Source organism: Gordionus sp. m RMFG-2023, chromosome 4, assembly GCF_954871325.1.
Source record: "Gordionus sp. m RMFG-2023 chromosome 4, tfGorSpeb1-WG-v2, whole genome shotgun sequence".
Taxonomy (NCBI): domain Eukaryota; kingdom Metazoa; phylum Nematomorpha; class Gordioida; order Chordodea; family Parachordodidae; genus Gordionus; species Gordionus sp. m RMFG-2023.
The window spans coordinates 7,395,664-7,538,602 of record NC_088778.1 but is presented as its reverse complement, the minus strand read 5'-3'; the positions used below and the strand labels follow the sequence as shown (position 1 = coordinate 7,538,602).

General features: G+C 26.7%; 5 protein-coding genes and 4 long non-coding RNA genes across 14 annotated transcripts; 4 read left to right on the top strand and 5 right to left on the bottom strand.

Annotated features, from left to right (window-relative positions):
- The first annotated feature begins 3,453 nt into the window (after positions 1-3,453).
- Positions 3,454-4,837, top strand: LOC135928583 (uncharacterized). Its single transcript, XM_065465039.1, has 6 exons — positions 3,454-3,474; positions 3,522-3,587; positions 3,632-3,697; positions 3,754-4,288; positions 4,568-4,677; positions 4,829-4,837. Exons 4-6 carry the CDS (start codon positions 3,844-3,846, stop codon positions 4,835-4,837), a joined length of 564 nt encoding a protein of 187 aa, XP_065321111.1. The 5' UTR covers positions 3,454-3,474; positions 3,522-3,587; positions 3,632-3,697; positions 3,754-3,843.
- Positions 4,838-30,324: 25,487 nt separating this feature from the next.
- Positions 30,325-32,077, bottom strand: LOC135928523 (uncharacterized). Its single transcript, XR_010572371.1, has 3 exons — positions 31,992-32,077; positions 31,875-31,932; positions 30,325-30,709 (listed from the first exon to the last, which is right to left on the bottom strand). It is a non-coding gene; the product is annotated as an uncharacterized LOC135928523 (long non-coding RNA).
- An 18,671-nt stretch (positions 32,078-50,748) lies between these two features.
- LOC135929098 (sentrin-specific protease 8-like) lies at positions 50,749-93,315 on the top strand. Of its 2 annotated transcripts, XM_065465604.1 has the most exons (3): positions 50,749-50,841; positions 61,080-61,861; positions 92,343-93,315. In XM_065465604.1, exons 2-3 carry the CDS (start codon positions 61,086-61,088, stop codon positions 92,377-92,379), a joined length of 813 nt encoding a protein of 270 aa, XP_065321676.1. In that variant the 5' UTR covers positions 50,749-50,841; positions 61,080-61,085; the 3' UTR covers positions 92,380-93,315. The 2 variants fall into 2 exon arrangements, with proteins under 2 accessions (XP_065321676.1, XP_065321675.1); XM_065465603.1 differs by lacking the exon at positions 92,343-93,315 and having other exon boundaries at positions 61,080-61,981.
- LOC135928261 (uncharacterized) lies at positions 85,135-87,708 on the bottom strand. 2 transcript variants are annotated; one of them, XR_010572260.1, is made up of 4 exons: positions 87,644-87,708; positions 86,474-86,551; positions 86,350-86,413; positions 85,135-85,784 (listed from the first exon to the last, which is right to left on the bottom strand). It is a non-coding gene; the product is annotated as an uncharacterized LOC135928261 (long non-coding RNA). The 2 variants fall into 2 exon arrangements; XR_010572259.1 differs by lacking the exon at positions 87,644-87,708 and having other exon boundaries at positions 86,474-86,627.
- Positions 93,316-94,862: 1,547 nt separating the features above from the next.
- Positions 94,863-96,417, bottom strand: LOC135928229 (putative E3 ubiquitin-protein ligase UBR7). Of its 4 annotated transcripts, XM_065464629.1 has the most exons (8): positions 96,273-96,417; positions 96,098-96,231; positions 95,904-96,057; positions 95,671-95,857; positions 95,464-95,624; positions 95,281-95,412; positions 95,113-95,238; positions 94,863-95,070 (listed from the first exon to the last, which is right to left on the bottom strand). In XM_065464629.1, the coding sequence occupies exons 1-8, from the start codon at positions 96,393-96,395 to the stop codon at positions 94,987-94,989; spliced, it is 1,101 nt and encodes a 366-aa protein (XP_065320701.1). In that variant the 5' UTR covers positions 96,396-96,417; the 3' UTR covers positions 94,863-94,986. The 4 variants fall into 4 exon arrangements, with proteins under 4 accessions (XP_065320701.1, XP_065320698.1, XP_065320699.1 ...); XM_065464626.1 differs by having other exon boundaries at positions 95,113-95,412; XM_065464627.1 differs by having other exon boundaries at positions 95,113-95,412; positions 95,464-95,630; positions 95,686-95,857.
- Positions 96,418-107,356: 10,939 nt separating this feature from the next.
- LOC135928471 (uncharacterized) lies at positions 107,357-108,049 on the bottom strand. The gene is made up of 4 exons (XR_010572342.1): positions 107,849-108,049; positions 107,661-107,805; positions 107,485-107,612; positions 107,357-107,434 (listed from the first exon to the last, which is right to left on the bottom strand). It is a non-coding gene; the product is annotated as an uncharacterized LOC135928471 (long non-coding RNA).
- An 11,516-nt stretch (positions 108,050-119,565) lies between these two features.
- Positions 119,566-120,093, top strand: LOC135928912 (uncharacterized). The gene is made up of 3 exons (XR_010572407.1): positions 119,566-119,701; positions 119,830-119,913; positions 119,955-120,093. It is a non-coding gene; the product is annotated as an uncharacterized LOC135928912 (long non-coding RNA).
- A 1,530-nt stretch (positions 120,094-121,623) lies between these two features.
- Positions 121,624-122,269, bottom strand: LOC135928470 (surfeit locus protein 6 homolog). The gene is made up of 3 exons (XM_065464935.1): positions 122,206-122,269; positions 122,040-122,167; positions 121,624-121,962 (listed from the first exon to the last, which is right to left on the bottom strand). Exons 1-3 carry the CDS (start codon positions 122,216-122,218, stop codon positions 121,777-121,779), a joined length of 327 nt encoding a protein of 108 aa, XP_065321007.1. The 5' UTR covers positions 122,219-122,269; the 3' UTR covers positions 121,624-121,776.
- Positions 122,270-136,384: 14,115 nt separating this feature from the next.
- On the top strand, positions 136,385-138,497 carry LOC135927859 (uncharacterized). The gene is made up of 6 exons (XM_065464083.1): positions 136,385-136,411; positions 136,793-136,832; positions 136,961-137,028; positions 137,316-137,413; positions 137,788-137,853; positions 138,430-138,497. Exons 1-6 carry the CDS (start codon positions 136,405-136,407, stop codon positions 138,466-138,468), a joined length of 318 nt encoding a protein of 105 aa, XP_065320155.1. The 5' UTR covers positions 136,385-136,404; the 3' UTR covers positions 138,469-138,497.
- Positions 138,498-142,939: the final 4,442 nt, after the last annotated feature.

Below are 142,939 nucleotides of genomic sequence, written 5' to 3'. Positions count from 1 at the left end.
ATATCGTTTCACCCCGGTATTTGGGGAATGTAGGACATATTTTTGACTTTTACGAAAAATATAATTTTGATAAAATTTTCATAAGATTTTTACATGATAGATTTTAATTAAAATATATAATCATTATTATGTAAATTAAATTTTATAGTAAAGTTAAAAAAACTAATTTTCCAAAGTTTTATGAGTATTATAATATCTAATTTATAAAAAATTATGTTCATTAAATATTTTCAAATACCGGATTTGGTCTTTTATAGTGGCTTTCAATTAAAATTTATTTATAAAAATATTACAATGATTCATTTCCTTGTATTGTTCTTATTTTTATTAATTCCTTATTACCCTGGGCCCAAATAATATAGACCTAAATTTCCTTTTAAATTATTAAGATATATTACTGAAATTATAATTTAAAGACCGAAACCTTTAAAATATTTTTAAAAAATATATAATTTTTTTAAGACATGGCACCTATTAAAAAAAATAACAACTCGGAATTACTTATTCTGAAACAATACGTCAACGATTTATATCAAGAAAATGGAGAACCGCACCCACCATCCGCTAACATATGGTGTCAATTAAGTGCATGTTTATCATACTCCAAGACTCCTAAATATCTTTATATGCTTATTAAAACTGATAGGTATAATATCAGAACACAAATTGACCCATCATATTGTGAAAAGTTTTCTAAATATCTTCTTGATAATAATACTTCTGATAATGAAATAGACAATATTATACCAAGCAATAGTACAGAATCATATACTAAAAAATTCATTATAACCCTATCTTCCGATGAATGGAAAAAAATTAAACCTATTAAAAGAGTCTATAACAACAATACCACAAAAAAAGGAAGGCCATACTCTGTTTTGCAGCCCGGAATATGGGCTGATATTATACAATCTCATTTTTGGGATGTTACAAGATTACCATGTTCGATACAGTTTATTAGGGCAAAGGTGTCTGATATTGGCCCATATTATGTTGTGATGAAAGGAACATGTTCCAATTGTAAATCTAATTTAAAAGCGATTATTCTTGTACGTCCGGAGTTGGAACAGAGAGTTATAGTGAAATGCGTTTATAAAGGCCATTTTAGAGAAGGTCATGAGCTGAATAAAAAAAGGAGGTTAGCCGGCGAGACACGGGAAAATTTTGTAAATGAAATTATTAAAACTAACTCACCTTGCAGCATCTTTCGTACTCAGTTAGCTAATAAATATATGAAATTCGGTGATAGAGAGCCCGCTCATCTACCCTCAACCGAGGTTATTAGAAAAGCCAAATCTATGGCCGTTATGGCAAATCGCTACGACGAAAATCCAATTTTCGCATTAGCATTGGCAAAAAACACGATACCATATATTAACTCTATTCGAGATATAGGATTAGACAGATTTTATGTCCATTATTGGAGTAGGGAGCAAATGCAAGTTTATAAAGCTTATTGTGTAAAAACATATTCAAAAATATCTATAGATGCCACTGGTGGTGTGGTACGCAATATTGATAGACCATTTGGAAAAAAATCCGGTCCTATATTCTTATATGATATTGCTGTGAGAGATCCTCAAACAACATATCAATACTCGGTGTGTAACATGCTTTCCGAAAGGCATGATATAGATAGTATAGCTATTTGGCTAAAATTTTGGATGCGAGATGGAGCCACAGTGCCCAATGAAATAATAACCGACATGTCGCTTGCCTTGTTATCGGCTGTTTGCCTTGCTTTTACAGAATATTCATCCCTAAATAATTATATAATGGCCTGCCATTACTTTATTTTTAATCCCTCATTAATAAAAAAACCACGTTGTTATATCCGATGTGATGTGGCTCACACAATAAAATTAGTAACTACGTGGAAATGTCTAAAAGGAAAATCACGTCGTATAAGGGAATTTTATATAAGGGCCGTAGGCCAAATGATATTAGCGGAGGATATTGAAAATCTTCGAAAAACTTTATATTCAATATTTGTTATAGCATTAAGTGAGACAGAAGGAAATAATATTCACAATCCTAAAGAAATTACTCAATGTGAAATCGCAAAAAGTTGGCTTAAAGAAAAATTTGCCTTTGGAAATCTTAATATAGACTTTTCAGAAAATCAACCAGAAAAGGAGATTGATAAAATTGAGGAGCCCATATATGATATCGATTGTTTCATTGATTCCCAATTAGGTAATAATAAATTCGCGCAATGGGGTTCTGATCTTCTTAAAGAGGCTAAAAATACGTTAGAAGATCAAGGAGATCATGACAATCTTCAATATCTACCTGATATAATTACCCCAATTTTACACCTTGTAAAACTTTTACCCTTGTGGACTGCGATACTGGTCAGATATTATAAAAATGCAAACATCACAGCGTCAAGTGCTTCATCAGAGAGCAATTTTAATAATATTAAAAATAGAATATTTGCTAATAAAAGTCTTCCAATAAGAATAGATGATTTTGTATTACATCATATAAACTCCCTCAATGCTACGATGAAATTAGCAGCAGCAGGAGCTAAAAATATCCTAAACCTACCTCAACCAACAATAGATGGAAATTCATCTCTTGACGTTGTAAGTATCTTTTTTTATAAAAAAACATTTTTATTATATGATGCTTTATTAAAAATTTTAAAAATATTTGCTTTAAAAAATTAAAATGTAGGATTGCAAAGTTTTTCCTTCATCAGTTATTGCATCTATGACCTCTAAGAATCCACAAATAGTCCCAGAGGTATAAAATATTTATTATATAGATTAGAATTATGATATTGTTTTTTATAGATATTATCGACAACTCCTTCCGAATTTTCTAAAAGGCATGTAGTTTCAAATCCCTTTAATAACGGTACCATTATCATTTTTATAAATCTAATCAATTTATCAATAACCTAGATGCCAATTTGAAATTCTCTCTACCGATTGATAATATTTTGGTATCTGAACCATTTATAAACAAAAAATCTACAGATGTAAGTTTAATAGTAATTTTATTTTTTAAATTTAAAAAATATTTAAGCATTATTTTGATAACGATCGTAATGATTTATCAATAGTTTCATGCCAAACAGAAACTTCTAACTCGGTAATATAAGAAATCTTATTAAATTATAATATTTAAATATTTAGAAATTATCTACCAATCAAATATCAAGCCCCTTCCAAATTGCCTCATTTACATCATTGACCTCATCCTATAAAAATCCTCAAACAATCCCAAAGGTAGAAAATATTTATTATATAGATTAGAATTATGAAATTGTTTTTTATAGATATTATCGACAACTCCTTCCGAATTTTCTAAAAGGCATGTAGTTTCAAATCCCTTTAATAACGGTACCATTCTCATTTTTATAAATCTAATCAATTTATCAATAACCTAGATGCCAATTTGAAAATCTCTCTACCGATTGATAATATTTTGGTATCTGAACCATTTATAAACAAAAAATCTACAGATGTAAGTTTAATAGTAATTTTATTTTTTAAATTTAAAAAATATTTAAGCATTATTTTGATAACGATCGTGATGATTTATCAATAGTTTCATGCCAAACAGAAACTTCTAACTCGGTAATATAGGAAATCTTATTAAGTTATAATATTTAAATATTTAGAAATTATCTACCAATCAAATATCAAGCCCCTTTCAAATAGCCTCACTTATTGGACCTGATAAGAGTGTAAGTACTATAAATATTAATATTAAATATATCATTTTATATTTTCTAAAAATCAGAACGCAATACCTAGCATTGATACTTTAATAGAGAGGAATGCTATAGAAAATTGGCGAGGTCTTATTAATAAATCGCGGGGTAGGAGCTATATGGATCCCAATATCGATTGGCATTATATTAGCAGTGATGCAAAAGAAGACCACTATCCAATTCGCCTTCTCAAAAATGGGAATTTATGTGGATCGGTAAGTTATGAAGGAAAAAAATACATGACGACGAATACATGTGCTATAGACGCCTTTATTCAACTACTAACATCAGCCAATATAGATAGCCCTGCTTACAAAAACTATATGGCTCTAACATCCCCTTCTTTAACAAATATAGGGGAAAGTTTAACTCGTAAACATATTTTAAATGCATATAAACAACGCATTAACATTTTAAACAAATTATTTAAGGCAAATATTTTACCAAATAATGTTTACCATATTGCTGCTGAATCTAATATATATGTACTTATTAACAAAATAATAGCAATAGGTATGTTTGAACACACGACGGAAGAAAGTGTCGTGTGTTCTAAGGAGTCATGTTATAATATAATTTACAAAAATGGCATTTTATCATTTTCAATTGAACATATAAATAATATATCTAATTTAGAATCAATTATTAATGATTATTTAGCCCGTCCTATAGATAGAGGGCTATGTAATGTAAAAAAAATTTCAAATATTTCTTGTAACTATATATTATCTTCTACGTTACTTTTAAATCGTTATAATATATTATTAGAAATAACATTAAAAACGGGGCAATACCCTTTAATTGATATAAAAACAATACCAAATTATATCAAAATTGATCAAGTTATTTACACCCTTAGAGGTGTAATAGCTTATGAAGGCAATGAGCAAAACGATCCAAATATTTTAGGTCATTATATCGCTTATTGCCTACGTCGCAATAATGTATGGGAGGTTTTTAATAATTTAAAAGTTAAAAAATTTTTTAATATACCTAAAAAAATTCGACCGCATATATATATATACACTATTTGATATCCTATCATTATTATATTGAAATATATTCTCAATTTAAATTTTTATTATTTTTTATAATTTGATATAGATTTTATAAAAATATGTATTAATTTATTTTATATAAAAAATTGCATAATAATTTGGTTGTATAATCATCAATAAATGATTTATTATATATAAAATTTGGATAATAAAATACATAAATATGTTATTACGCTCCGTTTTAAGAGCTTAGAATGCATTTTAGATGGTATTGTGCATATTGGATTTTTTTACTGTAAGCGTTAAAAAAAGCTAACTGGTTTGATTTATTTTATAATTTTGCGCTAAAATTGAAAATGTATACAAAATTAAATTGTATGTATAATTTATCTCATATATTAATTGATATTATATCATTTAGGAATATATTAATTTATATAATTTTAGAATATAGTAATTGATATTATATAATTTTAGAATATAGGATAAGGTTACTAAAAATTAGTAAATATTTATGAACAATGATAAAATAAATTACACCAAAGGTTTATATTGGAATGGGTGCCATCTGAACAGTAAAATATATTTTTTTTATCTATAAATTTAATATTATTTTAGATTGTATCTACAATCATATAATAAGTAAATAATTTTTTAAATGTGAGACATTGATGGAGAAATCAAAGAATCAAAACACTACTGTTGAATTATAACCTACAAATTCAAAAGAAACACCTTCAAATTAACCATCATTATATTTCTTTAATAAAACGAAATCATATATTATTGTATTTATTTTTGCAAATATATTTATTTATATATAAAATAAAGTCATATTCTTTATGATGTGTCCATTTTTAAATGCTTATTTATAAATAAGCAAACTATTTTGAATATCGGGTGGGGGTTGGGCTAACTTCACGCTATAATATAAGGTTTTAAATTTGATTTCCTAAATAAATAATGAAGATAAAGCTTAATTTGAGGCATCATTAGGAAGAGAAAAAAATTCTCTACCGTTGTACGTTAAAAAATTTAAAAAAAAAATAAATGTTGAGTGTTTTATATTTTTGGCGCCATATCTTTAACGGTCAATAGCTGGAAAACGGTAATGGTACAAATCGAGTTTGAAACGGTACAAATCGGTACAAATCGGGTACAAATCAATCCCGTTTTAAAAATTTGAAAAATCTCAAATTTTGAATATTGGGGGAGCTAACTTCACGCTATAATATAAGGTTTTAAATTTGATTTCCGAAATAAATAATGAAGATAAAGCTTAATTTGAGGCATCATTAGGAAGAGAAAAAAATTCTCTACCGTTGTACGTTAAAAAATTTTAAAAAAAAATAAATGTTGAGTGTTTTAAATTTTTGGCGCCATATCTTTAACGGTCAATAGCTGGAAAACGGTAATGGTACAAATCGAGTTTGAAACGGTACAAATCGGTACAAATCGGGTACAAATCATTCCCGTTTTAAAAATTTGAAAAATCTCAAATTTTGAATATTGGGGGGGGGCTAACTTCACGCTATAATATAAGGTTTAAAATTTGATTTCCGAAATAAATAATGAAGATAAAGCTTAATTTGAGGCATCATTAGGAAGAGAAAAAAATTCTCTACCGTTGTACGTTAAAAAATTTTAAAAAAAATAAATGTTGAGTGTTTTATATTTTTGGCGCCATATCTTTAACGGTCAATAGCTGGAAAACGGTAATGGTACAAATCGAGTTTGAAACGGTACAAATCGGTACAAATCGGGTACAAATCAATCCCGTTTTAAAAATTTGAAAAATCTCAAATTTTGAATATTGGGGGGGCTAACTTCACGCTATAATATAAGGTTTTAAATTTGATTTCCGAAATAAATAATGAAGATAAAGCTTAATTTGAGGCATCATTAGGAAGAGAAAAAAATTCTCTACCGTTGTACGTTAAAAAATTTTAAAAAAAAATATGTGTTGAGTGTTTTAAATTTTTGGCGCCATATCTTTAACGGTCAATAGCTGGAAAACGGTAATGGTACAAATCGAGTTTGAAACGGTACAAATCGGTACAAATCGGGTACAAATCATTCCCGTTTTAAAAATTTGAAAAATCTCAAATTTTGAATATTGGGGGGGCTAACTTCACGCTATAATATAAGGTTTAAAATTTGATTTCCGAAATTAATAATGAAGATAAAGCTTAATTTGAGGCATCATTAGGAAGAGAAAAAAATTCTCTACCGTTGTACGTTAAAAAATTTAAAAAAAAATAAATGTTGAGTGTTTTTTATTTTTGGCGCCATATTTTCAACGGTCAATAGCTGGAAAACGGTGATGGTACAAATCGAACTGAAAACGGTACAAATCGGTACAAATCATTCTCTATCGACCTATTCACTTTTTATTTTTAAGTTCAAAAGTTGGGGGGCTGTCGTGAAGTTGGCCCCCCATTTTGTTCTTTGAATATCTCAAAAACGGTGATGGTACAAATCGAACTGAAAACGGTACAAATCGGTACAAATCGGGTACTAATCCCACCAACTGATAAACCATTGAAAATCAAAAATTGCGGGGCCAACTTCACGGACCTATAAGATAGTCTAATTTTATTGAGGTAGAGTAGTATTATTTAATAAATATATTTTAATAAAAATTTGTAATTTTTTTAAAATATATAAAAATTATATTATTTAAAAATATAATATATTGGGTAGGTCTATAAGTCGAAAGGCTGCATGATACGAAAGGCTAAAAAATAATATTGAAAATAAAAATAACAAAGAAAATGATTAGTGTGTAATTTGATTGATTTATTGCTTTTTTTACGAGAAAAATATTTTAATAACATTACATTATAATATATTTAAAAAATGGAAATTTTAAGATCTTTTCAATTTTTTTATTCATTCTTTGAAATAAATTGCGGTTTTAATTTTATTTAATTTTATTAATTTTGAATTTATATTTTTAATTAAATTATATTTATTTATTTAAAAAAAATGGAATATAATATATTAAAAAAATGGAAATTTTAAGATCTTTTCAATTTTTTTATTAATTCTTTGAAATAAATTGCGGTTTTATTTTTATTTAATTTTTATTTTTAATTAAATTATATTTGGTTATTTTAAAAAAATGGATTATAATATTTCAATTTTTTTATTAATTCTTTGAAATAAATTGCGATTATAATTTTATTTAATTTCATTAATTTTTAATTTATATTTTTAATTAAATTATATTTGGTTATTTTAAAATAATGGAATTTTTAAAATTATATGTATATTCTATTAAAGTTTTTTTTCAAAACTAAATTGATAATAAGTATAACTATATTGTGAGTACTGGATTAGGGAAAAGGCTAACATCTTATATGCAATTTTGAATATTTTTATATCATTGAACTCAGAATTAAATTTCCTATCTAAATATGCTTTGATGTATTTTTTTACGTTATCGGTTCAAAAAATAAATTTTAATTTTTTTTTGTGGTAAAAACGTTGGAAGGGAAAAGGCTAACATCTTATATGCAATTTTTAATATTTTTATATCATTCTACTCAGAATTAAATTTACTATCCAATTATGCTTAGATGTATTTTTTTACGTTTCCGGTTAAGCATAATTGGATAGGAAATTTAATTCTGAGTAGAATGATATAAAATTATTCAAAATTGCATATAAGATGTTAGCCTTTTCCCTTCCAACGTTTTTATTACAAACAAATTTTTAAAATTTATTTTTTGAACCGATAACTTAAAAAATCATATCAAAGCATGTTTAGATAGGATATTTAATTCTGAGTTCAATGATATAAAAATTTATAAAATTAAACTTAAGATGTAAGCCTTTTCCCTTCGAACGTTTTCGCGACAAAAATGTTATTTTTTGAACCGGAAACGTAAAAAAATACATCTAAGTATAATTGGATAGGAAATTTAATTCTGAGTAGAATGATATAAAAATATTCAAAATTGCATATAAGATGTTAGCCTTTTCCCTTCCAACGTTTTTACCACAAAAAAATTATTAAAATTTATTTTTTGAACCGATAACGTAAAAAATTATATCAAAGCATATTTAGATAGGAAATTTAATTCTGAGTTCAATGATATAAAAATTTATAAAATTTAACTTAAGATGTTAGCCTTTTCCCTTCGAACGTTTTCGCGACAAAAATGTTATTTTTTGAACCGGAAACGTAAAAAAATACATCTAAGCATAATTGGATAGAAAATTTAATTCTGAGTAGAATGATATAAAAATATTCAAAATTGGATATAAGATGTTAGCCTTTTCCCTTCCAACGTTTTTACCACAAAATAATTATTAAAATTTATTTTTTGAACCGATAACTTAAAAAAATACATCAAAGCATATTTAGATAGGAAATTCAATTCTGAGTTCAATGATATAAAAATTTATAAAATTAAACTTAAGATGTAAGCCTTTTCCCTTCGAACGTTTTCGCGACAAAAATGTTATTTTTTGAACCGGAAACGTAAAAAAATACATCTAAGCATTATTGGATAGGAAATTTAATTCTGAGTAGAATGATATAAAAATATTTAAAATTGCATATAAGATGTTAGCCTTTTCCCTTCCAACGTTTTTACCAAAAAAAAATTATTAAAATTTATTTTTTGAACCGATAACGTAAAAAATTACATCAAAGCATATTTAGATAGGAAATTTAATTCTGAGTTCAATGATATAAAAATTTATAAAATTAAACTTAAGATGTTAGCCTTTTACCTTCGAACGTTTTAGCGACAAAAATGTTATTTTTTGAACCGGAAACGTAAAAAAATACATCTAAGCATAATTGGATAGGAAATTTAATTCTGAGTAGAATGATATAAAAATATTCAAAATTGGATATAAGATGTTAGCCTTTTCCCTAATCCAGTACTGACAATATCGTTATACTTACTATCAATTTAGTTTTGAAAAAAAACTTAAATAGAATATACATATAATTTTAAAAATTCCATTATTTTAAAATAACCAAATATAATTTAATTAAAAATATAAATTAAAAATTAATGAAATTAAATAAAATTATAATCGCAATTTATTTTAAAGAATTAATAAAAAAATTGAAATATTATAATCCATTTTTTTAAAATAACCAAATATAATTAAAAATAAAAATTAAATAAAAATAAAACCGCAATTTATTTCAAAGAATTAATAAAAAAATTGAAAAGATCTTAAAATTTCCATTTTTTAATATATTATATTCCATTTTTTTAAAATAAATAAATATAATTTAATTTAAAAATATAAATTAAAAATTAATAAAATTAAATAAAATTAAAACCGCAATTTATTTCAAAGAATGAATAAAAAAATTGAAAAGATCTTAAAATTTCCATTTTTTTAATATATTATATTCCATTTTTTTAAAATAAATAAATATAATTTAATTAAAAATATAAATTAAAAATTAATAAAATTAAATAAAATTAAAACCGCAATTTATTTCAAAGAATGAATAAAAAAATTGAAAAGATCTTAAAATTTCCATTTTTTTAATATATTATAATGTAACTAGTTGATAACCCGTCAAAAATGACGGGGAATATTATTTTTAATGAAGCAATATCTCTTAGTAGCACCTTAAATAGTATCATTATTTACCAGAGCTCCTGTTAGTCAGAATTGTCAGCGATCATATTAGGAGACCAACCAGGTTCACCATGAGGGAATAGTATAGGATAAACCATGGGGTCTAAATTTGGGCTCAATACATTAAGAATAATGAGATCGTTGTCATTAGATTTAGGATAGACTTTAATATCTCTTTTGAAAGGAGGCTCTCCATCTTCATTATTGAAAATCATAGCTACGTCATCCATAGATGGTAAATTATAACGGCGTCGATCGCTAGAACGATCTCCTTTAAAGATCATATTAATGGTTGGGAGTTTTGTATTAGAAGTAGTTGCTAATTCTAATGCAGATTGATGGACTTCACCTAATGTCTTAAAACTAAGAGCATAGGGGTTAATTTGTCGTATTAACTGATCTAATTGCTTCATAATATCTTTATTACATTTACTATTTGCTGGATGGTGTATACGCTTATCTATAGCCTGTGTCGTATCTAACACGTATAACTGGGCATAAGTAGGCAAAGCATTAGAAGGTGGGTATAAATTAGATGTGCGGTGATATATTTGACCGTGCACTTTGAAACAATAAAGGCCACTACCTGTAAGATCCGAAATTTTTGCGCCCATCGATGCAAAAGCTACTGCTGAATTATAAGAACGTATGTTCTTCATAAAATTATTATGTAACTTATCTTGAGGGTTTGATATAAGATTTTTTAAATAAGGAGGATATGGTATTTGGGTAAGGATAACCTTCCCTTTATGACAGCACTGTGTGAATTTACCGTCGGTCGGTCTCTCAGCTATGAAATTCATGGAAAAACAAAATTGACATATGATATTCATAGGCCCGCAAGTATGTTCAGTTATTAAGTGAATATCATTAGTATTAAAATGTGTTAAATTACTTCTATTTTTAAGAATAGATGTATAGGTGGTGGGGAAAATCTGTTTAAGCTTTAGACGAAAACGGGCAGCACATGCCCGCATCCTAGCAGTTTTAGTTGATATATCAATAGGAAAAGGTTTATTTAAATTAATACTTTGAGGTGTAGGTACTAAAGCTACTATAGGTTTGGGTTTCTTGGATTTTATATGACTTCGCACTTTACGACCACTTTCCTTAAAATAAAAATATTTTATCTAAATTATTGGAAAATAAAACTTCTTTTGTTATGTTAAATCTTTTTCTATTTCCCAAAATAGAAGTGTAAGAGGTAGGGAAGATTTGTTTAATTTTTTGATGAAAACGGCTTATGCATGCGCTAATCATAGCAGTTTTAATTGATAAATCAATTGGGAGATATAAATTTGAATTAGGATTATGAGTTGTAGTTAATGAAACTAATTTAGGATTATTATATTTGGATTTTATGTGATTCCGTAATTTGCGGATACTTTCCTTTAATTGTTTGGGAGATTGTCTATTTTCCATAGTATTCTATTTATTAACGTTACATAGAATAAAAATTAAATATTATTTTCAAATAACTGGTAACACAAAAAAATTCCTAAATCTAGAAATGAACGTTTTCGTATCTTGGTAATGTTAATTTTTTTTCTATCAACTTTCCTATCATCTTAACGTTAATTTTTTCACTTTCCTATCTCCTAATGTTAAAATATCTTTTTTCTATCACCTTTCCTATCAATCATCTTAATGTTAAATAAATTGAGAGCTATTATTATCTCGTTAATGTAAAAAATTTTTTATGGCAACACTGGGATTCGAACTCGCAACCTATCGTTCGGAAGACAAACTTTTTTCCATTAAGCCCCCCCCCCCTTCAATATTATATTTTGATATATTTGTATATATATGAAACTTTTTTTTATAAAATTAACTTAATTTAGAATGACGGGTTGATGGGCAATTATTAAGTTAGGTGTATATGATACTAAATATGCTTTATTAATATATTTTATAAAAATATTAAAATTTAGGAGAAAAAGAGGTAAAATTGTTACAATGTAACACGTGAACATTAAGGGTATAAGAAATATCAAAATTTAAATTGTGATAGAAATCATATTGGCTAAAATTTAAAATAGAGATCCTTGAAAATTTAATTTTAAATATGGGATATAGATATTGGTCTGAAAATTTTTTTTTACAAACATAGCCAGGCCTGATCAAAAAACCAAGTCCCATGCAACTTTCATTTTTTTTATTTTGATTTAATAACAATGTCTTAAATTTAATTTTAATATTCCATTTATTTCTATTGTGGGTAATTACTAATTAGTTATGTGTATATGATAAGAAATATGCTTTATTAATATATTTTATAAAAATATTAAAATTTAAGAGAAAAAGAGGTAAAATTGTTGCAATGTAACCCGCGAGCATTATGGGTATTAGAAATATCTGGGTAAAATTTAAAATAGAGATTCTTGAAAATTTTTTAATTTTAAATATGGGATATAGACATTGGCCTGATATTTTTTTTTGCAGACATAGCCAGGCCTGATCAAAAAACCAAGTCCAATACAACTTTTATATAATTTTCATTTATTTTTTATTGTAATTTAATAACAATTTCTTAAATTTAATTTTATATTCCATTTATTTCTATTGTAATTTAATAACAATGTCTTAAATTAAATTTTATATTTAGATTTTAGAATAAAATTTAAAATTGTGATAGATATCATATTAAGTAAAATTTAAAATAGAGATAACATTGGCCGGGAAATTTTTTTTCGCAGACATGGCCAGGCCTTATCAAAAAACCAAGGCCTATGCGACTTTCATATTCTGATTGTATTTTTAAATGAATTATGGGGCTGGGCTTGGGAATTTTTTTATTATTAACTATGAGTCAGACATTGAACTAAACAAATTTTATTGCAGGCCTGGGCTCGGCCTGATCATAAGATCTAAATTTTAATAATTACTTTTATGAAATTTTAATCAAGAATGAAGGAAGCATGATAAAAATGGGTAGCTAATGTCATTTTAAGAGATTCCAATATTGTTTGGGGTGTATTGTGTTATTTTTGTTTGTCAAATAGCTAAATATAATTTAAAGAATAGTTATAAGATCTAAATTTTAATAATTACTTTTATGAAATTTTAATCAAGAATGAAGGAAGCATGATAAAAATGGGTAGCTAATGTCATTTTAAGAGATTCCAATATTGTTTGGGGTGTATTGTGAGATTTATTTTTGTTTGTCAAATAGCTAAATATAATTTAAAGAATAGTTATAAGATCTAAATTTTAATAATTACTTTTATAAAATTTTAATCAAGAATGAAGGAAGCATGATAAAAATGGGTAGCTAATGTCAGGGTGTATTGTGAGATTTATTTTTGTTTGTCAAATAGCTAAATATAATTTAAAGAATAGTTATAAGATCTAAATTTTAATAATTACTTTTATAAAATTTTAATCAAGAATGAAGGAAGCATGATAAAAATGGGTAGCTAATGTCAGGGTGTATTGTGAGATTTATTTTTGTTTGTCAAATAGCTAAATATAATTTAAAGAATAGTTATAAGATCTAAATTTTAATAATTTACTTTTATGAAATTTTAATCAAGAATGAAGGAAGCATGATAAAAATGGGTAGCTAATGTCAGGGTGTATTGTGAGATTTATTTTTGTTTGTCAAATAGCTAAATATAATATAAAGAATAGTTATAAGATCTAAATTTTAATAATTACTTTTATGAAATTTTAATCAATAATGAAGGAAGCATGATAAAAATGGGTAGCTAATGTCATTTCAAGAGATTCCAACGGTATAATTAATTGAATGACGGTAAAAATATATTGGTGAGAAATTCAAAAATTACGTCAAAATTAGGCGCATGCGCAAAGTATATAAAGCTTCATATAAATATTGAAGGGGGGGCTCAATGGTAAGAACGTTTGCCTACCGAACGATAGGTCGCTAGTTCGAATCTCTGTTTTGCCATAAAAAAATTTTTAAAAAAAGTTTTAACATTAGCGAGATAATAATAGCCCTCGATTTATTTAACATTAAGATGATAGGAAAGTTGATGGAAAAAAAATATTTTAACATTATGAGATAGGAAAGTGAAAAAATTAACGTTATGAAGATAGGAAAGTTGATAGAAAAAAAATTAACATTACCAAGATACGAAAACGTTCATTTCTTGAATATGGCTATTATATATATAGATATATACACAAATATATCAAAATATAATATTGAAGGGGGGGGGGCTCAATGGTAAGAACGTTTGCCTACCGAACGATAGGTCGCTAGTTCGAATCTCTGTTTTGCCATAAAAAAATTTTTAAAAAAAGTTTTAACATTAGCGAGATAATAATAGCCCTCGATTTATTTAACATTAAGATGATAGGAAAGTTGATGGAAAAAAAATATTTTAACATTATGAGATAGGAAAGTGAAAAAATTAACGTTATGAAGATAGGAAAGTTGATAGAAAAAAAATTAACATTACCAAGATACGAAAACGTTCATTTCTTGAATATGGCTATTATATATATAGATATATACACAAATATATCAAAATATAATATTGAAGGGGGGGGCTCAATGGTAAGAACGTTTGCCTACCGAACGATAGGTCGCTAGTTCGAATCTCTGTTTTGCCATAAAAAAATTTTTAAAAAAAGTTTTAACATTAGCGAGATAATAATAGCCCTCGATTTATTTAACATTAAGATGATAGGAAAGTTGATGGAAAAAAAATATTTTAACATTATGAGATAGGAAAGTGAAAAAATTAACGTTATGAAGATAGGAAAGTTGATAGAAAAAAAATTAACATTACCAAGATACGAAAACGTTCATTTCTTGAATATGGCTATTATATATATAGATATATACACAAATATATCAAAATATAATATTGAAGGGGGGGCTCAATGGTAAGAACGTTTGCCTACCGAACGATAGGTCGCTAGTTCGAATCTCTGTTTTGCCATAAAAAAAATTTTAAAAAAAGTTTTAACATTAGCGAGATAATAATAGCCCTCGATTTATTTAACATTAAGATGATAGGAAAGTTGATGGAAAAAAAATATTTTAACATTATGAGATAGGAAAGTGAAAAAATTAACGTTATGAAGATAGGAAAGTTGATAGAAAAAAAATTAACATTACCAAGATACGAAAACGTTCATTTCTTGAATATGGCTATTATATATATAGATAATATTATTATAATATTTTTCTCGTAAAAAAAGCAATAAATCAATCAAATTACACATTAATCATTTTCTTTGTTATTTTTATTTTCAATATTATTTTTTAGCCTTTCGTATCATGCAGCCTTTCGACTTTTAGACCTTGCGTAATATATTTTTTATTATAATAAAATTTCGATATTTTTATATTCTCAAATATTATTAATATATGATTAACTCGTTGGCATACACCGAAATGAGTTACTACTATTTATATTTTAAAACAATAAATTTATTTTACTCTTTTTCGGTGCCCAAAAATATTATGATATCTAAATTTTCTTACAAATTTTATAAAAAAAAATTTTTTTTTTTAAATAAACTGGAAATTTGATGGGGATTTAAAAATTATAAGATATCTATATTTATTTATCAATTGACCATCCTTTCTTGCTTATAATGATTAGTAAATACTACAAGATTTTATCAACAAAACTTCTTTTTTCAACATTTTTAAAGTTATTTTTACATTTTTTAAATGAAAACTGCAACACCAGAAATAAAAGAATGAAAAGTTTTAATAATAGAAATGTGGGATTGTACTAAATAAATATTTATTTATATAGACAAATATACCTGGAATTGCTCTGCCGTTAATTATTAAAGAACACGCGAGGATTGAAGCAATGAATATCTAGGGTCATCAAAAAATATAGAAAAATAATGAATTTTAAATTATTTAAATTTCCAACCATTAAGTATTCTGAATAAATCCTTAGCATTTTATTACGTTTTAAGAAATCTTAAAAAACGTAATTTTATATTAAATTATATATAACTTGTTAATTAGATAATTTTTTTATAAAAAATTTTATATTTTTCTTTCTTTTACTAAATAAATTAAATGACCTTTTCGTAAATTTTCTTTTACTTTTTATAAAATTAAGGACGAACTTGTCGAAAATTATTTTTTTATATAACCTTTTAAAAAACTTATTATTTCAATATGTAAAAAATGAAAAAAAAGTGTAAATTAAAATTATATATATATATCGTATTGGGATATGGAATCATGTGGGATTCGGAATCTTGAATCCCCACGTTTTATTCGGGAGAATCCACATGAAAAAAAAATTCCGAATCCCCATGAAAAAAAATAAAATAATATAATTACTTTTTTTTCTTCTCTTTTTTGCGGCTGGCACCATATAATTAAAAGGCCAAAATAAGGGATTTAAAAAGAGAATTTAAAAAAAAGTAAATAGTATAAAATTAAGGCATATAATGAATGAAAAGGGATGAGGTTAAAACTTTTTTGTTTTAAAAAATATATTTATAAAAAATCCGAATTTTTGCAACAATTATTCAATGCAATATGGCATTTCGTTGAACATTTAAGCAGGGACCTGAACCGTTATTTATAACGGTTCAGTTTGTTACGGTTCAGTATGTAAAAAATTGTAATGGTTACGTTTTGATTATGGTTCTTGAGAAGAAATTTATAAAGGTATGGTTCGGTTCAGCTTATTAAAGGTTCATTACTGTTAGAAAATTTTTTTTATTGAAGTAACACCATCTTCTAATTTATTTTTATTATAAACATATATAAATTATATATAAAAAAATATATATAAGATTCAAAATAATTCATTTTTAAATATATTATTTGAACTTATTAGTAATATATTTTCAAGTATAAATGGATTCCTTTTTGTTCGTTGTGACGATAACACAAATTTTAGACCCGAAAAAGCCCTTTCTAAATGTGTTGCGGGAACCGCCAGTACTATAAGAGCACGTTTATATAATTCTGGATATTCAAATTATTTCCATTTCTAAAATATATAAACTGAACCGTTTTTTATAAAGGTTCTTTTTACTCCTTTAAAAAAAATTATATTGGTTTGGTTACGGTTATGGTTCAGATATTTATAACAAAAATAAATTTTTTTTAAAAAAATATTTAAGGGGATTCGGAATCTTTTTTTTAAAAAACAATTAAATAATATTTTTTTGCCGCCTGGCTGGCACCAGAAATTTATATTTTTCAGAGATATTTAATATGTTACTTTTATGCTTTAAATTAGTGATCTGCATCAAGCCTAATTTTTCAAGCCCGGCCCCCGAAATTATTTTTAAAAAAGTTTTGCCGGCCCGGCCCGAACCCGAAATTATTTTTAAAAAAGTTTTGCCGGCCCGGCCCGAACCCGAAATTTTTTTTTAAAAAATTTACCGGCCCGGCCCGAATTTATTTAAATATAGAAATTAATTTTTATAATTACTCAAAATAAAAGACATTGTTATATGGCGTTTAGTTTCAAATAAATAAAATCAAAAATTTTTATTTTACATAAAAAGTTCAATATAAAATTGATAAATTTCGATATATTTAAAAAAACAAAGTCCGACCCGACCCGGCCCAAATTTTTTTAATATTAGGCCCGGCCCGAACCCGATTATTTTAAATAAAATTAAGCTAGAGCCCGGCCCGAAGCCTGTTCGGGCCGGATACGGGCTGGGCCTAACTTTGCAGATCTCTACTTTAAATCATTAAATACTCGAAAAAATGGTTTTAATATAAATTAAATGTCAAAAAATAAATATGGCAATGAAAATATTCACGCCCATTTACGCTTACCACTAAAAAATTTTCGACCCGACCCGCCCGCTCACGAAAGACAATATTTTGATTCACGCCAGAAAATTCACGGTGTTTTTAAATTTTTCAAAACTTTAATACTATAATTTTTTACACTTTTTTGAATTTATTCTATTTATTTCTTTAATTCCATAATCCATAATAACAAAAAATAAATACATATTATAAATCCAAATTTTTACCTAGAAAAAAAAAGAATGTCTATTTTTTTTATTTCAATTGTATACGCCTTTCCTTTAATAGGCGATTGCTTACAGAAAATAACCTTTCACGCCAGGGCTGACAAAATTTTACTCTCTTATTTTCTCAAAAAAGGAAATAAATTTTCCTGCTTCCAATATTGCCATTGTTATTTGTTTTATTTTTTAAAATTTTATTTTGATAATATTGATATTGGTATAATTCTAAAAAAACTGATAAAACACTAAAATATTACAACTATATAATATGTAAAAATATATATTAATAGTATCGAAGGCTCTAAAAAGAGCTTAATTTAATAATGAAAATCTACCTATAATTGTGTTTAAAAATTTCCAATTGAAGTTTTTGTTTAAGAAATAAGGATTCGCGATTTTCGTTTGTTTTGATAAAAAAATTTCGTGATAAAGTTTAAAAAAAAATATGTGTAGAATGTAAAAAATTGCCGTTAGTTGAAATGACTATTGGCGAAATATAAAGTTATTTAATTTTGAATATTTATTAATTTTTTTATTTTCCCCACAAGTAAGAGGGTTTGTATAATTGATGAAGGAAAGGATGATACGCAGGTTGCATCCCAAATAAGGGACTCAGACCCGACGGCTTAACCTGCACCCCCTGGTCCCATTTGTTTAATGGGATGAATATTTTAAATTCACACAGCTTTCATCGATAGATATTGATGCTTCATCATAATTATCTAAAAATATGTTTCATTTAGAATATATTATTTTTTATGAATGTAGGATGAATTAGGAAAGTTATAAATGACAGTTGGCACTGACTTATGCATATCATCTAATTTTATATCATTTCACATTTTTAAGATTGGTTTGTAAATATCTTCCTTTTCTACGTCTATTAAAAACTTAAAGCTTTTGAAATTAGGATCTAAAATTAGCCTACCTTGAGTGCTTAGAAATAAATTTTTAAGTATAAGTAAAAAATCTCGCGACAAAACACCTAAACATAAAAAGGAAATAGAACTAGGAGCGTGACACCAGATGTTGTTCATAAAATGCCGGAATATTTTTTGTTTTCAAAAATTTTTCTTTTTTAAAAAAGAACTAAATTAAATTAGAAAATATGTATTTTAATTATATGATTGCAAGTTTATATTTATAAAAAAAATTAAAATTTCCGTGATTTACGGGAAATTCATGTTCACGCCCGGGAAAAATTTTGGGAAGGCCCGTCACGCCCTGTCACGCCTAATAATTTAAAATTTATTGACACTCACGCTGTGACCAACCGTTACACGATGGGTCATTACCGCCCGCGCCCACCTCTAATCATCATTATTTAATTGTTTAGATAAAAAAAAATTTCATTGATAAAATGGTTAAATTATTAAGAAATAAATCTTTCATGGTATTAAGAAGTATTGGCAGTATATGAGGTAGTAAGAATTTATCATCTCTTATATTATGCCATGTGCAATTATTAAATATTCATTTGTATTATTTTGGTTAATATTTTTAGGCATGTTTTTGAAAATGGAAAAATAATTTCAAGAAATCAACCTAATTTGCTAAACATCGACTAAAATTTATTGAAATGTAATAAAACCCCCCATTTATTATTTAATTTAATATGTATAGGGAATCACGAGGTCGAGTCCTATATCATAAACCAGAAATCACTTGGTAAAACAATAAAAGATTTATATAAAATTTTTTTTAAAAGTACCCCATTTCCAATTTTAAGAAGCAATTGCTTCGGACCCTCACCGTTGTAGGGGCCACTGGTCCCCGGGTAGGGTTCACTCGTTTCCAAAAAAAATTCCAGAAAAAATAACATTTTGAAAAATGGGAAAAGAATAGAGGTGTTAGGAATCGTTCAAATAAAATAAGATATGAAGATAAAACTCAAAACTTAAATGCGTATGTAGTCCAAAGTGACAAGATTGCAATTCTGGGAAGGACGTGGATAAAAGTTTTTGGAAACATACTTAATAAATTTGTAAAAATAATCGAGAAAAATAGAAAAGTAGATAGTAAAAATTATGAAGGTGCATATTACAATAAAAAGCATGAAAATATAATTATAAATATCAAATAATAATAACTTGAATAAAATTGAATTATGTAAATTAATACCAAATTTTAATAAAGAAATAAATTCTAATAAATTAAAAGAAATAAATCATATGATAAGAATTGAAGAAATAATAGTTATTAAAAACAATGAAATAAAAATTAAAGAAAATAATAAAATAAAAAATTTTATAATTAATAAAAAATTTAAAAAACTTTGGAAATAAAGAAAATTAAAACAAATATTAAAAAAGAGAAGCAAGGTTATTAAATATCTTGATGCTGAAAAAGTTTTTAAGAGTATGATATGGAGATCGTATGTTGAAGATGGAAGGAGAAAGAGAATTTTTTTTATAAAGAACAAGTTGAAGAGAAATTATGATATAAAAAAATTGTTTAAATTTAAAAATAAAGGAGTAAAATTTAAAATAAAAATAATTAAATAATAAATAAAAAATTATAATATAAAATGAGACAATTCCAAATATTCTATTATTCTATATTCCAAATTATGATTCTTATTCTTATGAATGATTCTGATAAATTATTTATTCCATTATCATATCAATTATTCCAAAATTATTTTATATGAAATATATTGATCATAATATATATTTACAAACATTGATAAAAATGATAATAAACAACGAGATGAACAAGCTAATGTGAGGATGATGTACAAGCGAATGATTAGAAAGGATAACAAGCTACGAACAAACCAATGAAAAAGATATGACTGAGGCTAAACAACAACAAAATTTCAAATGAAAACTACAAAAAATGAAAAAAATTTTAGAGGGGGGAGAAGTGAACAAGTTCAAGTTCAAGTTCAACAAAATTCGAAAATTCAAAGTGAAGTTCAAAATTCAAAGTCAAGTTCAAAAGCGAGAATATGACACGACATAGAAAATGATTGGAGGAATTGAGAAACAAATGACTGGAAGTGAAGATAAGAAACTGAGGAAAGAAGACATTTAAAAAATGAAGGAAATGTTAATTAGATAATTTTTTGAATATAAAAAATTTTATATTTTTCTTTCTTTTACTTTTTGTAAAATAAATTAAATGACCTTTTCGTAAATTTTATTTTACTTTTTATAAAATTAAGGACGAACTTGTCGATATTTTTTTATATAACCTTTTAAAAAACTTATTATTTCAATATGTAAAAAATGTAAAGAAAGTGTTAATTAAAATTGTATATATATAAAGCACAAAATGTTAAAGAAAAATGATTAATAAAAAATAAAATAAAAATATAATTATTTTTGTATTTTTTTTTGAGCCTTCCATCAAAATTATAAAAACTAATCTGAATATTATAAATATAATAATATTACATGCTCCAGGTTATAAGCAAAAAATACAAAAAAAATTGTCGATTAAAATAATTATGATTTTATAAATAATTTATTGAAGATTAAATGGTGATACATAGACCAGATTGAAGCACACAAAGAGATAGTTCAAAAATATCTTTATATTGCGAAAAGATATAGTTTAATTTATATTAGATATAAATATCTAAAAGTTATGATATTAAAAGATATATTAAATTTCGATGATTTTGAACCATTTGTTCATAACTTTCAATTTAGAAATATAAATATCGGTTATATGTTTAGTTAATTATATTTTCAACATTTGTAAAAATGGATAATTTAAGGAGGAGTATCTCATCAAAAAAAATTGCAGAAGTTTTTTTTACCTCTAATCAAGCTATAAGTTTAGAAAATATTAGTTATTGTGTATTTCGATTTCCCATTCACATCCGGCCTAGTAGAGAACATTTAATTTGGTGAAACAATCGTTATTCGCTCTCAATTGATTTATTAGACGTTGAATTAATGATAAAGCAGAACTTTCACAAGGGTGTCACTCAACTAAAAAAAAAATTATGGTTGGAGCATTATTTAATACAAGATATTTTTCCACTTATTACAATATTAAATATTTTTGATTGCCAATATAAAAAAATTTTTGTTTAAAGAATTACAATTGATAAAAAAGTTTACCTCAATTGATAATGGTTTTTAAAAACCGATATTATTCTTAGCAACATACATTGACAAAAGGTAACATAAAGCTGTGTTACCATATTTATAGAATTGACTAATAAGGAAATTTTTTTAGGCCTAACAAAAATTCTTTAAAAGGATAAGATAAACGACTAATCCTAATCATAAAACTATATGGTAGTTAGAGCTTCCTCTCATTATGGAAGCTAGATAAGTAATCGAGAAAATTACTGTAAAATATTAAATTTTCTAAAAGATTATCGTCCATTTTTAATGATATATAATCGACTAGGCAGTTGACCATTATTCATTTATGCTCTCAGCAGCAGGATAAATATTCTTAACTTACATAACAAATAATAGATACTGGTTAGTTTGCAGTCATAACTCACTATGTAAATTTTATCAGAATTTATTATGTTACAATTGATAAAACAAAAACGCTAAAAATCTTTAGAAGAAATAATTATGCAAATATATTAAGCCTGAGTTATTTACATGGCAAGGATGCCATATTAGGAATGAAACATTTTGAAAAACTATAAAATAAGGACCAGAGTGATATGATAGCAATTAAAATTTTATATATTATGGTCGCACCACCTCTAGTTGGGATATTATATCTTAATATAATAGTAGTTTTTAATATTATCAAAAATATAATCGTATTAAAAATTTTACTCTAAACTAAAAATAGCTTTCCTTAAAACACGTAAAAAAGAGAAGGAAGTTAAGATATCTGATAAAATTACATCCATTGTGGGTTGAATAATAAAATGTTTAATATTTAATAATATTTTTAAATAAATAGATAGCGTTAAAGAATTGAATGCAAATTGTTACTTATATTTACTATCAAAAGCAGTAGTAAAATTTTTTTAAATTTTAACTGTAATATATTTTATAACTATCAAATATGCCTGTAAAAGTGGCATTTACCTAATATTTAATAACCAATTCTATATAATAGAGGATTATCAACCAAATGTCTACTTACCAGGCGCGTACGCAGGAATTTGATCTGGGGGGGGGGGGATAATAAAATTTTTTAAGAAATATTATTGTTAATTAAAAATACTAAGCATAAATTTATTAGGACTAATAACTTTTCTAATACACAATTTTAAACTAATGTGAATTAAAAAAATTATATAAAACCGGCATTGAAAAACTATAAAATAAATGTGAATTATAAAATATAAAGTGAATAATATAACCCACGATATGAATCACTTAAATGACCTAAAATTGAAATTTGAATTTTTTGAGCTTTTAAAATATATAAAGTATAAAAAATTTAAATGTTGGAAATAAAAATTAATACACAAAAAGTTTCTTAGGAATAATTGTATTTTGTATGTTTTGAGCTAATTTTTCAATTATCTATCCTTCCTTGGCGTTAAATGCCTATGAATATTCAAAAGATTCAAATCATTCAATCTACTTTCAGATTTTGTATTTCATAGGTATGTTTTTCACAGACTTGCAGGCCCAGCCCCCGAGCCGGACCGTATTTTAATTTTATTAAATATACACGGGCGGGGCCCGTAATTTTTTTATAAAAAAACACCCGGGCCGGGCCTGAAAATTTTTTTAGAAAAAATATCCGGGCCGAGCTGTATATTTTAAAACCAAATATTTGAAATCGCCATCATTAGCTATAAATATCAAAAATAAATATAATTTTTTTTAAAAGATTCGGGCCGGGCCTGAAAATTTTATTTTCAAAAAATCCGGGCCGGAAAAAATTTTAAAAAAAAATCAGGGCCATGTCCTGCAAATAGTATCTGCAAAGCTCTGTTATTCTTCTTAAAAAAGAGAATGTTCTCTCATTAGTTTACTAAAGAGCTGCTAATATATATATAACCATTTTAATACATTGGGAGTATAATCTAAAATGTGTTTGAAATAATGCAAAGCATCCATAGCATTTTTTGGGACTGTATCAACCATAGTTAATCTTTAAATCATAGCAGCTAATAAGGCATCATAAGATATTTTAACATCTTCATGATAAAAATCTAACAAATATTTATATTTTTTTTCTATCACCATATGAAAAAGGTTGGGAGAGGGGACATTTGTTTTATAATACTCTTTTACTGATCCTATATTAATGTTTTGACGATGAGCTTGCTTGCTGCAAGTCGAGGGAACAAATATTAAACTCGTATACCTCTGCTTTTGACTCAACAATAACATATAAAATATGAAATTCTTCATCAAATTTCCTTGAGTTCTAATAAAATAATACATTCTAATGAGAAAAAAAATTTGGAATAAGTATTGAATCCAATAATTTTGCTTCTGAGGAAATATTTCTTTCAAGCCATTGTAATATTTCAGTAATAGCATTAATAATCGGCTCTTCTAACTCCATAAAAGCTGTTACTGCTTGATGGCGGAGACTTGATCTCGTTGGAGAAGCTTGCAATTTCTTTCTCCCTGTTGGACAAGGAGTTTCAAATATAATTATTATTTAACTAGAAATTTAGATAAATATTACGCCACTAAAATTTTTAAATAACAGGTAAATTACGCCAAGGAAAACTTGAAATCGAAATTAATTGATAAAATAACTTAGTAGATGAATGTGATAAATAAATGTAATTAAATATATATATATGAGATAGTAATAAATATTAACAAATATAAATTAATATTAACAATAATATTTTTGAAAAATATAATCCGGCATCTGCATTTTTTGGCTTTGGGGGGAATTTGCCCCTGCCCCCCCCCCTCTGCGTACGCCAATGCTACTTACTTATGATATTTCTTATACTTGTTTGAACCTTGGAAATATTTTTAGGAAGAGGCATGGTGATTAAATTTAAAAACGTATAATGTAGTTGATTAGTGATTTTGAACTCGGTTGTTAATTTTCAATTAATAAATAAAAATTAGTTTGCTTCAGGGAACTATTCAAATTTTTCAGACGGCTTGATCCCTTCGCCCCCCCCCCAGTGACGCTATTGAGCATATTCAATATAATATATAAAGACTAATTGCTAAAATTTATCCATCAGGAAATATTTATCTTATAATTAATTAAAAGTTCATATTCCATAATAACTGAATATTTTATCTTTTTACAAGGGTACTTTCAATTCTCTCTTTACTTTGTTTATTTGATGGTAATCAAAACTTTCATTTTATAATCTAAGCCTTGGTTGTTGCCATGTGAATATGGCCCTAGCCTATTAAAGTATGTTTGCGAATAAAAAGCGACGAAGGGTCAAGTTTACAACAATCTAAAAAGTTATTTTATTTTTATTTCATAATTTAAGTAGAATTCCTTTTTGTTTTTGAGTAAAATTATCAAGTACTGAATTATAAATGTTATTGCTAAATTTTAAATTTTTCAATAAGTTATTTTCAATATAAATCAAAAATAGATTTAAAATTTTTAAAAATAGATTTAAAATTTTTAAAAATAGATTTAAAATTTTTTAAAATAGATTTAAAATTTTTTAAAATAGATTTAAAATTTTTTAAAATAGATTTAAAATTTTTTAAAATAGATTTAAAATTTTTTAAAAATAATTCATTAAAAGTCAGCGGAATATCTATAAAAATATTTTACAAAATTCTAAATAAATATATTCGCTTAAAATTATTTTGTGCATCAATAGTAATGTTTATAATTAATGGGCATCATGGCGCAAGGATTTATAAATTCCTTTGCATGATAAAAATATCCTTTACAATTAGTGAAGGTCACGGTCCGGTCTTTGGTCAGGACTGGACCGATACCCTCGGACCGGACCGGACCACGGTCCTTAAAAAAAGACCGATCCAGACCGTTGTTTTTAAAAAACATATTTTTTTAACCTAATTTAATTTGTTTTATCATTTTATTAAATATAAGAGTATTATATAAACAATATAAAATTAATTATGAATAATATAATAATTAATACAAATATTTAATTTAAATAAATGCTAATGTCTTTGTTTGTAGAACTTCCTTGGAAGGAATTAAAAGATGGACTTAATGGAGGTGGTAGATCTATTCCATTCTTTAACCAAGAGCCCATACACATCAAAGCTTGTATTGTTTTGTTTGAAAGCCTATTCCTTTTTTTAGTGACAAGATCTCCTGCTTTCGAAAATATTTGTTCACAGGGGACAGATGTTGCTTGAATTGCTAAAAAATTTCTAGCTGCTAATGAGAGGACTAGAAATCTATATAATAAACTATATTGACTATTTAAAAAATATAAAAGACCTTTCACTATTGGCTTTCCACCATACTAATATGTCATCCTTTAATGAAACAAGAGGTTCATTCAAATAGGTGTGAAGTTCTGATATATTTTCTTTAATGATTTCTGCCGATATATAATCCCCTTCTGAATTTCTTTTTTGGGATAAAATTTTTTCTAAAAAACTAAATTCATTGATTTCTTCCTGGCACAAATGTTTGAAAATTAGGATTTAATAAATAAAAATTAAAAATATACCTGAAAATCCGTTATTCCTGTATTTTTTTTATTTTCTATTTTCCTTAAATATTTTGAAAATTTGGTCATATACTCAATTCTATTAAGAGTATTAGGCATGTAAACTTGTTTTAATCTCGGATCCAATAATGTTGTGACATATGATTCATAGCAAAATAATTCTTTGAGATATTTCTGCATTTTAACCAGCATGTTATTAAAAATTTCTTTTCTTGTATTGTTATTATCCTTTTTTATATTATTTAAAATTTCATTATTTATATTCTCCATATATAACATGAAAATCCCAACTGTAGTATATTTGGATCCTGATAAATCAAGTGTGGTTTTATAGAAGGGCCTTAGAAAATCTACCTCTTTAAGGTCTTCTTTTTCACACTCAGTAAAGAAAACACCTTTAAATTGTTTGTAATTCAAAAAAAGTACTTCTTCTATAGCATCCATGTTCTAAAAATTAAATATTTTTTAAAAATAATTGGATAAAAATGTAAATACCTCATAAATTGTATTCATCATTAAATAGGAGCTATTCCATCTAATAGGGATATCAGAAGGGATTTTAAATTTTGTAATACCCTTATTTTCACATATTTGTACATATGCTTGATTTATTTTCGGTGATTTATTTATAGAAAAGGCTATGTCTCTACACTTTTCTATTATAGTTGTAATATATGATAAACCTTCCTGAGATATTAGGCTTAGAATATAGGCACAGCATCTAAAGCCTTTAAATTTTTGTTCCTTATAAATATTCTGCAAAATATCCATGCTTTTTAGGATGTTATTGGCATTATCTGTAGTACAGGCCAGTATATTCTCCTTTAATTGATATACATCAATTACTTCTTTTATAGCTAAGGATATTTCTTCAGAAGTATGAGGAAATGGGATATGATTTATATCAAGTAAAATATTTTTTAATGTAAAAGAAGAATCAATATAGTGTGCAGTAATGGCTATAAATGAAATTTTATTTTTATTGCTCCACATATCTGTGGTAAAGCTTAGTAAAGAATTATTTTAATTAAAATATCTTTTAGAGAATTTCATAGTTTCTCAAAATTAGCTGTATAAAAATTTTTAACTTTGTTTTTTGACCAAATTGTAGCAGTTGAGTTTAAATATTTGATTAAATTATGAAGACCTGAACTTTCAAAAGTCTTCATTGGCAGATAGTCCATTATTACCTATTTTGTAATGAGTTGATTCATATGATCTGTTTGGAATTTATCCAATGGTATTGAAGAAAGTGATTTTGTACTTGTGGAGGGCATATTTAAATTAAGAGTAGATTGTGTTTTTGAGATATTTTCATTTTCATTATTAGAAGTATAAATTTTATGTTTTATCATGTCTGCTTAAGGTACCTAATTATTTTATTAAGAATAAGGTTAAATTATTTTGACAGTGAATTATTCAGACAGTTTCTTAAGGAAAAATAGATATATATAAATAATAACCAAAATATTTTAATAATAATACTGCTTATTTTGATTAAATTGCTTAAAAAATTATAAACAATTATTTTGTTACTTGTTGCTGACGATATGTTAAATTTGGTATTACAGGGAACACATATTCTATGTTTTTTATTAGGACTATAAGTAAAATGTTTCTTGGACAAACTTATGGTTTTCATATTGTAAAAAAAAAATTAACAAAATCTAAAATAACTCCTCTAGAAAAATATCATAAAATAAAATATACAAAAAAATTATATTAATTGAAAAGTAAAGTAAACTTAAATATTAATAAAGGTCCTCAACAAAAAGATCGGCCCGACAATCGGTCCGGTTCGGTCCCGGTCTAAGACCGATAGGACCGGACCGTTGACCTTCACTATTTACAATCTTGAACTAATATCTTTAGATATAAATGGAAAAATAATAATATTTATATCTTTTTTTATATATGTTTTAATACTATATTTTTTTTTTATTATATTGGTCTAAATATTTTTATAATATACATTTATTTAAATTATATGTTCATAGATATGAGATAAAATTTGCACTTAAATATTTTTATTTTTTAGATAAAAAAGCGTTAAAAAAAGTTATAACCAGATTTGATTTTTATACAACTCTGATAATCTTATATTAAACATTAATTATTGCTTTTTAAAAATAAAAATATTTTTATTTTAAAAAAGCAAGGAAAAAAATATAATATAAAAGATTTTTCTCTTTTATTTAATAAACAAGTGGACATTTTTTTTATTTTCTTCCCTAATGATTTTATTTTCAATGTAAAATTACACAATACAGTATCATGATTTTCACTTTATTTATTAAAAAAATAAGTAATATTAAATTTGCTTCCCTCACGTATATTTTTTTTAACGTAGTAAATTTTAGGAAAAATAATAGTAATTCTTCTTATCGTAATAAAAATAATATTAATATTTTTATTATAAAAATTATATTAATTATTTTTAACGAAGTCAGATTAGTTTTTTAAAAAATATTATAAAGATTATATTTTATTTAAGAATTTTATAAGTCACTGCTTTATATAATCTCTAACAATTTTTTGCTCAAATTATTATAATAATGTCAGCGTCTGCACAACTGAAAATATATAGGAAGCAAACTCGTCTGTAAATCCTACCTCCTACACCCCCCCCCCCCTTCTATAAATATACGGAATATATAATAATAAATTAATTTGTTAAATTTGTTCAAAAAGATTATATGGGGCATTGCTTAACAATCTCAAAACATACTTTTAAATTAGCATTTTAACTAACAGTAGTGCCTAAATAAATGATTCCACACAAGTCAATTGTTTTATCCATTATTCTAAATATCCAATAAAATTGCAACATAAATATTTAAGTAATAGAAGTTAAAGTATCATGACTTAGTTATATAAATATGAGTTTTAAGTACAATTATCAGAAGTATAAAATTGCTATTAAATTACTACAATGATGACTAAAAGTAAAAAATTCAAAAGCAAAAAAATAATCAAATTAAATCAGAAAGTGATTTACATCCAGTACATACATATATCTTTTATACCTTTTTGGTCAATTTATGTGTACCAAATAAAATTAATTTAAATTATATTCAATAAATTAATATTGGTCAATTATTCTTTTGAAATATTCGGCATTTGTATTGTATAATATAATAAAAATGCTTTGATGATATAATTAAAATATTGTTAATTTAAGACATTTTATTTATAATAAATTTAATGCAGAAAACTTACTTTAATTTCTTAACAAAAATAACATTTTTTTAGACCAGATGGAACTGGACCGACGGTTTTACGATCTGGTCTCACTTAACTTAATGTTAACGGTCTATCAGTCCGGTCCTATAAAAAGGATCGGATGTGACCTGACCGTTATAAACACTATTTTTTGTCATTCACCTAGTATATAAGAGGCAGTGATTATATTGTACAGCCAAAAAGGCTTACAATTTAGCGGACCCATATGGTAAGAAATATCTCAATGTGGACGATGTGTTATATAAAAAAACAATCAACAAAATTTACAATTTGAATCATCAGTGAAATTAAAAATGATGGTTATTAATATATTTTAAGTTTTATATCAATCCCCACATTTATCATCAACGAAAAGTAGTTTATGAAAGATAGTACTATTTTGATTTAACACAACACTTTCGAATTCTAGAAAATTTAAAGAAAAAAATTAAATAATGCCGTTATATTATATATTGATGAAAGTTTTTAGCCATAAAATATAATATTATGAAATCCGAATATAATATAATTTAAATTTAAGCTTAAATAAAAGTGTGTTCGATCTCATTCATTATCCTATTAACCCAACGATAACACCGTGTGCTACTAGATTTTTCAAATCAAGTTGATGAGTGGTAACTTCATCTCCTGGACCTAAGATTTATTTTTATCAATTATAATTTTCAAATAAAGTTTAATAATATTAGTATGGCATAAATTATATTATTATTTGTTAACCAGAAATTGGAAAGTTTGATCAAATCAGACATGAGAAATTTATTAAACAAAAATCATGGAGATTGCTATTAGGCATCTAAATTATGCAAGTTTTACTCAATTAATTTTTATTATTACTCTTTCTAACAGGCCACTTGACGGCAGAGTAGTAGTTATATTTAATGAATAACAATTTTGCATGGTAATCATTAAATATATTAAAATCCCGATAATCATTTTTAAAAAAAAATTATTCAAAATTTGATGAGTATTGAAACTTACAAATATTAATATCATCTAGGGGGGTTCCCAAAAGATCTAATATTAAATTATTTGATTTCTTTTTAAAGATTGTCTAGAAATATTGATCTAAGAATTGAAATATATATATTTAAATTAATTCAAATAATATATGCTGCCCACGCGCATAGTAAAAGGTTATAAAATATAAATTAATTTTTTTTTTAATTAACACTTGTATATTTTTATTATAAAAAAACGAATAAGATAGTCGCTTTTTAAATTTTATTGAGGTAGAGTAGTATTATTTAATAAATATATTTTAATAAAAATTTGTAAGTTTTTTAAAATATATAAAAATTATATTATTTAAAAATATAATATATTTTTTATTATAATAAAATTTCGATATTTTTATATTCTCAAATATTATTAATATATGATTAATTCGTTGGCATACACCGAAATGAGTTACTACTATTTATATTTGAAAACAATAAATTTATTTTACTCTTTTTCGGTGCGCGAAATATATATATAAAAAAATATTCAAATATTTAATTTGTTTATGTTGCCAAAAAATATTAAGATATCTAAATTTTCTTACAAATTTTATAAAAAAATTAAATTAAACTGGAACTTTGATGAATTCAAAAAATATAAAATATTATTTATATTTATTTATCAATTGAGTCCTTCATAACTATTCAAAAATACTACAAAGTTTTATCAACAATACTTATTCTTTTTTCAACATTTTTAAAGTTATTTTTACATTTTAGAAATAAATGATTGAAAAAGTTTTTATAATAGAAATGTGGGATTGTAACAAATAAATATTTAATTATATAGACAAATATACCTGGAATTGCTTTGCCATGAATTATTAAAGAATAAGCGAGGATTGAAGTAATGAATATCTAGGGTCATCAAAAAAATATAGAAAAATAATAAATTTTAAATTATTTAAATTTCCAACCATTAAGTATTCTGAATAAATCCGTAGCATTTTAATACATTTTAAGAAATCTAAGAAACGTAATTTTATATTAAATTATATAAAACTAATCTGAATATTATAAATAAAATAATATTACATGCTCCAGGTTATAAGCAAAAAAAATCAAAAAAATTGTCGATTACAATAATTATGATTTTATAAATAATTTATTGAAAATTAAATGATGAGCATTGACCAGATTGAAGCATACAAAGAGATAGTTCAAAAATATCTAATATATTGAGAAAATATATAGTTTGATTTATATTAGATATAAATATCTAAAAGTTATGATATTAAACGATATATTAAAGTTCGATGATTTTGAACCAATTGTTGATAATATTTACAGAATTTGTATATTTTCAATATACGTAAAAACGGAGAATATATAAGGAGTATTTAATCAAAAAAATAGATGAAGTTTTTTTTTACCTCTAACAAGCTATAAATTTAAAAAATATTAGTAATTATGTATTTCGATTCCCCATTCAAATACGGCCTAGTAGAGAATATTCAGTTTGGAAAAAAAAAATCGTTATTCGCTCTCAAATTGATTTATTAGAAGCTGAATTAATGATAAAGCAAAATTTTCACATGAATTGTGAAGAATTCGCAGAATTTACTTCTAAAGATAAGAATATTTTTTAAAAATATGAAGATTTCTATTTAATTTTTTTATATTTGATTTTATATGAAAAATTTTGAAATGATTGATAAATTTGTAATTTGATAAAATAAATTCACTAAAACTTATACAAAATGTAATTGCGTTTGCCCTATTTAATCCTGCTTTTTTAAAATTTATAATCATTTTAATCAATGAAAGTCCTATATAAATTTTATAATATGGTAGGTCTATTAGGAATAGGTACACAATTTTATTTAAATAATATGTATCATCCTTTCGTAATAGATATAAAATTCGTTTTAGATAGTGTTGTTAAACTGCTCGATTTGAGCCTATAAAACGGCTCTCCTTAATTTATTAAGAAAAATATTATGCAAGCCTGAAGATTTTGGCTAAGTTGTCATCATTTTAATATTTTAAACAAAAGTTTTTTTTGGTAGATACAGTTATGTATTTACAAAACCATTTATATTTAAGTCCATCAGAAAATTAAATCCATCAGATATTTATGTTTTATTTACATTTTAATTCACTTTCACAATAATTTCCAATATTTTAGGTATCTTCTTTAGATCATTAATGCAATTATTTCTATGATTTAAAGATCAAAATAAGAAATACTCGCATCTTGACAAAATAGAGTTATTTTTTATTATTATATGTAAAACATATTCATATACATACTAAAAAAATTATATATACATGTTTTTATGGATAAAACATTTTTTATTTATAATTTTATCCTGTCTGTTTTAGAACTTTTTTAAAATCCTTTGCAATTTTTAACGATGGGCCTTCATTTAATAAGGAGCTGCATCTGACATTAACTCATTTGTAAGGTTAGTTTATTAATAGGTTGCCAGTTTGTTGCGCCTAAAAATACTCCCTATTATTCCTGCTGATTATTTTGTATAACTCAATATAAAAACAATATTTGGTTATTTTATTTTTTTAATAGAATTTTATATTTATTCCAAAAAGTCAATACATGGTACTATATTTTTATTATAATTCTATATCTACTCACAAGGATCCTACATTTTTTTGAAGTTTGCCAACTCCAACAGTATTCCATTTTATTCATGTTGATTATTTTGTGAAATTTACTAAAAAATTATTATACATTGGAACGAAAGAAGAATACATATTATAATATTTTTATTATTTAACTAATATTTTATATCTATTCTTAAGGATCCTAACTTTTTCAGGCCACCTATTGATATTTCCGCACAATATTTCCCTCTATTTTATTTTTAACAAATCACGACGTTACATCATATGTTATAACATTTAATTAATATAATATATCTAATCTACCTCATAAAAAACTTGCCTAATTAGTTCCCCGAACAAATATATTAACAATTTAATTGTTTAAACCCAATATAATATTTTGAACCTATATTAATATTTTGTTAATCTTGGTTTCCAGCCCTATACTATAGTATAATTTAATTGCTTATATTTTAATTTAATGATTAAGCTTTTCAAAATATTATGATACTTCTTTTAATGGTTATTTTATAATACCCATGATTTAATATTCTATTATTAAAGTAATGTTTAAAATTATAATATATTGGTCAATCTTTTTACCTTCATATGCTTTTTTAAGTTTAAACTGCTGGACATTAAGGTTGAAATATTTGCGTTGGAATATAATTTACATTTACAAAGTGTAGACTTTGTACCCTTAATTTTCTTTATTGGTTTAAAATATGTTTCAAATTGAGGCCAGGTAAGGGTTAAATCATCTTCATCTGAAGCAGTAATTACTAAGGACCAAATATTCTTCAAATAAATTATAAAATAGAATAATAATATTATTATTAACATTTACTTTGAATTTTGATTGAATAATTGATAAATTACGACTAAAAACTTAACAACGAGAATTTATAATAAAAATGAAGAAATAGCTGTTAATATGAACTAAAAACTCGGCTAAAATTATTAAAAAATAAATAAAAGTAATTATATAGTACAATAAAACATGTGTTTCTTTTTTTAATATTTTTTGGGAAAAAATTTAAACAAGTAACGTTTTGCGTTATCGTTGAAAAAAAGAAACTCGTTACCGTTACTCGTTACCTCTAGAAGAAGGTACCGAATAATGTTCCTTTTCTTCAAAAAAGGTAACCACGTTTTTTTAACGTTACTTTACAGCACTAGTATGAACATATCTATAACGGATTAACCCAATCAGTGGGGGATTTGTAAAAAGAAAGAGATCCTTAGATTTTAATTTATTATTATTAGGATTTCTTTTAATACATATATCAATTAAGGCTTTGTTGTATGCAAATATATATTTAGATGAGTCCTTCTTAATTGGGTGGTATTCAAATTTATATAGATGAACCTATAGTTGAAAAAGAAACATATAATTTTTTATTACTTATTTTTTGTTATGAATTTTTACGAAATTATAATTTTGGAATATTAAAAGTGCAATAAAATAAAAAGATTTGAAATAAAAGAAGATCATTCTTGAAGATAAAAAAAGAAAAAAAATATTAGAATTAATCAGGTTGCGATCTCAGACTAGTGATTATACTGAGGGTAACATCAGTAAGATTACCAAATTCTATAAATTATATATATTGCATTATGTTCAGTCTCTCCCACTAGCCTCAGCAATATATATCAATCCCATATTGGTACAGGCTTTACGCCGTAAATCTTTATCTCACCTTTTTTTAAATAATTTTGGTTGTTATGGCATATCCAAGAAATATGTAAATCAATTATAAAAATTAAAAAATTAGGCAACTTACAAGCATATTACAATTCTAATAATAATAAATATATTTTATTTATGATTTTGAAGAAGTAAGTAATAGATTTAAAAAGGTTAAAAGAAATGTAGAATCTCCATGCTAGTCTTGATCTAAACTACTTTATATTAAAAAAAATTAAAAAGAAAACTCCCTTTATAGTTTTTGTCCTTAATATTTTTTTTGGTCAAATTATATTTTTTAATAATATTAATGATCTTATCATTCAAACATAACATCACCATTTTATCTGATATAAATCATTAAATTTAAAGAAAAATATATAAATAACCTTGATAGATACTTTATTATATATAAATTCTAATTTAAAATTAAAATCTATATTTTTTATATTATCATGCATATAATATATAATAAAAAAAAGGAAGATACAAAAGTGGAGCAGAAAAACTTCATGATAAATATTGTAAAGAACTTAAGGTAGGTGGTGAAAATCCAAAACAGCAAAATCTCTTTTCTTTTCAATATAACAACTACAAATTTATCTAAAACATCTTCATTTCTTGAAACTTCTTCAGACTCATTTATGCTTCAAAAAAGGTGATAATACAATGTTGCCTGACATTCAAATTCTTACCATGGAAAGTCCACATAAATCACATCTAAAAAAATCATCCATCTTTATGTTTATTATAAATATCTTCACCCATAATAAGTTTTGATTCATGTTCTAATATAACATCAGATTTTTCTCATACTCAAACCACAAATTTAATAAAATGACCATTAGCATTTTCTATTAATTTTAAAGGAAACTTCATCTTTATCTACATTACAAATACCTTCATCTTAATCTACATTACAAATACCTTCATTTTTATCTACATTATATATACCAACATCTATGAATTCTAATCGAATATCTGGCTTTTAATGTACATAAGCAGCAAATTTAAAGAAAAAGATCTCATCTATTAATTCAAATTTATTTTATTTAAATTCAAATGCAACAGTTCCACAAAAACTTGCCTTTTTACAGCAACATCCCATCCAATACGTGAACCTGAGACTAAATACATCGCGTTTGTATTATAGAGTAGTTATGGAAGATAAAGTACCACGAAATTGGTTTTCAGTTGCTATAATTAATCATGAAATTAAAGCTATTTACTGCTCAATTTGTATAGCTTTTGCACCCTAACCCTAACCCTATTCTGTTGTTGAAATTCATAAAAATTCAACTGTTCATATCCACGCAGTGGAACACTTTTTTAAGACATCCAGTGAAAACAGCATACAAGAATTCAGTTGATAATAAACTTAGGAAAAGCAGATTTCAAAATACTTATATAATAAAACATATATTTAAAATTGTTAAGCGATTGCGTCAAAATATGCCATATGGTGCTTCTGATTGTAATGAAACCTTATTAAGTTTTGAAGATATAAATTTAATCATGGCAATTTTCTAGAACTGATACATCACCTATTTAATTATGATTTAATCTTGAATGATCATTTAAATAAGGCCATTCAAAGAAGCAAACATAGGAAGGAAAAACTTAAACTCTCAGGCAAGTTATATTGCAAGGGAATAGGTTACTTAATTACCTTATTAACACCGTTGACAAGGTTATTGATGCAATTCTATACACGCTTAAAAAGCGAATTAAGGAACAATTGGGAAATAAAAGATTTAGCAAACAGATGGACTGCACTCAGGCTATATGCATATATGATCAAGCTACTGTTTGTTTACGGTACAATTATAATGAAGAAATTACAGACAACTATCTGCAGTAGTTAAAGTTACTAATTCTTCAAGTAAAGTTTGATTTATTAAGTTCTTGTTTCTTTAAACAAGGGCTACAATTAAATAATATAATTGGAGAATCTTTTGATGGTACAGCTAACGCGAGAAGTTAATTTGTTGGCTTGCAACCTCAAATTAAGCAAGAAGTGCCAGCCAGTATATATATTTGGTGCTATACACTTCTTAACTTATGTGTTTGTGACACATGTGGTAATCTCGAATCAAAAAATCTATTTGGATTACTAAATAGGTCTGCGACATTTTTTTTACTAAATCTTATAAAAGAATGGAAGTTTGAACGAATGTTAGTATTAATAACCCCCTTATGGTTCAGAAAAATTAAAAAATATTCAAAAAATTGGGGAAACAAGAAGGTGGGCACGCGAGAAAACAGTTTTTTGGATGTTTAATGAAAAAGATGCGCTAACTTCTACTACAATAAGTGCCTTACATTATATATATAATAAAAAAAATTTGATGCAAAAACGACTTCAGAAGTCGAGGCTTTATTAAAAGCTATGCAAATTGTAAACCCTCCTAACGGCACAAATTTTTTTGAAATAATTAGGCCTCTATCAAGGTATTTACAATAAATTTAGACATTTTGACTGCCAAATGGTTGAAGATTCTAAATTTTCTTTAAATTCTATAAATTTCCTCTCAATACATATGAAAGCTACAAATATGGCATTATCTATCAATAAAGATTTGGCCGATTTGATAATACCTGATGATATATGCATGGAAACTGAAATACCGCAGCGTATAATTAGTCGTAAAAAGAAGATATTTTTTGAGGAATGTTCAGATGAACGTCCAAATGACTCTCTTCAAATTTACAGAATAGAAGTGTTTCGTGGTATCATTGATCAGATAGTAACTAGTTTTATAGAAAGATTTTCGAAACAACATATAATAACTGATGATCAATATTTCCATCTCAGAAGTTTTGAAATTAATAGGGAAGGTATAATAACTAAAGAGGCTTTTAAAAGAATCACTTCGTTAGCAAAGATAAATAGGGAGGAACTGCGAGTAGAACTAATTTATTCTCTAGAATATATAGCAATTTACTCATTAGCTTGAAGAAGAGTACAGAAAATTTGATTTTTCATAGTTGATTACACGTCAGAAAGTGAAAGTGAAGAATTTCAAGATTCTATGAAAGAAAGTTGCAAAATGGAGATTTTTTAACCAAATGCAATATAAAATGCAAGCAAAGTTTGATATGTGTATATGAGATGTTATGCCGATATGATATGTATCTGCACTGCATATGCCAATAATTTGAAGCACGATTTAATAAGGTAAAGTTTATTTAAAATCTGACTTGATGACAATTATAGAATATGTTAATATATATTCTAGATAGTGGTTTTTTTTGTGACGCTCAAGATTTCTGATGGCCTTTCATATTTATTTAACAATCAGTGATATTATATTTTATGTGTCATTTATAATACTATATATAAATAATTTATTATGGAATTAATTTTCTCTAGGCAATATATGATAAAATTAACAAAATATCACAACAAAAGCCTAATAAAATAAAAAAGTTTAAGATGTCATCAAGCTAACAGACTATAGAAGAAGCATTAAAAGAACAAACAATATAAGTAAAACTAAATTTAAAAAAAATAATAGATGATTGTACTGAGTTGGTCACTTTTAATGGCAGACCATTCAAATTATATGATAGCGGTTTTAAAAAAATCTTGATCCTTATTAGAAGCCGTGGGTAAAATTAAAATTAATTCTCAAAATATTTAATCTAATGTTGCAGAATATAAGCCTTAAGTATTTGGTAAAATATAATCAAAGAAATAAATATTATAGGTAATTTTTCTAAAGAACCTAGGTTAAATAAAACTATGAATATTTTAAACTATTAGAGAAATCAGAGTAATCGATGCCCAGAATTGTGTAAATTGTGTGATATTATACTAGCAGTGCCAGCTACCCAAGTTAGTGTGGAAATATGTTTTTCAACAATTAAATTTATACTATCTCTAGATGTAATTTGAGTGAGAACGAATCTTGAAAATAAATTAATTGTGCTGCCTAATAAAATATTTTAAGTAAATAAAGTTAAATATTGTTCATATTAAAATTAATCATGATATTTATTTGTTTGATTTATAATTTAAATATTATTTTATAATATGTAATTAATAAAAATGAAGGTTTTATGTATGTTTTTTTATTTTAATGATGAAATAAAAAAAATATACCTCCCTATGCATAATTCGAATGTAGATTTGAATACAAAAATGTTCAAATAGAGGTTCAAACCGAACCGATATATTTATTTTTTACGAATCGAACCTGAACCTTGAATCGTTATTTTTATCCGAACCTGAACCGATATTTGTTTCGGTTTGGATCCCTGATTATAAATACAATATAATATACAGTGTTGTGATGATTTAATGAAACATATTGACGATTAAATTAAAACCCATCCATATAAAATTATTTTCTTTGCAAAATTATAAAATATAGACAAAGCATTATTGAAATATCTTTTATTTAACAATTGATTTTCAAAATTTTGATCAGATAAACATGAGCGCTTAGTACTCAACACAGCTTTCGCCGTGCTAAACACACGTTCAATTGGCGCAGAGGATGGGAGAGTGGTCTTATATTTAATAAACAAAAATTTCAATTCGGGGAATTTATTAAAAATATTTAAGGAAATAGCTTTATTTTGAAAAAAGCTTGAAAGATCATCTTTACAGAGATCTTCATTCATTTCCTCATCAAAATTTTTTTTAATTATCTGAAAATATTGTGTTGGATAAAGGAATCAAGCCTGTTCTTTCTTTATCAATATCTTTTCTCAAACTGGAAATAAGTTCCAGCATTCTTCCTTTATTGACCTCTAATTTTATCCAAGGCCAATACAATTTAAATAGTGGGTGAATTATTGCCGATAGTATATATTCATCATCATAGATGTGTCTGAATCTATTGAAAATATGATAGTCAAAATATAATTATAGGCAATATTTGAACTGTATACCTTTTATCTATGGCTTCCAGGAATGAATCAATAAGCGGCTTACAAAACTTAAAATTATTTAAAGCCAATTTTTTAAGTTTTGATATTATAATGGTTATAGTGTGAGATATCCCAAATGCATTTCTTCTCTCTCTAAAATTGAAAGAGCCGTAGCTATCGGTTCCATAACCTATAAAATCATATATATACATATAATATTTAAATTAACACAAACCATACAATATTCATCTATGAACGACTTATCGTTATCTGAAAATCTCTGTAATCCAGATTTGTCGCAAGATTCATCAAATTTTTGGTAATACCTTAATAAGACTATTTATTAATTTTACAGAGTTATAGAAAGAATTCCAACTTGTTATAACAGGTTTAATCAAATATCTTCCCATATTTTCCTTAAACATGGCTGCACAGTTAGAAGATTGCCCATGTTTATTCCACAAAAGCTTACATTTAGAAAATGTAATTTTTGAAATGGTTTTATAATGGACATCGTTGAGTGCTTTTCAGTATCAATACTTGCAATAAGATTTAAAGTGTGTGCTGAACAAGAATGATGCTTAGGTAAGTATACAATACTATCATTAATATTTTGATCTTCAAATAGATCAAATAATGGCAGAGGAACTATTTTGTCATCCTATTCCTCTCCTTGTTCATATATTAAGATAAACGAACGAATTATTCTCGACTGAAAGAAATCTTGAATTTCTCTCATCATGTGCAATGTGGTTCGCAGATGGTACTTTAAAATACACACCGCCTCTTTTTCATCAACTTTATGCCCTTCACGGTGTAAAAAATAAAAAGGTTTTCCCCCTAGTATACATATTGATGACAAGTAAAAGGAATGACGATTACAAGCGAGTTTTTGAAATTATTCGATCGTATGTAACAATCTCTCCTGATTTTATAATGACCGATTTTGAGTTATCAGCAATCAATGCATTCAAATCGGTCTTCCCGTTAACGAAACAACGAGGATGTTTATTTAATTTTGGTCAAAGTTTTTGGAGAAAAATACAAATGTTTCCAGAACTATCAATGCTATATAAAACTAATCCACAATTTTGTTTATATTTAAAAATGGTGGTACGTTTGGACTACTAGCCAGAAACCGATGTATGGCTTTTGAGACATTAATAATGTCTCCTTATCAAACAAATGATATATTTCAACCTATTATTGAGTACATAAAAAATACATACATAGGGAAATCATATGGGAGAGAAAGATTAATCCCAATTTATCCTATTCCCTTATGGAATTGTTATGATTCCACACTGAACGGAGAGGCTAATACAAATAATGTTGTGGAAGGATGGCACCGTAGTTTTAATTCATTATTAACATCCTATCATCCGACGATATGGAAATTTATAGCAGGTATAATATTAAATTCACCCAGGTAAAAAATTTCATAGGATAATTTGCTTTTTTTAAAAAATTAGAAAAATTGATCAAATAAATAATTTTCTATACATTGAATATTTTTACCATTTTAAAAATTTAAAATGCAACAAAATTTAACTGAGTTAAAGAGTGTTCAACTACAAGGAGGTGATGATGAAACTTCACCCCGAAAAAAGTATGAAATCTAACAGAAAGATTATAGAGAATAGTTTCGGATTATAGAAATCGTGACATTTTATCGTACCTGAAGGGTCTCGCGTCTAATATTATATATTACTTAGTATAAAAAAATAAGGATGATTAAATAGAAATCATTTTGAATGTTGGTCCTATTAATTATTTCTTCATATTTATTTTTACAAAAATCTCAATTTTATTTACTAAATGTGTAATATCAAAAAATTAACCACCAATATTTATACCTATTTCTTTGGTTGACCAATTTACCACATAAGGTATGTTGATTAGTAGTTAATGATATGTAAGCCGAGATTTTGGGCATAGAAGAAAGAAAGAAAAAGAAAGGTTTGGACCTCTATCTCGAATCTTACATATTATTTTGGCTAGAATTTAAATCGACCGTTTTTAAAAATAGACCCAGCCATGATCCAAAAAAAAATCAAATTAAGACTAACTCATTTTTTAGATTTATTAAAAAATCCTTAAATTCTATTAATCCTTTTTTTAAAAAAACATTATGCTTAGGCTAATCTTTTCTATTATATAAATCAAAAATTAAAATATCAAAAAAAATTAACAACCAATATTGATACCTATTTCTTTGGTTGAAGAATTTACTACATAAGGTATGTTGATTAGTAGCCAATGTTATGTAAGCCGAGATTTTGGGCATATTATTTATCAGGTGGGTATATTATTTTTTGTAAACTTTTATAATTTTATTTATTTTTTTTTATTGTCTAAAATTAGGCGTGAAAAGGGGATTAAGATATTATAGTACTTATCAGGGGGATATTTTGGGTCTATTTTTAAAAACGGTTGACTAAGATTGTAGCCAAAATAATATATAAGATTAGAGATAGAGGTCAAATCTTTCTTTTTCTTTCTTCCTTCTATGCACAAAATCTCCAGGCTTACATAATATTGTCTACTAATCAACATACCTTATAATGTGCTAAATTGGTCCATTAGAAATATGTATAAATATTAGTTAATTTTTTTCGATATTACACATTTAGTAAATAAAATTTAGATTTTTGTAAAAATAAATATAAAGAAATAATTAATAATACCAATATTCAAAATGACTTCTATTTAATCATCCTTATATTTTTATGCTAAGTAATTTATAATAAATTGCAACTGTAATAGATACGCGCCGATGACGCTTCGCCGAATTGACGCTGCGCTGAATTGTCGCCGCGCCGAATTGACGTGAAACCATTAATTAAATTGGCAAAAAAGTCAGGGAACGGAGAATGGTAAATTTGTATTATAATATAACTAATAAAAATTTCTTGTTTATCAGATATTTATGCAATATATTAATTTAATGTTGTAGCAAGAAGATGTAAAATTACTCTAATCTCTACAACATTTGAATTCTTTGTAGGGTCCAACTCTGAAATAAAAAATATTATTTGTAGAATTAGTTGCGTCTGGGAGATTTGGCTAAAAATTAAGAGCAGAAATCTTGTATCCTTTACCTTCAAAAGGTCCTATCGTTTTATTTATTAGAAAATGATAACCCTTAGAATAATTTATAGAATGGATGGGAAATTAGCGTTAGGGATGCTTGGCTAGCTTCCGATAAGTCTATATTATTAATATTAATAATATAAGCCGAGTTTTAATTCATATCAACCACTTCCAACATTTTTTTTTAAATTCTCGTTGTTAAATTATTTCAATCAAAATTCAAAGAAATATATTGATATTATTAATTAATTTATGATTTATTTTAACAGAATATTATGTCCATAGTACTTACTTCTTCAGATGAAGAAGATTTAACCCTTCCCTGGCAATTTGAATTATATTTTAAATTAATGGTACCAAGTCTACACTTTGTAAATGTAAATTATGTCCCAACGCAAATATTTCAACGTTATTGTCAAGTAGCTCAAACTTAAAAAAACATTTGAAGGTAAATAATGAATTAATGTATAATTATTTTAAACATATAAAAACTTAATCATAAAATGATTTTAAAAAAATTTATTTAAATTTCATTATAGATTTTATTATTAAAATACTATATATATATATTTTATTATTAAAGGCTAATTTTAATTATAAATATATATATATATATATATATATATATTCTAATTGTTATACTTATATTCTATTATTCAATTACAATAAATTTATACCATATTTAATTAATTTTTATATTAGTTAATTTTGCATATAACAGAAATTTAAATAAGAAAAGGATCGTGATCGCGATCCTTTTTTTTAAAAAAAGGTCGATCCTGGATTTCGATCCTATTTTTTTCAAACGTGATCGGGATTCGATCTTTTTAAAAAGATCGATTATGATTAAAGTAGTCCAATCATCCTGATAAAAATTAATAATTAATAAATTAAATTACTACGCTAAGTTTTCTTTATCTGAGTCACAACTTCATCAATAGACCTTCTCATTTTAATAGCTCTTTCGACCATTAAATAAGACTATTCCATCTGATGGATGTGACTAATTTTAATTTTAAATATTTCATAGGGAGAAGTAGGGAGGAGCATATATTTTGCATAATATTTGTCTTTGAAAAATAATTGCGAATAATCTTTATGATTGTTCTTAATTTTGATACTTGCCTGTCTACTTTCTTAAGTATTTATTGTGTACTACTAAATTGAGTACGTGTGCAAAACATCGTACATGTAAAATTTTACAAGTTGGGTTATACGAAGAATTTTTATGTAAGTCGAATTAGAGCATTATCACAAGTGTTACATATGTCGATACTCGATATTATAATTTGAGAAAACTCTCTATATATATTTTCACCAGAATGTGAATCAGTAAATGGAACTATATCTAATAACAATGACTTTATCTCCCATTTTCATCAATAAAGTGGCAGGTCAATCCTAAAAATGGTATATTAATAGGACTTGACCATATGTCAGTGGTAAAGTTAATTTGGCACTTTAAATTATTTATAATTATTTTAACTTTATTGAATTCTTTATTATAAATCTCCTTCATATGATGGTATTGAACATATTTTTATGTCAGGATTCAAAGCTCTAATCAATGACTTGAATTCTTGTGGGCGAGAATTTTATATAGTATTTGACTTGAGCAAAAATTTTAATAAATAATGCTTTATATCGGCATTTATTTTGGATACAGCTTACAAATAGTTTTTTTATCGTATTATTATTTTGAATTTTTTGATGAAACCTTTTATTATGATTAATTAGTGCCGAGGTAGTTTTTTTACTTGCACATTATTCCTATATTACATATTTGACATTTAGTTGTTTCTGTTTTAGAATCATGCAGATAATGATTCCATATTAAAGAATTTTTCCGCCTAACATTAACAGGTTCAGTTTGATCAGATATTGATATAGATCTAGAAATATTTGAGGATTGACTCTTCCATCTAGATTTTCTAATTGATCTTTGAATATATTTAAAATTATATATATCATATAAAATCCAAGTTTACCATCCTTCCTGAAATTCCAAATGATATATTAGCAGCTGAAAGAAAAAATATTTAAAACTTAAGAAACAATAAATTAATTAAACAGTAGCATAGGCATGGGTAAGGCTGTTTTTTAACAACAAAATTATTTTAATTTACTATTTTTATTCCTCTTATGAATTAAAAATTGGACCTTTCTATAAATTCAAATCTAAAAATTGCAATATGATTATTTAGTTTTAAATATATATTTATTTTCGTAAAATAAATTTTTAGTTATAACATTTATATAATTTTTGTATTAGTTCTTAAAATTTATGCAAATACTATTTTTAATCAAAGTACAAAGTACAATGTATTATTTATATTTTGAAAATATTTTCATAATTTAAATACCAGTATTTGCATAAGAATTATTTATATTTTATGTAATTGTTAAATTAATTTTATACAATAAAATTTTTTAAATTATAATCTATAAAAAATATCTACATTTTAAAATTTATTTTAAATAATAAAAATAAATACATGATTAAATAAAAGAAATTTTTGCTACTAAAGTATTTTAATATAATAAATAAAATCTATAATGAAATACTCTCTAAAATTTTGTTATATCTTATATGCAAATATTTAAAATAAATTTAAAATAGCCTAAGATATAAGCAATTGAGTGTTCATAAAAAATGGGAGATTTGGGTGAGAACTTGCTAAGCCACTGCAATTAAAACTTCAAAATATTGTTAATTTTGTAGTATATAAATACACCATATTTTAAAATTGAATATAAAATTATTTAAGATGTATTATCATTTTATTAGAAGTGATTATGACAATGTAATTAATAGTGAGGATGAAGATTTTATGATAGCGATTATGATTCACTATCTGAATTAGATGATTGTCTTTAAAATTTGCTAAAAATAAGGTTACTGAAAAGAATTTTCCTAATCAAAAAATAAGAACAATTTAGTTATTTATCTGCCAGGAGCTTAAGAATATGAGAAAGAGGTACACTCCATAAAAATGTTTTGACCTGTTCATAACACCAAAAATGATTAAAGAGAAACCATCAAAATAAAATGCTTATATTTTAGTTTACTTTGTGGCTTTTCCTTTTCCTCCATTAAACTTTGTCAGCAAATATAACTTATAATTTGATAATAGGAAATAAATGATATCCACTAGGAAAATTTAATTACTTCTTTTTTATTATACTTACAATAAAATATTTGCGAAAAATTATGATAATTTATATATAAATAATTTCGAATAATACAAATAACTTTCCTCATTATTCATATTCGATTCAAAATTTTGAATCGAATAACTGTGCTATTCTTATTTGTAAAATACGAATCGAATCAAATCTTTCGAATAACAAATAATTCGTTTTAGGCCTAAGTTTCAGATACTCAGGTGCGTCACCAGCCTTTAGATCCCATGGGTCTCAGCCAAAAAATATTATGGGGTGGGGTTTGTCCCCTATAGCCCATATTTTGTGGGCCTTTGGCCAACTTTGGCCAACTTTGGCTTTTTTTTTAATAACATAATATACTTTTTGATATCGAATATAAAAAAATTTTGCAAGTAATTACAAGAGTGATAAAAAATATCCCTTTTTCCTTCATTATCCAATATACCTTTATATGGATTGTTTTACCGACAATCAGGCTTGCCATAGCATCCAAATCTGATTCATTTCCTATATTCATTATCTTTAATTACATAAGAAAATTTAATACCATCGGAGATAACCTCAGATTGAGCATTACCTATAACTTCTATCGATTTAATAATAAAATATTTTATATATAAATATATTTGCTTATTTTCTTTCTCTTAACATTTTTGTTTTCAATAATTAAATCTCTCATAACTACAATTAATCTTCTTTTATCTAATAATATCTAGAACAATAGTCACAGACCTGAGTGAGCGAACGTGAATCATTGAGGCCCAACCTTTATATATTGTTGCCGATTTTCAAGGATACCAAAAACCTCGTTACCACAGATGTATAGTTTAAAAAAAGAAGAATGGAACTACACCCTACCAAATTGAAATATTAGAGTAAGGTAGAGTTATGAATGATTGGGATAAAAACAAGGCGAGAAGCTATTTCTTTAAATAGCTATTTATTTTTAATCTATTAAATTATTTTACATTAAGGTATTATTAGTATTTATAATCATTAAAAGACATATAGTATTAATATTTCCATTATTATGATCAAATTGTTTATAAACGTTTATAAATTTCTCTTAATCTATTTCTGAATAATAATAAAATTTATTTCCTTAAGCTACTTAATTTCGGCCTATAAAATTTACTGGTTATAAAGATCTTTAATCCTTATACTACGTACGAATTGATTATAAAACAGATAAATATCATTTACTATGAAACTAACAGCCAATAGAGTATTTGAAATCCATAAAATAAATAGATAATTACATCTCGCCTCAGCAGTTGTTCATTTGGTGATCATAAATTAGTCTTAGAATATTATTAAAAGTATGACTAACCACAGAAACCCGCTTAATAAATTCCTATGAGAGGCCTATCTCAGCTATTGATCTAGATAACATGCCAAGCCAGCTATTTTTTTATATTGGAAATGATTTAAGGGATAACTCCACAGGGAATACTTAAGCGAATGGTGATATAAAATTTTTTGGGGTTTGTCCAAAGACATACTAGTTCAATTTTCCTAGATTCTAACATCCTCTATAATGGGAGGGTGTCACATCTGGCCCATAGGCTATTGTTGTATTCGAAGGGAAGTAAGTTTTGGTAATGCATCTTAGACAATTTTTTATAAAGGTTTGCCTCTTTTGTTATCCGACTTTGTATCTCCATGTTTCAATACCATAATATAGCGAGGCGAGTATTAGAATTTTAAAGTCGAACCTTTAGCGGATTAGGTAATTGATTAGATGACCATATCTTCATACCTATATTTGGCTCTGGCTTTGTTTAATTTGACCGCGAAATCTTGTTTGGTCTTTCTTTGTCACTTTTAGGTATTATACTACAATCATCCTTTCATGTATTTTTATATTCAAGTGATGGGGTGAAGAATGAGGCCATCATCTTCGTTTTGTCAATATTTATTTCTAAGCCAAAAAAACTCAGCTTCTACGATAATATTGTGCACTAGGAATTGAAGATCTGTATTGATTCCCCGATCAGACAAAGGTTGTCAGTAAACGCAAGAATATTTAAATTACCAATGATATAGCATTCCGAGCATAATATTTTAATCTTTTTTATATTACGATTTGTAATAAAATTAAATGGCAGTGGAGATAAAATGCTCCCTGTTTCAACCCAATTTTTACAGGGATTTTGGAGATTTTCGCACTATGAATAATTGGACCGAGTAGTTATTAGAAATGCTTTTTATATTTTTGACAATAGGTAGGTGTACCAATCTCCTCCAAAGCCCTCCACAAACTAAGATAAATAATGGAATTGAATTGCCACGAGTAACAATTGGCTTTTTAGTATTACTGCTCTCTCAATTTGGTTTTTTGCAAGAATTCTAGTGAGTTATACCCCTTTCTGAACGAAACCAATGAGCCAGTATAGTCAGGTTCTACAAAAGGCCGAAGACTGTTTAGAATGATATTTGCGAATATCTTACAAGCCACCGAATTCAGAGGCGTCGCTAGCCTTTACAATATCAGGGAACTCAACTAAAAAAAAATTTATAGGGGGATTCGCCCCCCAAGCCTTCCAATTTGCGGGCCTTCAGCCGAGTTTTTTATTAATATATTATACTTTATAAAATTTATTTACTCTGAACAATTATTCTGATTTTCATATTTTGTCATTCATTATATTATGCATACAAAAAAACTGGCATATAAATACTTAAAACAATACAAGACATTTCTAAAAATAATATTTTTTAATACACAATCTATTTATTACATTATAAAATATTTTCGATTGCTGATTTAAAAAAATTTTGCGTCTAAAGAATTACAAGTGATAAAAAAGATTTATTAATTCATACCTATGCCTCAATTGATAATAGTTTTTAAAAATCACTTAATGCAAAAATATAATTCTTAGAAACTTACATTGACAAAAGGTTATCAAACTAATATAACTCTCTGTTACCATTTTAGACAATGTTTATAGAATAAACTCATAAGGGAAATTTTATATACCCAATCCAAATCAATAATTCTTGAAGAAGAGAGTATAAACGACCAATCCAAATCATAAAACTATATGGTGGTTAGAGCTTCCTTTTAGATGACATGATGGAAGCTAGATAAGTAATCGAGAAAATTATTGTGGGATATTAAATTTCTAAAAGATTATCTTCCATTTTAAATGATATATAAACGACTACACATTGACCATTATTGTTTATCTAAAATATGCTATCATATGCTCTCAGCAGCTGTAGCAATAATCTTAAATTACATAGCAAAGCAAATAATAGATGCTTGTTAATTTGCAGTAATAGCCATGACACTCTGCATGTAAACTAATATCAGAATTTTTTATGTTAGATAAATTGATAAAATAAAAACACTATAAATCTTTGGAAAAAATAATTATGCAAATATATTGAAGCCTGGAATTATTTACACGGCAAGGATGCCATATTAGAAATGAAATATTTTCTAACTATAAAATAAGGACCAGAATGATATGATGAAACAATTAAGATTTTATATATTGTCGCACCACCTCTAGTTATGTTATTGCCTCTAGTTGATATATTATATCTCAGTAGTTTGTAATAATATCAAAAATATACTTATATTAAAAATTTAACTTAAAACTGTTTTTCAAAAAAGAAAAAAATAGCTATCCTAAGAACAAGTAAAAAAAAGAGAAGAAAAGATATCAAATTTATTACATCTATTGTAGGATGAATAATAAAATTAAAATTATTTATAACTAAATAGATGGCGTTAAATTAAATGCGAATTGTTATTATATTTTTTATCAAAAGCATTTATTAATAAAAATCATAATAATTTTAACTGTAATATATTATATAACTTGACAAATACGTCTATAAAATTGGCATTTTATCTAATATTTTATAAACAACTGTATATAATAGATGATTATAAACTAAATGTCTAATTACTTACTTTTTATAAAGAAATCTCTTATACTTATTTGGACCTTGAAAATATTTTTAGGAATAGGTATGATAATAAAATTTTAAAATAAATATACAGTTGATTAGTCATTTACAACTCTGCTAATTACAATATTAAATTTCATAGTTTTCAATTAATAAATGATTATATTTATTTAATTAGGGTTATATACAATTTAAATAATAATAGTCAATTAAGCTTCAACTGTTAATGCTAAATTAATATTTAGTTAGTTATATTGATATTCTATTTTTAACACAGAATTTTATTGCAAGCTGACATAGTGAAAATCAATGACATATAATAATACCTAGACTGACAATTAATTCATAAAAAGCATGTATCAATTGAAATCAGCTGGAGACGCCATTAACACCATTATAAGTACATCGATGATAATTTGTCTTGAACCAATTCTTCATTCAAATTCTTACTATAAGTAATACCATGGTTATATTTATAATAATCATTTTACCCTCTAGTTCTTAATATCAAGAGTCCATTATTTATTTTAATTTTATATTTAATTAGCTACTGATACAATTTTATTGATCAAACATTATGTTTTATCAAAAGTATTTTTATTCTTAATTAATAATATTTACATTAATTATAATAATATAGTCATACCTTATAAAATAAGTTTAAGCTCTTTACTTGTAATATGCGGGTTAGCAATATAAGCAATTTTTATTTAAGTTTATTATCAATCTTATTTATTTTATGCAATATATATCTACAGTTATCCAATATTGTAATATTCATACCAAATTAAAATATTAGCTCTAAATTTTAAAATATCAAAAAATTTATAGGCTACCATAAAATTTTTTTCAAATGGTCAACCTAGTTTATAATTTTTTATAAAATAGGGAATAAAATTATATGAAATTATAAAAAATAGTAAAATATTTTATTGATAATTATAATTCCAAACTTTATTCATCATATCATATAATAATAGCCTATTTATATATATGATTTTATTTTTTTTATAAGAAAATAAATATAAATAAATATATTTTTAAATATTTAGAGATATTTTAATAAAAAATTTAAGTAGAGGGGGTAAAAGTGGAATTTTCAAGTAATCTTTATAAATTGAATAATTATTTTATAATAACTTTTTTTTTCATTATAAAGATGTTTATATAAATATAATAAAAACTTGTTCCAAATTTTTTATCTATCTGTCTGACCCATACCATATATTTTTATCTAATTGGCCACATATCCAAAATTTTTTATTTATTAATTGTCCAGCCTGGTCCAGTTTATTATAATTTTTGCTTTTCATGGCTTGGATAATTTTAATTTAATCTAAAATTTTGCCTAATAGGATCTTCTAAAGACTAAAGGTTTTTGATAGTGAAGATACTTTATACATACTAACTTCCAGAAAAAAAAATTTTAAATTTATACATTTTGAATCCTCATAGATTTTACTTCATATGTATACATTTTTGAAAATTATTAAAAAATTTATATATGAACATTTCAGCTTGTTCTATATCTGATTATATATTGTAAAGCTTATTTGATAAAAATTTTCATAAATTGTCTTTATCTTCAATTCATAATTACAGATAATAATTCTCTTTTTTAATTTAAAGATAGATAGCTATGAGTCGCTGTACATCATGCAACAATAATAGCTATACAAGCTAAATCTCTAATAAAAAAATTTTTTCATAGGATATTTCTTTTAATTAATTTAAATTTTATTTCAACCAAATACACCAAGCTCTATGGAGCCCATTTTTCAGAAAAAATGTTTTCTTCCCTCAGTTACATGATATGCTATTCTGAAGGAAGGATCTGTATCATTTATTTTTAATTCCAGACCCTTTCAAGATGTATAATATATTTATTTTAAATTAATATTTTTTTAAGATAACAAATATCCCATTAAATAGAAATAAAATTCTTAAAAGTTCTAACTTTATAGTAAAAAATGATCATACTTATGCTGCTAATAGTTATCCTTAACTAAAAGGGTAAAATATTATTACTCTATAAAAGATCAATTAAAATATTTTTTTTAATATTTAAGAGAAAATTAGATATCCTTATTAATACTCTAGAAGCTGAAGGCTTAGAAGAACCTGTTAGAGATAATAGCCCAGTGAATTTATATATTAAAACACTTTATTTTCACCTTTGAATATTTTGACTTTATGTGTATCAATCAATGACATATAATAATACCTAGACTGACAATTCATTCATTAAAATGCATTTTAAACATGTATCAATTGAAATCAGCTGGAGACGCCATTAACACCATGTTGAGTACATCAATGATAATTTGTCTTAGAACCAATTCTTAATATAAGTAAATATTTTACCCATGAGTCCATTATTTTTATTTACTACTGATACAATTTTATTAATCAAACATTATATTTTATCAAAAGCTTTTATTTTCTTAATTTATAAAATTTACATTATAGCAATATCAGCAATTTTTATTCAAGTTTATTAGGTATCTTATTTACTTTATGCAATCATATATATCTAAACTGAAGATTCCATATAAGAATATCAACTGTCTCAATTTTGTGGGTTCCATATAAATTACATTTAGATTTATAAAAACTTAAGAAATTAAGAGTTTTATTTACTTATAAACTTGTGCCTGGCCCAATTTATATTTTTGCATGGCTGGATTATTTTAATTAGTTTTAAAATTTTGTTCAGTAGGATGTTTTATAATTCTTAAGAATTTATTATTTGGCTTTAAAAAAAACAAAAAAAAATACAAATAAGGCTAGGTTAGAAATAAACTTATTTTTATAACTTTAAAATTATTTGATTTTAGGTTTTTTAGATTCTTCCTTCAAAAGGATTAACAATTCAATCCAATTCGCATCAATTATTTATTATTTTAAGCCTTGATGAAATGTCTATACAGTGACTTATTCATTGGTATAAAAATGAGTTTCATGGATGTATAGATTTTGGAAATGGAATAGAACATTCTGAATTTATATCTGAACTAGCAAAGCTTTTTTTCTTATGGCTTATTATAAAATAATGCAATAACTTCAAAAATATCCTATCAATTATTATTACTTATATAAATAATAATAAATCTTGTATATTTTAAAGTTATTAATTTTTATGATTAAAATGATTTTTATATTATTCATAATATTTATTATAATTAAAGAAATAAACTTATCAATTTTATATTTTATGGAGTTATATGATTAGATCTTAATAACTATTAAACCTTAACATTTAGCAACCCTACTGCAGTTATTGAGAATGTTTAAAATATTTTTACTTTTATTAGGATATCCTATTCCCATTTATAATCTTATCTCTTGGTATTAATTTTCAAATTAGTTTCATTTTATTTATTGTTTTTATCATTCCTTGTTTGTAATATTTTATTTTTTAAAATTGGTTTCATTTTCTAATATGGCTTTTATTATTATGTGTTCGTATCAGTATTTATTTATTTTAACATATTCTCATATGTATTTCTTACAAAATCATAAGCATAACCTAATTCAAAATGTGTAAGAATGAAATAAATTTTATTATAAAATTAAAGTTACAGAAAATTTATAAATATTTTATAAGATATAATAAATTTTCTTAACAAAATATAATATCAACATTTAAAAATATATGATCATGATATAAATCAACAATATTAAATTTAAAAAAAGGAATCTTAATTCAGACACACTATACAATTTATTCATTGGCCATTAAATAAAATTGTTTTGGTCAATTTCTGATGAATATTGATATTCGATTTTCTATTTTGATTATTACCATAATGATGAAATCGAATGTGCAAATAACGTTCAATTATTAATGTAATTAGAATTAGTAGAGCTGCATATGATCAATAAGTTCATCAAAAATATTTGTTTGATGTACTTTAGAAATCCTTTTGAAAATAAATTTTTTTTTTATTAGCAATGATTTTTCAAAAACACGGAATGCACTTTCAGAAATTTGGAATAATATTGAAACACTCTTAGAAGGAATTATTAACCCCTGATTGTTTTTTATTTTTATCAAATTATAAGCATCACTATTTTTATGATTTTAATTATCCATCATAGCTGTTATGCATGCATAACATGTTACTTTTTTTACAGATATTAATTTGCGTATTATATACCCTGCTATATAGGTTGATACATTTTCAAGGTAAAGTGATAATGTCGAAATATAAAGATTAATATGGTTGTTATTGTCAGCTTTTCCTGAAAATCTCCACAAATTAGATTAGTATTATCGATTGGAATACAATTACCTGTTGTTATCTCTTCCAGTTTTGCTACCAAGACATCTTTTATGGCCGATCGTAATTGTTAAGCAGATGGATTATTGTTAAAACCTCCTCTGCTGCATAAACAACTAAAAAATAGTTCAAGATGATCTTGTGAGGTTTTGTAGGAACTAGAATAAGAAAAGAAAAAAAAATTAATAATAATTATGGTTAGTATTAAGAGGTATAAAAATATTTGAAAATAAATAAGAAAAATATATAAAATACTTGAGTTTGGGATTAGGTCCCAATAATAATTCATTCCCAATACCCAGAACATCGATTTTGGTAATGGAATAAAACCTTCCGAATCTCTACCTCTTTGGACCCAAATAATTGTATTCCTTATTTTTGTCATCCGAGCAATTATAAGGAAAAAGTTTGTTATTTTGGACGTTTGCCATATGATGAAACTCCATAAAAATCTACTCGGCGATAAAAAAAATTTAATCAATAATGGAGTAGTAATTATTTTTAAAATATTCCTAAATGTTATATTTACAAATAGGTAATAAATTGGAAATATATAGCAAACCTTCGTGATTTACAGGATAAGGAAGGACTAAGGGCTGCAAATAAAATTGGCCGTTCTCATATTGATTATCATAAGCAGAAAATGAAAGTAAAATAAAAAGAATTTTTTACTTTTAAAATTTTTTTTTTAAAGGTTAAACTTGTCGTTCAAGTTTTTAGTAACTCAGTAGCAAAAGGTATTCTTTTAGCACATGAGCTAAAAATTGATGGGTTTGAAAACTGTGAAGGCACAGTAGACTTTATTCAAATGATTGATCGGTATTAAATAAATACCTTGATAATATTAATAATTTTTTATAGAATGTTTTATTTTTTAAATACTCGAAACATATGCGCTAAAGGGTTTAAGGCCCCACTATCTAAAAGATCTCTTCCATATTATGAAGATTATTTTTTGAAAAATGTATCAATACTCTTAAATCTTTAAAGTTTGAAGATGGGAAATATGTATATGAATCAAATAGAAAAACATGCATTATAGGGTTAATAGCATCAATGAAAAGTATTCTGGGTATTAGGAATGAATTATTATTGGGACCTAATCCCAAACTCAAGTATTTTATATATTTTTCATATTTATTTTCAAATATTTTTATACCTCTTAATACTAACCATAATTATTATTAATTTTTTTTTCTTTTCTAATTCTAGTTCCTACAAAACCTCACAAGATCATCTTGAACTATTTTTTAGTTGTTTACGCAGCAGAGGAGTTTTAACAATAATCCTTCTGCTTATCAATTACGATTGGCCATAAGAGATGTCTTGGTAGCAAAACTGGAAGAGATAACAACAGGTAATTGTATTCCAATCGATAATACTAATCTAATTTGTGGAGATTTTCAGGAAAAGCTGACAATAACAACCATATTAATCTTTATATTTCGACATTATCACTTTACCTTGAAAATGTATCAACCTATATAGCAGGGTATATAATACGCAAATTAATATCTGTAAAAAAAGTAACATGTTATGCATGCATAACAGCTATGATGGATAATTAAAATCATAAAAATAGTGATGCTTATAATTTGATAAAAATAAAAAACAATCAGGGGTTAATAATTCCTTCTAAGAGTGTTTCAATATTATTCCAAATTTCTGAAAGTGCATTCCGTGTTTTTGAAAAATCATAGCTAATAAAAAAAAAATTTATTTTCAAAAGGATTTTCTAAAGTACATCAAACAAATATTTTTGATGAACTTATTGATCATATGCAGCTCTACTAATTCTAATTACATTAATAATTGAACGTTATTTGCACATTCGATTTCATCATTATGGTAATAATCAAAATAGAAAATCGAATATCAATATTCATCAGAAATTGACCAAAACAATTTTATTTAATGGCCAATGAATAAATTGTATAGTGTGTCTGAATTAAGATTCCTTTTTTTAAATTTAATATTGTTGATTTATATCATGATCATATATTTTTAAATGTTGATATTATATTTTGTTAAGAAAATTTATTATATCTTATAAAATATTTATAAATTTTCTGTAACTTTAATTTTATAATAAAATTTATTTCATTCTTACACATTTTGAATTAGGTTATGCTTATGATTTTGTAAGAAATACATATGAGAATATGTTAAAATAAATAAATACTGATATGAACACATAATAATAAAAGCCATATTAGAAAATGAAACCAATTTTAAAAAATAAAATATTACAAACAAGGAATGATAAAAACAATAAATAAAATGAAACTAATTTGAAAATTAATACCAAGAGATAAGATTATAAATGGGAATAGGATATCCTAATAAAAGTAAAAATATTTTAAACATTCTCAATAACTGCAGTAGGGTTGCTAAATGTTAAGGTTTAATAGTTATTAAGATCTAATCATATAACTCCATAAAATATAAAATTGATAAGTTTATTTCTTTAATTATAATAAATATTATGAATAATATAAAAATCATTTTAATCATAAAAATTAATAACTTTAAAATATACAAGATTTATTATTATTTATATAAGTAATAATAATTGATAGGATATTTTTGAAGTTATTGCATTATTTTATAATAAGCCATAAGAAAAAAAGCTTTGCTAGTTCAGATATAAATTCAGAATGTTCTATTCCATTTCCAAAATCTATACATCCATGAAACTCATTTTTATACCAATGAATAAGTCACTGTATAGACATTACATCAAGGCTTAAAATAATAAATAATTGATGCGAATTGGATTGAATTGTTAATCCTTTTGAAGGAAGAATCTAAAAAACCTAAAATCAAATAATTTTAAAATTATAGAAATAAGTTTATTTCTAACCTAGCCTTATTTGTATTTGTTGACTCCAAATTCTTAAGAATTATAAAACATCCTACTGAGCAAAATTTTAAAACTAATTAATTGGGCCAGGCACAAGTTCGTAAGTAAATAAAACTCTTAATTTCTTAAGTTTTTATAAATCTAAATGTAATTTATATGGAACCCACAGTTGATATTCTTATATGAAATCTTCAGTTTAGATATATATGATTGCATAAAGTAAATAAGATACCTAATAAACTTGAATAAAAATTGCTGATATTGCTATAATGTAAATTTTATAAATTAAGAAAATAAAAATAAAAGCTTTTGATAAAATATGTTTGATAAATAAAATTGTATCAGTAGTAAATTGAAATGATAATAAAAATAATGGACTCATGGGTAAAATAATTACTTATATTAAGAATTGGTTCTAAGACAAGTTATCATCGATGTACTCAACATGGTGTTAATGGCGTCTCCAGCTGATTTCAATTGATACATGTTTAAAATGCATTTTAATGAATGAATTGTCAGTCTAGGTATTATTATATGTCATTGATTGATACACATAAAGTCAAAATATTCAAAGATGAACTTGACCCTGATTATTTTTTATCAGATAAAATGGTCCCATTAAAATCCCTGTTAAACTTAAATATGGAAACACTGCATCATGAAATGAAGATAGCAAAAGGATTGATAGCTTCGGAAGCTAAAGAAAATCATAATTTTGAAAATATCTTACATATTATGTATAAAAAAAATATAATCATGCATTTAAAAAATTATATAAATGCTACTCAGCAGCGAAAATCATTGGGATATCAACGACTTCTTGTGAGGCCTCGTTCTCTACATTAAAGAGAGTTTTATCGAGCAGTAGAGAGTCTATGAAGGATAAACATAAACTAAATTTAGTATTAATGGCGTATAAAAAAAAGGATAACGCAGAATTTATCTTTTAGTTCATTTATATTAAAATTTAAAAATAAAAATCGCCGTATTCTATTATAGTAATATTTTGTTTTGTATATGCATATTATAGTATTATTTTGTTTTGTATATTCATATTATAGTATTATTTTGTTATTAAATTTTTAATAAAAATAGGAAAAAATTTCTATGAATGCGTAATTATTTGTTTGATTTTAAAAAAATAGTGCCCCCCCCCCCAGTAAGCACTTGGCCCCCCTAAGTGAAAATTCCTGGCTACGGCCCTGAAATTCGGGCAGGGCCGGGCTGGTAAATTTTTTAAAAAAAATTTTGGGTTCGGGCTGGGCCTGACAAAACTTTATAAAAAATTTCGGACCGAGCTTGAAAAATTAGGTCCGATGCAGATCACTAACTCATATTAAGGTAGATAGATAAAAAATAACAACACCAAAGCTAAGATTATCTTATATAAATGTTACTCATTAGAATATCATTACCAATTTTATGTAAATTTTTTTAATTTGTAGGATGATTAACACTCATGGTAGTAAGAAGAAGGTAGTGAAATTTAAATTATGGAATTCCCGTGAATCAAGTCATCTTAAAATTTTATATGGAAATTTTTTAAAAATAAAAGTTAAAAAAGACAATGAACAGGCTAAATGTAAAAACCTTTATATACAAAAAATGATAAAGGTTTAAACCAAATTTTGTTAAACATATTAAAGTATATTATTTATGTGTGGTTAAAAGTAGCATGAGTTATCTTAAAATTTCAATTTTACAATATTGTCTACCTTTATTAAAAGCTGCCCAAGATGAGAAAGAAAGAATTTTCCTGTGATATGAATATAATAAGGCTTTTTTGACATCAACACAAAAACTTATGGATTGAGTTAGATGATAAAAAAAAACGTTTCATAGTATATTAATTAAAGGACCTAAATATAGTACCAGGTGTATAAACAAGCTTAAACTATAACACCAATATTTAACATCTAATAAAAAATGATGATTATTTTTCTTTTGGTGAAACAAATGTTGCTGAGTTAATAATACAAATAACATTGAACTGGAGGTTTAAATTATATTAAAGGAAGTTTGAAATACATTATAAATGCTTAATTATTATTCTTCCATTTAGGAAATATTTTATAAATATAATAAAGCAATACCTATATTAGCTCCAATTGAAAGGTTATTTAGTTTTGGCACAATATTAAATATGTCGAAAGGGCAAAAAGGACTAATGATAAATTATTTGATTTAAATACTCTTTTGGAAATTAATATTTCAACTCCCATTAAAAATACTAGTCTTTCTTCCCTATCTATGCTAAGAATGGGCTATAATATTAAAATGCTTGATTATTATAATTAACTCATCATTAAATATATTATTAATTATTGTTAATATTCATTCTTATTATATGTGTGTTATGTTCTACAAAAATAAAGAATAAAAACATTATTTTTATAAACTATTCTAATTTTAATTTAAAAGTAATTTAAGATACCCTAATTAGGCAAAAGATACAAGTATCTTTTTGATATTTTGAAAATGATACTAGTATCTGTATCTAAGATTCATTTTTTCACAAAGAATTTGTATTTGTATCTAGATCCTTTTTTCGAGGACCTGCCCAACTCTGATAATTTTAATTAAAATGATTGTGAAAATATAAAATTACTTCAAACTCGAAATTTAAATTCTTGAGGTGGTTGCATCATGGGGACTGGGCTTAGAAATAAGCTCAGTAGATCGTATCTCTAAGGATATTGCAGTTGTCATCAAATAAATTACCACACTATTTCAAGTTTATAATATGCTTAAAAATATTAATCACTTTGACTTTCACATATAATGTCATTATTAGTTTTAGTTTGAATAATTATAAATAACATTATATTTATACATTTGCGCAAATTACAAAATTGAAAATATACTTTTCATCAATAATTTTTTAAAATTTAATTACTGAAATGATAACTTAATTAACTAATACTACACTAATATTTCAAATTTTTGAAACAATTTGTGACTTTTCTAGTTTTAGTAAAGTTAATTTCCCACAATTTCTTTTATAATATTTAAACATTAAGTTTTAGCTTATTTAATTACTTTCCCTTTTTTTAAATCCAATATTTTTATAAATTAATATAAATTTTGGTTTGTTTACTCTCTTTTGTTTTATATTTAATAATAAAACAATTTCACTGAAATAAATAAAGATGTTGCATATAAAAAAAAGTCTCTTTTGATCAAGTATATATTATATATATTAATAATTCACTCTACTGCAAAGAAGTAGAAATTAAAGTTAGCTATTAAATATTTCCTATTTTGAAAAATATTACATAACATTACTGATCGTTAATATCTATATTAAATAACTATAATAATTCATGGGAGGGAAAGATGGATAAGTAGGCCAGATAAAATAATTCGATTTTATATAAAACGGCTATGAGCCTAGCCAATTAAAATGGCTACAGCTAATAGCCATAATAATTTATGGCTTAACATAGCCGTTTTTGCGCATTATATTCTTTAAAAATTTTAATAAACAATTTAATTTCTTATAATAATAACAAGTATTTCTATAAATCGTAATTTATTTTTTTATTAGAAAAAAATGAATTGTAACACAAACCCAAATGACGTAATTTTAAACTATCATAATATCTGCATACGGAGTCGTGATATTTCCCTCCTGACAGGCCCTGGAGATCTTTGGATCAATGACGTGCTTCTTGGATTCTTTTTCACTTATCTTGAACATAATCCTACCTCATACCTTCCTTCCTACCTAACAAATTCCCCACACTGCGATAAAATCGCATTTATTGATCCATGCACAGCCAAAGCTCTTGAAATTTTGCCCGATATATCGCCTTTAGTTGAACATCTAGACTTCAATTCCAAAATCCTCTTATTATTTCCCATAAATAGTGGTAACGGAAGTGGCAACGGGGAGCACTGGAGCTTAGCGGCCATTTATCGAAGACCCAATAGCGATAAATCTTTCCAGGTTTATCACTACGATTCCGCAAGCAATAGTGGCGGGTTATCTACTAATAGTTATAATGTAAAATCATTAGCTCTCAATTTATCCCCTGTATTATATTTAAATAGTGACAATCATAAAAATAATTTTGACGTTATCAACGTTAAGGGCTGTCCATTTCAGGCAAATGGTAATGATTGTGGCATATATTGTTATACCTTTGCGAAACGTATCGCCCAAAATTTTGTTCGGCATTTCAATGAAAAATCGGAAAATATTGTTTTGAATGATATCGATGAAGGCGTATTTGTGCCAGGTAGCAAAATGGACCTCGAGCTTCCAATAACTCCCCAATTTATAAAAGGGGAAAGAAAACGACTTTTTGATCTTGTGCTGGAGTTGGCGCGAGTTTAAATTATTTCTAATTTGGAATATTTAATTCATCAACCCTTAATAAAAATACAATTGTATTATAAATTATGTATATTACTGTTATAAGTTACAACTAATATTTAATCATGGAACCAGTGAATAGAAATTTTTCTTACAAAATTCTTAAATAAACAATATAATCTTTATATTATGCTAAAAAAACTAAACTGACTTCGTTAAAAAAAATTAATATAATTTTTATAACGTTAAAAAGATTAATATTATTTTTAGTGCGTTAAGAAAAATTACTATTATTTTTAATACGTTAAAAAAAATATACATGTTGGTAGCAAATTTAATATTGCTTATTTTTTTTAAAATAAATATTTTAAAAAATCATGGAGTGGCCTCGCATGTAGCTGGTATTTTTGTAAGCACAGAGGCGAATAAGGTTTTCTGCAAGTTGGACTATGCCTTCAACACCATTCACAGGAGCTTATTTCTACCCTTTTTCCTACATCATTTCCCCAAATATTGGAATTTCCTTTATTCCTGCTATGGATTTCCCTCGTTACTCAAATTCGGGATATTTTCCATATCCTCTGAAGAGGGGATTCAACAAGGTGATTTACTAGGTCTTGCTCTTCACCATATGTATACATGATTTGATTAAGAATTTAAGTCTGATTTCAAATTAGACCTTAATATATGGTACCGCGACGATGGTTCTTTTGACGGATCTTTACCCAATGTTTTATCGGCCATCGAGTACGTTGAAATGGAAGCTTCGAAAATTTGTTTTTTTTAAATAGAGAAAAATGTGAAATATCTTCCCTCAACAATAAGTATTTTACTCCTCCCCCAGATTTTGAAATCATTCCGCACGAGGAACCTCTCTTTTAGGTTCTCTTATTGGCTTTTCAACTTTTGTCAAAATTTTTTTAATTAAGAATCTTCCTCATCTTCCCAAGCATCAGTTTTTTTTCCTCACAAAAAAATGTTTTTCTTACTTAAATTCTTACACATCTTTAAATTTTTCCCGGCTAATTCCCTCTTTAAATTGTTCGAATTAAAATTTAAACATTTTATCGAATTACCTAGTCCTAAAGTTTTCCGACTTTAATTGGTCATTTGCCACCATGCCTACTTACCAGGGAGGACTTAGACTTTCATCCCCCATTTTAATCACAATTGCATGTTTCCTTTCTTCACGGATATCCTTTAACGACTATATTTCCTCGCTTATCGAGTTCGATCCCCTTTTAACTTCGGCAAAACAATCTGGCTTCCTCTAGTTCTCCAAGGATCTGAGCACCCAGTGTCAAGTCATTTAAAGAGTTTTTTTAGTTCCTATGCTTCAATGTGCATTTGAAAAACTTTGTTTGTGCCCCGATTCAACCAACCTTCAAATACTCAGAGACGCAAAAAATCCTAACGGCCATGAATGGCTGGATGCGATCCCATGTGGTAAAAAGGATATGTTACTCACAAACGATGAGTATCAAATTGCCATTGGCCATCGGCTAGGGTACCTTATCTCGTCTGTTGACATCTGTGCTGTCTGCAATAGGCAAGTTGATTCATTTTCTAGACATTGTTTCTCTTGCCTCAAAGTCAGTGGCCGTATTTTGCGACATGACAATCTATATAGGTTGATTGGCAATGATTTCGGCCGCTTTCCCCAATAGTTTAGAGCCCTTAGGTCTCCTAAATGAGGATGGTGAGCATCTCCGATGACACTTTAACATCTTGACTCGTGGCAAAACACTTGTCTGGGATGTCTCATGTGTTACCTCATTCCCGGCTAATAGAAACTCGGACCCCTTGGAACTCCAAGAAATAAAAAAATGCAATAAATACAGTTCCCTCCTTAATTTTTTTTATTTTGATTCCCCTAATTTTTAGTGTTTTGGGAAACCGGTCCTCAATTTTTAAATCAAATGAGTAGAAAAATTTCAATAAGGACAGGGGTCGAAACACCCCATTTTCCCTTTTAGTTTTTTACTTATCTTTTTTATTTAATATATTAGAATGTTTTTTCACATTATGGAAATGTGTTATAACAAATCATATTATTACTATACAATTTAATTTTCATAAAATAAAAGAGAAATTTTTTTTTTGTATTATATTTTTTTCCTACCTTTTTTTAAATAAAAAATTTTTTCTTTTTTAAAAGCAATAATTAATATTTAATAATTGTAATTGTATTATTGAAAATTTATTAATATATTTAGCTCAAGAAATTTTGATGCGAAAAAATTGATTATTAAAAAAGGAAGACCTTTTACAAAACTTAAAATAAGAAATCAAAATTTGCATTCGTAATTTTTCTATTGATAAATATGAGTGCCTCACTGGATGTGAATGTTCTAATTCTCTGTATTGCTGGTCATGCCTATTATTCCCAAAGAAAAAACATGTTTAGAATGATAAAGGATTTTCGGATATGAATCATTTTTAAGCATGAAAAATCAACTGCCCATTTGCAGTCGATGAATCAATTAAAAACATTTGGCTAAAATTGTATTGAAAATATGATAGATTCGATGCGCAAAATATAAATTGAACAGCATAATTCAAAAGTCAAATCAAATAGAGAAATATTGAAAATATTGATCAACTCTATGTTTTCTTGAAATTAAGAGCTCGCATTCCGTGGTGATGATGAATTTTCTAATTCAGTTTATAGAGGAAATTATATTGAATTAATTAATTTGCTCGCTGAAGAAAATTTACTATTGAAACATCATTTAGAAAATAGTACAGTTTTTATTGGACTATCAAGCGATATTCAAAATGATTTAATTAATTCTATTTCATATGTCTTACACCAAAAAATATTAAATGAACGGAATTTATAGCAATAATAAATTGATGAAACAACTGATATAAATGATAAATCTTAACTGGCTGTTGTTCTTCGATATGTTTTAAATAACGGGACATTGTATGAAAGATTTATTGAATTCTTTGATGTTACTATGCATATTTCAAATATCTTCTTTATCAATACACAAAATATCAGACAAGGTATATGTCGTAGTTCGCAATATTTTTTCTTTAGTTTATATAAATTAGTAAAAATGTCAATCATTTTTAAAAAAACTTTGATTTTTTTTGATATAATTTTTTTTATCGTTTTTTGTAAAATGATTTTTTATTATTATTAATTTTTTTTTGCTTAAAATTATAAAATAATTAATATTTTTTTGTGCTGAAATTTTCAAAAACGAAGAATTAATTTTTCTGAGATTTTTTTTATCAAGTTTGGTTTAATGATTATTAATTTTTTGGATATTTTTTTTTGTAAAATGATATAAAAATATATTCGACATTTTTTATTAAAGATTATATTTTTGCAAATTTATTTGATTAAAAAGTTTTACAATATAAAAGTTCGAAATTATTTTAAATTTATCACATTATATTTTTGGCTTTAATTAAGATTTATCGAAGTATTATTGAGATATCTGTGTGAGCCTTTGGTTGTAAGTTCTAATATTTTTCGTAGGCTCTTTGATTTTTTGTAAATTCTCCCAATTTTGGATTTTGGTAAGTTTTTTCTTGTTTATTTTGTTAGATAGGATATTAGATACCAGAATTATTCGTTATTATAAGGTAAAAACCACATTTTTATTTTACATTTTGTATTTCTCCTTAGGATACAACGTAATCATATCATTTTTGTTGTTTAAATTTTTTAGAATTTTAAATGATAAAATAGTTTGAAAAATATTTTTTTAGATTAGTTTGATTAGCACCCAAGCTTTATAATATAATGTAATTTTCTGTACGTAATTTTAGAGTAAAGTAAATTCGTAATAAGCGATGTTTGTATTTCGATAAGTATCCTAAGCCTAGTTTTATTAATTAAGTTTTCATCCTTAGGGATATGGGTTATAAAATTTTGTAATAGGCCATCATTTAGTTACATTAGGATTGAAAGTAATTATATATTTAATATATATTACTTTGAAATTTTTATTTGGAAAATGTAATTTGGTTTCAACCAAGGTATATGGTAATTGGAAAAAAAGCACTCCAGTGTCTGCTGCTTGTTGGAAAAAAATTTCGGTCTTGGAAAGTAATTTAAATGAGGTTTTAAATGAAATCAAGAACGGCAGACCAGAAATGGTAAAAATGTTGAAATGTAATAACGGTGATCGTTTGGAAATGGTGGATAGATCTGTGGTTATCCTCCGGGAACTGAAAGAAATGAAAGAGGTGATTAAGATCTTTTATCAAGATATACATAAATTAATTAATTTGAATAGTAATGGGGGTAAAGGCCAAATATGTGTTCCGGCGGGTTCAAATGGAAAAAATACTCCGGGAATAAAAAAATCTTTGAAGATTTGAAACCCGCTGTGGGTATAAGGGCCACAAGGTAGAGACCTGTGCGATCAGAACAAAATTTTCGTGAGGGTTTTCCGTTAAGGAAATCAATACTGGAAAATTCTAATGTTAGAAAAATTTCTGGTACCAACACGAATAAATTGAAGGTTCTACAATCGAATTATGGTAAACCGTTTGTGTTTTAAGTGTAACTAACCGGGACATGTAGCCATGAACTGTTCCGAAAATTGACTATATGATTGCAGGTGTAATCATATAGTGGGTAGGAGATCGGGAGGTCGAAATAGTAATAAATTATATAACCATGCGGAAATGAGATATGATTCTCATAAAAGCCGGGGTTTTAACAAAAAAGTTTTTTATTCTGATGATAAAAATAAAAATAATAAAGGTTGTCATAATTTTGGATGGGAGAAATATCCTAAGGTTATTGTTAAATATTCCGATAATAGGGATGTTAATACTTTCAAAAAGATATCCCCGTGATATTGTTAAAAATAATATGAATATTATTAAAGAACCGCTAAATTCCGAGTTGAATTTATGTTCAAATGTGAATTCTCATGAAACTGTTGTTTCGAATGAAATAAATTTTGATCAGTCAATTAAAACATATGAGATTTTAATGACTGAGCGATTAGTCGAACCTTGTCCTTGTCCGAGAGTTACTCTAAGACGACACAGGGGCTAGCATTTCAATAATGTCTAGAATAAATTATTATAAGTATTGGCCTGGGGGCATACTTGAAAAAGAATCTATGTGCGTCAGGCAGTTTGACGGGTCAGAAATTGTAGTTTTGGGGTAAACTAAGTTGGGAGTAATTCTCCATGATACCACATTTTTCCTAGATTTATGGGTAGTGAAGAAAGATGGGGAGACCATTATGGGGTTGGATTGGATTGTTCAGTTAGGTCCTTTCAATAATTATTGAAATATTTTTGCCATACATAATGGTTCGGCCCTAAATGAGACTAATAACAAAAATATTGCTGATAATGCTTGAGAAAAAATTTGTGAAATAGAAGAGACGTATTTAACCGTAAAAGAAGGGAATTCAGCCCTTAATTCTGATAGCCACGCAATTAATGATTGAGGACAATATTAACATTAATGGAAACCAAATGGTTGCTATTGACAGTAATGAATTACATAAAATGCGTGAGGATATATCTCTTTTAATGAAGAAATATGAAATAATTTTCGAAGACAAGTTAGGTTGTCTTAATGATTATCAAGTGGAGGTAAAATTAAAAGAGGGATTCTCGCCTATTTTTCTTGCATGTCGACGAGTTCCTTTTGAATGGAAAAAGGAAATCGATGATTGGGTGAAAGAAGGTATTATTGTTCCGGTGGAATATAGTGAATGGGCAACACCTTTAGTTCCCGTAAAGAAATCCAATGGAAAGTTGAGATTATGTGCTGATTTTCAAGTCACTGTAAACCGTTGGGTTGTGGATGTCAAGTATCCCTTACCCAGAATTGAAGAAATAATATTGGCCAATTTGAAGGGTGCAAAATATTTTTCTAAAGTGGATTTTTCTTCGGCATATTTACAATTACCGTTTAAGGAAAAAATTCGCAAATGGCTGACGATAACGACGCCTAAAGGCTTGTTTGCTTTATGTAGATTACCTTTTGGATTAAGCGTATCCGCACCTATTTTTCAGCGTACAATGGCATCGGTTTTCCAAGATTTAAAAGGGATATTTTATTACATGGATGATATGTTGGTCACTGGGGCTACGCCAGATCAACATAATCATCGTCTGGATGAGGTTTTTTAGAGAATTAGTGCTAAAGGCTTGAGAGCAAGCAGAGAAAAAAGTGTTATTGGGGTAACCGAGGTTAATTATTTAGGGCATCAAATTAATGGCATTGAGGTGAAGCCTTTGGATAAAAATTTGAAAAATATATCGAATATGAAGCAGCCCAGTAGAGAAGCTGAGGTGCAATCCTTTTTGGGTATGGTGAATTACTATCATCGTTTCATAGAGGATTTTGCGAAGGTAGCTGCGCCGTTATATGATTTATTAAAGAAGGAAGTCATTTTGAATGGGCAATTGAACAGCAAACGGCTTTTGAAATTTTAAAGGAAAAAATTGGAAAGGAACCGATTTTGGTATGTTTCAATAACGATTTGGAAATCAGTATGACAGTAGATGCCTCGAATACAGGGGTTGGTGGTGCATTATTGCATGTAATAGAGGGCTTAGAAAAAATTTTTTTCGCGAGTTTTTCGAGATGTTGAAACGAGGTATTCTGTGATTGAACAGGAGGCCTTGGCCGTTATTTTCGGTTTGACAAAATGTCGTGAATATTTGATTAGTAAAAAATTTGTTATTTTTACCGACCACAAGCCGTTAATCCACTTATTCAGAAAGGATAATAGGGAGTTAATGTTAGTTGCAGCGGTGGTTATTATTAGTGGGCAGTTTTAACGTGGAGATTAGAAATCGTCGAGGCAAAGAGAATCATTTGCCTGTTATTTTGTCTAGGTTAGATTCTGACTGTGCATATCCGGAAATAAGTGATAGGATAAGTATTGATAGAGGAAGGCCTTAGTGCGTACTCTGTCATATATTTTAAAAGGAGGTCCTACCAATTGGGAGGATCTGAAAACAAATACTGTGAACGACAAAGATTTAAGTCAGGTAAAATTGAGTTTAACAGGAGAAAAATCTTGGAAAAACAAACATGATTCCTATAAAAAAATACAAAAAGAATTGCCAATTGTTGATGATTGTTTTATGAGGGGAAACGGCCGTAATTCCTTATAAATTACGGAGTAAAATATGAATTTATTGCATGCCGGACAATCTTGGGCTCTGAAATATGTATGGTGGCCTGGTATGGGAATGATATTGAACGGATTACCAGGAAATACGTTCCTTGTAATACCTGTGCCCCTATGCCCCGTAAAGAAGTAGGGCAAGTTTGGCCTAGATCAAAGAAACTTTGGGAACGTATCCACATTGATTTCTTTGACCTTGATAAAAAAATCATATTTTTTAGTGGTAGATTCATTTTCCAAATGGATAGAATATGCAGAAGTGCATGGTTATACCTCTAAAATATAATACTTAACCCTTCTTATTTTCCCCTAATTTCATGTAATCATGATGACGGATCACAGTAACTCCGGTTATTAACAAAATTTCACTTAATTTTGAACCCCGGTTTACTATTACCCGACCCCTTTCCCATTTCTTTCCCCGGTTATCAAACCATGTGGCTTAAACCTTCTAGCCCACTGAAAATTTTACCCCTAATTTTACTACCACTAAGGTAATAAATTTCCCCTTTATTATAATTAATGATATTTTGAGTTTAATTGATTTTGTCAATTTTTTTTGATTACGCATTATCGATTTTTTTTTATCTTAAATATATAATATTATTATTACTATTCGTGATTACGCATTATCGATTTTTTTTTATCTTAGATATATAATATTATTATTACTATTCGTAATTACGTATTATCGATTTTTATTTATTTAAAAATATATAATATTAAAAAATTATTATTATTTTTTAAAAAAAAGTTGTTGAAAAAAGAAAATTTTTGTTTTTAATTCATTATATTTTTTTGATTAAATTTTTGGAAAATAAAATTAAAAGGATAATAAAAAAAGGGTTGTAAAAAAAAATTATTATTGAAAAGACAAAGAGTTGTAGAAAATCAAAAAAAAAGGAGTTGAAGTAAGTTTTTTTTTTAATAAGAAAATTATTATCAAAAATTCAAGTGTGGAAATTAATTAAAAGAAAAAGAGTTGAAACAAAATATTTTAAAATAAGAAAATTGCGTTGAAAGAGTTGATCGTTTTTTTTTAAAAATTAGTTGAAACAAAATATTTTAAAATAAGAAAATTGTGTTAAAAGAGTTGATTTTTTTTTAAAAAAACTAAGAAATATAAAGTGTTGATTTAGGTTTAAAATAGTGGAGAAATATCACATTGGTGCCGTGACCGAAGCCCAAGTGTTGTAAATTATTGAATAAATTTTAAAGAGTTGAATTTGAACAAAATATACAAGTGTTGTAAATTATTGAATAAATTTTAAAGAGTTGAAGTTGAACAGAATATACAAGTGTGTTGAGAAATTATATTGTAATTGTATTAAAGGTTGTTATATTGTAATAACAGGTTGTAATAATAAATTGGCATAAAACAGAGTTGTTTTACAAGGAAATTGTTGATAAATTGTTATTAAATAAAATTAGAGAAGAGATTCGAAACGAATTTAGCGTAGAAAAAATTTTGAGTTGAAAATATATGTATAAGTGTATATTTGGAGTATTTACGTTATTAATACTGTCTTATTTATTAACACTACAAGTTATTAAAATATTTATTTTAAAGGTGATTGTTAATTTTTTGTGAGATGAAAAGTTTTAAATTAATAAAATACTGGGAGGTGCAATATAATATTATTGGAGCGTTAGTATTAGGTATATGGATGTGTAGTTTAATCCTAGGAAGGAGAACTAGGCGCAATCGAAGTGTTAGGATCAAGGGGCAGACTTTGACGATAGAAGGAAATAATGGAGAGGAAGATGTGATGGGAAAGGTAACTTGGTTACCAGTGCAGGAATTAATAAAGGGTTGGACTGATAGTGAGGTATTAGGTTTATCAGAAAATAATTTAATAAATAGACGAGTTGAAGGCGATGTATTTGGAAAATATGGGTATAGAAGTCAAGTGTTGAGACCATATGGAGACAGAGAAAATCTGGTGAAAAATAGAACGGAGATGAGACCGAGATTTAATTTGTTATAATTGTGATGGACAAGGGCATATGGTTAGGGATTGTCAAGAAACAAAGTGTTTTGGATGCGGCAAACGTGGTCATATAGCCCCCTTTTGTCCGCAGAAACAAGAAAAATTGAGATGCGCCGGGTGCGGGAGATTTGGTCATAATAAAGAGGATTATAATGTAGATAGATATAATACAAGGGGTGGTTTCCCACAAAGGGGAATGGATCAACAAAATACTCCCATTGTGCGAACTATAGAAAATAAGAGGAGCGAAGAAATAATTGTGTCGAAACATACTGAGGAAAGAAGGGCGTTGAATGCGATGTGTTTTAAATGTCGGAAGGAAGAGCATGTGGCTAGAGATTGTTTAAATTGTTGACTATATGATAGTGTGGATGATATAATTAAAAGAGAGCAGGAAAAGGAGTTGAAAAATATAAAATCCAAGGATGTAATTGGAAAAAGGGTTGAAAAATATGTATTACAATAGAAAAATAGAAGAAAAAAAAGATATAAATATGTTACAAGAAGGGAGATGATATTTGTCCCAGAGTGTTATTAAATTTTAATGGAAATATTGTGTCAATGTTATTTGATACAGGGGCGGCTATTACAGTGATGGATATGATACATATCAAAGTGTTTGGCTAGATGGTAGAATTAAACGGGAGGAAATAAAGGTTCGACAATTCGATGGATCAGAGATGACAATAATGGGAAGAGTCGAGATTGAGTTGATGATAGAGAGCAGAATAGAAGTGTTGGATTTATGGATCATTGATAAAAGAGTTGAAACGGTTTTAGGATGGGTGGATTGTACGCATTGGTCCATGGTATAGTTTTTGGGGTGTATTTGCATGGTGTGGTATATTTTTGCCCATTGTAGGTGATGATGAAAATGAAAGTATGATATATTCGGGTAATCAAAGGTTGCCAGGAGTTGAGACTATATTTAATAGAGAGAAGATAGGAGAAGGGGGGAGTGAAGGTTTGAAATAAGGGAAAATTTTAGGGGAGAAACAGGTGAGAATTTTAGGGGGGAAATAAGAGAAAATTTTAAGGGGGAAATAAGGGAGACTTTTAGGGGGGAAATAGGTGATAATTTTAAGGGGGAAATAAGGGAAAATTTTAGGGAGGAAATAGGGGAGACTTTTAAGGGGGAAATAGGGGAGAATTTTAAAAGGTGGACTTGGGGAGAGGATCGCGAAATGTCATGCAATGGGTTGCAAAAAGAGAAATTGAGTTGCGAGGAGAAGAGTTGGAGACGGAAAAATTGAGAAGTGAAAAAGATATTGGCGCGAGTGCGGGAAGAAGTTAAGAAATTAGTTAACAAATATCAGGAGATTTTTGACGAAGGGTTGGGATGCTTAAGGGATTACGAAGTAGATATTAAATTAAAGGAAAATTGTGTACCAAAATTTTGTGCGTTGCGAAGAATACCGTTTGAATGGCGAAAGGAGGTGGAAATAGAGTTGAATCAATGGGTGAGAAGGGGCATCGTATTTCCAGTGGAATATAGTGAGTGGGCAACGCCCTTAGTGCCTGTGAAGAAAGCAAATGGGAAGCTTCGATTGTGCGCAGATTTCTGGGTAACTTTAAACCCGTGGGTTGTAGAAATAAAATATCCGGTGCCACGGATTGAGGAGATATTGGCCAATTTAAAGGGGAGTTTATATTTTACCAAAGTGGATTTTTCCAATGCGTATTTACAACTGCGAGTGAGACCAGAGGTGAGAAATTTGTTAACAATTACTACTCCGCAAGGGTTGTATGCATTTTTTAGATTGCCGTTTGGACTTAGCGTATCGGCTCCAATTTTTCAGCGGACCATGGCGGCTATTTTTCAGGGATTGGAGGGGGTTTACTATTATATGGATGATGTGCTGGTGACGGGAGTAACGCCTGAACAACATGAACAGAGGTTAGAAGAGGTGTTTAGGAGAATTCAGGAAGGTTTGTGAGCCAGTGCTGAAAAAAGTGTGTTGGGGGTCACAGAAGTTGTGTATTTGGGACACAGAATTACAGGAAAAGAGGTGAGACTCATCCCATAGATAAAAATATGGTTGAAATAACGAATATGTGTAGGCCAAGTAATAAAGTGGAGATACAATCGTTTTTGGGAATGGTCAATTATTATCATCGATTTGTGGAAGATTTTGCGCAAATAGAGGCACCGTTATACGAATTGTTGAAAAAAGGAGCACGTTTTGAATGGAAAAACGAGCAGGAGGAGGCGTTTGAAGCGTTGAAATGTAAGATTGGAAAGGAACCAGTGCTTGTGTGTTATAACAATGATTTGGAGGTTGTGTTGGCGGTGGATGCATCCAATAAAGGGGTTGGTGGAGCCTTATTACATTGTATAGATGGGTTGGAAAGACCGGTTATATTTTTCTCCCGGATCTTTAAATCAGCGGAGACGAGATACTCGGTTATTGAAAAAGAAGCGTTGGCGGTAATATTTGGGTTGACCAAGTGTAGGGAATATTTAATTGGGCGGAAGTTTGTTATATATACGGATCACAAACCTTTAGTGCATCTTTTTAAGAAAGATAATAAAGAGTTGATGTTATCGCCAAGATTACAGAGATGGTTATTATTGGTAGGTAGTTATGTTCAAGTCAAATATCGGCGTGGGAGAGAGAATTATTTACCGGATGTTTTATCCAGATGTGGAGCAGGAGAAATTTGTGATGAACAAAAGAAGGATGAGGAAGAGAATGAGCAAGTGATGGTTCGAACGGTAGCTGCAATATCTAGGGGAGGCCCCGTAACCGGGAAGGGCTGAAAAGTGCCACTGAAGGATCGAGAGTTGACGCGAATTAAGGCGTGTATAGCGGGTAAAAAACCCTGGAGAGTTGGGGACAAGAGGTTCAAAAATGTAGAAAAAGAGTTGACTATTGTGGATGAATGTGTGGTGCGAGGAAATCGTGGAATAGTTCCGAAGAAATTAAGGGAAGCCGTGTTGAACATGATTCATGCTGGGCATCAAGGGGTTGAGCGAATGAAACAATGGGGAAGAGAATATGTGTGGTGGCCTGGAATGAATGAGGAGATTGTAAATATAAGCCGGGGTTGCATAATGTGTAATTCTTGGGCCAGTATGCCACATAGAGATAAAAAAAGTGTTTGGCCGAAAGCTACTCAGGCTTGACAGGGTTCACATCGACTTTTTTGATTTTGAGAACAAGATCTATATACTTGTGGTGGATGCTTATTCAAAGTGGGTAGAATATGAGGAGGTGAGGTTTAACGACGCAAGTGGTGATAGAAACATTAAAAAATCTGTGGTCCAGGTTTGGGGTTGCAAAAATAATTGTTTCGGGTGGAGGGCCAGCGTTTGTAAGTAGGAATTTTAAAACCTTTTGTGCTGAAACGGGTGCGAAGCATATATTAGCTCCACCTTACCATCCGAGTTCCAATGGTCAGGCGGAACGAATGGTGGCGGTAGTAAAGAGTTGGTTAAGAAAATCTAAATATGGAGGGGGCGAGATTTGGATAGCGGTAGCGTATTACAATAATAGCAAGAAAGGGGAGGAAAAATCTCCAGCGCAGAAATTCTTGGGGCGTCGGACTCGTATGCTATTGGATTTATTGAAGCACGCGCCGGATGAGTTGCAAATAAAGGTTAATGATGAGCAAGTGGTGATTAAGACCTGCGAATTTGTGATAGGTCAAAATGTGTGGATCAGAAATTATGGAGGTTCAAGGAAATGGGAGTTGGGAATAATAATGGAGAAATTGGGGAGCAGATTATATAAAGTCAAGTTTGGGGATGGAAGAGATGGTATAAGACATTCCGATCAAATACGGAGGGGAGTTGAACCGGGGCGGTTGAGATCGGGAGGTGAAGTGAAATATCAGGAATAAAGAGTTGTAATATATAAAAGAAAAGGGGTGAAACCAAGAGTTATATCTTTGTGAATTTGTAATATATAAGGACAAAGAGATGCAAAACCTGATTGATCAAGTGAAATATCAGAAATAAAGAGTTGTAATATATAAAAAGAAGGGGTGAAAGTTCTATCTTTGTGAATTTGTAATATCTAAGGACAAAGAGCTGCAAGCCTGATTAAAAGAATAAGCGTATATACGCAAAATATTGAGGAGCGTTTATCCGAATTTTCTACGCCGGCGGTTCAATCCAGCCCGATACGAAGAGGACGAAATCCTCCACGGACTTGTTATCTCTGCCAAATCCGAGACCACCTACAAGATCGGTGTCCGTGGAGACCAAGGCGACAACTAGAAAGACAGCCAACCCGAGATATCCAGTCAGACCAGTGATACAAGAGGTACCTGTGTCGAGGGTGGCGCCTACGGTAGCGGAAGCATTGGATACTACAAGCAATGGACCGGTGGAAGCACCAGAAATAGTAGATTTAGAAATGACGGATTTGGAATTGGACGCTTTCCTGAGGGGGGAATGAAGGAATGGTCTTCTGTTGGCGGCGGCGTATTATAATTGATGATATTTTGAGTTTAATTAATTTTGTCAATTTTTTTTGATTACGCATTATTGATTTTTTTTTATCTTAAATATATAATATTATTATTACTATTCGTAATTACGTATTATTGATTTTTATTTATTTAAAAAAAATATATATATAATATTAAAAAATTATTATTATTTTTTAAAAAAAAGTTGTTGAAAAAAGAAAATTTTTGTTTTTAATTCATTATATTTTTTTGATTAAATTTTTGGAAAATAAAATTAAAAGGATAATAAAAAAAGAGTTGTAAAAAAAAATTATTATTGAAAAGACAAAGAGTTGTAGAAAATCAAAAAAAAAAGGAGTTGAAGTAAGTTTTTTTTTTTAATAAGAAAATTATTATCAAAAATTCAAGTGTGAAAATTAATTAAAAGAAAAAGAGTTGAAACAAAATATTTTAAAATAAGAAAATTGCGTTGAAAGAGTTGATCGTTTTTTTAATTAAAAAGTGAGAAATACCACACCCTTTGGTTTCAATAAATCTAAGGGACCTTGTGTTCGTCAATAACTCCACCGGTGTAACCCCCCTGCGAGAATTAAGGTAATATAATTAAGACATGTAAGCCTCATCCTTACGATTACCAGCCTTTCTAATCCAATTTCTAAGAATCGCTACCATCCTCTCAGCTTGTCCATTTGAGCTGGGATGACAGGGCGGCGTAAGAATATGCTGGGTCTGTGACTCAGCACAAAACTTAAACTCCTCACTTACAAAGGCTGGACCACCGTCAGACACTATCGTGTCGGGAAAACCGAATCGGGCATATAATTCTCGTAATTTTTTAATAACTGATATACTCGATTTTTTTTTCAGAATGAATCTTAAAAGTACTAATTAAACGGTTTATATCGTGTCGGGATTCAGTGTAAAGGGTCAGTTTTTGTTTTGTGGTTTATACAAGTTTTTGTGGTCAATTTCGGTCAAATTTTATGGTTCAATTTAGGCAGGTTAATTTAAAAGTTTTTTACCATTTTGATGGTATTAGTAAAGGCTGATGGTTAAAATTTTTTTTGTTTGTTTTGTCTACCAGAGGCCAGGGTAGATGGTCTCTGCTTTTGACACAGCAATAACATATAAAATATGAAATTCTTCATCAACATTAGCTCTAATTTCCTTGAGTTCTAATAAAATGCTTTCCGCTAATCTCATCTTCTTAATCAAGTCAATGTCATGTTTTTGAAAAGTATTACATAAAATAGTTGTATAATTAAATAATACATTCTAATGAGAAAAAAAATTTGGAATAAGTATTGAATCCAACAATTTTCTTGCTTCTGAGGAAATATTTTTTTCAAGCCATTGTGATTTCAGTAATAGCATTAATAATCGGTTCTTCTAACTCCATAAAAGCTGTTACTGCTTGATGGCCGAGACTCGATCTCCATGGACAAGATTGCAATTTCCTTCTCTGTTGAACAAGGAGTTTCAGAGATATTTATTATTTTACTAGGATAAATAATACGCCACTAAAATTTGAAAATAATAGGTAAATTACGCCAAGGAAAACTTGAAATCGAAATTAATTGATAAAATAACTTAGTAGATGAATGTGATAAATTAATGTAATTAAATATATATGAGATAGGAATAAATTAACAAATATAAATTAATATTTTTGAAAAATATAATCCGGCATCTGCATTTTTAACCCCCCCCCCCCCGCTGCGTACGCGCCTGAGCAGATCACTGACCATCTTACTAAATTATTTGATAATATTATCAACGATTTGTCAAATTTAAATCCATTAGAATAATCTCTTCACATTCCCTTTCAAATGCCTCTCAATCCCAAAAGAACAATAATCTCACTACCTAACTTAATAAAAGACAGACTTAAAAATTTGGAAAATTTAACACTATTAGAATATGTTAAAAATCCCAATAATTCTAATGAAAGTTTCAGTAATACCTGCAACAAAATATCCAAAAAAATAAATGAAGGCCACATTTCACAAAAATTAATCTCTTCACAAACAAAACTCGCCCTATCTAACAACATGACCCTTGACAACCTAAAATCCCTTCATCAACATCCCTCTTATACTAGCTTACCAAACCCACCGCTCAATATTCCCCCTTTCATAATTACAAACCAAGATATTCGCGTAAAAATAAGTGAATTTAATAAATTTTCAGCAGCAGGCCCTTATGGCTACAGACCATCTTACTTCCAAACATTTCTAAAATTTCATAATTCCAATACTTTTTTTAACTCACACTACTCCTTAATAATATAACTTCTAAAGATATTCCCACATTAGCTCATCAAATTATATTTGGAGCTAACTTGATTGCTTTTTGAAGACCTAATGGAGCGCCCAATCGCAATTGGTAGATTTTCAGACGCCTGATAGCTAAAATTATTGCAAAAAAAATAAAATCCGATACACATTCATTGTTTGGGAAATACCAATCATGATGCGGAACTAAAGGAGGCGTAGATATATCTCTCACAGCCTACGAATCTACCTTCACACCGATAAACTCCGTTTTATGCAAAATCGATTTTAAAAATGCCTTCAATACAATATTACGTTCCTCGGCACTCGTATCTTTTTACGATAATTTCCCCCAATATTCGCGCTTCGTAGACATCTGCTATAACAATAGCCCTCTCCTCATATTTAATGGTAGCGTTATATATTCCGAAGAGGGAGTACAACAGGGCGACCTCCTCGGCCCTATTCTTTTCTGCTTAGTTATACACAATATTATGAAAGATCTTAAATATGATTTTGATCTAGACCTTAACTTATGGTACCTAGATGATGGCACCCTTTGCGGTATCCACATCATATTAGCAAAGCCCTTAACCACCTCGAAAGAAAATGCTCTAAAATTGATTTAGAATTTAAGCAAAACTAAAACTGTCCCTTAGATTTATTTAAAGGTTACATTATTATCGAAAAAGAAAAGATCCAACTCTTGGGCTCCCCATTGCTCAATAATAATATATCCGTAAAAATTATCCATATTTTTTAAAATTTAACTAGTTGTTACACTTATATTACGCATCATTTTTTAATTTTTAATATATACAATTTATTCTTATAAAAAAATAATAAAAATATGGTGAGAATATATTTACACCGAAAAAAAATATCCTGATTAATTTTTAAAAATATTCAAGTTTAATTAATTTTTATTTGCCTTTAACAATAAACTATTTAAAAAATATCTGCCTAAAATATGCGCTCTATTTTCTGCAAAAATAAATTTCTATAGAATGAATAAACTTATGGAAGCACTTGATATAAGGGCAAATAAAAAGCAATTTTAAATTTGGATCATCATATAACAAAAATATTATGGATTGTATAAATTTTTTTAAGCATTATTAACAGAATTATGTCATTTTAGGTTAAAAAAAATGAATATGATCAAATAATACTGATTATGGGCCTGATTTATTTGTCTCAGTGTTGAAGTATAATAGTTTTAATTATTTTTATCATTTCCTATTAAACTTTTATTCTTTCTCTTGCCTTATCAGCGGCCAGTTTTTTTATATAGATACAGAATAAATATCAATAAACTTAAATTAACATTATATTATTAATTTATAAATAATTTAAGTTATACTAACTTTTTGTAATACTATCGAATGTAAATTAAAATAGGAAATAAAGATCAAATTCCCTTTTTTTATATTTAAGTTAACAAAATTTGTATATTGATTCGCCTTTTTATAAATTTATAGCTTAATATTGACTATATTATTTTTTCAATTTTTTATTTATTTATTAGCTTTAAGTATCGGCCATAGATATAGGTTAAAATAGTGCATTTAAGATTTTAAAGATATTTTTTTATTTCTTCTATCAATGAGAAAATCTTTCATTGACTTACCAGCACAAGCAGACTTTTTTAAAGAAGATCTTCAAATTTCCAACATGTTTTATATTATTGATGTAATGAGTTATATGATGGGGAATTGTCTAGGCTAAGATAATTTTTTGAATATTTTATAGAAGAGAGAGCTCACTCATTTGATGAATATAATAGATTTCATAAGTGGATTTTATTATTCAATAAATAAAGTGCACCATGTCATACATTAGAATAGGATTTTTTGTTAAATTGTTGGTTTGTCTGAATCAAGCCATGATTCAAATCTCATAGACACCAAAAATTAAATGCGAGTTGATGAATATGATTAAATATTTCTGGAATATTAACATGTGAAACCTCTATTTTGACTCTTATTAATAAATCATTTATATTCTCATATGATTTTGATCAGTATTAATAAAACTAACTATTTGAATAGGTTTATTAGACAATATAAATAAATATATTAATTAAATTAACGTTATTTAATGTGATAAATTTTGATTTCAAAGATTATTTAGTAATCCGGGGTTCTCGTCTGATTCTGGATATGATTGACGTCGACTCTGAGAACTAAAGGGCTCTCACTCCTTCGCAAATTTCTATGAATACTCAGCCCCCCATAGGAAAAAAATGCATAATTATGAAATTATTTCTAAATAAATCAATTCTAACTCTCTTATCTGAAAACGAAGAAAAGGCTTATCTTTCCAATTTTATTTTCTCTAATATATAAAAAAAATCCTTCCAAAAATAACTTGATAAAATTAATATATATATGCGTACAATCAGTTAATATAAGTTTCAAGGCCTTTAAGGAACATTAATTCTTAAAACAAATGAATTAAACTAAGAAATGATGCAGCAAAAATTTTGATAGATTTGTATCTTATGCTGATATATTTAAATAAATGTGTATGTATCCAGCGTACATTTTGATATATTTTTATTTTTCTTATTTATTATATAAAAAATATTATAATTTAATCCATTTTGTATATTAAATATCTAACCGATTTCAGTTCTTTCTGATTTAAGAGAAGTTTTATTTTACACAATGGATGACCAACATATAGAAATATGGTAGTAATAACAATTTTAAATATTGTAAATTAGTGATTAATATTAGTGACACTGAGATACAGATAAAGAAGAAACAATCAGCACAGCCCCAGGAGTTTTTAAACTAGATTGGACTGAAATATAAACTATAAATATCATAAATTATACAAATAGTTTAAATAAAAGTGTGTTCAATATCATTCATTATCCTGCCACAAAGACCATGGCATTTACTATTAAGCTATCCAACCTAGGTTGATTAGTAGTGACATCGCCTCGATCTAAGATGTTTTTATTAAAAAGATTTTTTAAGTAAAGTTTAATTATATTTTGGTATTAATTAATATATATAAATAATAATATTAACAAGTGACAATCCTTGAAATGGAAAGGTTTGATCAAATTAAACATTCAATGAAATTAATAGGATATACCATAGGCCTAAGAATTTCTTAAATAAATACAATGGAGTTAATTGTTCAAATTATTAGGTACCAAAATTATGTACGGTTTATCCCAATTAAATTTTTATAACTTTGTTATCAAATTAAATTTATAGTTTATTATAAGAATATTACTTAAATATCACTAAAATTTTTTCGTAGTAAGACAAAAATAATTCTTGAATTTTTTTTTAATGATTTTATAGTTTTTCAGGGGAACTATAAAATCAAAGGTTAATGTTGTCTAAATAATTGGTAAATGACGAGATTAAAAATTGAACTTGTGGAAATAATAAAAAGTACTGATTGACATGTGAAAATTGTATGTGCAGTAATATTTTTTTTAATATATTAATATAAGAAAATATTTGTAACATTTCACTCATTCTTTGGCTTAACTCAGGCTCAGGTGAGACTAAGTTAGTCAGCGCAAGGGGCTTATCAGTTCAACGGAAAATATTCTAAAACTAGTAATGTTTAAATTCTAATTTAATAATATAATAGCACCCTATATTTGAGGTAAGCGTATAGCCTGCTGAGTGTGAGGAGGGGGAGGGGTGGTCAAACAAATCCCCCTTTAAGCCAAAAATGCAGATTATTACAATATTTTTAAAAAAAACCTTTCATTAGATATTCACAAATTTGATATTTTTAGAGTATCTAATGAAAGGGAAAAATAAAAATCATTTCTTAAAATATAAACACTTTATTATAACTCGATATTTTTTGCATTAGTCAACAATAATTGAAATATGCAATTATTTTATGGAATCCTTTGCAAATGACTTATTTCGATATACTAATCGCATTAGGTATGAGGGCTTTAAGAAATGGTCAAATGAATGAATATCATAAATTACAAGATTTATATAAGACCCGATTTTTTATTTTAAAAAATAACGATGCACAAATTTATCAAAGTTGCCGTTTTTTAATGCATTTATCTTATGAGGTGATTTAATATAATTATTTATATTTCAAAAATATAAATTCAATTTTTTAATTTAAAATTTGACCTATTAATTTTATTTTACAGTGACATACTAATTCATAGGGGGTGGAGGTTAGATATATTAATTGCTTTAAGTGTGATTTTTAATTCGAAATTATTATGCCTAAATTTAGACTAGACAGATTTTCACAACACCATAAATTAATGAATGAAAAAAATAATTTAGAAATGCGACATTATAAAAATCTCAATGATTTATATAGATAAACATACCTGAAATATCTTTACCATAAATTATTGAAGAACAAGCGAGGATTAAAGCAATGGATATCTAGTGCCATGAAAAAATAATATAGGAAAATATTTTTTCTAATTATCTAAATTGCCCACCATTAGGTATTTGGAATAAATTGGTAGCATTTTATAGGTAAGCTTATATCAAAATTTTATAAAAATAATATTAAAGTGGCAATGAAATAAATTGTTATTTAAATATAAATTGAATTTTGTATATTTAATTTTTTTTTTGTCAATTATTAGTCAAGGCTTCTTTAAAATATGAAATATTACAAATTGTATATATAAAAAATATATATTAGGAGAAGGGGGGGGGAGGATTGTTTCCAGGATCGAGTTGATGCAATAAAAGTAATTTCCCAGAATTAACGTAGCACGGCCCGATAGAGATATTAGCCAAAATAATATTATGTAAGCCTCGAGATTTTTTAAAAAGAGGTCCAAACTTTTCTGCAGTCTATCAGAAAAATCTCCAGGCTTATATAATATTATTTTGTCTTAAATCTTAATCGGACCTTTTTTAAAAATCGACCCAAATACACGCACCAGAATTATTATGTTAATTATTGCTTATTGATAACTGAACCGCACAATACGGGAATAGAATTAGGGACTTATTTATTATTTAGAGTGAGAATGTATTTTATAGAAAATTATTTTATAAAAAATTTTATTTAAAGAATATGATTATTTTATAAAAATGTTATATCTATATAATATATAATTTTTGTATAACTATTTAGGCTCTAACATAGTTGTTATGTTCTATCTCCCCCCTTGTTCCGTATAACTTATTTCTTTTCTTTACGTTTTTTTTCTTCACTTGCTTCTTTTGTTTTCCCATCTTCCTTTTTTTTGTTATGAAATTGATATTATACCTTATTTTTATATTGCATTTGAAACTGGTTCTAACCAGTTTCATGAATGATTGTATCGCGATTAAATAACAACTTTTTTTTTCTCTTTGTTTTAAAAATTATAAAGGTTGGAAAAATACCTTTTTCTTGACCTTTAATTATTTTCTTTTGATTGTAAAATTTATATTTTTGTAACATCGACCTTAATTTGTTGAATAAACTTTGAAAATATTATGGCCACTACGTTGTCCGAGTGATACCATTACTAAATCTATAAAACCCGGCCCCCTGGATCCCGTCATTGACCATCCCAGACCCCCGATCACGGATTGTATTTTTCCCACTCAGACTGGGGGACCCATCGGTCTAAATTCAACAATAGTCATAAGGAAAAAAAATTACAGTATTTGACATAATATTAAATATTAGAATTACCTTATATAGGCGAATAATTGGTTATTTTTTAAATTATTCAATCAGCACAGAAAATTATTTGCTTATCTTTTCACAAGATTTTTGGATTATTGGATGAATGGTAGAGACAAAATTTTGACATGATTTATAAGGAATTTTACTAAATTTATTTTTAAAGATAAGAATACAAAATAAAATAGATATTGTTGTATAAAGTTACTTTAGCAATGTAATTTGAAGAATATGATTAATATTATTTGTATTATAAAGTTTTTGTAAGATAAACCTAGATAATCTACTAACTATTAGATTAGCAATGTTCATTTCGAAATATCAAATAAATTTTTATTCATAAAAAATCTTGTAATATTTTTCCCCTATATTGTGCTTAAGTAATAGTTAGACAAATTTACACAATAATGATAAAATAATTCACTATAAATATATTATCAATAAAATAATTCATTGTAAAATCATTCTTTGTAAAATCATTCTCTGTAAAATTATTCTCTATAAAATTATTCTCTAATACATTCTCTGTAATGGTTTCTCTGTAATGACGTGGAACCGAGCCATGAGTGGTTTTTTAAGATTCCTATTGCTCTTTGTCTAATTATTAGAGAACGAGGAGACAAGCTGTTTTAAATGCTATCATCGTGGATATAGAAGTTGGGGGAAATATGCTTGCATAAAAAGGCAAAAGAGTGCAGTTTCACTACACTGGAAAAAAGCACAAATAAGTAAATATATTTTTAAAAATCTGAGTTTTTAAAAATTTATAAGCTGTGTGGATTATTCATTATATTAATTTTATTTATTAGATCAGGCTATTTCATTTGACTGGGTATTTTTTTACCTACATTTTCCTAGTTATTCTTCTTGCTTCATTTACACTTTTATTTTTATCATATGGTTATTAGATTGTTTATGAGAAAGAAATCACCTAAAATGATAATTCTGAAACTTAAGTTGATAACATAACAACCTTTTATTTGCGAATTTAATTTTTATATGAAACAACAATAAAAATAAGAAATAAATTATTATGCTCAAACACAAAATCAGCCTAATGGATTAAAATTCATTAAAGATTTTATAAACTCATGATCGCGAAAGTTAGATCCCTAAAAATTTTTTAGGTGATTTGTTAAAGATTTTTATATTACAAATTAACCAACAGTTTTTGTTGTATCAATCAAAATGTGAAAAATATCTGTGAAAGATCGTTGCTAAAAATTTTTTTAAAATAAATGATCTTAAAATACTGTGCGTGTGGGACTTCGATTAGTAATATGTTTACTTAGTCGTTATTTTTTTTTAAAGTATACTAATCGTTACTATTTTCAAAAAATAGCTTTCATGCCTTTTTACTACTTTGTACCATAAAATAATATTTTCTCTAATATTTATCTTTATTATTTTCTTTATGAAAAATTTGGTTTATACTAAAGAGCAATTCAGCAGATGTGTTTGAGGGCTGTGTAATATTAAATATAAATTTATTTTAACAAAATGAATATGTTATTTTCATCGAAAATACATTTCTGACAATCAATTAAAAATACCATAAATTGTATCCTTAAACAAAATACAATTTATTTTTCATACATTACAAGGTTTATGTGGTATTTAATTTTTATAAAAATATTCTTAATATGTTCGAATCCTCTAAGGATATTTATATTTACGAGAATCTGAAATTACCGCACTATTTTAATATAAAATACGTTTTCCTCATGAAATTAGATAACTTGAGTTAGCTTTGGCCGACTAATGGTGGCAATAAAGAAAGAAAGAAAGAGAGAAAGAAAGAAAGAAAGAAAGAAAGAAAGAAAGAAAGAAAGAAAGAAAGAAAGAAAGAAAGAAAGAAACACTCTTAATTAACATATGTGCTTTTGAAATTCACAATTTGAGGAAGGAAGAAAATTTAAACAATATTTTACATATCTAAAGGCCATATTAAAGTAAACTGTGTCACTATCTTCGACGGAGATTAGTCATCGGTCATAAAAATTTTGGGGTGATATGAGTGAGCCCTAGTAGGAGAATAGATTAAAGAAGAAACATTTTGACCGATTTAATGAATTATCTCTAAGAAGCTAAAGGGGGATATTTGTTTTATCGTCTATTCAATCAAACATTGTAATATAATTTAAATATAAAATGATAACTGAAGATATAAATTTTAAGAATAATAAAATATTTATATCAATTTTGAGTAAATTTTTTTGTTTTACATCATTATCGTGATGAGGAAAAAAAAAATTAAACTAAGGAACATGATTTTTAATTAGTTAAAATAGTGACATTTTACATGTTTCAAATATATATGTATATAATATAAAATAAAAATATCATTATAAAAAGATTAGTGTAAATAAAAGTATGCAAATCTGATTGCAATATTTTAGTATTATTATCCCACAATCAAAGCGGCGCTTATTATATCTGCAAACGAAGGTCTGATAATAGGATCATTACTGGAAGCTAAAATTTATTTTAATCAAACAAATCAAATAGTTTAAAATGTAGTATTGATATAACTATGAATAATAATACCACTTGCGTCATTCAATTAAATGAGAAAGTTTTATCAAATGTCGTGCCAAGTAAATGATAATAATAAAGGCGCTGACTTCATGGGGGCAGCGGGGTTTTCCCCCCTATATAATATTCGACGTCAAATGGTTTAACACGCCCCATGTGCAATCCCCACCCCCCTTAGTATATGTCATACTCTTGAGGTTAGTTTATAAATAAATTTATTTTTTAAATTTATTTTTTAGCCTGCGTTTTTTAATTTTACAAGACATAATCCGGTTCAAAATCGTATTCCAGCGTGTCGTGAATTTATACCCTCAAAATTTCAAACAATATTGTCGTGAACTATACTTCTTTGATAAAACGATTTTAAAGCAAATTCACTTATTTATCAAGTTAAAAGAACTCTCTTTTGCTGTAATTGAAATCAAAAATGTGTATGTTTAGAAAGATATATATTCTTGCAACACCAGAAATTATTGAATAAAAAAATAAATATATATAGACAAACCTGTGTACGATATTTCTCTGCCATAAATTATTGAAGAAAAGGCCCAGATTAAAGCAATGAATATCTTGTATCATAAAATAATATTGGAAAATATTGTAGCCTTAAAAATATTTTAATTATATACCATTAAGTATTTGTGATTCATCGGAAGCATTCTTTTAGAGTTGATAAGGAAATTTTGTTCTGCTTAATAATAATTATCCTTATTATTTCCCGTTTTTTGGCAATCAATTAAATTAAAAATCAAATATAAAAATAAAGCCATTAATAATTTTATTTTTTAAAAATAATATTATACTATATAAAATTGATAAAAATTGTATTTACAAACCAACAAAATATATTGGTGTACTGATTTTTTTTTATATGCTATATATTGTATATGTTTTTGCTGAAAAAAAAGAAGAAATTTCAGTTCGTTTAAAAAAACACATTAAAAAATTAATTAATTATAAATATTAATTTGATTATTCTCTCTGTTGCGATCGAGTTTATGCGACAGACGTAATTTGATTTAAGGGTAGCTATTTCTATCCTTTCTTTTTAAGTAAAAACTTTTGCTAAGACGTTCAGGTAATATAATCTCAGAATTATTTTTTCTGTACATTATGTAATATGTATAATTTCTACATTGGAATTGATTATCATACCTTAGAGGCTAAAAATTGTTTAAAATACATTATTATCTTAGCCATGATGCATATAAAAAAAACTCCTGATTTTTAGCCAAATTCTTTTTCCATTCTAATATAAATCTAATATGCCTGTCACCCAACTAGAGATCTGCAAAGCACAATCTACCCCGTTCTTTCCAACAAGTTTAGATTTTTTTGTATAAGTTCTTAGTGGATATGTTTGGCTCGTTAATGAGACTTTCGACCAGACCATACAGATTTCTTAACTAAACACTTCAATGTAATACTATCATAATTTTCTTGACCAATGTCAAGTTACTTTATACAATCTAGTTATTACTAAAAAGTATCCTTTTACTCTGATAATGATTTTGATATTTTTTTAAAAACACAAAATCATATAGTTAAAGGATAAAATTTGCGGTCATTGATTTCAAAGGGAGACATTGCCTTAAGGGCACATTATGTCAAGACAGTACTTATCGCATCAACTTATTCAATAAATAAGAGGCTTGAATACCAAAAATCTTGGGATAGGCAAATTTATCATCAGGTGACATCCCAAGGCCAGTTGGTCTATCTCTTTAGGTAAATCCTTGATTTGAAATTTCATATACGCCTCTTCTTATAAATCCAAATTCAAATATAAAAAAACTTACACTTATATTCAATCATTAGCTCTCCCCTTGGACATATATCAAGTGAGGGGGGGGGGGATTTATTAGATGATAATTTTAAATTTATAGAAATATATTTATTATAATTCTTTATATATTTTATATTAAATTTTTAAATATTGATTATTTTAAGTAAAGGTTATATTATGCTAATTTTTAGTTATTTTTTTTTAAAGACACGTATTGTAAATAAGCAAAAAGTTGTTTTTAGAAGTTGCAATTAATTACATATAAAAATAAAATTGTTTTAGCCTATTTTTTATATAATCAAAATTGGCGAGATAAACATTAAAAAAAAGATTAATGGATATAATTTCAAATTCATAATAAGTTTATCTAACATAGCTCATTAAAATATTATCGTTCTTATCAAAAGCGATGCTAATCCATTAGAATTAATACTAAGACTAAAAGTGAATTCACTTCGTTTTACGGCTATATATTTAAATTATTTGAATTTTTTATTTAATATATAACTGTAAATTCTTTGGCTTTGTTAATTAATTTTACTGCTTACGGTTTTTACAAACTTATTTTCGCCGATAAATGACTTTGATTGCTTCGATAAAAGATATCCCAAAATATTTTCTCCACTAGAACCTATTTCTATTTTAGGAAAAAACCTTAATGAACTTTGTAATATTTTAAAAACCGTCAATGCCATATATATTTTGAAAGGTAACTAGTTACATTTTATAAAAAAAGATATATAAAATTTATTCATAAAAATAATTATATTTATAAAATAGATTGCAATATATTTTCAATAAATATCACAATATCATATATATTTGCAAAAACTATATTTATTTTTCATACAAATTTGTAGTGTTGTTAAAAAGTCCTATTCAGGTTTATTTTAAAAAACGGCCCGAGTAAGATTATAACCAAAATAACATTATGTAAGCCTAAAGATTTTGCTCATAGCTGGCAGAAATGCGTGGGCATCTTTTTAAAAAATCTAGTTCATAATTATATTTTAGCTAGAATCTTAATTGGGCCGTTCTAAAAAATAGACCCAAATCGGACTTTTACAGCGTCTACAAGAACGAGAGAGAACGGAGGCTGTAGGAACAGTTTGCATTGCATCTAATTTTTTAAGTGGGGTAGGGGGTAGGCGCCAAGGTAGGTAGGATAACTTTATTGGGTGGTTATCTATAAAATTTTCAGATAAAATTGGCAAAATATATTGCTGTAAAAATGAATACTTTTATTATAGACCTATTATAATACAATGATATTGCTAATCATCGACCAAATCTATTGTATTGCATACAATCATAGACATTATTTTCCAAATAAAACTTAACTCATATTCATGTCAAACAATATAGTATAATAATGCATTCATTGTAAATAAGTGGGATTTTAATTGAATCCATGTTCTAAAAAATAACTTATATTCACAATATTTTGATAGTTGTAGAGCTAAAATAATTTAAGTTATTCTTTTTAAAATTTATGAAGAAAGTACTAGACGCCGAAGGCTGCAAAATTATTTGGGGGGATAGGCATAGATTTTTGAGGGAGATTTGCAGCCAGTAAAATCCTGTCATGTAGACGCTGCTTTTTAACAACACTACAAATTTCGGCTTAAAGTTTCCCTAGACAATTAATATTCTACAGGAGAAATTGATGTAAGAGTAACAATATATTTAATAAAAAGTAATGTTGAATCTGGGAAATCAGAATACAAAGATAATGTGGTCCTATTGGATTGTATAAAATTCTCCACGCATTCATTATCAACAATAAAATTTTATCGTTTTAGGTAAAAAAAATATCATCAAATGATGTTGGCTTTGAGGTTCATTTGTGGGTCATCTCGAAGCCTAAGAGGGTTTCTTATTTTTTATTTTTTGCTCCTTTCTTGCCTTAAATGAATTTTGGAAGGTCACGAAATCTATTATAACATTGTATTTTTAATTTATAAATAATTATATTAAATGTATACGACCATTTTGCAGTGCTATTAAAAGTGTGGCTATACATTTATTAAAAGCACCTAGACATTTTTTCATATTATATAGTTATTTAATTATAATAATGATTGAGTCGAGTTTTTGTATATTATTTTATTCTCACTATTTTTTAAAATCATATTATAAAACACAGGGACCTGGAGTGAACCGTAGCGAACCGCTAAACCATTATAAACCGTTATATTTTTAAAAGAAGTAAAAAGAACCTTTATAAAAAATGGTTAAACCTGTTCAGTTTTTATATTTTAGAAATGGAAATAATTTGAATATCCAGAATTATATGCACTTGCTCTTATAGTACTGGCGGTTCCCACAACACCAGTTTCTGTAGAAAGGGCCTTTTCGGGGCTAAAATTTATGTTATTGTCACAACGAACAAAAAGGAATCCATTTATATTAGAAAATATATTACTTATACGTTCAAATAATTTATTTAAAAATGAGTTGCTTCAATAAAAAAAACTTCTAATCGTAATGAACCATAATAAACCTTTATAATTAGCTGAACCGAACCGAACCTTTATAAATTTTTCCTTAAGAACCGTAACCAAAACGTAGCCATTATAATTTTTCATACTGTACCGTAACCAAACTGAACCGTTATAAATAACGGTTCGGGTCCCTGATAAAACATATAAGGTCAGACATTTTTAAAATGAGGTTTGGGATATTAATATTGTGGCAGGCACAGCGTGAATGTTTTGGTAGAAAAACATAAATCTCTACTGTGTTACTCAGAATATCATCGATATCTGCAAGCTGAAAATCTTCACCCATTTTATTAAAACTTTAATTCTTAAATGTTACAATTCTTTTAGAAAATAAAAAATATTTTTTGTAGGATAGAATTTTATTTCATCCACTTTAATTTAATGTCTCTTGTATCATCGTCTGTTTTTATGTTTTATAATTTGAGTTTAAGGAATGGCTAAAATAATTTCAAAAAAAATAAAACAACTTGACTTAACATTTAATATAATTAAAACACCGTCATAAATTTAAATAAATAATGATTTATTTTATTTTATTCAACAATTCTTGGATATGTTTAAGCATATTAGGGTTGTATTGCCAGGGGGGGGGCTACAGGTACAGGATGCTAAGCCACCCCGCTAATTTTTTTAATTTAACCCCATTTCCAAATTTTGAGGTTGAGTTTGTTGGCCAAAAAATTTTATGCTTTTTTCAAAAATGTTGAATTATGTTTTTACTTTATTATTGTTATAAAAATTAAAAATTTTATAAAGTTAAAAATAGAAATACAGCTATTTTTTATAGCCAGGTGACGCCTTTGTACGATTGAAGATAAAGAAGAAAAAAATTCTATTTTTCAATATTTTTATTTCATGTTCTATTTTTCAATATTTTCATTTTATGTTCTATTAACTAAAATAAAATTTTTGATTTCTCTCAATATAACAATCTCTTTATATAAAGTAATTCAAGATAATTTAAGGTTAAAAAAAAATTTTTTTTGAAAATAATTATGTAAAATAAAAACTAAATAAAGGCTAATAAAGATGGTACTGGTTTAAATAAAAAATGTAATAACCATCGACAGTTAAGTCATGGTTTAAAAATTTTAAACTTATTTCAGTGACGCTGAGTCCACGGAAGCGCCGCTCTTGATCTATTGAAATATTCTATAGAATATTGATCAATTAATATTTTAAACATCAAATATCGTTTTTAAATCTTAAAAACCCATGGAAATTTTAGCCCTGCCTTTCTTTATTTAAAGTATAGAGTGATTCACCCCCCCCCCCCCCCATCGTAGTTATGATAAATGGCTCTATTTTAAGAGGTTTTGAACTGACTTAAATAGAACTAAACCAGATTTAAGCGAAAACATATCATAGCATCGATCGAGGTTTAAACGTAAAGGATAGCTCAATCTTGAAAAAAACTCGTGCCTCAAGGCTATTAAGCTGATTTAGTAACACCACAAGCAAGAAATAGTACAATTTTAACAAATCTTTTGTTTAAATTTAAATAGTATTTCTCAAATAGGTAGGTTGTTAGTTGTTGGGTTTAATTTATTTTGAAAGAAATAATAACTTGGGATATTTTTTATCAGGTTCTTAGTGTTCATTTGTCAATGAACCAATTCTGGTTAAATTTATTCAATAATGTTTTTTGAATATGATTATTTTCACTTTAATTTTTGTATGACTAATAAAAATGTTTTTCAATTGCTTCCCTAGTGTTAAACTTGACGCCTACAAATATTTAAGTTAAAGTAGCAATAAATTATGTAAAATAAATAATTTCTATTATGAAGCTGTTTTTCATTCTTCTGTTATCAAAATAGTTAAGAAAGAAACTTGTCATATTTTGTTCTTCTAAAATATAACCACTTTATTCTCTATGATATCTGAGAATACATTTTAATATATATTAAGATACCACACCGGAGAACTATTTAAATTTTTTTACTAATTCCTTGTAAACAATTGCTATCACTAATATATTGATTATTTTTTATCAGGTGCAAACTAAAGATGGTTTTTTTTCTATTTATAAACAATAGCAAACATAAAATTTATATTTGTTACATATTAAATATTTATAATTATAATTTAAAATTTTAATCTATAAGAAAAATTATTAAATGTCGAATTTAGTGTTATGTTAATTAAAATGAACAATAATATTTTTAAATATTTTATATAGAAGAAAAAATAAATATAATTTTTAAGGAAAACTACGCCGAAGCCCTGGCAAAATGGCCCATAAGCCCGTTAACGGAGGGTCTGGAGGGCGAAGCAACCAGACGTTTAGAGATATGGACCTCTTAAAACTCGTATAGGTGCAAATATCCTCAGATATATCTAACTAATGGTGGGAGATATGAATCATAATAGACGCTCACGGTAGAGATCTGCTGGGTTTATTTTTTTTTAAAGTAGTCGGGTTCGGGATGGGTCTGGCCTAATATTTTTTTTAAAAAATCGGGCCGGGTCAGGTGGGGTTTTGGATTTTTTTTTAAATATATCTAAATTTATCAATTTTATGTTGAATTTTTAATGTAAAATATAAATATTTGATTTTATTTATAGAAACTAGACGCCATATAACATATCTTTTATTTTGAGTAATTATATAAATTAATATCTAAAATTTTAATGAATTCGGGCCGGGCAGGTAAATTTTTTCAAAAAAATTTCGGGTTCGGGCCGGCAAAACTTTTTAAAAAATATTTCGGGTTCGGGTCGAGCCGGCAAAATTTTTTGGCCGGGCTTGAAAAATTAGGCCCAATGCAGATCACTAGTTCACGGGTCTGTTGTGTACTAAGCCAAAACTACATCTAGAACCAACGATATCATCGTTGGAATATCCAATCCCGACGTGATATGGAAAGTTAGAGGGAAGGAGAAGCATTTGAAAACTAGGTGTAACTGAACCCCGTTGTCATTATGACCAAGGACGATCTCTTTAGAACGGATGGCAACCCGGCCACCAGATATCAATCACTCCGAATCTAGATATCAATCACTCCGAATTCAGACGACTCTCCTATCTACCCCCGACTCAACCAAGGATCAAAACTAGGGCGGTGCCGATCCATATATTTTTCACCGATCCGATATTTTCCGATATTGGTTCAAAGCTATCCGATACCGATCCAATATTTATATTGATTTTTCACTACCCCTCTTTGAACCAAATGTAATTAAGAAATCAATATTTTTTTATGCAAAAGAATTATGCATTTAATTTAATTTTTTTATTTCAACTATAATTTTAAAAGAATTATATTATAATAGATAAAATAAATATAATAATATATCCATTTTATGTTGGTTTATTAAATTGTAATATTTAACATAAAATTATAATATATTATATTTTTTTTATTGAGTACTAGGAACCGAAATCAACTTTATAATAATTTTAGTCCATTTCTTCACCTCCCCAACGTTCCAACAGCTTGAGTACTAGGAACCGAAATCAACTTTATAATAAGAATGTTGTGATACTGAATAAAATATTAACGTTTTTCTGAATAAATTATTTTGGCTAAAAGAACAGGATATAAAAAATTTTCGACGTTAAGGTTTTTTAAATTTAATATACATGTATTTTTTTAAGTTGAGCCGATTTTTAAAAACGGCTAACTCAATATTTTATCCTGAAAAATATTTGCAAGCCTAAAGATTTTGCTCATAGATGGCACATAGGATTAAACATCTATTGGCGAAATCTCGACGCTTTGGCACTGGCTATAGCGTTGAGTTAGCCGTTTTTAAAAATCGGCTCAAATCGAGCCGTTTAACAACACTAGGCAAACGCAAGAAATGATTCCCAAATAAAAGAACGTGGAAAATCAATAGGTATTATTGGCTAATAAAATGCTAGGAAATGGATTTGATAAATCTCTCATTTATAGTTTATGTTACGCGAAAACAACGTTTGAAGGAATATTTACAATAGATTTTCAAATTACTGAACGAAAACACATTGCATCAACAAACAGAATTTTTTTCAAGGATTCGTCATTCTTTATGCGCTTCGCTCTTAGTTGTTAAAAACAACAGAGCTACGCTTGTATTTTTTTCTCTCCCATCATACTGGATAAAAAGAAATATATGGGGGTTAATCCAAAATGACAAGAATCACACCAAATTATGTAACTTCTCAATGTTTTATCACAATGAATTCATAAAAAATTTTAATTTGATTTGTTACAAGTTAGCTTCTGTAATTTTTATAAAAGCTAATATCTATTTGCAAACCGAACCCATTTATAACATTCTTTCTAGGATATATGATATTGACACAACACTTATGATTAAAGAACATGAAAATTACGTTGATGTTAGAGAAAGGAAAATAAAAAATAAAACAAAGGTAGCCAGATCAGCAGTTACATTAAAGAAAATGTTCAGCAAACACTTCTATTCTGTCATTAAAAGATAATATATATATACCTTTTTTCTACCCTGTGCTAGCAGACAAACCGACCTCTATAATAATAGGGGTATACATCACTGGGATTTATATATTAATGAAAATATGTGATGGATATTAAACTCTCTCAGGGTAATAAAATTGTATTATGTGCAATTTCTGGCATGATAATGGATGAATAAATTATCCAGAAAAAATTACCCCAATTAAAAACCAGGAAATAAGGTTTGACATCCTTGCTAAAAAAGTGGCATGGATAGTAATGCATATAATTAGGTGCTTAATAACAACAACATTTAAAATAAACTAGATCTTTTGTTCAATTTTATTATAAAAATATAAAATAACTTAATAATATACACATTAATTATTTACAAAATACAACATTTTTAAAATTCATTAAAAATAATTGTATAAATATGCTTAAATAGGTTATTTATAACCAGTAATATTTTCAATTTTAGGCTTTTTGGCTTCCCTCTCAAAAAACTCCAAAATATCATCCCGTTTTACAATCTAATATAATAAATATTAAAAAATTATTGATGAAATATTTACTCTTTTATTTGTCACAAAATCTTGTAAGTAATCTTTCAAATTTTCTTTCATGGTATTAAATTGGTGCAACATTTCATTTTGTGAGAGTCTATCTAAGGTTGAAAAAGCCTCCAAACTTTCTTCATACTGACTTTTAAATATTTTTTGGTCATTATTAATTTTAGATACATTTTTAGGACTTTTATTAATAGGTAAAAGGGTAGTAAAAGATGTATTAATATTTGAAGGTTTGTTGGAGAAATATGTTAATGAATCTTCAAGATCAATTATGTAATCAAGTTTATTTTCAGTGTAAATTTTCTATTAATTAAGGTATTTTATTTATATAATAAAATATTTAAATATACTAACCATACAGTTATCACATTTACAAAGTATTTTCCTCCAATTAATATCAGGCCAAAAAAGGGATTCTTTATTTGAATCATCTTCATAATTTAAGTTTTTTTCATTTTGCTTAATTATAACCTCTTGATAATAGCATTTGATTTGTTTTGATGAATTATCATTTTCTTTAACTTTGCATTAACATTAACCTCTTATATAATAAAAATATACCTTTAATAAAAGTACCTTTTTTATAATATTCAAAATAATCATTAAGGATAGGATTATTGTTTACACACATGGAACAAATAAATTCTTCATATTCTAGAGAATGTGGTACTTTTAAATTAGATGTTTTTATATGATTTAGATGGTACCAATCTTCACATATTATACATTGAATCATTTCTTCTTCTTCCTTAATAAAATTTATTTATATACGAATGTTAAATAATGCTATTAACTGCTATATCTTCATCGGGATAGGGTCTTTTGCATATACAATACAAGCCCTCAAAATTTTGGCCATACTTATTATCATTAATATCATCTTTGCTATTATTAAGATTGCATAAATTATTAATAAAATTTGTGTTTCCACAATCACATCTAAAATTTCTAAACATAATATTATTTTTGTGTTAAGTCAGTAAAATACCTTTTAGTATACAATTCAACCAGGTTGTGATTTGCATGACAATTGAGAGAACAAGCTAAACAAACTCCAGCGCTTTTATCACTAATCGATCGGCAAGTTAAGCATGAATAAAGTGGTTGTCTTTTCATATAACCCTATTTTAAACCTATACAATTATTTTTTTTATATAATTTACCCTTTCATAAGTACAAATATTATTATCAAAATCTCCAAACAAAGCACTAGCTTCTTCTTCGAAGTTCTTTTCATCTTCCAAAATATCCACAGCTGTTATAACATCATCTTCTGAATCAGCCATTAATATGAACGTGTGCTTAATAAAAATGTATACTACGAATTATGAATAAAAGGAATAATTAAATTATTGTCTAACTAAAAGAAATTGCCGTTACAACCACTGATTATTTATATTTCTATTCGTAAACAGTGAGGACTAATATTTTAAATTAGTTATTAAATTAAGATATTCTGTTTTTTACTTTAGACTTCCAACTTAAGTAGTTCTCATGAATTATAAACTTCAGTCGACTAGAGGACTTAGTTCTTATGAGCTCGAGTCATCAACTAGAGTAAACTAAAGGAAATATTTCAAAATAGTCCTCAATTAAAATATTTGTTATGGTTTTTACATTTTTTTAACTTTAGACTTCCAACTTGAGTCGTAAATACGAATTATAACTTGAGTCGACTAGAGGACAGGTAGTTCTATGAACTTGAGTCGTCAACTTGAGAAGACGAATATTTCAAATTAGTTATTATTAATTAAAATAGCTTTTTTTAAAGTCATATGCCCTTCAAAAAATTAGTGCTCCTTCAATCCAAATAAGGAGGGAAAACGATGCGATGGATATGAAAAGGACCTTAGCCCAAGATTATATTAATTAATTATTATAAATTAAAACGCCTTAATGTTAAAAGGTTTTTTTTGGCAAGCGCCTGAAGGTTGAGCTAAGTTAGTCTGTATTTAGCCTTACCCAATTACTGAGTTCAATAATACAAACAGAACTAGAGATTTAAATTATATTATAGACCATCAAAATACATTAAAAATGGTTAAATACTATCCTTCCATTAAGGATTTTTTTTTAAATTTAATACTGCAATAGCTTTATCAGTCCTAGTTAGTGTTGTTAAACGGCTCGATTTGAATCGATTTTTTAAAACGGCTAACTCAATATTTTAGACAGAAAATTATTGTCTAAGCCTCGAGATTTCGTCGATAGATGTTCAAACCTCTGTGCCACCGATGAGCAAAATCTTAAGGCTTTTGTTGCGTTATAATCTAATTTTTAATCTTACTTTTTGTTTTTTGCATTTAAACTTTTTATAATCTAATTTTATAACTTTATTTTTTATATTGGGTAACCTTACTTTTTATATTTTGTAATATTTTACTTTTTGTTTTTCGTTTTTTTAATATTGTATTCTAATTTGGATTTGTAAAATATATATATAAACGAAGTGTAATATGGAAAAGATAGAAATAATAAAGTTAATAATAAAAATAAATTTTTGTTTAATAGCACATATACATGATTCTTTTCATGGTGCTCCATAATAGGTAAAAGAAACTCACCTTATGGAAATTAAATTTTTTCTTTAAAAAATAAAAAAAATTTTGGTAAATTTGATTAAATAAAAAAAATTTTCCTATATAATGGAGAAAATAAACGAATTTACACATAAGATTCCTAAGTATGTTTTCATTCAAATTGATTAATATTCCCCATATAATTTCAATTTACGATATTTTATTTGACTTAACCTACAACTGTGACGTTAATTATTCTAGAATAAGTGGAACGGAAGATGTTTTGTTTGAATTTATCAATTTAAGAGATATGATTTGTTGCTTCGAATTGCTGAATGGGAAGCATTATATATATAGTGATAATGATTTTATCGAATTGATTTGTATATTTACCAAAATATAAATTGCTAAAATATAAAATGTTATAATTGCTTACATATATGTCTTATTAATAAAACATGGAAATAAAACAAGAGTTTATACATAAGATTCCTTAGTTACTGGGACCTCTTACCGAAATTTATTTAGACAGAATATTAAATTATTTTTCGACCAGTACATTATCGGACTCTATTAAAATAAATACTTTGCTTAATCATTTATCGGACGAGGTTTTTGACAATATTAAATCAATCTGTTCTGATACCGACATTCTAGATCTTAAAATTGATTAAAAAATTAACTTTCCTTTTACCAGCGCAAGATTTAAATACTTTAATTAATAAGTTTAATCTACTTCAACAAAACTCATCAGAGAGTTTTATGCTGTGGTACATAAGAATATCGAAAATGCATAAAAAATGTAATTTTTTGGACGACAGTAGATTAAAAGAAAAATTACGGACATCTACCTTAAACGATAAGATAAAATATAAATTCTCTAAAAACATTAACTTATCATTAAACGAGATGATCGATTTAGGGGTGAAACTTGACTGTGTTAACATTAAGTCGGATGACAATAATATAAGTTATATAAATAATGATAAAAAGTCCGATAAAGATAAAAACTTTTACAATAAAAATAGAAATGACAACAATAATTATTTTAGACCTGATAATAATTTTAGAAATAATAATTTTAGAAATAATTTTAGAAATAATTTTAGAAATAATTATGATAATAGATATAGAAATGGGAATTACAATAATAATTTTAGATACAATTATGGTAATAATTCGAGATACCACGATAATTATAACAATTATAACTAACGCTATAATAATAATAATCAATCTAATTATGGTAGAAATAATACATGGCATGATAATAATCAAAGAAAACAGATCCAATACGGTGACGGAAATCATAACAATTACCAATCTTATTACAACAATTCTAACAACTATAGAGGTAATGACTATAATCAGAGAAAACAAATACAATATAACAATAACTCAAATAATTATAGAGGTGGTGACAACAATAATAGAAAGCTAATACAATACAATAATGATTACAACATGAATATTGAAGAAATTATTGAAGAAAAAGTTGACTCTACAAAGAACAAAGATGATAATAATTTCAATGTTAACAACTTATCTGGTGACATGCTTAATGACAAAGATAACGCATTTATGACAACCTTAAAAGTGAATGATATTGTTACATGTATGTAAGTGGACACTGGATCTAAACATACTATTATACCTCATGGTCTGGCTAAAAAACTTGGTATTAGAGATCTTAAGAAATCCGAATTACAACTCACCGCTTATGACGGAAATTTATTCAAGATCGTTGGCACTACTCAAGTCAAAGTGACTTATGAAGGTATCTCAAAATATTTACAAGTGATTGTCGTCGAATCAAGTAAAAATGACTTATTGGGACGTATATGGATCAATGCTTTTAAAAATATTTTAAATAAATTTATAGCAAATGTTGACACTAATTACGTAGATGAAATAAAAAAATTAATTAAAGAGTGTGAATCCAAATTGACTAATGGGCCAATCAACAAGGCAAGTGTCAAGTTACATTTAAGAAGAGATGCCCAACCTAGAATTATACCGCCTAGACGTATTCTATTCAAAAATTGATCTTGTTGGCAATGAACTTAAGAAATGGATACATGATAAGATAATTGAGCCGGTGAATGATGTCCGATGGGCAAGTCCTGTTACCGCTGTCTACAAAGATGATGGGAGCATTAGGCTTTGTGTAGACTTTAAGGACACTGTAAACCCAGCTCTAGAAGATTTCAGATACCCTTTACCACGAATCAATGATTTAATAGCTAAACTTTCAGAAGGAAAGAAATTTACGAAGATTGACTTTGAAAATGCTTTCTTACAGATACCAATTGATAAAAGTTGCAGAAATACTTTAACCATATCTACGCACAAGGAATATTACCAATTTACTAGACTTCCTTTTTGGCTTAAGACCTCATCTGCAATTTTTCAACAGATTATGGATCAAATTTTTGGTGATATGGATGATGTTATATTTTATATTGATGATTTACTTATAACTGGAAAAAACGATGAAGCCCACCTTAACAACATAAAAAAGTGTTTGATAGAATATCATCGTTTGGGCTAATACCTAACTTTAATAAAAGTGTGTTCTTTAAAAACAAAGTGAGGTTCCTGGGTCATGATATTGACGCTAAGGGGATTCATGCTAATCACGACAAAATTGAAGCAATAATTAATATGCCAGAACCAAAATCAGCTGCTGAATTAACAACATTTCTGGGAATGGCTGGCTACTATAGAAAATTTTTGAACAATTTTGCAGAAATTGCCGATCCTCTATATAAGATTGTCAACAAAGAAAAATGGGCTTGGAACCTAGAACACTCTAAAAGCTTTAATGATCTTAAGAAGTTGATTAGTCTTCCATCTGCTTTGACATATTTTAACCCTGAATTACCTTAGGGATAGCCATTGACGCATCAAAATGTGGTTTAGGAGCTGTACTATTTCATATTGAAAAAGATGGTAAAGAAAAACCTATAGCTTTCGCGTCGAGAACTTTATTAAAATCTGAAATGAACTATACCAATATTGAGCGTGAGGCTCTCGCCATAATGTTCGCTATAAAGAGGTTCCAGGAATAATTAATAGGCACAAAATTTACAATTATTACTGACCATAAACCTCTAGTTCTTATCTTTACCAAGGGTCTTAAGGATAATAGCACCATGTCGTTAAGACTCCAGAAGTGGAATATTACATTAGGAGGAATATAAAGTATAAAGCCGGTAAATATAATGTTGTTCCTGATTGTCTCTCGAGATTCCCACAAGAATGTCATGATGAAACTATTGAAAATATAACCATAATAAATGAATATGAGGATTTACCTATTAACTTTAATCAAATTCGTGATGAAACTTTGAAAGAATGGAATTAAAACAATTCATAAGTGATATTAATAACAACAGGCCAATAATGAATAATATTTATAAAAACATTGAATTGGAATTAAGTATAATTAAGGAATGTCTTTACAAAAGCAACAAAATCATAATTCCGTCTTCTATGAGAAAAAATATACTACAGTCATTACATGAAGGTCACTTGGGAGCAGGAAAAATCAAATCCTTAGCCAAAGATTACATGTGGTGGCTGTTATAAATGAGATTTATATTATATATTATCAATGTTATATATATATATATTATCAATGCTATAAATGTCATATATATATATTATCAATGCTATAAATATCATAGATACAAATCAATCATATATTAATATATTTCATGAGGTGATTACCAGTCAAATAAACTTAATTAGTATATTGGCGGTGAGCGGAAAATAATTCCCCGGAAAAAAAATCCCGGAAAAAAAATCCCGGAAAAAAAATCCCGGAAAATATCCGGAAATTAATTCCCCGGAAAATAAATCCCCGGAAATTAATTCCCCGGAAAAAAATCCCCAGGAAAATAATTCCTAAGAAATGAAATACCCGGAAAATAATTCCCCGGAAAAAAATTCCCCAGAAAATAGTTCTCAGGTAAATAATTCTCCGGAAAAAAAATCCCCGGAATAAAATTCCCCTGGAAAATAATTCCCCGGAAAAAATTTTCCCACTATATATTGAATTCTTATCTTATCTTATCTAGCACGTTGCTAATGCATTGCTAAATTGCATTGCTAAAAGGCAATCAATCATAATCAATTATAAATCAATCAAAAATTTATTACGTATATTTTTTTAATGATAATTTTTTAAACTTTTTTAAAATATATTTAAATCATTTTTTTATTATAAATGAAGAATACTGATTAAATGATATAGTATAATAATTTTATTTTTATTTAATATTATTAGTAAGAAATTTATTTTTCTAGCTTATTAAAACAAATATACATTTTATTCAATTTTAAAAATTAACAAATATATATCCGTAAGAGGGCGTTATATGTTTTAATATGTATCATTTTAGGAAACCGGAATGATGATTGGATAGCACTTTTTTTATATTTGGGTATATATATACATATGAAAAACCTAAAAATTAAAAATTTTTTTTAGGTTTCTTTGATGTTTAATGAGTAGGTTTAGAATAGTAAAACAATGGAAATTTTCTAAAGTAAATATTGCTGGCTTTATTTATCAAAATTTCTTCATTTTTGTTTTATATGTGTATATTTACATGCTAAGCATTATCCTAAAATATATTTTGAAAATAATTTGATTTGACCGATTACCGAGCTCAAAACCGACCACTCAGTAAATATTCGATTGACCAAATTTACTTGTAATATAATTTGAAAAATGTTGATTTTCGTTATATATATCTATAAATACGTATAAAACATAATCCTAAAAAATATTTTTAAAATATCGTGATTTGGCGGATAACCGACTCGTAGCTCACCCAATGACTAAATACTGAATTGCTGGCGTTATATAACAAAATCTCTTAATTTTTGTTTTATACGTGTATATTTACGTGCTATGCATTTTCCTAAAAAATATTTTGAAAATAATTTGATTTGACCGATTGCCGAGCTCAAAACCGACCACTCACTAAATATTCGATTGACCAAATTTACTAGTAATATAATGTGAAAAATGTTGATTTTCGTTATATATATCTATAAATACGTATAAAACATAATCCTAAAAAATATTTTTAAAATATCGTGATTTGGCGGATAACCGACTCGTAGCTCACCCAATGACTAAATACTGAATTGCTGGCGTTATATAACAAAATCTCTTAATTTTTGTTTTATACGTGTATATTTACGTGCTATGCATTATCCTAAAAAATATTTTGAAAATAATTTGATTTGACCGATTGCCGAGCTCAAAACCCCACTTATTAAATATTCGATTGATAAGATTTACTAGTAATATGATTCGAAAAATGTTCATTTTTTGTTTTATATATCTCTAATAATTCTCCAGAATTAATTTTATCAAACAGCTAGTCGAGTCATTCCTTTTTAAAATACAATAATAACATAATCGTATCTTAGGAGGGAATTCAGCAAGGTGACCCCTGAGGCCCAGCCTTCTTTTGTATCGGGATCCACAAGATTAGGAAATTCATTCTAAATCTAACTTTACTTTAAATTCCTGGTATCTTGATGACGGCATTATCTCGGGGCAACCTCTCCTCAATCATGTCCATTCCCCTCATCATTGAGAATCTCTCTCATATAACTGGACTATCTCTTAACCTCCCCAAATGTGAGATTTGCTTCCTAAATCCCAGTTCTATCCCTTCAGACATGGCATATCACGTCATCAACATTGACGAGATGACTCATCTTGGATCACCTATGGGAGGTGAAAAAGCCATCGAGACATTTAAACAAATCCCTCAACAATTTATCCAAATTAAATACATTATTTAATTACCTCCCAGCCCATCAATCTTTTTTTTAATAAAAAATTATTTAAACATACCTAAAATCCTTTCCGCCCTGAGATCCTCTCCGATCTTTAAATGCTGTGACTTGCTAGTTTCTCATGAAACCTAAATTATGGGTCTTCTTGAAAACATGCTAAACCTTAAATTTCCCAATTCATCTTGGCTTCAGGCCACTTTCCCGGCAAGTCTGGTGGTATTGGTATCCGATCCCCGATACAACTTTAACTCTCAGCCTTTATCTCATCTCGTCTTGCTGCAAAATCTATTATCGACAATGGATCCACTCCTTCAGACACTGACCTCTTACAGTTCACCATCTGGGACAGCAACTGCTCACCCACCCTTTGTCGTCCGCCAGCATTCAGAAAGATTAGAATGCTCCTCTGATAGCCCGTTCCGTTGAATACCTTATTTCGAACAGGCCCTTTGAGGACAATCCCAATAATTTAATATTATATGCAGGCTCAGGTTATGAATGGCTCGAAACCATCCCCAGTTCAGACCTTGGCCTCCTCTTTTCTGAAGAACAGCTAGGATTTCCATAGCCCTCCGGATGTAATGCCATGATTCCCTCCATTTGCATCGACTGTGGCCATCCCATCGAATCGAAAGCTTACCATCCTTTGCACTGCAAGTTCTCCCATGGACGACAACCGCGCCATAAATCTATTAACAACATACTCCTAGCTGCTCTTAAAAAAGTTAATATCCCATCCACCCTCGAACCAGTGGGCCTCTCAAACGAAAACGCCCTGATGGCATATCTCTCATTCCCTAGACTAATGGTCTTCCCCTAGCCTGGGACTATACCTGTGTTGATTTTGCCGCCAAGTCCAACCTCTCATTTTTTGCTATCGAAAAGGCCGAAATCCTAAAAAAAACAAATATGCTGGCCTCATTAATACCGTGTTTATCCCTATTTTTATCAATACCCTAGGCATATTCGGAAGTGATGTTCTCAATTTCATCAAAACTAAAGGAAAAAAATGAGGCAGATCTCAGGGAACCCCAATAAAGGATTTTACCTTCGTCGGAAATCTGCCGATCCAATTTTTTAAGCATTCACTCTTCTCTAGGGTGATTTGTACCCATTTTTTAAACATTTTATAGATTTTTTTTATCCCATTTCTCACTTATACATACATATTTTTTAATTCATTTTTTATATATCATTAGATTTTATATATATATTTTTAATTATAATTCGTAAATGAAAAATTTGTTACTTAAATAAAACTATGATTTAAAAAAATAAAATTATAATATTATTATAGAAATATAGTGTTTAAGATAGTTTTTATTTATTTAAAGCACTCTAATTCTCATAAAATTTTTATATTTAACTTAATAAATGTCAAAAATATACCTATTATAGAATAAGGAAAATTATTATTCGATCGAATTATTCGATTAAAATAATTTATATTAATAAATTTCGAAAAATAATCATATATTATTAGTAGGAATTATTTGCAATAATTCCTATTTAATAAAATTTCCTAGTTATTTCTAAATGTTGTTAACGGATGTTTTTATTCGAATAATTCATAATACAAAATTAACTTCCAAAAATTGTTTTATGATGGACGAAGAAAGTGTTTATTCTTATATGTAATTTATAACACATATACGATTATAAATAACTAGTAGCTATCCCGTCAAGAATGACAGGCGAACCAGATATTTCTCCTGAATAATGATGGAGAAATCATAAATTTGACTTTTTGCAAAAACTTTGTTGTTGGTATACTTGTCTTTTACATGATATGAATATTATATTGATTTTTATACATTATATATAAATTTACTATATATGTATGCTTCTATATTATCTTACTAATAAAATTTGTACCCATAGTTAAATTTCACAAAATAAATTTAATATGCTATCTTTATTAATTTACGGCAGAGACCTGCAGAGGCACCATTTGCACGGCCCGGCTTTAAATTTTTTAGGCCCAGATCGGATATTTTTTAAAAAAATTTTTTACGGCCCGGCCCGGATTTAAAGATTTAAGGGCCGGCCCGGATTTAAAAATTTCAGCCCGGCTCGGAATTTTTTAAAATTATATTCGACCTGGTATATACAAAAATTTACCTATGAGGTATTTTACCATATTTTTCAGCGAGTATTATCGCTTATTATTTAAAAAATACATGAAAAAAGCTAATATTTTGAGAATATTATATTGAATTTATAAAAATTATAAAACTGTTATTTATAAAAATGGATATTTTGAGCATATAATATATTTTTTGCATTTATAAAAATAAAACTAATATTCATAAAAATGGTAATAATATTTTGAGCATATACTATATTTTATATTGCATTTAAAAAAAATAAAAATATTTAATTTATAAAAATGGAAAATATTTTGAGAATATAATATATTGTATTTAATTTACTATTTAATTTATAAAATAAAAATAAATCGCTATTTAAAAAAATGCAAATAGTATTTTGAAAATATAATCTAATTGCACAATATTAATATAATTTATTTTATAATTTTTAAATATTTTATATTACATTTATAGGTTGGTTTTTCAGGTGTAAAAAAAAATTATTAATTTTTATGGATTTACCAACAGATTTATGTCATTTTAGATGTGATGTACCGTGTTTATAATTATAAGATAATAAACTTGAACAATTCTTACATTGTACGTAGCCAATGTTTTTTTTATTTTCATCTATGATGATGTTAAATTTAACCCATATTTCAGATTTTAAATTATTATTTGTATTTCTAAAAGAATAAATATTATTTTTAATTTTATTAATTATATAATTAGTATTTTGTGCCATGATATTCCATTATTTGATTGTTTTGGTAAATATTCTTAAAATTTAGATATGAATTATAAAAAAATATTATTAATACTTGAATATTGGGGCTTATTTAAGATATTCCTTTATTTGATTGTTTTGGTAAAATATGTTGTAAAAATTTATGAATTATAAAAAAATATATTAATACTTTGAATAAATTTTCAGGAAATTAATAATTAGATCGATCTGTGATGTGTTAACCATCACCCAATATTATAACCATTAACTCATAATGTAAAAATTTTTATAAAAAATATTAAGGCCCGGCCCGGATATATTTAAAAAAAATTTTTTAGGCCCGGCCCGAGTATATTTAAAAAATGGCCCAACCCGGGTATAGGGCCGGGCCTGCAGGTCTCTGATTTACAGTTAAATAAAATTTTTGAATTGAATCTAATATTCAACAAATCGAATTGAATAATCATTTTATTATTCGTACGAATACAAATAATGAATTATTAAATTTAAACAAATACGAATAATTTCATTATTCGATTCGGAATTTTGAATCAAATACGATTAATACAATTATTCGATTTGTATTTTTGTAGATCTAGTCAAAAATATCAAATTTTAATATATAAATTGAGCAAGATTAGGTTAATTTTGTCAAATTTCTAAATTAACTCAACAAGTAAACTTTATAACACATATTATTTAATTATCAAAATGTTTATATTTTCAATTGCCTTTGCAATAACATTTATCTATACTAGTAAAATTATTGAGATTCTAAATCATTATAATAAAAACTATATATGTAACAATTTTCAAATTAATAAATTTCATGGATACAATATAATGATGATCATATACAGCATTAATAATATAAAGAATATATACATTTCAAATGAATTGAAAATTGAAATCCAGAATATTTTATTAAATTTAAAAAAATATTCTTTCATGAGTTTTCTTTTATATTAATGATGATATTTGAAATTAGAATTATTGTTTCTCATCTAATAAATGAACTATGTCATTTTCAAATGTCTAAAATCACTTTAATATAAATGTATATCATTTGTAATATGCTCACAAATGGTTCTTCTTTAGTTCCATATCTTTTTACAATCTTACCTTGACGATTAATCAAAAATTTAGCAAAATTCCATGAAATATCCCTACAAAACAAAATTAATATATGATGACAATCAGGATTGCTTTAATTAACTCATTTTTTTTCAAAAATTTAAATAATGGTATACAATTGTCACCATTTACATCTATTTTTGAGAACATATCAAATTTGACAGGATATTTTGAAACAAATTTTTTAATATCAGCTTCACTACCAGGTTCCTAATGTTTTAGTAAGCATTAGGAGACGATTTTAAAGTTATAGTTTACTTGATTTCCAAATTGATTGCATGGAAACGCTAGTATCCTTAAACCATTCGACTCATACTTTTCATATAAAGCTTCTAATTGTTTATAATTTTTTTCAGTTGAACCTCATTCACAAGCCACATTGACTATCAGAACAACTTTACCCCTGAAATAACAAACAATAAAAAAAAAATTAGTTAAAAAATTACTTGTAGATATCTAGTGAAATCTCTTTTCCATCAATAGTTCTGGCCTTAAAATCATAAATACTATCTGGTGTTTTACAAGCTGAAGTCATTTAAATTATGAATTGAAAAATTTGAATTATGAATTGATAAATTTAAATGATATCTGAATGACAAAATGACTTAGCACTTTATGATAATTTTGCGAATGTCATTTAGCCTATGGAGAATATCAGCTGTTGTAAAATATATTAAACATAAGGAATATAATTTTTATATAATGCATGTTGTTAAGTTAGCCGAAAATTATATTTATTTTATTACTTTTATAATAAATATTTTAAAAGATAAAATTATAATTATTTTACATTATTCGAGCACTTCAATGGAAGATTTTACCAACGTCAGAAGCGGTTTAATTTTTAAAGCATTCACTCTTCTCAAGGGTGATTATATACCTATTTAAATTTTTTTTCTCAATTCTTTTTAATGTTTTTCTTATTTGTTTTTGTGAAAAAATATTTTTTTAATGTGATATTGTTGGTATTTGTATTTAATATTAAAAATTGAAATCGTTTTATTAAAAATTTAATATCATAATAAAAATACTTAAATTATATTATTTCTTATAATCAAATATAATTTTAAACTTTTTCCTATGGAGCTTAGCTCAATGTCGTATATATACATCCAATGGCTTAGCAACAGAACATTATTATTTTAATGATTTTATTTATATAATTATATATTTATGCTTGCGTTAAGAATAAAAGGAAATGCTTATTTACTTTTTTGTTATGAAATAATAAACAACTGTACTGTACTATTGCTTTATGGTGTTAAAGTTTTGATGTATAATTTTTTAAGTGTTTTAATTTATAAAAGTTTTAAAAATATATTTTCGCGAAATTTAGTAATTTAGATATTTATATTTCCATAAATAATTTTAACTAAAAACTTGGCTAAAAATATCTCGGATTAAAGTTGCCTTTGTTATAAATGAGATTTATATTATATATTATCAATGTTATAAATGTCATATATATATATTATCAATGATATAAATGTCATAGATACAAATCAATCATATTAATATATTTCATGAAGTGATTGCCAGTCAAATAAACTTAATTAGTATATGTTGTCGATGATTTATTATGAATAAAGAAGACAAAAATAAAGTAATTATGAATAAAGAAGAAAAAAATGATAACATTATGATCAAATTCGATTCTTTCGATAATCAAAACAACTTTGCTGATTACATTGAATATATTGATGATATGTTGGAGATAAGAGGTATATTAATAAATAATGAAACCAAAAAAAAAATATTATTTGCGTATATGGGTATTAGTAATTTAGCTGAGATGAGGTCCTTTGTTTATCCAAAAATATTGAAAGATCTTAATTATGAAGAGATTATTGAAGTTGGTAAGAAAGTTTTTAAGCCTATTTCAACATTATTTAGCTCGAGAATTAAATTTATTCGGATAGAAAGATGGGTTGGTGAATCAGTTGCGGAGTTTGCAGCTCGACTTAAAAAATTGGCTCAAGAATGTAATTTGAATCTGACCTAGATGGGAGATTGAGGGATCAGATGGTGGCTGGAATCAAAATGAGTGCATTGGAGAAAGATATTCGCACTAGATTTCCAGATGGAATAAATGACTTAGGAGAAATGGTGAGTTTTCAACAGGTTTTAAATATGGCTTTGGCAATGGAAAGGGCTGAGGATGGAGTGACAAATATGATGGTAAAAAAAGTCAATAAACCTAAGGAGCAGATAGAGAATAATCAAGAAAATTTTTCAAATCAAAAGTACTCATATAATAATAATAACAAAGAAAAGGGTAATTTTAGTTATTACAATAATAATAATTTTAAGTTTAGAGTTAACAATAAATTTAACAATAATGATATGTATAAGTTTAATAAATGCTCAAAATGTGGAAGAACTCATCCCCCTTTTCAATGTTTTGCATCAAGGGTGAAATGTTATAATTGCCAAAAGGTAGGGCATTATGCTAAATATTGTAAGGGACAGAAGTTACATGCTATGCATATAGATGACAATGATTCATCAGATTCAATTAATAATATATCCCAAATTGGTAGAAATAGTGCAAAGATATTTGTTTGGATTAATGGAGTACCTATAGAATTTGACTATGATACGGGGGCACAGGTATCGGTGATTGGGAAACAATATTGGGATGAAATTGGCCGACCCAAACTTGGACCAACCAAACCTTTATCAGTATATGGTAACCAACCGCTAGATGTGCTGGGTGAAACTATGGTGAGGGTTCGTCTTAGAAAGATAAGCAGATCACTACCGATTGTGGTGACCGGTTCAAATGACATTCCATTATTTGGACTACCATGGATACTGGCATTTAATATGTTTATTCCACGACAAGTGACTATACGTAGTATCACAAATAAAGAGGTTATGACAACCAATAAACAAATTGCTGGCATGACAACAGAATTTATTAGTGTTTTTGATGACAAGCCTGGACGGGTGAATGATATAGAAGTTAGCATACATTTGAGTGAGGCAGCAAGGCCGAAATCATGGCCAGCTCGTAGAGTACCTTTTCCATTACGAAAACCAATTGAAATGGAACTCGATAGATTGGTTAAATCAGGAATATTGAAGGCGATTGATCCAACACAAAAACGATTGACATGGGCCACTCCAACGGTAAACGTACGAAAAACAAATGGAGAAATCAGGATTTGTGCGGATTTTAAGGTGACATTAAACCCATATATTTTGTACGATTATCATATTATACCAACGGTGGATGATCTTTTAACCAAATTAAAAGATGGATTGAAATTTACGGTAATAGATTTGAAAGATGCATATTTACAATTACCAATAAAAGAAAGTTCAAAAGAATTCTTAACCATATCGACCCACATTGGTTATTTCCAATATCAATGTATGCCTTTCGGTCTTTCTAGTGCGCCGACCATATTTCAAAGATATATGGACAATTTATTACAAGACTGTCAAATGACTGGAGTATATCTTGACGATATTATCATAACGGGGAAAAATGATGTAGAACATTTGAATAACGTAAAAAAAGTACTAATGAAACTAAAACAGGTGGGTATGAAGGCAAAATGGGCCAAAATACGTTTTTTAAATGAATCAGTTTCTTTTTTGGGTTTCGTAATAGACAAATATGGAATACATCCAGCGAAAGAAAAAATAGATGCTTTTCGAAGGATACCAACTCCTAATAATATACACCAATTACGATCTTTTTTAGGACTTGTGAATTATCACGAGAGATTTTTGCCACATCTACATGGAATTGCCGCTCCTCTGCATAAATTAACAAGCATTAAATCTTGGTGGGGTTGGTCGGACAAGGAACAAGAGGTATTTGATAAAATAAAACAGCTTTTGTCAACAAATAAAAAGCCAATTCCATATTCACCAAACTTGCCAATTATATTGGAATGTGACGCTTCCAACACTGGTTTTGGAGCTGTTTTATGTCATTTAGTGAAAAAAGATATTAGCAGACCAATCGCATTTGCCTCGAGAACACTTCTAGAGTCAGAGAAAAATTATCCACCAATAGAAAAAGAGGCACGAGCACTTTTGTTTGGTATGGAAAAATTTATACATTCATTTTTGGTCGAAAATTTTTATTACGAACAGATCACAAACCTTTGGAAAAATTATTTGGTGATAAACGGGAACTACCAAAAATATCCAATAGTCGATTAACGCGCTGGGCTTGGAAAATGTCCGCATATGATTTTGATATTGAATATGTTCCTGGAAAAGATAATAAAGTAGCTGATACATTATCTAGACTGCCAATAGATGGCATAAAATCAAATAATGATCAAAAAACGCGTTAAAAATTAGAGCTATAAATTTGCACGATATAAATATTAGTCAAGTTGAACTCCAAAAGGAAACAAGGAATGATAGCTTGTTAAAAAAGTAGTTAAAAATATTGAGCATGGATGGGTGGATTTATGCGAAAAAAAATACAGAGTTAGTTTGTTTTTATAATCGTAGAGAGGATTTGTCAGTAGATCATGATGTTATTGAATAGAATGGGAGGTTGGTAATTCCAACCATTTTGAGGAAATAAATTTTAACGATTATATACAGAGGGCATCCAGGAATAAATGCTATGAAATCAATTTTTAGAATGTATTGCTGGTGGCCGAATTGCGATAAAGATATTGAACAATATGTTCGTCAATGTATGCCTTGTCAAAGTAATCGGTCGAATATTATGGAGGTTCCTTTATATTCGTGGAACATATCTAATATACCAGGGAACGAATTCATTTGGATTTCACGGGGCCTATTGATTCGTATTCATGGATAGTTGGAGTTGATGCACATACTAAATGGGCTGAGGTTGAGTTAATGAGAGAGACCACGTCCACGACAATGATCAGGGTTTTAAGGAAATGGTTCGCACGGTTTGGAACACCTAGACAAATCGTATCAGATAATGGACCTCAATTTATTTCTGGAGAATTTCGAAAATTTTGTTTCGAGAAAAATATTAAATTGATACATACAACACCGTACCATCCAAAAACGAACGGTTTAGCGGAAAGAACGATACGAACCCTCAAGAGTCGATATTTTGCAACTAGGAAAGACATCAGGGAGCCCGAGGAAGCCATGGGAGAAGTTTTGCTAGCATATAGAATGGGTGAGCATCAATCAACTGGACGTTCACCGGCTAAGTTATTATTGGGGCGAAATTTAAAAACGGGATTGAATTGGTTACGTCCTAATGTTAGTTATGAAATGGAACGATCGAATATAAGACAAAAAGTAGCGCATGATGAACATAGTCATATGAGAGAATTTGAGATTGCACAACCGGTATGGGTGCATAATGAAATAAATTCAGGTTGGAGAGAAGGAATTATAAAATCCAGAACTGGTAGATATTCTTATTTGGTAGAAAGCAAGGATAGAATGGTACGAAAGCATGCGGATCAACTTCGAAAAAGGGAGGTGGCTAAAGAAATGGAGAAGTCTGGGCCAGGGAAAGATAATGGAGAAAATATGGAGTCAAAGAGAGAAGAGGAAAATATAAAAAATAAAGAGTCGGATATAGTTGAGATTTTAGAAAATGTGGAAGATAACGGAAAACTAGAAACGCGGAAATCACAAAGAGCCAGGAAACCTACAAATCGGCTTATTGAGGAATTGTAAGATCATATGTGTGGGGATATGTTATAAATGAGATTTATATTATATATTATCAATGTTATAAATGTCATATATATATATTATCAATGCTATAAATGTCATAGATACAAATCAATCATATATTAATATATTTCATGAGGTGATTGCCAGTCAAATAAACTTAATTAGTATAGTGGCCTGGTATAAATAATGATATAGTTATGGAGTGAAAAGTTGTGATGATTGTAACATATATCATGATAATCCTATAAAGATACAAAAACCATGGGTTTCGGTAACTAAACCGTTTGAAAGGATACACATAGATTATGCGGGTCCGTTTTTCACAAAAATTGGTTGATAATAGTCGATGCCTACAGCAAATTTCTAATTATTATTCCTATAAAAAATATTACGACTGTTGTTACTTTAAAAGAAATCTTTAAAACTATTTCGCTATATGGAATACCTAAAACTATAGTTACTGATAACGGCACTATCTTTACGAGTAGCGATTTTGAAAAATTTTGCAACAATTTTGGTATTAAACATGTGCTTACATCTGCTTATTACCAGCAATCCAATGGCCAGGTAGAACGCATGGTGAGAACGTTCAAAACACATATGAAAAGGAATATTAAAATTGACCTAGATATCACACTTAGCAAATTTTTATTTAATTACAGAAATACGAGTAATGATACTACAGGTGTTGCACCTTCTCAAAGAATGTTTAATCGAGATATTAGAATTTAATGGGACTTATTAAAACCGATGGAGGAGAAGAATAAGATAAACGTTACTTTACCACGTAATAGTACATTTAACGTAGGAGATTTTGTTTGGTACAAAGTACAAGGTGATGATAAATGGTGCAAAGGTATCATCACACATAAAGAAAGTGACATGATGTTCCAAATTAAGACAGAGAAAGGTATTTTGAGGAGACATCTATATTATAATTGTCCGATGTCCTCACTACGTCATCGTGACGTCATGTCATCGCTACGTCATGTCATCGCTACGTCATGTCATCGCTACGTCATGTCATCGCTACGTCATGTCATCGCTACGTCATGTCATCGCTACGTCATGTCATCGCTACGTCATGTCATCGCTACGTCATGTCATCGCTACGTCATGTCATCGCTACGTCATGTCATCGCTACGTCATGTCATCGCTACGTCATATCATCGGTACGTATTTATTTTTATTTTTATTTTTTGTATTTATTTATTTATTTTATACAATATACTACCTTTCAATCTGCCTCCCATTTTACACTGGCTTGCCCTAAAGAAACTGAAAAATCATAAAGCTCCTGAACCGGACAATATAATGGGGGAACAACTGAAAGCTGCATCAGACGCGATACCACGTTTTCTGCTCATTATTTTTAATAAGGTATGGTCTTCTGGGATAACTCCTAAAGATTGGAACCTATCAACGATGTGCAATTTTCCAAAGATCCCTAATCCCATCAACTTTCGAGATTATAGGGCTATAGCTCTCACCTCTATTGCGTTTAAGGTCTTTATGGTCTTACTTAAGACACAAATTCTACAAACATCACATAATCTTTTCGCGAAATACATCTGTGCCTACCGTCCAGGCAAGAAAATCATGGAGCCTTTCCTTACTCTCAAAATTATAATTCAAAAATGTGATAAATATAAATTACCTTTTCTTTTTACCTTCATTTCTAATTTCAATTGATATGAACACATTCTCAATTATTGATAGTAATTATCAAGCCTTACATTAAAGATGTTAAACTTAAAATTAGCCACCACCCACCCTTAAAGTAATTAAATTATTTTTGCAGTTCTTGGGTATAGGCTTTTGTTTTGCCCATTTCTTTTTGTCTATTAGCCTATAGACGTTTAAGTAACAGTTCTCGGACTGTTGCGCGTACAAGTACGTGCGGCTTGCCCACAAACATGTGAAGGGCTCCTCATTTTTCTCCCCTTAATTAACTATCCAGTTTGATGGATTTTTGAGGAAAACCTAGCGTAGCTCTGTTGTATCCACAACCAGAGGGCGAAAACGCTTTTATCACGTATTTTATACAAACAGATTAATGGAATTTCGAGAATTGATGGTGTACACATACCTAACATGGAATGAGAGATTTGGTCGTCTTTGAATTGATAAAAACAATATTCCCTCAAATTTGTAAATATGAATGAAACTTTTTATTTCACTTAATCCTTTCTTTATTTTTTACATTACCTTATCAATTTACATCTCATATTATCAATTACACATTAATGAAATCTCTACAAGATAATTTATTTTGAACATACTTACAATTTTTGTCAGTACTTACATTACAATTTTTTATACTTATATTTTTCTTTCATAACCAAAAATTAAGAAGATTACCAAGTATATTCAAATATTTAAATGTTCTTATCCTAACCTATTTATAATCTCCAATCCTTATAAATAACTCTTTCTTTATTTTTTTCCCCTCCCTTAATGAATTTATTTATCACTAAATTTTATTATCCCATTCTTTTCTTTCTATCTCTATTATCTATTAACCACTATTTCTCAAAACCTTATCAATTCCTTTAATTTAATTTTTATTATTTTTATAATATAATAATTTATACCTTCTTTTTTCTCCCCTTTTTTAATCTTATTTTTTAATTAACATTCATCATGTTATTTTTTAACTTTTAGAATATCATAATATGCTTGATAACCCCCCCCCCCCCATGATGATAGCCAAACCTTATAAATTCCTATAATTTAATTTTTATAATATAATTATTTATACCTTCTTTTTCCCCCCTTTTTATCTTATTTTTTAATTACCTTACAATTAATTAACCTTAATCTTATTAATGTTACATTCATCATGTTATTATTTAACTTCTAGAATATCATAATAGGCTTGAAAAGTCCCCCAAAAATTTTTTTGATGATAGCCCTCCAACTACTAGAAATATGCATCTAATATTGACGCATCTACCGGCTTTACATTATTTTAATGTTTGTTTTATTTCAACAATAGTTTTTTTATATTTTTGCTTGATGGCTAACCCTAATCCCTCACATTGCTACAAAACATGATGAATCTATTATTAAAGATAAGCAAAAATAATGACCATATCTGGAGGTTTTTTTTAAAATCTTATGTTTAATATGTATGTTTACATCCAGTTCTCCAAATTATACTATCACCACTACCACAACCCTATGCCTCCGCCTATTTTTTAACAAATATAAACATTTAATTCTGTACATTCATTCACTTCACTAGGCGTTAATACAAATATTACTTTATCCGATTCTATGAGAAACTTTCATGAATTAGAGGAATGTTCAAACTTTAATGTACAGTACGGCCAATTTCATCAACTTTATTAATGGAAAAATATGCAGTAGTTCTGTCGTGGCCTTATACTTACGACCGTTTTATGGTTGAGTTAACATTGTCGTTCATGATTCTATTTTAGTGGGGAATACCAATGCTGACATTGACAGAAATATCGTTTTGCGTTCTTCTTTTACCAGTATCCCAAGACATAGGCATATCATCTTTATCAGGACATAATGTGTTTTGTACACTGCTTTGTTAATCCGTCATCACTTTCATCTACAACCCTAAATGATATAAAATTATACATTAATTATTTCCTCTCCAGACGACCGCCCAGATTTATTTTGTCGCTTTTTCCATCAAAAATTAAAATGTCAACAAGGATTTGCTCTTAATTTTATCAAATACAAAATAAATATTCTTCATTATTTTTTAAAAAAATTATCCTAAATTTATATGTCACTAAAAAAAAAAAATAATTTGCATATAAGTTTCATTAGTGTTTAATGGAATTTTTATAATTTAAATAGACAGCATTTTTTTTTGCTTAACATAAAAAAATATATATCACTTATCAAATTCTTTGACAAATAATTTCAGAAATGCAAGACATACGTTAAATTTATCTGAAAAACAACAATAACCCTATATAATAAACAACATATTTTTTAGATATCATATTACAAAAAAGTATAAGAGTTGGTTATTTTTATTTTATTTGTCATATTCTCTAATAAGTGGTTGCCCAGGCCTTTCCACTTTCCCTTAATACGGAATTTACATGTTTTATTTCTATTGTAAATCAGATAGTTTCCGTTCATGTGATGATATTAAAAATTTAATTATCTCCGAGGCGGGAAAAAATTTTCAAAATTATAATGGGTAGGACTGGGTTTGGAACCTCATATAATAATTAGCTTGCATCTGACTTGGGAATATCTTTTACAAATTATCAAGGGTTGAGGTGGGCTTGATAAACTTTTTTAAAATTATAAGATCTTGGATGCTTCCTAATATTGTGAGCTTGAACCTGGCATGACATCTATCGTAAAAAATGAATAAAAATCTCATACCCCGTCATTTTTGACGGGCTTTCTACTAGTTTAGATCAAATAAGAATTAGAAACTGTTTTAATACAATTATAAACTATGACTCTAAGGATTCTTTTAAGGAGGGAAGTGTGGACAAAAATTTAAAAATTACTGATAATATAACACCTATTTCTAGACCTGTGCGAATTAAACAAAAACCTGTTTATTTAAAAGACTATATAACTTAAAATATAAAATAAATAGTAAATTGCATAAAGTAAATTAAATATTAAAACGCTTACACTAAAACGCAAAAAAAAAATTAAAACGCTGAAAATATTATATAACAATCTTATTAATTTATCATTCTTCATTTATTCTTATATCCAATATGATGAACTATTATTTCTTATTATTCGCAACTTATTGATGATAATAACAATTTTGGAAAATGATAATAATAACAACTGAGTGTTACAAGCAAGCTATATGAAGTCACGATTTATGGAGACAACTTACGATAAGGATATCAAGCTTGCGATTTAAACAAACCAACGTGCAAAATCGATTTAAACAAACCAACGATTGGGACAAGCCAACGATATGATGATTTGTGAAACAACTTGATCACCAAAACGATAAACTACTTGGACAACAAACTCTCTATGACTTCTTAGATGAATTTATGGGAAGGCTTTCAGAAGATGGAGAATGTTGCGTTATAATCTAATTTATAATCTTACTTTTTGTTTTTTTGCATTTAAACTTTTTATAATCTAATTTTATAACTTTATTTTTTATATTGCGTAACCTTACTTTTTATATTTTGTAATATTTTACTTTTTGTTTTTCATTTTTTTAATATTGTATTCTAATTTGGATTTGTAAAATATATATATAAACGAAGTGTAAAATGGAAAAGATAGAAATAATAAAGTTAATAATAAAAATACATTTTTGTTTAATAGCACATATACATGATTCTTTTCAGCTTTCATAATATTTTTTCTAATAAAATATTGAGTTAGCCGTTTTTAAAAATCGGCTCAAAATGAGCCGTTTAACGACACTAGTCTTAGTTGAAAGGTTACTTAGTTTTGCCACAATTTTAAATAAGCTGTAAGGGTAAAGGCTTAATGATAATTATTTGAAAAATTGATTATTTTAAAAAATAATGATTTAATTTAATCTATTTTAAATACTCTTTAGCAAACTAATATTTCAACTCCCATTAAAAATACTAGTGTCCTTTTATTGGCTATGTTATGAATGAGCGAAAACTAATAATACATTTTTTTTTAATTATTGTAAATAACAATATTATATGCGTATGTTATGTTCTTTATCAATAACTAATATGGTATTTTATAAACTATTCTTATTTAATTGGTAATAATAATTTTATAAAAGTTTATTGTATTTAAGATATACTCTTTTAGAAAAAGATTTAAGTATCTTTTATCTTTTTGATATTTTGGATAAAATTCTAGTATCTGGATCTTAGATTCATTTTTTTATAAAAAATCTGTATCTGAATCTTTTTCCGGCGGACTTGCCCAACTCTGTAGCTATGACATCTGAAGACTAATTAATATGATAAGTATTAAAAAGAAATTTGTGCTTAACTTAGTTACTAATTTGAAATTTTTGTCATATATTTAATAAAGTTATGTAAAATTTGTAATTTAATATTTAGATGTATTCCAGGATTAAGCAAAAATAACGAGTCTCGTTAATATTGTTAGACGGCTAAATTTTTAAAAACCTCAATATTGTGCTAAAAATAATATACAAGCCATGAGATTTCTTAAAATTTCCAGTCCAGGCTTGTGTAATATATTTTAGCTAAAATATTGGGTTAGCCTTTATTCGAGCTGTTTAACTACATCATACCTCGAACTAAACTATCATAAGAATTTAACCAAAATAATATATGCAAGCCTGATTTTGCTCATAAATGGAAGAAGAGTTCCCGCTATTTTCCAAATCTCTAGGCTTACTTATGATCTTTTTGGATGAAATTTTAATCGAGCCCTTTAACAACATTACTTTAGTACAATAAGCATTGGAATGTTCTTACGTGTAGATAGTTGGTTAAACACTATCATTTTAGATTTAATCTGGCTGTTGTTTATCAATTTGTGTTTTATACCCAGCATTATTTTTACAAGCTCAGTTTTCCATCTTCATTCATTAGTCAATTTTTTTAACTTCCTACATTTCATTTTTTTGCAATGATAACTTTTATCAGTAAGCAGATATGTATATATTTTTGTCAACTCTGGTTAAAATTTGTTACGCCTTATCAAGAATGTAATAATTTATTTGAAAATGATGAAATATCTATTTGAAATATATGAAAATATATCGAAGCCAATCCTTCACTGATATTCATTAAATATTTTATAAATTTATTCTAAACATTTTTAATTTATTTATAGGATTCTACCAATATAATCATTTATTTAGAAGCATGGAAGTATATGTCTTTGCATAGAAACGATGAATTGCTTAGGACTTAATTGGTATATATGCATAAAATGACTAATTTTAATAATAATTTTAGGCGTATATTCGATTTCAAGATCTAAAAGATATGAAAACGCTAGGAAATACATCCATAAATTAAATAATGCGATAAATTTTATATTTGTTATCAGATGAAATTTGTTAATTTTTATATTTGTATCAATTAAATATAGATTTGTTTTATCATATTTTAAATATAATGAATAATTTATCCTTAATTGTTAATTCTATGATTATTTAATATAAGTTTCTGATTAAATTAATAATTTGAAAAAAGGTAGTAATTTAAACTCAAAATAATTAAGTTAGTTTTAGAGCATATTTTGATAATATAAATTCTTGAAAAATAACAAATTATTTAATTGGTCCATTTAATCTGGACAGCATTTGTGTAGTTTCTACAATCCATAAATTATGATAAATATTGTTTAAAATTTTTAAATTTAACGATAAATTGGGAAAAAATTAAGATTACTGAGTACCTCCCATGAATTACCAATATGAGGTAAGGCTTATTTAAATAATAGTTTAAAGAAATTTTATGATATGTTAAAGGTTAGGGTATTTAGTTTAATATAAATTGTGCTATTTTTATCCAGAACATTTGTCGATTCCACCAGCACAGGCCATCTCCAAATAATTAGGGTGATTAAAAAAATTTCTAGAGAATCTATAAGGTGTTTACTGGATTTTCAGAGATTATGATTAGAAAAATATCACATCTTAATCATTTATTATTCTTTATTGAAATCAGGAGCTACTAGAGATTGAAATTTTAGGGTTCCTGACCTGGATTCTTAAAAAACGGGGTCTATCTTTCTTTTAATAGTCTGACCCAGGTTTTATATATTTTATTACTTTGTGGGTTTCTAAATTTAAATAATTTTAGTTAAATTTTAAGGTCCGTGAAGTTGGCAGAACGACTTGAAGTGCAATTAACCTTGACAAAAATTATGCCATTATTTAGAGCCTTAATTGCACTTCTAACCGGACATCAGCAGAATGAACCGTTCATGAGTTATGAGCAAAATAAGAAAGTGTTGGCACTTTGCCAAAACCGAAAATAAAAGAGATCCTTTTGAAACTTAACAATAATGTATTATTTGATTTACTCTTTAATATTCTCAAACCCGGATATCCGTATGTATAACCGTAACCGAGCTATAAAAAATATGAGAAGCTAAGACACAACATTATTTTTTTTCAATTAGTAAATTGATTTACTAATATTTTAAGAAATTTGGTTTGACCTCAATTTATAACTATTATCTTTGTTGATACTATTAGAAAATCATTAACTAAATAAAACTGGCTATCAAATGAATATGTCCATAGAAAGAAAGAACCTAATTTATCAGATTAAAGAAACATTCATTGTAGACTTCTAGGTTAAGTTTAACCTTTCTATAAAAAAAGATGCCCTTTTTCAACTCATTGATCTATATTAATTTTTTATAAATTAAGCCCAGATTTTGTATAAAATATTTTTGAGCAACCCAAAAATGTAATTTTATATCTTTAAGTTATATTTTTTTTTCTTTTTTATCTAATCCATTTATTAATTATCACTCATTTGATTTCCATTTTATTTTTTTATCCTTATTTAAATATATTTTTTTAATCATTTAAAATGCCAATAATGGGACACATTTTATTTATTGTTTTTCTGTATATTAAACTATGCTGCCAATTTCATTACTAAAAACCAGTTAGATATATTATTTTCTTGTATTTAGTATGATGAGAGGTAGATCTAAGATAAAATGCATCTGTTCATAAAAATATTTCTTTAATAATCATAATTATATACATATTATAAATTATATGTGAGAGTCCAAAATGGCAATATTTGTAAAATATTATTTTTTTAATTTTTTATTAAGTTTTTGTTTTTTGAATTCCCTTTTTCTGGTTTGCTTGATGATGGCTTTGCTTAACAAATTGACATCATCCTTAATCCGTTTGCCTTCAATCTTAGACAGGATGTTCTTGTACATAATATTATTGTTAACATCATTAAGTCTTTCAGGTTGATACTTGGCAACCTACATAAATAAATATGTTAACTAATGTTCAATAAACTTAAATGGCAAGTAAAATAAATAAAAAATGTAATTTAAACTTTCAATAATTTTTCATTGATTTTGTTATTATATTTCAGCCAACCATTTAAATCTCTAGGATTTGGAAGTTTGCCTTTATTCTTCTTTCCGTTAGGAATTACTAATTTATGATAGGTAATACTCTCATCTTATAATATAATATATTGTTTATTTATTTATTTCTACCTTCATCACTCATCTCATTATATAATGGTACTCAGAAAAAGACTTGATGAACATAAAATTAAATGACAGACATCTGACATACATATTATAAATATGATTTTACTCTCTGATGGATATAGGGGATAAGGATGTTTTGGTTAATCGCAATTACAAAAATATGACATCTAAATTTTTCTAATAAAATTTGTTAGCCCTCTAGTACATGTTAGATATCAAATGCAGTGATCATCAGGAGCAACATTGGCCCTTACAATCTAATGGGGTTCAAATTTATTATTTTCAAAATTTGTTTTTTTAAGCTAACATTATCTAATACTTTTTTTAGCGAATGTTATCAAATTAGCTAACATTATTTAAAATTACCTTTTCTTTTTTAGAAATATATATATTTATATATTTAAATATTTTTAAGCAATTTTAAATGAAAACCTAACGAAAACAATTAAAGTTTATTATAATTACATTTAATAAAAAATATCGAAATGTTGAGGGAGGGGCTGGAAGCTGCCCCCTCACCCCATTGTGACACTGCTGGTAATCTTAACTTATACTTTTACTATACCTAACCTAAAACAAAATAAACATTTAATTTTTTTATTAGACTATATTTCCGGTTTGTAATCATGGGAAGGGGGGATATACCCTCTCCCATCTGAAATCCTGTTCTTAAAAAAATCTTTTTAAGCTTTATATAACTATAATTTCTATCTCCATTTCATAAAATACTCAAAAATGGCAATGATAATATCAAAAATATTAATTTTCGATTTAATAGTGCCTCCTTACAAATTAAATTTTAATTTTTGTCTAACAAATTTTTTGGCATTTTTAATCTGCAATTATAGACATGCTTGTGATTCATAAGGCGTAGCCATGGGGGGGGGCAAGGAGAAATCCCCTCTTCAGAAATTTATCACTTTTTGTGAATATCATTAGCAAATGAAAGGTAACCTCCATAGTTCTCTCCCCACCCCCTGTCAAATTGCATATATCTTAAACTATAATTTGAAAGAAAGAATGTGTAAAAGTTATATTTTTCTAAACTAAAACTACTCAATATAATTCATACTTTTTTTGGGAAAAAACATTTTTATATAAAAAAGGGAAACTAAAAATGTTTTTTAAGAAATGAAATATAAGCCAAAGATAAATCTTGAAACAAAAAGAAATGTTTTTTATAATTACTACTAATAGATTCATAAAATTACTAAATAATATAATATATCAAATGTAATTTTTTATAAAGTGAGTAACTTTAATTATTTATCTTAATAAAAGTATAATTTAATTATAAAATTATTGATAAAATTAAATTATAAATTAAATAAAAAAAATTAATGCACAATACAAATAATGGAATACATACGCGTACGCAGGAATTTTGTCTGGGGGGGGGGGGAGATAATAAAATTTTTTAAGAAATATTATTGTTTTTTTAAAATATCAAGCATAAATTTATTAGGACTAATAACTATTTCTTATACACAATTTTAAATTAATGTGAATTATAAAAAAATTATATGCAAAGAATCACTTAAATGACCCAAAATAGAAATTTGAATTTTTTGAGCCTTAAAATTTATATATAAAGTATAAAAAATTTAAGTGTTAGATATATAAATTAATACACAAAAGGCTTAGGGAATAATTGTATTTTGTATATTATATATTTACAATGTAAAATCCAATCTTCGTTATGAATATTAAAAGATCCAAACCTTCCAATCTACTTTCAAAAGTTGTACTTCTTGTATGCTTTTCAGTGACCTGCAGGCCCGGCCCAAAATTTAAAAAAAAACACTCGGGCTGAGCCTGAATTTAAAAAAAAATCCGGGCCGGACTGTATATTTTAAAACAGCCTATATTTGAAATCGTTATTATTAATTATAAAAATCAAAAATAAATATAATTTATTTTTAAAAAATCCGGGTCGGGCCTGAAAATTTTATTTTAAAAAAGGCCGGGCCGGGCCTGAAAATTGAGCTTAGCCATAAAAATCTTTAAAAAAATCTGGGTCGTTCCCTGCAAATTGTACCTCTGCAGGGCTCTGTTATTCTTCTTAAAAAAGAGAATGTTCTCTCATTAGTTTACTATTGGGAAGAGTTGCTAATATATATAAACCCTTTTAATACATTGAGAATATAATCTAAAATGTGTTTGAAATAATGCAGAGAATCCATAGCATTTTTTGGGACTGTATGAACCATAGTTAATCTTATAGACATAGTTATTCAGCTAATAAGGCATCATAAGATACTTTAAAATCTTCATTATAAAAATCCAACAAATATTTTTTTTCTATCACCATCTGAAAAAGGTTGGGAAGGCTTTTATGGAAATAATATTTGCAGATTGGTAAGTGCTGCATAATGTAAAAACATTCGTTTATTTGGTTTATAAATGTATTTGTATCTAAGATATACTCTTCTACTGATCCTATATTAATGTTTTAAATATGAGCTTGCCTTGCTGCAAGTCGAGTGAGACAAATATTAAACACGTATATCTCTGCTTTTGTCTTAACAATAACATATAAAACATGAAATTCTTCATAAACATTAGCCCTAATTTCCTTGAATTCTAATAAAATGCTCTCCGCTATTCTCATCTTCTTAATCAAGTCATCACGTTTTTGAAAAGTAATACATAAAATAGTTGTACATTCTAATGAGAAAAAAAATTTGGAATAAGCATTGAATCCAATAATTTTCTTGCTTCTAATTAAAAATTTTTTTCAGGCCTTTGTGATATGTCAGTAAAAGCAAATAATCGGCTCTTCTAACTCCATAAAAGCTGTTACTGCTTGATGGCGGAGACTCTATCTCGTAGGATATGGTTGCAATTTCTTTCTCCCTGTTGGACAATTTCAGAATAATTTTTATTTGACTAGAAATTTAAAAATGGTAGATAAATATTACGCCACTAAAAATTTGAAAATAATAAGATAATATTACGCCGGAAAACTTGAAATCGAAATTAATTGATAAACTTAGTTATGAATTGTGATAATATATGTAATTAAATATATATTTAATATGAGATATGAATAAATATTAACAAATATAAATTAATATGTACTGTGTAAATTTAATTCAAAACATTTCCTTATTTATTAATTTATTTGAAAATAATATTATTTGACTTATAAAAAGTTGTTAAAATAACATATTTATATATTCTTATCAATTTTTACAAGTTAAAATTTTTATTTACAAACGAATTAAAAAATATGGAAATGTTTGAATTAAATCTGCACAAGACTCTAAACAAAAATATTTTTGAAAAATATATCCGGCATCTGCATTTTTTGGCTTGGGGGGGGGGAGTTGTCTCCCTGACCCCCCCCCCCAGCTGCGTACGCCAATGATGGAATATTAGGTGTCGTAGATTTACAGTATATCTAATTTTATCTATTGTATGACAATCAAATAATTTTTACCAATAGTGAAAGGCTTATTTTTTGATATAATCTCTTATTGAATTACTTATATTTTAAATAAAGATAATATTATTTTTTAATTAAAATTACATCCTATCTTATAAAAATATTTTATGACTATATATAGACTAAGAAAACCCGGTCTAAGGCCCGTTCAAAATGGAGTCTGGAGGCGAAGGCCCCAGAAATTTATTATTCCCCCCCCCCTGCTGTGATTGATAATATTTTTTATAGAATTGAATGTAAAATAACATATTTATAGCAGGATTTTGCCATGGGGTGAACCATTATGGTAGGTCTCATAAATTTTATTAGAGGTCTTTAATTCTATTTATTTTAGCCCTTTCTAGTGATAAAAACCCTGATTTTGATCGAATTTTATAAACGGCTCGATTAAGATTATAATCAAAATAATATTATGCAAACCTGAAGATTTTGCTTAAAAGGTAGCAAGAATTTTGGCCATCTATTTGCCAAATCTCTAAGCTTACAGAATATAGTTTTGGCTAAATCAACCCATATCGGTCTTTTTATCAACACTAGCCCTTTGGTTTACTATAATTTTTCACTTATTTTTATATAAAAATGCTTAATTTCTAAAAAATAAATTATTATTATAATTTTATTTTAACTTTTACTTAATTTTGTTTCGAATTCTTGTATAAAATGTGTATACATTATTAGGCTAGAGGAGAAGAGAGGGGGAGGGGGTGTTGGGGGGTTGTGAAATTTTTTTAATATACATAGTTTGATATATATGTCATGGAAGAAAGTAATTCACCTCGTACCATACTGAGATTCCAATTAAAAAACTAGAGGGTCATGCTCCGTTTTACAATTAGGGCAATATGGATAATTTAACATTACACATAAATGTTGTTTTTAACGAAAAAAAAATGCAGAATATATTAGTTATTCATTACGCAGGCCACTCGTAGAACACTTTTTTAAAAAATATTTCATTAAAAATAATTAATTCTAGAAATTATTATCTTTTGTTTGGAAATAAATAAATGTTGGTTACATTACCAAATATCCGCATTAAAAAAACGTTCTGCCTGGAAATGGCCTTATAGGCTGTGTTTCCAAAAATTAAATTCTCAAAATTTCGAAAACTTTAATGAAAATAAGTATTTTATTTTGTATATTAGAAAAAAAAATAGAACTTCAAATATAATAATAAAAAAATTTAAATATTAAAATAACAATGTCCAAAACATAATTCTAGAAAATTTTAAAATTTTATAAATTTCAAAAATTTAATATATGATTTTATTAAAATTTGCAAAAGTTTTGAAACTTTTCCAATTTGTTTAAAATTGTAAACATAGCTTTAATAAATCATTAATTTGGAGTCGTTTTAAAACAAATTAATCTTTTTTTCAAAATAATTAATATATAAATAAAAATCAGAAAATATCTTATAAAAATTTTGATTTTTCTTTATTAAGAGTCGGCAATATGCTGCTCAAAAAGAACTCTATAGCTCTGGCCCTTCATATAATAATATATAGAGTAGTTATCTTATCTAATGAGACCTAACAAAGGCAAATTCAGTCTATAGATACCATTGGAAAAGCAGAATTCTCTTAGGTAGGGGTGGGGGACTTTTCCCATTAATTTCTTTAGAAATTATTAGATTCACCATTTGTAGACCTTTGGCTATGTTACATTTTTATAAAACTATTTTTGGTTTGCCACATTTTTTAAAATATAAAAAATGTTTTTTTTTTGCTGTTTAATTATTGTCAATATTTTATATAATCAGTCATTTTTACATTTTTTTTTCTTTCAAACTATTGTTCATAGTAATATATTGTATAAAAGAAATTGGAAAAACGGAACGGAGTAAGATTTTTATTAGTTTAAAATTATATTTACGAGAATAGGCAAATTTTATGAGTAGTCCCCATACTTCATCCCTATTTTTGCTATGCCTATGGCATATATGTGACATACTTTTTTGAAGATATTAATTTATAATATTTAAAATTATATCTAATGTAATTTTTTTACGTTAATTGGTCTATAATAAAATCACGTGTATACAATTATTAATAATTTAATCGACGATTTTTTTTAAATGTATGGTTTAGTTATCAAATTCAATATTTCATAGGAAATTGTTGTTCTAAACTTAAACAACTTATTTTTTTCAATATCAAAATTCAATTGATTGAAAGTCTAAGAATTTAAATGGGATGTTTGAATAAAATATCTACGGGTGAGAGATACTAATAAAAACCTATAATCTGTCGTCGAAATATTGATTAAATGAAAATGATAAAAATTTAAAGTCTCTTAAAATAATTAATAATTAACAACGGATGCAACCTCGAGAAACCAAGCAAAAAATGAATAAATTGTTAATTAACAGAAAATATATATATTATACACTAAGCAAATAAAGTTACAAAAAAAAATATAATAAAACATCCAATTGAATAATCAACCCCTATTGCCAGAGATGCATTTGAAATCTTATTGAATAATAAATCTATTTATTTAATAAAAATTTAACACGAGTTTAGTAAATATTATATGTTTGCTTTAAAAATAATTAAGAGATGAATAGTTAATTTTAGTTTTACCTTATTCATTCCTGTTAGCTTTATTTAATTATTTGTGTATATCATTTTAATCAGAAATGACTTATTTAGTCCTTAGTAATATTATTTCTATTTTTAAAAAACTCCTAGAACAAATATTTTAAATTTGTATTTCTATTTTTAAAAAACTCCTAGAACAAATATTTTAAATTTGTATTTTCATTTTTCAAAAAATTTACAATTTTTTTATAATAATATGTACCTCTGAAAATCTTTTTATTTTTTTTTAATTTAAAATTCATTTTCCTGTTTTTAAATCAGAAGTTTATAATTTATAAAATAATGCATTACAAATCCACTCGTATTCTGTTATTATCATTTTTAGCGAATTTCCTTCCTGAATCTATTGCAAGTATAATGAATATAACATGCCAAAATAATATTTAAATATCATGGAAAATAATAAATAGAATCACATTTTTAATATAATTCGTGAGGCCTATAATATGTATAAATGACTCACCTGAAAGATGCCATTAATTTCATCAGTGAGCCTATTGACAAACTAATATTAATCGAATAATTTAATATTCGTATTTGTACTAATATAAAATTTACTATTCATAATTGTAAGAAAATTAAATTAAAATTTTGTATTCGATACGAATAATTTTTTTTTTTTAAAAAATATGATAAGATTATTCATACCTAAATTGGATAATATTTTTTAATTAAGCATCTAATTTTAAAAAGATTTTTTTAAATTAAAATACTCTAACATCACACGAGGTCAGAATGAAATGAATGTCTTATATTTTTTTTAGGAGATTAATATAAATATGATGTTAATTTTCTAAATTTAAATTAACAATTTATTTTAATGAATTAGGTATGGTAAGTATTAGTTATTTAATAATCTTCAAAATTATATAATGATATTGTAAATATTCAGTTTATTATAACGAATCTTTAATGTTTTGGTGATAAATCTGGATAGTATATTTTAAATAATAATATTAAGATACAATAAATGCCACTTTGAGGATTAAATAATATATATTTTTTAAATTATTATGAATATTAAGAAATCAGAACTTAATTATTAGAGTATTTTATCCTTGCCATCATTAGAATGGGGCTTATCTATGATTATTATGAGTGTAATTACTTACCCAAATATAATATATAATAACAGTGATAAAGCGTAAAGCTTAATACCAGAGAAGCAATTGACTTTTTGTTTATTACATACAAATTAATGTTTATAAATGTTCTAACTCATTTCTTCTACCACAATACCATATGATAATATTAAATTATTATTTAATAAAAATTTATGAATATCATAAATTGAGTTTAAACTCTATGCTATATCAATAGTATTCATTATATTTTAGAAAAATTTTATTTTGAAGGTGTAAAAATTAACCAATAATATAGTTAGAATTTAATATGCTGTGCATGACGGGAAATCCTATTAAACTATCGCCTTACAATTTCTTTTTTGAGTAAAATTCTCAAGTACTAAATGTGTTAGATTTTAAACTTTGTAATAATTTTTTTTTTCAATTGAAATAGATTGGATAATCGATAAAAATTTTATTCTTTTTAATTATTAAAGTTCTGAACTTGCGGTCGCTGAAGCCAAAGTTAGGTTTAAGAAAAAATTGATTTCTTTTTTAAAGTTTTGTATATTTAAAATATTTTTGAGCTAAAATATATTTTAAAATTAATTTATTGTTTTTAAAAGAGATTAAATTTTTTTAATTTAAAAAGGTATATTTCTTTTTCTTTTATTTATTAAAAAGAAATAAACATTTTTTTTACTTCCCCAACGCTATTTTTTAGACATAAAATTACACAATACATTCGCTTGATTTTTTCTTTTTAAAATAAGCAATTTATATTTGGCCCCTCCATTTGTTATTTTTTTTACTCAATAAAAGAAATTTTAATAAAAGTATATTGTATGAATAGTAAAAATATTCATTTTTTTTAACGTAGTATAAAGTTTCATATCATTGTTTAAGAATTTTTTTAATAAAAAATTAGAAGGGAAGCAATGTTTCCTTTGCTTCTATGGGCGCTTCCTCAGTGTATAATTATTGTTTGATGTTGATTAACTATTAAAATTTCAATAAAGTTTAAAGGTGATTTTTTTTTACAAAATACAAGGTCATTACTCATTAGCATTAGAATTTTTATTATCGCTAGTTTGTTTGGTTTATTTTGACAAAATATATAAATCTATTTATACCAAAATTAGTTCGTATATAAATAATTTTACCCTATATATTTTTAATATTGTTTGATCTTTTTAAATGAAAATGTTTATTTAAATTTTTTTAAATAAAGTTTTAGACAGGCCTTATTATCCAGTAAACTATGATGTGGAGCCTTGCGAAGACTTTTATGAGAGATCTTGCTCTGCTTTCGATAATTATTTTTCCGAATATTTGAACCCCAAGCAACAGACAATAACAGATTATTTGTTGAGAGAAAGAATAAACAAGCAAAACATTCATAAATTCCTAAGTAAGTTTTATTAAATATATAGAGCATTCTGGTTGGAATAATATTATACATAAAGTATTGTTTAAAATTCAAGATTTATTACCATTTTTATTGGATATTAAAATTAAATCTAAATTTGTTTTAAAATGAGATTGAAAAACCTAGTTTATAGAAATGACAGATATTTTAAGATCTGGATACTATACTTGGGTGGATTAACATGGCACTTATAAGGGTAACTGAATGACATATAAATATTGTTTGCTAAGTTTAAAATATTTAAAGAATTGCCAAAATCTTTTAAAAAAATTTTTTTCATTAAATTGGATTAAAATATTGATGTCATAATATTTTATAAAATTTGCAGATCAACCAGGAATCGATCAGACTTTGAGTGTAGAAGAAAACATTTTACGAGATGTGTATCAATCATGTATAAAAATTGGAAATGATATGGATAACGAAACGGTTATATTGCACTCTCTTTTGGACAATTTGTTTAAAGCGCAGGTCTGGAAAAATGCTTTAGTACATTTGAAAATGGGAAGATTGCAAGAATTTAGAGAACAAATTAAGCGTAGCATTGACAGGAGTATTATAAATAGAGTCTTAGGTTCTGGTTCTGGTAGTGGTAATATTGATGACATAGAAAAGGAAAGGGAAGATATTATAAATAGAGCCTCAGGATCTGATTCAGGTAGTGGTAATATTGACGACACTGAGAAGGAAAGGGAAGATATTATAAATAGAGCTTCAGGTTCTGGTTCTGGCAGTGGTAATATTGACGACATTGAGAAGGAAAGGGAAGATATTATAGCATGGAATCTCGAAGATATCTTTGCCGAATTGGGACTCAACAATATTGTCGTCTACCATTTTGACTACCAATATTTCCCGCCCGAACCTGCTTATAATCGGGATTGGAATGTGTTCTTAGTGCTGCCCGGTACGTCTTTATTGAAACTGCCGTTCTATCAGAATGCATCTATCATGGCGGATTACAAACGTTACGCTACCCAATTTCTTAGCTCATTTTTTGGGTTACCTAATGCCACGATAAACGCCATCATGGAAATCGAAAAGCAGATAGAAGAGGTAAAAACTATTTTTCTTCTTCTTAGAATAGACATATTTATGGGGATTCAATTATTTTGTAACGATTGAAATGACCATGGATAAAGAAAATTTTTGTAAAAATCATAATAGCTTGTGAATCAATTATAGTTACAGTTACAAACTATTACTAAACCTAACCTTATTATCATAATAAAAAATCGTAAAATAGTATTTTAGAACAAAATTTGCACCAAACATAATATATGAATCGTTATTTTTTTAAAAAGGTTAAAGAAAAAGTTTCCCTATCTCAGACTCATAAGGTTTTGTACATGCAAAATCCTTCCGAAAATATTACTAGCAAGGTAATATAATATAATATATTATTAAAAGTATTAATATCCTATATTTCATTTAAAATGTCAATATCATTTTTTTTTTGAAATATACCTTCTACTTCATCATAAATATATACAGTATTGATAATATACAATATATATATAATAAAATCTTAATTCATGTACAACTTTACCATCACCTTATTTTCAAAATAAATAGATTTCTCCTTTATCATCTGAGAATTATCATTAATCTTATGAGGATTCTCACTGAGGTTTTCCCATTCACTCCTTACTTTTTCTGCATCTTATCTTTTGATTCACTGAAATTAGAACTTTTACTCGATGAAGTGTCTCTTAATTTTTCCAAACAAAATATGTCTATTCCTCCTCTACCTTTTGTTTTTTAGGAACATCCTCCGAGGTATTCCATATAAGGCATTATTACCTCTCATTTAGCTGTTAAATCTTGCATTCGCCATCTTTCCTCTTTGCTAATATTTTATTAGCCGTATTTTTGGGAGAATTCCCCTCATCAATAATTAGTCTCCCAAAGTTTACATGAATATTGTTATTTTAGATGTTAATCTCCTTATTTGGTTTATTTCCTGCTTCTATCCATCTTTATTAATCTCAACAAGCGCTTACAGTGTACGGGTTAAATTACTTTAGAAAAGAGAACTCATCTTATCCACGAATTTGATCCTGTTATACCCTAATAGGTTGCAAGGCCTTTAAAATTTCAAAAGTAAATGTATAAATTATTGAGAAAATCGATCAACCTAAAGGAATCTAGTTTTTTTTTGAAAAGGAAAGATTTGTTATCACGATTATCCACCCCAACATTTTCTTGCTATATTCAAATTTATTAATAACAATTATTCGTTATATTGTTTTAAAATATATAGTATTTTATATTTAATTTCCTCATAAAAAGTAAAATAGAATTTTGTAAAAAGTTATGGATTCTTTATATAAAGGCATTCGATATGGCGAGAATGATTACGAAGGCTTTCGGCAAACGCAATGTAACGTTCGATGTTCCGGTTAAAGCTTGGAACGAGATATACCCAAATTTTATTAACGAATTTTTCAATGATAAGTTATCAAATGCTGAAGATGCCGAGTATACAAAAATATATTTTAAAAAAATTCTAATTAAGGTTCTAAGGGGAGGGGGAGGGGAGTTTAATCCCTGAAATCAAGAGAAAGGGAATTTTTTTGCACAAACTGTTTTCCTTCAAAACAAGGGCGTCTACAACTAAAGAGGATAGTTTAATTTTATTTAGAGGATAGGAAAGAGCTATTTTGTTATATATATATATACATTACTAAGAGTGGGGTATCCTTAAGGATGCAAAGCAAGGACATAACAAACAGAGCTTATACAGTTATAGGAGCACAAAATATTTGGAGGTGATCTTTTTGTTTTTCAGAGACCTCAAGATTGTTTCTGCCTCAAAGAAGAGTTATCAGATAAGTTAACCTTCTTTTTTCTATAAAACGTAATCTTAGACAAAAATATGGCAAGAAATCATATTTCATTTATAGTTAAAATTAATTCTATACAATCTTATGTAATATACATTATTATAAAGATGTTGGGCGCAAAAATTTATTTACTAATTTACTGTAATTTTCTACCATTCAAAAAAGGGCTCTAAATTATTATTTAATGTTTCGATTACTCAACAATTGGATCTCTTATTTGCCCAAAAAGTATTCGGATATGCGTGGGAATTTGGAAAGATTCTTGAATCCCACAGCAAGTCCATTTAGCGCAGAATTCTGTATGGGACAATTGGAAAAACAACTCAGCTATTTTTTCATTCAAAACGTTGGCCATAAAAATATTGAAAAGGTTATATATATCAAATAAATATTGTTAAATGTTAATATTATTTTATTAAAAATCAAAATGCAATACCAAACCATAAATAATTAATATTATATGCTAATATACCATACCAGGTTAAGAGCATAGTGGTCAAGTTGAAAGAAAATTACATAAAATACTTCAATAGTTTAGAATGGTTAGATGAAAACTCCAAAAAGGCTCTAATAACAAAGGTTTCAATATTTTTTTTTTATATAATTGGCGATTCTGTATCTACATTATTTTTTGATGAATAATAGATAGAAATTATTTTGGCAAAAAGACACGGACATAATTTTTTCGTAACAAAAATATACAGAAAAATACTAGAGTTTGGTTGAGAAAAAAATGCCTTGAAGAAGCTTTTTTCTAAAATATGGATATTTTTGCTGTGTCTTTTAGTCTTTGAGATAGGGACTTTTGTCGGGTAGACTGTTCGGGTCTTTTTCGCCCAGATATTTCTGACCAGGATTCGTGTTGAATTTATCATATAACTAATATAAAAATAATTTAGATCGATATTTTGAAAGTTAATGTTGGGCATCATCCCAAGGAAAATTCTACGATTATTTCGAAGAGCGTATAAAATATTTATTCCATACATTTTATGACAATATATTTTGACAATTTAACAAATTTTTGAAAAATAAATGAGATATATATAATTTGAAATGAATTAAAACTAAAGAGAATCTTGTTTCTGTAAAAAAAATTTCAAATATTTATTTCTATATTAATTTAAGATAACAAATAAAGATGATTTTGTAGGAAGCATATTTCAAATCAAAGATTACATCTATGAAGAATTTTTACAGCAAGCTATCACCAAAAAGAGAGAGTATATTTATAATTTATATCCTAAACCATTATATCAAAGTTTAATCACTAGGATTATTAATATTGTCCATCTTCGAATTTTTCTATTTTTTAAAAAAATTGTCATATTTCTGGTTCTTATGTCTTTCCATTTCGTTTTCCTTATTCCTTTCTATTTTAATAATTCTTAATTATCTTTTTTTTTTTCATCAGAATAGAGAAATTAAAATGGTATAATAAATATAAAAACATATATGGTAAATTAGTTTAAAATTTTTTTTTATAGAATAAAATTTTGATTAATTTGATTATTGCTTTTTTTTAGGAATGCAGTTTAGCTATGAAATTAGTGTTATTTAACCGCTCGATTTAAGTCGATTTTTAAAAGCGGCTAACTCAATATTTTAGCCAGAAACCTAAGCCTCGCGATTTCGCTATTAAATGTCCGAACCTTTATAATCTTCAGAGTTGAATAATATTTTTTGGATTATAAAATAAATATAGAAAGTCACCTTAAAAAAATTTATTTTAAAAACAAAGTTACTTCAAAAGTTAATACAAAATATTTGTAAAAAATAAATATATAAAAAAACACCCTAAAAAATATATTTTAAAAAAAGAGACATTAACAATTAACATCAAAATTTTTTTTACAAAATAAATTAAAAATATAAATATTTTAAAAAACCACCTTAAAATTATATATTTAAAAAATAGACTAAATAAAATCAAAAGATATATTAAAAACACCTATTTTGAGTGTATTTTATAATTAGGAAATATGTCTAGGCAATAGTGTTGTTAAATGGCTCAATTTGAGCCGATTTTTAAGAACTGCTAACTCAATATTTTAGCCAGAAATATAGATGTCCAAACCTTTGTTCCATCAATGAGCAAAATCTTCTGACTTGGGTAATATTTTTTTGAATAAAATATTGAGTGAACCATTTTTACAAATCTGCTAACTCATTTAAGCCAGATAAATATAGCTTAAACCTAATTATTTTGCTAATAGAATTCAAAACCTTTGTGCCATTTATAATAAAAATCTTCAAGCTTGCATAATATTTTTCTGGATAAAATATTGAATTAGCTATTTTTAATAATCGGTTCAGAGCCGTTTAATAAAACTAGTGATAGTGTACAAGTAAATATTTATTAATTCACTGCTACAGAATAATTCATATCTATAGAGTATTTCTCATCTATAGCATATAAATATGGAAAGCATGGATATAATAAAAATCAGAGACCTGCAAACTCGGCCCGACCTCAGGCTCGGGCACAATATTCATGAATAAGACCGGGCCGTAAATTTTAAAACCAAATATTTTAAATCGCCATTATTAGCTATAAAAATATAAATAAATGTAAAATATTTTAAAAAAAATCCGGGTCCGGCCGTGCAAATAGTACTGCAGATCTCTGATAAATGCAAGAAATGAATGGGCATATTTCTCATATACCCCCCCCCCCCCCCCTCTTTTTATTTTAGAGTTTGCGCGAGTTGTTTGTTCAGTATATAGTTCTGTTTAATTATTATATATTAAATCTAATGTCAAAATTTATTCATTAAATTATATTAATATAGTTATTTACGTGCCATGACTTATGATGGGTATTGCTTTTACAAAATAAACGAAATTGGTAAAGTATAATTCAAATAAATTATATTTATTATACTTTTTAAAAGGAAAAATAATAATAAGGAAGATTTCTCAGTTTAGTTATTTGTAGAGTAGGGTATAACGTCTCTTCCTTAAAGATGGATCGATCTTATATTCCTGGACTCGCAGGGTATGTAGGGTCCACTTAAAGCATGATGATCCTTAAGTAAGGGCTCATTTATGATAGTCTTAAGAAAAGATCTGAGAAAAGAAAAGTAAAGGAAAGGAAACAAACAAGACCAAAATCTATATAGAAAGGAAGAGAATATATATTTTTATATTGACTTATGTACTTTATATTTTTATTTTAAATAATTAAGATTTATCCCTAGGTTCGTTGGGGTATCCATTAGCTGATGGATCCGAAGATGAGTAAATAATATTCACTAATCTAATGTTAAACCATAACTTTAATTTTTATCTGTATAGAATAAATTATTATATTTAAAAAAAATTTATTTATAAAAAACCATTATATTATTATTTTTTGTATCATACAGCGTATTTTGGTATGCAGAAGTTGGCACTTTGTTAGCTCATGAATTGGGGCATCCTTTTTTCCACTCATGTATATACCTATATTACTTTATATTATCATGTATTAATTCTTCAAGAAATTCATTTTTAAAATTTTAATTTTGGTTATAAAATAATATTAAGATATTTAGTCTTGTAAGGTATTATCTCGAACTTTCAAAGCATCTTTCAAATTTGTACAATCATTATTTTTCTATGCGCATCCCTTTAAACTTTAAAAAAATATCAACTTAATAATTTAGGGTTCTAGACAAACCTTAAAAAACACCATATACCATAATTTTCTTAATCTTTTTTTTTGAATTTATTTAAAATAAGTTCTCAATAACGATTCTTTTACCTTGATTTCTCCTCACGTTAAGCCTAAAATACGCAATACAACAAATTGTTATCAGGATTACAACAAGCGATATCCAGTAAAATAAAAAAAAATTTAATTAAATTTTTATGTGCCATTAATTTTAAGGAGGGTACCAAAAATAATAATAGCTTTTTAATTTTTTCATAGCCTTATCTAACAACGATGTTGGCTAGGTAATCGTTCTTAGCTTTGAATCGCTATTATCTTTTTCCCTATAAAACATTGTACATATGTGGTTCAGAGTATATTCGAATTCAGATTTCATAGGAAGTCTTTAAAAAAAATCATTTATAAATAAGAGTATATTTAAAAAACATAATTTAGCCTGAACACTATTTTAGCAAATACATATTCTACATATTCTATGAATTTCAGATATTTTATTTAAGAAATTTCGAATTTTTTAAAATGCATATATAATATTTTTAGATTAATCATAACATAACAGCGGGAGAGATTATGGCCGACAATTTAGGATTGCACATAGCGTATCAAGTCAAAAATATTTTTTTTTATTATACAATATGCTATTTTCATGTTTATAGTACCCATAAATTAGCAGTTGTGTTTTATGCAACGAGTTAAAAAACAATAATATAGGTATCATAATTTATTAAAAAATGTGTAAAATGTTTTTAACTCAAAAAAACCATAAAATTTAAGATTTAACAATTAATATCTTCATTGTGAAACTAATTTCCATATTTGCTATAGTGCATAAAATAACAATGATGTATATATAATATTAGATTGGGAATTCGTGCTTTAAATGCATTTTCAAGTATGCAGGAGTCAGTTATTTTATGATTTTTTGTAAGTCGATTAAATGACATTATAATGATGAATAAGACAATTAGTCAGGGCACAAACCACTAATCGATGAATTGCCAATCTAGAACTATATAAAATACATCGTTGCATATATAAATAATAATATTGAGAAATATTAAAAATATAGCATAAATTGCATAAATGCTCAAATATGTTTGAAATATTTTAAAAGCCTATTTTCTCAACAATGCAATCGCGCCCATTTAAACATTACCATTTAAAATAATTTATTTTCATTAGAACGCAGAGATAAAATGGCCCGATTTGGAAGCACTATAATTATCACTAGTTGTTTTGTTTTAATCAAGTATATAGATTAGTTTTATTTAAGAATACAATATCCTTTATATTTTTTTTTGGTTCATAACATAATCACGTAATAAGCCTTTTTCAATAAATCTTCTATTAAATCCCATCCTCCCAATCCTTTTCACATTTAAATAAAAAAAACCTTTATTTACCACTCTTCACCAACTATATTGTATATCTATCCTTCTTTCCTTAGATCAAATTATAATCTCTACGAATAATTTAAAATTTTAATTCTGATTTATCCAAGGCCGCCCTTAAGTTTATCTTAGTTCGGCATTAAATAAAAGTTGTAAAATTCTTTCTTTTTGTAAAAAAAACTTTTGAAGAGGTTTTGTCCTTTTTTTTTACTAATATTTTAACTAAGATCATAATATTATATTGCATATTAAATATTTAAAGGCTTGGACTAAAAAAGGCAAATCGTACTCTTTCGATGGTAGAAACGTAACAGAGGAGGAATTATTTTTTACGATATTTGCGCAAGTAAGAGTTATTATATAATGTGCACTGATACAATTTAAATTGTAATGCAATCCAGATATAGTTGTTTTTCCCGGATCTTTATAATTTCTACTAATGCCTTTGCCCTTTAAATTTTGGCACAAATTAATATAGTGTTATTATTTATGGATCTCTTTTGAAAAATAGTGTTTTTTCAATATTGATGGGGTTGCGAGAAGATGCTATTTTTTCAAAGTCACTCTATCTGAAAAAGCATACTATTTGACTAAAAAACATGTATAATTTTTATTAGAATTCGCCTGGATAAATTTAGCAATTCAATTTTTGAAATAAGGATAATATTTTATTTTTCTCTCTCTACAAATTATGGCACCATGAAAACTAAGAAAAAGGAATATATAAATATTATTATATAATATGGCATTGAATTAAAAATTAATGTAAAAGATTTTTGGAAGAATAAATTTAAAAAATTACAAAATGAAAGGAAAGTTAAAAACAAACAAAATAATTCATGAAAACATATAAAAAAACATTGGAAATTATATTTTATATAATGAAAAAAAAATTAATGTTGGCTAAAAAATGTTTTTGCATCTTATTCAAAAAATCAGGTTATGCTATAAAATTTGTGAAAAAAGGACATTGACGTAAAAAATAAGATAACTTGGGATAATATCTTGAAATTTTCTTAAATAATTTACAATATTAATAATAAATGATTGTTCTCATATAATATTTATAGTGATGTTAAGGTAACTAGTTACATTTTGGCTAAAAAATAACTGTAACTAGTTATATTTTTAAAATTGTAACTAGTATCTGTAACTAGTTATATTTTTAAAATTGTAACTAGTAACTGTAACTAGTTATAATTTTTGAAATGTAACTGCCAAAAGTAACTAGTTACTTTTAAAGATATATTCAAATAATTAACTTTATTTTTAATATGTTGTGATAAATTAATTTTAAATTAAATTTGTTTTTTAAATTAAATTTATTAATTTAAAATTTTGTGAAAATGTCTGATTGTTATAATTTCCCGTTCAAATTGATTTTATTTTCTTAAATTTTTACATTGCTGCTGGGCTTCATAATTTTGTAAGCAAATTCAAGTAATTTAATAAATTTTAATATTATATTTATTTACAAATGTAGCACAATATATTTGTTTCCGTCAAGTAACAAGCATTGGAACTTCATATCATACGTAATAAAAAAATTTTAAATTTAGTATAAGGAAAAACAAAGACAGATTATTTTAGAATTTAATATTAAATTATTAATCATTACTTACAAGAACCAAGTCTAACAAAAATATCATGTTATAGGTTTAATAATCTTTATGATAATGACAACATCATTGCTGCAATTCTTCACCCTTTATTTAAAACTGACTGCCCTTGGAGGCAAGAAAGGAATAAAGCAAAAAAGGAGGAAATTTTAAATTTAATAAATACCTTAATACCTCAAAGTGAATCCCAGACGAATGAATCATGCTCAAAACCAACATCACTTGATGTAGTTGGATTTTTTGACCTAAAGCGCCAAAATATTCTGGATAATGAACTTATAGAAAACTTTATCAAATCTAATAACAACACTTTTTCTTTATATAACGATTTTCCAAAGTAAAAATTACTTTTTATTAAATATAATGTTGTTCTAACATCAAGTGCTCCCGTAGAGCGCTTGTTCAGTCTAGTTAAGCTCATTTTTGGAGATAAACGAGCACGTCTCTTACATAATAACTTAGAAATTAATTTGTTGTTAAAAGCAAATAAACATTTATTAGATTCTAATTTTTATGAAAAATAAATGTTTTTTTTTCAATGCAAATATATATTTTTATATTCGATATAAATATTCAATTTTGCGATATTTTTTTATATAAATAAATTGTATATTATTTTAAATAACTGATTATTCTTTGTTTATCCTAATTTTTTTTATATTAAATAAATGCATTCAATATATAAATAATGCGCATATGAATGATGTATAAAGTAAGTAACTAGTTATTTTTGAAAATAACTGTAACTAATAACTAGTTACTTTTGTAAAAATGTAACTAGTAACTGTAACTAGTTATGTTTTTGCCAATGTAACTAGTAACTGTAACTAGTTATGTTTCAAAAGTAACTTTTAACATCACTATATTTAAGTCATTATCCAATCGGGTATTGAGAAATCTATGTACATATAAATCTATGATTATATAATAACAAGGTATTGATTGCAGGGGGATTTTGAAAGCTATCAATTAAATTATTTCCTTATGGAGATTTTAAACATCTTTAAAATTTGATTTGACCGGAAATGTATATTCTAATATACGGAGTGCTCCATACTGGATATATAATACAAACTTGTGTTAAGCTTTTGTAATTTTCTTTTTTATAAAATATTATATATAAATGCTTAAAGGTTCATGGCAAAATTGTCCAAAAAGTTTGATATGCCAAAAAAGTTAGAAAATAAAATGTTACATGTGTGAGAATAAGATCATTGCAATAGTCTTTGATTTTATTTAAATACTTTCTTATATCAAATTGTTGTATTGTATTATTAGAGATTCTGTAGCGTGAGGAGCGAGGAGGAGACATACCGCTATTCGCGATACGATGAACATCCCCTAGGAAGATATAGGTTTTAATTTATCATTTTAATTCTTAAAAATTTATGACAAAAAAAACGAATAAATTTTACAAGTGATAATAAATTTTGTTCTAATATTTTTTTTTAAATAAAAATAAGGACAAATGGCATTTTGGCCAATTCCGATGTTTTTCAAAAGGTATTCAATTGTAAACCAACCAAGACATGCACATTATGGAGTTAAAGAAAGAAAAATTAGCTTATCAAATTTTACAAACAATTTATCTTTAATATTCGAATCAAATATATCAAATTTTAAAATTCTTTTAAGTGATTTACATACAATTATTTATGGAAATATATTCTGATATAATTAAACGTTGGGTTTATAAAGCATTTTCTCAAAAGGTGCCGAATTTAATACATAAATATTAAATATATTAGATCAGAACTAATAAAAATAAGTATCTAAAAATAATTTTTAGCAAGTCATCATATTTATTAAAGTGGTAAACTAATTATTAGATTAAAAATTACAGCATGATTATTGTTGTGATTGGAATATATATTTTTATATCGAATTTCTTACCTATGTTCGTCTTTTTAAAAATCTTTCCAGTTGGTAATATTCTTCTAAATAAACTGTTTTTACCCAAAAATTATAAAAATCACTCTTTAGAATATTTTGCTTTTGGCAAAATGTATTTATGTTCATTATTTAAAAATTTGTATAAATGTTCCTTAAAGTCTTAGCTATCATGTAAAGTTTATTAGAAGTTCATAACTTGAAGTTACTGCAAAGGTTTTTAAATATTAACATCTACATCGCCAATAAAAGTATATGAGCAAAAGGAACATTAATAAATAGTTTATCTTTGTGTTATATGGAATAAAAAAAATAAAATAGTCAGGAGATGAATTCTAAAAAGGGGACATTCAAAATTTAATGTTTTTGATAATTTCTTTACATTTCCTCATTGTATTGATTTAGTTTGTACTTTAAAGTAACAAGGTGTGAAAATTGCGTATATTTTATTCAATAAAACAATAGCTGTGTTAAATTTTATCACTTTGCTCTGGTGCTTAGCCATTACACCCTGGATAGGGCGTAAAATGGCGAGATAAGATGGCGAAAATGGCATACTTTACATATTTAATCATATCTCCTTAAGTATCATGGGTTGAAAGTTGCACATTTTTTATTTTGTAAGTGAGGATTTGGGGTTCATCAAAATCTATAATTTGTTATGATTTGCCTTTGTTTAAAATTTTTATAATAAAAATGCAAAATTCCAATTGTTTTCTTTTCTCCCCATATAAGTAAACTTGCTGAACTCAGCTGGATTAGTCGACTAGGATTGTGACAGAGTAATAGTAA

Bases quoted from the DNA above. Each gene is read 5' to 3' on its own strand.
- LOC135928583 (XM_065465039.1), top strand. From the start codon at position 3,844: ATGGATCCCAATATCGATTGGCATTATATTAGCAGTGATGCAAAAGAA. The intron at 4,289-4,567 runs GTTATAATATAA...AAATTGATCAAG, and splicing joins CGTGTGTTCTAAGGAGTCAT to TTATTTACACCCTTAGAGGT.
- LOC135929098 (XM_065465604.1), top strand. From the start codon at position 61,086: ATGAATTGTAACACAAACCCAAATGACGTAATTTTAAACTATCATAAT. The intron at 61,862-92,342 runs GCGAGTTTAAAT...ATAATTTTTAAG, and splicing joins GATCTTGTGCTGGAGTTGGC to GAAAACTACGCCGAAGCCCT.
- LOC135928229 (XM_065464626.1), bottom strand. From the start codon at position 96,395: ATGGCTGATTCAGAAGATGATGTTATAACAGCTGTGGATATTTTGGAA. The intron at 95,413-95,463 runs GTTAGTATATTT...CTTAATTAATAG, and splicing joins GTAAATGTGATAACTGTATG to AAAATTTACACTGAAAATAA. The intron at 95,071-95,112 runs GTAAATATTTCA...TTATTATATTAG, and splicing joins ATTTTGTGACAAATAAAAGA to ATTGTAAAACGGGATGATAT.
- LOC135928470 (XM_065464935.1), bottom strand. The intron at 121,963-122,039 runs GTTTAAATTACA...TTATTTATGTAG, and splicing joins TCAATGAAAAATTATTGAAA to GTTGCCAAGTATCAACCTGA.
- LOC135927859 (XM_065464083.1), top strand. The intron at 136,833-136,960 runs GTAAATAATATT...TGTATCATACAG, and splicing joins GCTGATGGATCCGAAGATGA to CGTATTTTGGTATGCAGAAG. The intron at 137,029-137,315 runs GTATATACCTAT...ATTTAAAATAAG, and splicing joins GCATCCTTTTTTCCACTCAT to TTCTCAATAACGATTCTTTT.